At 29.6% G+C, this 144,179-nt stretch overlaps 5 protein-coding genes across 11 annotated transcripts; 2 read left to right on the top strand and 3 right to left on the bottom strand.

The window, feature by feature from the left end:
* The first annotated feature begins 60,764 nt into the window (after positions 1 to 60,764).
* On the top strand, positions 60,765 to 70,043 carry LOC135951104 (uncharacterized). The gene is made up of 3 exons (XM_065500686.1): positions 60,765 to 61,133; positions 64,168 to 64,239; positions 69,594 to 70,043. Exons 1-3 carry the CDS (start codon positions 60,846 to 60,848, stop codon positions 70,035 to 70,037), a joined length of 804 nt encoding a protein of 267 aa, XP_065356758.1. The 5' UTR covers positions 60,765 to 60,845; the 3' UTR covers positions 70,038 to 70,043.
* A 260-nt stretch (positions 70,044 to 70,303) lies between these two features.
* Positions 70,304 to 83,287, top strand: LOC135951103 (carbohydrate sulfotransferase 11). Its single transcript, XM_065500685.1, has 3 exons — positions 70,304 to 70,772; positions 82,146 to 82,614; positions 82,678 to 83,287. The coding sequence occupies exons 1-3, from the start codon at positions 70,314 to 70,316 to the stop codon at positions 82,905 to 82,907; spliced, it is 1,158 nt and encodes a 385-aa protein (XP_065356757.1). The 5' UTR covers positions 70,304 to 70,313; the 3' UTR covers positions 82,908 to 83,287.
* Positions 83,288 to 86,092: 2,805 nt separating this feature from the next.
* Positions 86,093 to 86,840, bottom strand: osi (orsai). Its single transcript, XM_065499629.1, has 2 exons — positions 86,669 to 86,840; positions 86,093 to 86,550 (listed from the first exon to the last, which is right to left on the bottom strand). The coding sequence occupies exons 1-2, from the start codon at positions 86,708 to 86,710 to the stop codon at positions 86,338 to 86,340; spliced, it is 255 nt and encodes an 84-aa protein (XP_065355701.1). The 5' UTR covers positions 86,711 to 86,840; the 3' UTR covers positions 86,093 to 86,337.
* Positions 86,841 to 88,999: 2,159 nt separating this feature from the next.
* Irbp18 (Inverted repeat binding protein 18 kDa) lies at positions 89,000 to 89,807 on the bottom strand. Its single transcript, XM_065500796.1, has 2 exons — positions 89,585 to 89,807; positions 89,000 to 89,521 (listed from the first exon to the last, which is right to left on the bottom strand). The coding sequence occupies exons 1-2, from the start codon at positions 89,687 to 89,689 to the stop codon at positions 89,297 to 89,299; spliced, it is 330 nt and encodes a 109-aa protein (XP_065356868.1). The 5' UTR covers positions 89,690 to 89,807; the 3' UTR covers positions 89,000 to 89,296.
* A 13,325-nt stretch (positions 89,808 to 103,132) lies between these two features.
* Syt1 (Synaptotagmin 1) lies at positions 103,133 to 136,783 on the bottom strand. Of its 7 annotated transcripts, none has more exons than XM_065501535.1 (8): positions 136,549 to 136,783; positions 136,212 to 136,471; positions 136,059 to 136,154; positions 134,240 to 134,434; positions 133,944 to 134,120; positions 117,527 to 117,641; positions 113,825 to 113,958; positions 103,133 to 104,492 (listed from the first exon to the last, which is right to left on the bottom strand). In XM_065501535.1, exons 1-8 carry the CDS (start codon positions 136,766 to 136,768, stop codon positions 104,286 to 104,288), a joined length of 1,404 nt encoding a protein of 467 aa, XP_065357607.1. In that variant the 5' UTR covers positions 136,769 to 136,783; the 3' UTR covers positions 103,133 to 104,285. The 7 variants fall into 7 exon arrangements, with proteins under 7 accessions (XP_065357607.1, XP_065357608.1, XP_065357609.1 ...); XM_065501536.1 differs by having other exon boundaries at positions 117,527 to 117,635; XM_065501537.1 differs by having other exon boundaries at positions 136,059 to 136,148.
* Positions 136,784 to 144,179: the final 7,396 nt, after the last annotated feature.

Here is a 144,179-nt window from a genome sequence, read left to right as displayed (position 1 = left end):
CTACTGACATTTGACAAAATGTATAAGAAAGTCAGTGGGTGTCATCAAGTGTTTAATGCAGAATTGGTAAAGTTAAACTGGTGATAGATAACTGAATAAGACATTCATATTAACCAAAATTATGCTTGAGAGAGTTTAGGTCAGTGGTCGGTACTCATATCCACCAGGGGCCGAACGTGATCGGTCATTTAAATGATAACAACACGATTTTCAAGTTCGTAAACATTGTAATATAGGAAATACAAATCAGAGTCAATAGCTGAGCCACAGTCCATGCTTTTTTATGCCGATCACTGGTTTAGATGGCAACATAAGGAAATGTCCTGACTTCTGACAAAATGTTTAAATATCGATATCATTGGGATTATTTTAGGCAAGCCATGGTAAAATTAAGTTATTTTCTAACATGATTTCTGGGTGAAACCATTTTTGTTCAAAATTTAATTCTTGCTAGCATAAATAATACAAGTCGTGACTTTTTGCCACGAATACGTCCACTTTAAACCAATTTCGTTTTTATAACTTATGGTGAACGCAGTAGATTCTGAATTTGAATTAATTTACAAAAATGTATTAAGATTTAAGCAACTCTTAAAAGTTTTATGCATTTTATGTCTTCAATTGCTAGCAAATAAATGCAAGAAAAACCCCTTTATTTAATAGAATAAAATCTCGGCCATACGTTGTAAATAAGAGAAAAAAAAACCACAAACAGAAACATAATAAAATAAAATAATAAATAAATAAAAATGCCGCTTTTACTGCAATTGTTTTATGCGATGCATACAAATTTGTTACAAAACTTGTACGCCGTGAAACAAACGGCGTGGTTCATGTTCTGTTCAACACAGCAACAAACACATGACGATGATGACGACGACCACGATGACTTTCCATGGTTAAACAAACAAATAAACAGCGCAATAAAAACAACAACAACAACACCAGCAACAACTATTAACAGCAATAGTTTCAAATGAGTGACAGCATTTCAAATACATTTGGTCATTAGCTAAAAGATAAGAAGAGACTACTATATTTGCGATGAGTACAAATGAATTGTTAAAATGCAATGATGTGAAGGAATTGATTCTTCAAGAAACAAAATGTGATAATATTTAGCTTGGAATGGGGTTTAAAGTTCCAAAATAAAATAAAACAGCGACGCAGTACACAAACATTAACTGATATTTAGTACTGAAACAGAACATGCAAGAACCGGTTAATTCTTATGAATTTCTAACGCGTGTGTGTAAATCACTCTCACGTCCAAAATACCAAACAAAAATTAATGAGCTTCACCTGCAATGTTTGTCATTGTCCTAAGTCGTTTGCTATTGAAAATCAGCTAAATTGCTTCAGTGGAAAGAATGTTATGAAACAAAATGTCAGACTATCCCAAACATTGATTGGTTAGTGGTTGTAAAGCAGGCATGTTGTTGGGATCTTGATTGTAGTTGCAATTTTATACTGTTTAAGAGAAAAAAATCAAAATTTTCACATGCAATTAGTTTTGCTAATCCGGAAAAATTCCGCAGAAATAATTTTTCGAAATTTTCGAAAATATTTTTTTTTCGTCTTTGACCTGCAGTCAGGGCGTTGGAGCTACGAAATTGGTTACATTCGAAATTACAGAAAACACTTCAGCGGGAAGTCTATTCCACATATGGATAGTACGGCTAAAGAAGGGATTTTCCCTGTAGTGTGTTATGTATCTATTACGTGAAAATCTGCGGGTATCAGGAACAAGTTCCCTAATTTCATCAGAACACATTCCGTTGTAGCACTGATAGAACAGCAAAACGCATACCACATTGCTTCGGTGTTCCAGAGAATCAATAGAGTTGGTCGAGAAGCTCCAAAATAGACATTGAAGCACCAGCCCATACATGGGAGTTGTATTCCATTTTCGGTCGGATGTAGGTGGTGAAAGTAGTGAGAAAATCAGATGGAGTGAAGTTATTCCTACAACGTTTCAGAAAACCGAGACTCTTGAAAATGTGTTTAGACCAGCGGACATCACATTGTATTCTCACACCCAGAACATTAAGAGCGTCTGATTCAACAAAATTTACAGCAGTCATAATTACAGATGAAGCAACACTGAGTCTTGCGAGCGTTGAAATTGACACTATTCAGAGATTGTCAGAAGGTCCCGATTAAGGGAATCAATCAGCAAAAAGTATGGAAATCACCCCAAATTCATCTGAAGACCATGCCTGTTGTATGTCTGTGTATCCTGGAACACCAAAGCTAGCGTCTTGCAATACTTGCGGGTATTCATTAAACTGCTTAAGATATTTTGGCGGAATGTTATCTCAAACAGAGACCTGTGGGAAAGAGGTGAAACACCAATACCTAACCAGATAATCAATCGTAAATGGAGTTGGATTGGCCATGTTCTCGGACGCACCAACGACAACGTAGTCAAGATTGCAATTGAATGGAACCCCCAAGAGAGTAGAAGAAGAAACAGACCCTGTAACACCTGGAGGAGACAAATCGAGACTGAAATAAACTCAACTGGAAAGTTCTGGGCAGAAGTGAAGCTGATAGCACGGGATAGATAACAATGGAAAAGCTTTGTTGTGGACCTTTGTTCCACCTTGGAACCATAGAAATCAATATATAAGGTAATCATTCATGTTTTGCCTCATTGTCTCAATCTCCGACAGGCTTGGTTTGTAAATGAATGAATATGAATGGCAAATGTTGCTGTCATCTGCAAAAGAATAGATAGGGTTGGAAGTTTGACGTAGAAGGTAGTTTAGAAAAATGAGGAAAAGAGTAGGAGACGAGTATAATTTGAGTGACTTTAATTTGTTTAATCCATAGAGAAAATATACATAGAGCGGAAACTAGAAAAATACTCAAACAAAAAAATTACTCAAAAATGTTACACATACGAGTGTTGTTTTTGTTTTCACATAGTTTTTTTACTAATACATTCTCACCACTTAGGTTTTTGACAACTGAGTTAGGTCTTTGACAGGAGAGTTTCTGCTCTATGTCTATTTTCTCTGTGGTTTGAACTTTTCAAGCTATATATGTGTGTGTAAACCACGCTCATGCCCTAAATACAAAACCGAAATTAATGATATTCACGGACAATATTTGGCATTATCCTATGAAGTTTGTTATTGAAAATCAATAAAATTGGATCAGTAGAAAGAATGTTATAGAACAAAAAGTGAGGTAACCTCAAACAAATTAGATGTTTTTAACGATTTGTGTAGATTGTTGTTGGAGTCTTGATTGTTGTTGTATTTTGTAAACTTTTTTAGTCGAAAAAGCTTAAATTTTACACGGAATGTGTGCTTAGTATGTATGTGTGAATCAGCATTAATGTTGAGACGAATTATATTTTCTCTTTTTTAGCCTTTTTTTTAAACAAAGGAAATGTTATAATTCATTCCTTTGCAATCTGCAGAAAATCCACAAACAGTTGCAGTATTTTACTACAACTGCCACAATTATTATGCAAAATAAGTATTTTGCGTAAATTTTGAAGAAAAAAACTTTAAGTAGAAAAACTATGTACATTTTTATGTATATGCCCGTACAAACGAACGTGTAGTCATCGCAGTAAACGCAAATTGTTAGTTGCAAATTAAATCAGGTTATGAAAACTATTATTGTGAAAGTTGTAGTTTAGACATCATTTGATTTCTAGTATTTACAGAAGAAAAGAAAAAAAACAACTAAAATGAGTGGGGGAAAATCAACCAACGTGATTTGTATTATTAATTTAAATTTATAAAGATCCTGTTTAAAAGATTATTAGGATTTTTTTATATAATTTTACAAAAAATATATACAACACTATATAGTTTAGGCAAATATTTTTGTATAAATATACATATTTCCCTTAAATTCAAATTTTACAAGATTTTATTCAGGTAACTAAAGATTTGGTAAACTTTTCCCACTCTTAAGAAGAGGAAGTATTTTAAGAAATTTGTATTTATTTTTTAACTGTAGTCTTGTTAGTTGTTATTTGCATAAAAACATATGTTAAACCACAAAAAACAGACAATATAATCTACTTGACAAAATATTTGAGAATACAAAATATTTAGTTTAAGATAACAGCATACAATACAACTAACAAAAGTTAAACCTACATGAATTGACAAATAAACAAAAGGACATTTGCATACAAATTTTGTATGTTAAGGACTTGTTAAACTCAAAGTATAATAAACGAAATGAATATACCCTTTTGTTGATGTGGAATATGAAAAATTATTTCAAAATGAAATAAACAGAATCAAATAATAACAAATTTAAGCTTTAAAATTGGAAATAAATTAACATTTTGTTGAGAATACTATTATTCTCTAATGTTTATCAAATCATTCTCAAATGTTTGACATTATTATATATGGATGTAATTATGGGGGATTTCATGTCAAGTGAACCAACTTTGCAAATCGATGTCTTCCGATCGGGATGAAATTTGCACCAAGTTTAGTTATATTGGATAGTAATTTTGCAACAAGATCGGTGGAGAACTCTCTGAGTTAGAGGTGTTTTTTCTCATCCATGTAACTTATCACCTATTGTTCTTAGCAAAATGTGTCCCAAATAGTTTAGATTTTTTCCTAAATTTTTTCCTAAATCAAAACCTTTTTTTGCATTCCACAAAGCGAACAAAAATCTCTAAAAGGAATAGACCGACCAAATAGGTCTTCAAGGAAAATATCTAAGCTTTCTTTTGAGAGAAAAAAAGGATCATTTTGAAAAAAAGTCAAACAAGTTTTTGATTTCAGAATTTTTTTTATTTTTTTTTTCGAAAGATAGAACAAAATCGAGAATAACTTTTCATTTTTTGTTGAGAAAGCTATTATTGCCGAATGTTTATCAAATCGTTCTCAAATGTTTGACATTACAGAAACTGTTTATTTTATTCCCAAGACTTCCGGTAGGAAAAGTTAAAGCCAATTTCGCAGCTTCCGTGTTAATGTTTACATCAGCATAGTGGGGAAGGTATAATGCGTTTGTGCAGATGTTTGTAACGCCCAAAAATATTAGTCTAACATCCACCTTAAAGTATACTGATCGAATCACTTTCTGAGTCGATTAAACGATGTCCGTCCGTCTGGCTGGCTGGCTGGCTGTCCATGTAAACCGTGTGCGCAGAGTACAGGTTGCAATATTGAAGATATTTCGATAAAATTTGGTACATATTATTTCTTCGGCCCAAGGACCAAGCCTATTGAAACTGGCTGAATTCGTTCCATTTTTTCACATAGCCCCCATACAAATATCCTTCCGAAATTGGCCTTTATCGGTCATAAATGTTTAATTTATGTATGTATCTACACAAATTTCGCTCCAAATAAGTTTTATATATACAAAATTCTTGTCACCAAATTTTGTTACGATCGTTCCATAATTAGTCATAGCTCCCATATAGACCCGCTTCCGAAAATCACTTTAACGTGCTTAAATCACTTAAAAATTTTAACTTTAATATAGACATAAATCACTCTACCTAATTTCATGGTGATCGGTCCATAATTGGTCATAGCTCCCATATAAGGCCCACTTCCGAAAATCACTCAAAAATATAAATTATTGAAATTTTAAAAGAAAAATGTTTTTGCTCTTTCACTTAGTGTAGGGTATTATATGGCGGGCTTGACCGACCATACTTTCTTATTTGATTTATATTACTGAAGCATGGCAAGCTAAATGCATGGCGGCAAAATAAGCCAAACATTTGTTACAAAGGGCTCTATAAATACCGAAATTTACATCAAGAAATGTTTGCAAAAAAGGATAATTCCATTCATAAGGCTCCTTAATGTGTCCACTTATTTTTGGCCTGATTTGGCATCCGGTCACTATGGTAAGAAAGGTCTTGAGTGGTAAAATAACAATTATGTGGTATTTGTACCAAGAGAGTCAAATCCTCCAAACTGCCTGTAAATCAAAACTGTAAGTTTAATGTTTTAATTTTTATTAACATACTAGTTGACCGCCCCGGCTTCGCCCGGAAGCATTTACTAATGTTATTTCTTCAAGTTTCTCCAACCCACATACACCTGCCTGTTCTTATTTATTTGCAAATAAAATATCTAATTTGTACTGCATACTTTAGGGAGCTTTTTTTATTAGAGTTGACTGGACTCAAAAAAAATTCGAGTTTTACCCGGAATTTTTGAATTTTTTTCTTTACAAACCATCTCTTGAACATTTCGAATCGCATAAAAAAGGGGCCAAGTCGCTCCAGTCAACACGAATTTATTAATAAACTTGTGTAAAAGTTTATAAAAGTATTATAAATATGCTGAAATTTAGCTTTCTAAGTATTTTGGGTGCTTCAGAAATCTTCTTCAAATCTCATATTTCGGGATTTTTTAATCCCGAAAAATCCCGGGATTCTTTTTCACAAATCCCGGGATTCGGGAAATCCCGATCCCGAAAAATCCCGGGATTTTCGGGATGATTGGCATCCCTAATATATATAGAAGATATGTATGTTAAAAATTTTTCGAACTCAGTCCTTATATGTTGGATGATGTAATTCTATCTGCCAAATTCTATCTGGAGTTCTTAACTTGTCTCAAACCGAATGTTAAACTTAGTTTACTTACAATTTCAACCATAACTACATGAAAATGCTGTCTAATTTACTTAAAATTCAACGTTATCGATGTCTCTTGAAGTGAAATCCTCCATTTAACTGATAATTACCAACAGTTTAGCTAATCCTTTCACATAATGAGCCAACAGAAACATTAAAAGGGTGTTAACGTTAGTAGACCTTATGCTGTCCTTTTTCTTTTTCAAAATCCATCTACTTTTTCTAGACTGTCTCAATAACATAGTGGGAGTTAAGCTAAAAAAAAAGAAAGAAAAAAACTAAAATGCTGTGAAACTCGTAAGTTCTTTTTTGCTGCTGGTGTTGAAAAGTGTTAGAATTTGCACAAACATCTCTATTATCGAAAAGTTAACAGGTCATTAAGTTTGGCAAAGTACAAATATGTGTGAACAAAACCCAAAAATATTACAAAACTACACTTTTAAAAGGCATTAATTTAAAAAGCTTAAGGAAATGTTTAAAAAACTAAGACAAAAACTTTTTAAATTTTGTTACTTTAAAGAGTATTTAAAGTTAACTAAAAATATTTAACTACTAAGCAATTTATGGTTACTAATATTTTTTAAATATTTTAGAGGGTTGATTGTTTTTTTCTAAAAATATTTTTCGTTTCCAGAATCCTGGCGAAATGACAGTTATAAAAATATGGTTGCATATATTTTGTGTTGGCATTTTGTTTTTATAATTTTTTTCCAAATGAAACAAAAGATATTGAATCTTTTATATGCACATCCTTTGCTGAACATTATTTTATTTATTTTTTTGGGGGGAAAGACAAACGTTTAAATATTTTTACATGGTTGAATGCAATCACCAAAATACTCAGTTATACACACACAACACACCGTGCTTTATAACTGACTAAACAGGATTTTAGGCAACATTCCTTAATATTGCTACATTTTTTAGTAAAAACTGTTGTGTATTTCTTATATCCCCCTCCAAAAAATAGGTTGTGAGTTTGCTACTGTTCTAAACTAAGTAAATGACATTCATATTACATTTGGCTACATTTGTTTTTGACGACGTGTGGGCATTTCATTTTTTCTTTCACATTATTTCGAGGACCTTTGGCGTCTGTCTACAAGTTCAAATTTTGTTTTTTTTTCCTCTTAAAGAGTTACATACTTGAACTCTGAGTATGTGGCTTCATGTATCTACTTATGTATGAATATGAATGTTGTTTCAAATGCCTTTTGTATTTGATTTTATTTCTTTGTTGGAATTTGATTTTTATTTTTGCATTAATATTTGCAAAATCGAGAAAATGTAGTTTGTTAAAGAATAAAATACATGCATTAATAACATAAGAATTGATTAAGTTACACAAGTAGTTTTTGCAATCAGTTTCATTATACCTGAGTGCAGTTTTGTGGATATAAAGGGTCTTCCAATAGGGACGACTTCCAAACTTTGACAGTTGTTAACGACCATAGTTTTGAAGGTTTCCAATTTACGGTGATGACAATTTCTTGATGAACGGGTACGTCGAAATTGTCGAATTTGTAACGGTACCAAAACACATGAGATCCAAGATCGACCAATGCATCTCGGAAAAGTCTCAGTTTGTTGTGAATTTTGGAGTAGTGGATCGGTCCATATTTCTTTGAGAGCGGCCAAGCCATCACCGTACACGGCGAGAGCTATAGGTCGATGATTACCAACTTCGTTTGTCCTGAATTAGATCCCACATTGGACATTCTGCTGGAGCGATTTGAGGGCATGGTCATCTCACGTCAAGGTGATGTGAATTGGTCACCGAGATCGTGCGATTTGACCACGTTAGACTTTTTCTTCTTAAGTAGCAGGTCTGTAGCAGTAAGACACTAAAACAATATCCTCAAAGCCAACATAACCCATGCAATTGGTCAAATCCAGCCTGACATTTGCACGTTGTTATATTCTATACATCATGGCAATGGTAGGGCTTTCAAACGAATAAAAAATGTCGTTGATATCTCACTTTATTTTATTTGAATTTGACGATAGGAAGCTCTTAATGAAATACCCTTTAAAAACAATGGATGATTCACAATATTGTGGATACGTGAATCCATAAACGAATAAATTTGATTTAACTATTCACTGTTAAATCAAAATTAATTGAATTTATAAATAATGTATCAATTACTTGAATGCTGAAATTCCATACATTTGCACCGACAAAAAGTTCGTTTCAGTAATCGGCAACGAAAATTGGGAACGAAGCGGCACCGGTTCTGTAACGAAAAAGCTGTCATTTGGGGCCGGAACGAAAACAACTTCAAGTAGGTTGTTTTCGGTGCAGTAGGAATGAAATTATTTTTTTTATTTCAAATTTAAAGAAAATAAAAATGATTAAAAATAAACAAATTCTCTTTATTGGAAGAGGAAAAAATAATAGATTTTCTCAGAAATAATGAAATTCTGTTAAGAATTAGTGTGCTGAATTCCCAATAATTGATAAATTCACTGAAATTCATTGTTGGGGGATAAGGTAGTTCCTATGCGCATTTCACTGGTTGCTTAGGCCAGATCATCAGGAAACCTTTTCCCAAAAGGCTTTAGAAAAACTAAAGATATTATACAAATAAAACACTAGAGTGAATGAGAATTACAGACACTAAAGATTTATTTGTAAAAATATCAAAGCTTAAACAAAATGTGCGACATCCAAAATTAAAAAATAATTTCGTTTCTGTTTTATGCCACAACGCACCCAACTGAAACGAAAACAATTCAAAAACGAGACGATGATGAACACCAACGTTTTTCAGTTTCAGTTTTCGTTATCGGCGCCGATTACTGTGTATGCGGAAACCCAGCTTTATTAGTAAATGGATGCAATCCGAAGATATAATTCGTCAGCTCTCGTCGGCTAATTACAACTTATTGACTATGACTAGTTTTATAAGTACAATCCTACCTGACAAATGCTTCGGCATCAGTCGGCTAACTACGGATTTTAACTACGGCATTAATACGAAGTAAGAACAATAGCTTCGTCTAGTTATACTTTGTTACCCGGGAGCAAAGTATAAGTAAATCGGGACATCGATTCTAGCCTCCGTTAGTTTTTTTCTTAGGGAATTATTAACAACAATGTACTAATATACTTTTGTTACGAAGTCGGTAGCAACTGCCAGCAACATCCATCGTGTTTATAAACACTTCCATCAGTAGAAGCTTCTACTTCTCAACAATGTTGATAGCATGCGGTTGTTAGCATTGTTCGAAAGTATAGCAACATTGAATGTTTAAGCTGCGAACTTTAACATCGAAAGCTCTAAAATTCGAATATAGTAGTTGTCCGTTAAGATGATTGTAGACGGTTCACGAAAGATGACGTGTGTATAAATAGTGGCAGAGGTTGCAGTCGTCAATGAGTCTAATTTGAAACATCCTTAAGTAAAGACATCAACTTTTTTAACTGCACGTTACAAACTTTCTCCCAAAAACTGCAACATGAAATTCAAGGAACTCTAATGTAATGACATGTCAAAAGGAAAGAGAGTGGTTTGGGGAAGAAGGGAGGGATATATGAGCCCGATAATATCATTGAATCTGACTATGACTACTTAAACCAAAAAGATATTTTAAATAAACTTTTTCTCATAAAATAAAATTACTTAATAAGTCGCAGGGGACTGTGGTATTTTTGGATTTCGAGCACCGAATTTATAGCAGCAAATTCTTCATTCCTAGTTTCCTCGTTCCATAGTAAATACTAGAAGTATACGGCAAAAACTGGGTAATCTGGGCATGTCCTATTTGACCCCTCCACTACATTTTACTGTATTTGAATAAAAGAAGATGTTTCCTCATTTCGGCATCAGATATTGTCTTTCCTATTAAACCTTTTCAAAACAAGAAAACATCTTAAGCTTACTTAAGTAACATAACAAATGCTCATAAAAAAATACTCCATATGATTGCAAATTTTATTACTTGAAGACATTTTTAATGAATACAAATGGTCAACAGGTCGTTTAAGAAAACTAAATAACACAAAGACAAAAAGTACCAAGTACCAGATAACGATGTAAAATAAACATAAAGATTTTTATGGTAATTTTTGCAAAAAACAAAGTAAAAATTTAAACAGGAAAAAAGGAAGCAACTTAGTATAACTTATGTTTAGAAAAGGCGCCAGCTCGAAACAAAAAACTTCACAATAATTTGAAGCATGTACTTAATAAAGATTTTAAATATACAACAAAATTTTACCATTAAAGTTTATTAGTTAGATTTTTGTTGTGAATAAACGAGTATAGGAATATTAGAGCATAAAAACATTTTATAGATGTTAAACATTTTATAGGAAACATGTGGTAAATGTGTGGAAAGCTAAAAACATTTCAAACAACATAATGACACAGAACAAAAAAAAAATAATTTATTAAACAAATTATGCGTTATTAATTTGACAATGTGTGGTGGCTTCCAGTGGCATCCTCACTAAACCGTAGAAAAACAAATTCTATTATAATTAACTTTAAATTTAGAGTCATTTAAAAAATGTTAACTAACAACTACAAATTACATGTTTATTTTGTTACAATAAAAGCCACGTGTTTTGTGGACGGTTTTTGTTGAATTTTAGTTTAGCTAAATACGAAAATAATCAAAACATTTTAGCCAGCAACGTGTTGTAAACAACAACACGTGGTCTGCACCACAACACAGCGCACAGTGGGGACAGAATCGAAATATTTTGGAAATAAATCTGCCACTTCTAATTGGCTGCTGCGATTGACATGGAATTTTATTGTGGTAAAGTTAAGATTCACATGATTGTCGCAATCATATATAAGATTGTAGTAAATAAATATATGTTTATGGCAATCATGTTCATGATAAATCATTACATTAAATATGTTATTCATAGATTATGATCCATAAGCCGAGAACAACATAATATAGTAATATTTCATCATAAAAATGGTTGTCACAAACATACACATACTTATTTATTGCAATTAGTATATATATGATTGCTACAATCATGTGAATCATAACTTTACTATATTATGGTTACTACAATTTATATCCAAAATATTTCGTTTCTGCCCAACGTTACAGCTTCATAAACACACAAGTCAAACGACAAAACAACGATACAACAGACAACCAACCACCAACATACAATGACTGGCATTACTAGAAAGGATGACTTTATTAGGAAAAGGTTCCCTCTCCTTTAGTGGTGTCACGCGGAAATATCGTACTTTTACCACTGTGTGTAGTTCAAACATACGAAAATCACATTATTATTTATGTTTCTAAATGCAAACTAAACTGCCACCGACCCTCACTGACCTCCCTCCATCCATCTTTCCTACCCTGCAACACATACACATGATGTGGTTCAGTTGATAAACATTTCTAGTAACATCAACCAACACCAACAACAAATGGCTCAATTGGCACAACAACTACTAGACGACCACTTTAGTAAAAACAATACAAAATAACACTAAAAACACAGTACGAGAAAAAACCCACATACTAGATTTTTCCTGCAGACTTGTCTGTCTCTCTGTCTTTTGCTATGATGAGGAGTAACGACCAAAAGATACAAATAACAAACAGACAAAAAAACACACATTTTAACCACCAGGAGTTAAAGCACAAGACTGTAAGCAGAAAAAGTGCTGGTCTTTTAAACACTATACACATACAGCAAAAAAAATGGGGAGACTTATTGTCAGTGTAAACAGCCGAAATCCAAAGATTGTTTGGATAACAGTTCTTTAAGGAACCCAATCACGTAAAATTGAGTGGTTGTGGGCAACTTATTGATGTGATGGGCAAGAGTGTAAGTAAGAAAAAACAAATTACTAACTAAAAAATAAATAAATAAAATCAAAGGCTTTTTGTTGGAAATGCATACGAAATTATAGAAGATATAGAGAGTGAGGGAAAATAATGCAGTTAGAAAAATTAGGTAACTTATGCGGAATTAAATTGCAATAATGTTTCTGAGGGTATCTAATTAAAACGGATTAACAGGATCAATTTTCAATTTCATAAAAAATTTAAAATTGTATTGTATAAAAAAATCATAAATTAAGCAAAAGATCGAAAAATTAAAAAAATTTAAAATTAAAAAAAAAAAAAAAATTTTACAAAAATTCATCGATTTTTAAAAAAATCTATAATTTGCCAATTTTACAAATAAACGAAATTTTTTAAAAAAAATTCTTTCATTATCAAAAACAAAGCAATTTTACAAAGAATTATTATTTTTTAAAAAATTAACAATTTTTAAATACATACATATTCACAAATTTTACAAAGAAAAAAAAACTACAAATTGTTAATTCCACAATTTAAATTGAAATAAGAACTGCATTACAATTTGTTAAATCCCAATAGTATTTAAGCATTTTCGTCGATTCGACTTGGAGTAATCATTACTCGCGTAATTCGAAATATACCGGAAACAATGATGGAAAAGTGATTTCTAAAAAAAAAAAATATTGGCCCAAAAATAAAAGTACATAATAAAGTACATTTTAAGAGAATTAAACTCGACTTTACTTAAGAGTGGACTTTAGGTCTATCATAGACAAGTTAAAGTATACTTCTGACGCTAAAGTCGACTCTAAATATAAAACTAGCTCAAGTTGTTTTTAACTCGTTTAACAACAGCATCAGCTGTTCTTCGCCGAGTAAAAAAGTTCGTCACAAAGTAAAAAAATGTTTAAGTTACAAGATATTGGTAGAGATTTTGCAATTATTGAACAGTTATCAATAAAATTAGTACCAAAATATCGTAATTATGATATTAATCTTATCTTTTCCATTTTTCCTTTTATTGTTTACGTTTTTTTGATTTTTTTTTTTAATTTTGTATGTCAGCTGTTCAGCGTTGCCACTTGTCTGTTTTTTGTTGTATATTGTATGAAAACATTTTCTACATTTGCGGTGGCACCCAGTTAAAGTCGGTTCAATTTAAAACATACTTTAATTTTGACTATGGTTGCAAATTAATAAAAAGCAGGTTTTTATTTTAAAGTTGTTTTTAAAAAGAACCGACTTTAGTGTTTGACTATGATTATGGGCCATTTATTTTAACCTTATTTTTAGGCACTTTACATTGTGGACTCCATTTATCATGTCATTTCATCTTCATTATTCGGAGAAATTTTTTCCGAATACTTTAAGCCACTTTTTTTCCTAATCCGAAACCAGAAATTCGTTCGAACTCTAGAAAGTTCTCAAAATATATTTAGATCTATGGGATCTATGTAGATCCCAAAATTTCTTTACTGTTTTTAACTCAAAAAGGAAGATTTGTGGCACCCCGAAAGTTATGAAATATTAAAGTACAGAGTCAAGTGATGAATCGGAAATTACCAACTTATTATGCCGAATATGGTGATGATGAAATATCCATTTAATGTTCACCCTATTCAAACGATATCATTCCCATTACACGACACTACATACATTACAATATGTTTAAAATGCTTCAAAACCTCATTGTCCTGTGGACCAGTGTTTTGAAAAAATTTTCTCCAGCTTTTGCAACACCTATAACAATTATATTTATAACTTTATTAAAATTTGGTTACTTCCCTAAAATTTGGAAAGCATCGTTCCTCATTCCTTTATTCAAAGCTGGCAATAAGTAAAATATAAGAAACTATAAAGGCATAGTTAAACTAAACGCTATTGCAAAAGTTTTTGAAAAATCGTTCATCAAGTATCTCCCTTACTAACGACTTGTCAATACCGTTTTCGCAAATGATCTTCAGCTATGACTAACATTCTACAATTAACAACTTTGGTTAATGAATACTGATTTCAGTAAAGCCTTTGACAAAGTTAATCATAAACTTCTGCTAAAAAATTGGATACAATACTTATTTAAGCTGCACGCAGAGAAAAAATATAGTTGTGCATGTTTACTGTAACAATTTCAAAATTTTTTAACAATATTATAGTCACAGTAACTTTTTATATGATTGTGGTAACCATAATATGCTTAATTTACTATTCACATGATTGTATCAATCATATATATGGTTACAGTATATTTTTTTATGATGAAGGACTTACCATATTATGTTGCTCTCATATACTTTTTTACTGTAACCATATACAGTGGTTGACAAAACAATGGAAACTTTTCCAAATATTCCATATGTAGCCAAAAAATATAAAATATTTTTTTAAAATAAATTTTTTTTTTAGTATTTTACTTGTATAGTTTTATTTATATAAATTAACTGAAAAACAAACAACATAATTAATTATATTCTGAAAAAAGGGAACAAAATTAAAAATATTCACTATTTCGCTACTGACAAAACAATGGAAACTTTTAAACTTCTGCAAGAAAGAAGTGTAAAACGAAAATAATATTTAAAAGAACGATGTAAAAAGCTCCTGTTTACAGTTATTTTATTTCATTTTTAAATTCTGGTAATTTTTCACAATTTCTTTATCTAAGTTTTTCGCATAATTGCTTTTTTTCAAAGTTAACGAAAATGGCTAAAGTTGAGATTTGTGAAGACTTAAAAAATAAAATAATTAACGATTTTAAAGCTGGTTCGAAACAATAAAGTATATGTGACAAATATTCAATAAATAAATCAGCAGTTTCAACAATTATAAAGAAATTTCGTGAGACCGGTTCTGTAAAAACTCAACATTTAGGTAGAAGACCTTGTAAGACTACTCCTAGACAAGATAATTTAATAGCGAGAGAGTTCAAGAAATTCCCAAAAATAACTCCTCGTGAGGTTGTTAATAACCTAAAATTAGAAATAAGTACCCGAACAGTTAGTCTCAGGGCAAATGAGGCTGGTCATGGTTGCTATCGTCCACTCATTTCTAAAAAGAACCGTTCTGCTCGCCTTCAATTTGCCAGGGATCATTTAAACTGGTCGATACAGAAATGGAATACTGTCCTCTTTTCCGACGAATCCAAATACAATTTAAGAGGCAGTGATGGGAGAACATTTGTAAGACGACCAAAAGGAAAAAGATTAGATCCAAAGTACACAAATAAGACTGTAAAGTTTGGCGGTGGCAATATTATGGTATGGGGATGTTTTGCAGGGCAAGCTTATAATTCATATTATAAAAGATACCATGACAGGTATAGGATACAGAACCATATAAAACGATGTTATGTATCCATACGCTGAGGAAAATATGCCCCTAGTTTGGAGATCTAGGGTAGTAACCGAGTGATTACAATCGAACGAGGTACTTGTTTTGATGTGGCCTGCCCAATCGCCAGATCTCAATACCATAGAAAATCTATGGGAAATTGTAAGATCGTAAAGGGTGAGGCTGCTGTGGCTTAATTGGTTAGCGCGTTTGATCATTAAGCATGATATGGTATTTGTGGCCTGGGTTCGATTCCCAGCCGCTGCCATCAACAACATCAGTTTATAATAATTATTAGTTTACTAATAACTAATATTTATCACAGCGCCCTCCTTCGGTGGTATAACACTAAAACGCCACCGAAGCAAAATAATTAAATAAAGGTTGTTGGCTTGACTAATGCGCCATCTCACCACCACAGGCGCTGCAATCTGCACTAATAACAAACATAACGCGCAATTGCAGAGTTGTCAATTAAAAAGCTTTTCTTCTCCTTTCACCACCTTTTCTTCTACTCTCTATCCCCTTTCCAAAGAAAGTAACACAATTATATATAGGCATATTAATTGCCTGAGTGTTACTTCTCTTTTTAAAAAAAAAAAAAAAAAAAAAAATATTGAGTTATTGCAATGTTTAGACCATATTTGTTAAAATAATACCTAAGTTTCCATTGTTTTGTCAATGACGTAATAAAGAAATCTTTTAATTTTGTTTTCTCATTTTTACAATTTAATTAATTATGTCCTTTGTTTTTTGTTAAATTAAGTTAATAAAAGTATACAAATAAAATACTACAAAAATTTTAAAATATTTTAAAAAAATTATTTCAGATTTTAGGCCACTAATGAAATATTTGGAAAATTATCCATTGATTGATACAATCATGTGAATCGTAAATTAACCATATTATGGTTACCACAATCATATAAAAAGTTACTGTGACTATAATATTGTTAAAAATATTATAATCTTCACCAAATTGTACTCAAAAATTATTTTATTTAAATATTTTCTAAATAAAATTGAAATTTTTTTAAAAATAATTTTTTTGGAAATTATTTTTTATTTTTTTTAAAAAAAGTTTTTAAATTTTTTTTTTAATTTTTAAAATTTTTATTGGAAAAAGAATTAATGAAAATACAAATTTTTTAATGAAAAAAAATCGGGTTAAAAAATATCTTCCCGATTTTGACCCATTGTAGGTTCAACTTTCTATATATAGCCTTATATACATCGTTGCAATGGACTTCAACATACAGACGGATAGACTGACATGGCTATATCGATTTCGCTATCTATAACGATACAGAATATATATACTTTGGGAAATGAAAAATGTAGAAATTTCAAACGGAATATAACATACTTATATATAGCCGCATGGTGAAGGATATAAAAATATGGACTCAAAATTATATCACGAAGGTATCTTTATCTGATAAAGATAAGGAATTTAAAAATATTTGAAAGAAGACGAATGAATCCTTAATTGGTTAAATGCATTGTAGCTGTGAAGTATGTTTTCTATTTTCGTTATCTAATTACATAATTTTGTTATAATTATTGTTGTATGTTGTATTAATAAAATTCTTAAGAATTTTTTTTTGGATTTTTACCTTATTTTAATATTGGGAAAAGCTTCCAATGTATCCCGATATCACTTTTTAAGTAGACATTGTCTATATATATTTTTCACTGTGTATTTTTATGAAATAAATTGAGAGCAAAGATCTTCATCTTCAATTTAAATCTATACCTTAAAATCAGAGTAAATCGTAGACTGTGTGCCACAAAAACTGCACTAAAAATAGACCCCACACATGCACAACAAATGCATTTCTATGCCCCAAACAACAATCACAACAATAACAACAAATAATACCTCAAGTTCATAAAAGAGAGACCGATAAAAAGAGTCGTACACGTTCCCGACACAGTCGTCGTTCAGACACATGCAAATGTGACAACAAATACAGGCAAGAGCAATAACAGCAAAACAAATGAAATCTTAACGAATGCACACGAACTGCGAAATTCTCCCAAAGACAATACGAAGTGCATTTAGACGACAACACATAACAATAAAACGAAACGAGAAAACAAGAGCAACTAGAGAAAAAAAGTCATAGAAAAACGGCAGAAACAAACAAAAGAGTTTGGAGCGGAGCCAGTTGGTTTTGCAAAATGTTTGCCACAATATGTGCACAACAGTGCTGCAGTAATGGACAAAACAACGGGTGCTACATGGGGGCACAAACAACCTACAAATGTGTGGCGGTGTTATCTGTATGTATTTGTGTATGTGTGAGTGGTGTATCTGTGTAAATTGTTTGAATAGTACTCACATGTGTTTTTTGAATGTGCTGCTTGCTGCTCTTTGAACGCATTTTAACTCTTCTCCCAAGTCATGAGGATGGATGATGTTGTGTGGATGTGGATGTGAATGTTCATTTTCATGCTGATGATGATGACGACTGAGACTACGACGACGACAACGATGAAAACATTAGCGACACTAGTAGACAAACTAACTGCTGGCCTGCTTGCATGTTTTGCTGGCACACCGTAATGTAGTTGATAGCCAGCTACGTTAGTCGTCAGTCAGTTGGCTAACAATAAGGCAGGCAGCCAGCTAAAGCGCGAGCCAACATGAGTGGAGTGTACGAGAAAACTTAATATTTGTTGGCTGACTGACTGGCGGCTGGCAACGAAAATTGTGTGCCCTACGGCAACCATCATCATTGTTGTCTTTTATGACTGAGACGCATCCAAGAAAATCGCCAGCCAAAGAAGAAAAAAAACACACAGAGAACGTTGAAAAACGATTCCAAAAAAAAAAATCTTAGTCTTCTGGTCAACTCAACGTGTCATCAAGTGATGATGGTGGTGATGGTCCAAGATGTTCAAAAACAAATGCCAACAAACAAAAAAAGAAACCAAGGAAAGGAAAAGGATTCATCAGTAGTAAATATATAAACCATTTCATAAAAAGACAAAAATCTGTCGTATTCTTCATTGTTTTTGGCCAAAACATCATGATGGTTTTTTTGTTTTATTTTGAAAACAAATGTCATTGTCCAACGATGAAGTATGAGATTAGCCAAATCAAATAGAAGCCAATATTTTGGAGTGCCAAATCAAAATATCGTTTATGAACATAAAGAAGACAACACGACGTTCAAATTTGAAGAAGCACCCAAACACACATGCTGGCGCACTGAAATAAAATGAAAACTGAAAAATACAAAATCATAATATGCAGAAAATAAAGGTCAGCTATTGAAAATATTTTCGGGTATAAACCAGTATTTGGGTAGAAGTTTAACGCTAATAACTTAACAACCAGCCAACAACGTCCAACGTCTCGATCATACAGCTTTAATCAGGTTTTTTTCTTAAATAAAAATGGACTAAATACTCGATGAAACAACATCTTAATCTAGTATATTGGACTTTTATCACAAATAATGGGATTATACGCGATTTATTTGTGCTCACATCAACAAAAAAAAAACAGAACAAAAAGTGACATTCAAATATAAATAAAACAACCATTAAATAAAATAAAATAAAACAAAACAGTTTAGTGAAATAGAAAAATAATTAAAAAAACAAAACAAAACAAAAATAATTATAGAATTAATCGGAAAAAGTTAAACACATGAAGCAAAAAGAAAATAACTCACACAAACATCATGTGTAAAATAATTAGTTTCTAATACAAGTGCTAAAATATTTAAATATAATTTCAATTCAAATAATATGAAATAAATTGAAAATTACATAACAAAAATATCTATTTATAAAATAATTATAAAAAAATATTATCTAATAAATTTACATAAATAAAAATGCAGCAAAATAAAATAATTATCCATACAACATAATATTTAAACACTATAATTAACTAAATGAATACTTACTTAATAAATAATATTGGATTAACTAAACTTATGGCCAAATATTTGTAGTTAAACAAAATACTCACCTTAATCTTCAACATAAAAATTTATCATCACGTAAATAATGCAGGGATATTGAGAATACAGACATGAACAACAAATCTCGGTGACAACAACCCGATTAATTAGAGGAAGAAAGTCATATTAAGATATTCTGTAAAATTAAAGCAAATAAAGTGGTAAGTAAAGAAAATTAAAATAATATTAATTGTAATTGTAATAAGGAAAAAACATTTACATTTTAAAGTATTTGAAAATATTTTTCAATTTTATAATATTTCCATTTATTCAAACTTTAATCGTAATCTTGTTATAAATTAAATAAAATTACTTCAAAAGGATAAATAAATTTAAAGCATTTTCAAAGCTTTAATGTGAATACTAAAATCTTGCTAAAGTTATTTTAAAAATTTAAGAATTGATCTATACGATTTCACTGAGGGAATAAAATGAGAACAAAATTTTAATTTAATCAGTAAATATTCATAGCTAAAGTTCATTTGCCTTTAGTTTTAATATCTAGTTAAGTTTGTAATTTCTTGGGTCATTTATACTTACACAGAGAAAACAGATTCATGATAGCAACCGAATTTGTTGTCAATCGAATGATTCTACCTTAGTGATCTAATTTTATAGTTGTGGCTACAGAATTTTGGAAAGGGTAACAAAAGTTTGGTTGCTACAACCGAAATTCTTCTTTATCAACTGACTTTCTGTTGATAGAACTGAAAAATTCGATGTGTGCAACCGAATCATTCGATTGGCAACAAATTCGTTGACAATCGAATGATTATGTCTTAGTGACCGAATTTTACAGTTGTGACAACAAAATTTTAGCAGGGGTAACAAAACTTTGACTGCTTCAACCAAAATTCTTCTTTATCAACTGATAAAACCGAAAAATTCGATTGGCAACTAATTCGGTTGCTACGACGAATCTGTTTTCTCTGTGTACGTTACAAAACAATTGCCTACTTTACACATACCAGGTAATCTAGCGTGGAGACATTTGCCTGTCACATTAGGTCTGTAGGTAGTGGGAATCTAGAGAAAATTGTTTTATTTTACATCTAAAAATTTAAAAAACCGCGACTTCCTCGATTTTTTTGCACCAAAAATTATTTTTAACAAAGAGTGAACCAGAAAATATGTATAATTATATCTAGTTAAAAAAAACTTAAACCGTTCAAAATAAAAATTCTCAATATTCGGTATTTATTTATAAATTTATCCACTTTTTCCGGAAACCCTCCCATTAAATATTTTTGCTTTTGTTATCTTTTTGTTCTTTAATTATTTTAACAAGAGCCCAATACCTTTTCACAGCCCGAATTTCTGGATAGTTGAGTGGATTTGCCTCCCGTGTTGCAAAATTTACATTATTGTTTGAATATCACTCAAGGACCTTTTCAAGGGCATGATGCCAAAGCGGGCCAGAAATATGAAGGCACCCTGTGCTGTTTTAAGAAAGGTAAAAGCCATTTTTGTAGACACTCCGTTATATATATTTCACAAATGATTGGCTACTTTTGCCACAACTGCAAATGGCTTGCCACATTGCTTCTTGGAAAATTTTGTTTGTTTTTTGTCCGGTATTATTCTTGAATATTTCCTCGTCCACATCTCCCACATAAAAATCGGAAGTTGTGAAAACTCTGTTTTAAATTTTATTTTTTAAATCAAATTTTACCTAAATTTGTTCGCTTGTTCTTTACCACATTGCGATCTGGAACTTTCTGAACTTTATACATCTTCAATCCAGAATTAGCTTTTGCTCTACCCACAAAAGAATCAGAACATTTAACTTTACAAACTGCTTTTCTGATAGAAGTGTAAGCTGCACAAAAGAAATTAAATTCAAAAAAATATTTACCAAATTTAAAATCCCGATTCTCTCCAAAGTAAATAGTTTGGATTTACATTACTTTTGCGGTGATAGTCTCAAATGATTCATCTTTCCTTCGACTCAAATCTATTACAAAAAGGATGTGAATGGTTTCATGAAAGAAATTGCTGCCATTTTTAATTATGAATAAAGATTTTAGTGTATTTAACTTAAATTGAATTAATTAATTCGAAGCTCTACTTTGAACCAAAAACCAAACTAAAGCGAATTTTTTTATTTTTGTATGGGCATGTAAATATTTATAACAAATATCATCTAATTCCTAAGAGGTAGTGTTCAAAAATCTATTTATTCGTTCCATGTATATTAAGTTTCGTTTTCTTGAAGTTCTTACAGAACTAGTGCAGAATAATTCTTGTTAACGTACAAGATTCATTAATTTTTTTTAAAAAATCACAAATAGAAGAGGTTTTAGAAGTGACTGCGATATTACTAGTTCTGTGGATGTTATTAAAGAATCCGAAGTTGTGCTGATTATATAGGTTCTAAAACTGTTCCTGAGAATAATAACACGGTGCTACGATGGAAAAAAAAAACTTGGAAAACGGCCAAGGGTGGGTTATAGGTCTTGCTGAGTACCCTACAAATTGTCTCTAAAAATTTCAGAAACACCCTCAAATTCAGAAGTTATTCTGAAAAAACCCGTTTTCAGTGATGTTCGTCGACTTATCGACCTGTAGCTTAGTCAGTTTTTGTCCGACTTTAAATTTTTTAACGGGTTTGGAAAGAAAACTGACTACGCTTTAAAATGACGTGCATTTTTTGAAACATTTTTAAGTTATAAGTATTGTTTTTGTTAAGAATATCTAAGAAAAACAAAATTTATCAAGTTTTTTGATTTTAGTCGCTTTTCATTGCTTATTTTGATATGAAAGTTTATAAAAATGTATACCAACATATATAGAAAATTTACCCCCATATGCATAAACAGTTTATAAATTTATCAAAGGTTTATAAAACAAAATTTCCATACAAAATCTGTTTCATTAACCTTTGATAAATTTATAAACTGTTTATGCATATGGGGGTTAGTTCTTAACAAAACATGGTTTTAATTATTCAAATCGGATGAAAATTCTAAAAGTTATACAACTTTTAATTAACACCATTTTTAGTATTTTCTCCCCCAGCGCATATAAATAAAAATAAACAAAAAACTGTAGAAAAAAAATATTTGGAAAATTTTGAATTTACAAGGTAAATTTTTTCGAACTTTTTACAAAAAAAGTTTAATAACTTTTGCAAATATAAACCGATTTTAACAAGTAATATCACATTTTTTTCCATATAAAGGTGTCTTTAAAACACTGTGCAAAAAAGAATAGGTTTTCATAGAAAAAAATTAAATTAACTATTGTTGAATATGAAAAATTACGAAAAAAATAAAAAATAAAGCGAAACTTTTTATAAAAACCTACACCTAAAATGATATACATTTTGTGCATTTTATGAAAGCCTAATTCTTTGTTTATCCATAATTGTTTAAAATTTTGAAATCGGTCTAAAAATGTGTGAGTTAGAGGTACTAAAGTACTACGACCTACCCTAAAACAGTTTTTTCAAAATATCTCAAAATTTTGTGGACGTTTCAAAATCTTTGAAAACGGTTTTAGTATTTCCTCATCTAGGCTTACAAGCCCCATTAGGTCGCTTTTCAAGTTCTGACAAAAAGTGTCATTTTGTAGCAGAGTGTAATTTAAGTATTTATATTTAATTTTTATTATAAAACAATCTTGTTTTTAAAAGTAACAGCTTTTACCATAATAAAAACATAAATCAAACAACACCAATATGAACATATTTAATTCCGTTTAAAATTTATAAAACATTTAAAGCATATTATTTATATGTATATGTCTAGTATATCTAAGTAAATATATAGTGAACATACAAATTTAAATATTTATTTTTGTGTATTTAAATTTCCTTTAAGAAAAATCTTAATATTTCTAAGCTCATGTCACGACAATTTGGCGCCACATAAATATTTTCCAAATTCTACAAAATGACAATAAAACAACAATTGCACAATACAAAACAAATAAAACATGAACAGCAGCAACAACAACGACAAAATGAAAAATAGAAGGCCGACTAAAATAAAGAAATATTTATGTATTTATACAATGAATATTATTATGTATTTGTTTATATGAATATGCGAAAATACGAAATCTCAAACAACCAAGTGAACAAGCAACCCTTCCTGCTACCCTTAAAAAACATAAACTCATTTCAACAAAAAAAAGAAATCCTATGAAAATGAATTATATCTTAATATATTGTATGTAAGTCATATGTGTTTGGATGTAATATTCATATAAACAATGCATTTGTGCATAAATCCCTTATAAAAGGAAGATACATTTTATAAGATTTCAAAAGAAAGAAAAAAAAAAACCAATAATTTATGAAAATATGTTACTTCATTCTTGTAGATATAAAAACTAATATCATGTAATATGTAACAGGAAAGTAAATATTTATTTAACTGAAACTTTAGCCAATTTTTTCCTCATAAGTAAAATCTACATTTATTGGTTTTCATGTCATAAGGAAAGTAATAGAGTGATGGACAAAAGTATTCGTATAAATCCAGCAAGAAAAATGTACCAAAAAAATTTAAAATTTAGAAAAAAAAAATTTTAAATTTAGATCCATAAACCTTGCATTAAGATGCATATTTCCAACTTCGACCATAATTTCTTTAAAGAAATTATAATTTTTCGAATCTCCTCTCCTCCTCTCTCTTCTATAAATTCAAGACATGCTCAAGTAAAACCCCAGCAGTTCTAGGAGACAGTCCCGAACTAGTGATTTTACCCATTATTTAGGATGGGAACTAGTTACTTCAATAGCTACGTGACTAGTTAATTTAAAACGTGTGTGTTCTAAGCAAGGGGTTAATTGACCCTTTTTCATTGCAGTGAGACTGTCCGATAGCTGGTCCAAAGTAGTTAACTCATTGGATTCACATACCGGTTACATAGCGTTAGTTACTTTACTAGCTACCTAAATGGTTACTTGACCAGCTACATAACTAGTTATTTTATTGTACTGGTGCTAATTGACCTCAAGTAGTCAGCTAAAAAGACATCTCATAGACAGTCCTATAAACGATTGCTTGTAAACAAATCTTCATTCGACAACTCTCCAATAGATTGCTTCTGCTGGTTAAAATAACTACTTTCTAAAGTGCAGTACAAAATAAACGTTTAAAGTGACTTCACCATAGGTTACTAAGAGACACTAAAGTGACAATTGACTTTACGCTAGGTTGCGTGGCATGTCAGCATACTTAAGCAAAAATAAAAATAAACTGTATGAGAATTATATCAACATAATTTGTATAAAACCAGTTTATACGAATTACACACAAAACATTTAAAGTGACTATACTCTAGATTACTTAGAGACACTTAAATGAGAATTGTCTTCACGCTAGATTACCTGGGATGCATAAAGTATACAATTGTCTACTCTCTGCACTACATTCTCTATAAGACATTAGTGACAATTACTGTATATAAGGGATACATTGACTACTTGCTTAACAGCTGGAACTTGACGTGTGTAAACTAGCACTTATACTTATATTAAATCCAGTTATGTACACGCAGAGAAAAAATATAATTGGGCATGGTTACTGTAACTATTTAAATAGTGTTACAAGATTTTTAACAATATTATAGTCACAGTAACTATTTACATGATTGTGGTAACCATAATATGGTTAATTTTATGATTCACATGATTGTATCAACCATATATATGGTTACAGTAAACAAATATATGTTTGTGGCAACCATATTTATGATGAATAATTTTATCATAATATGTTGTTCTCAGATTATGATAAGCCTTAAGCCGAGAGCACCATAATATGATAAGTCCTTCATCATAAGAATGGTTGTCACAAACATATATTTGTTTACTGTAACCATATATATGGTTGATACAATCATGTGAATCGTAAATTAACCATATTATGGTTACCACAATCATGTAAATGGTTACTGTGACTATAATACAGTTAAAAAAGTTGTAACAATATTTAAATAGTTACAGTAACCATGCCCAATTATATTTTTTCTCTGCGTGTACATAACTGGATTTAATATAAGTATAAGTGCTAGTTTACACACGTCAAGTTCCAGCTGTTAAGCAAGTAGTCAATGTATCCCTTATAGACAGTAATTGTCACTAATGTCTTATAGAGAATGTAGTGCAGAGAGTAGACAATTGTATACTTTATGCATCCCAGGTAATCTAGCGTGAAGACAATTCTCATTTAAGTGTCTCTAAGTAATCTAGAGTATAGTCACTTTAAATGTTTTGTGTGTAATTCGTATAAACTGGTTTTATACAAATTATGTTGATATAATTCTCATACAGTTTATTTTTATTTTTGCTTAAGTATGCTGACATGCCACGCAACCTAGCGTAAAGTCAATTGTCACTTTAGTGTCTCTTAGTAACCTATGGTGAAGTCACTTTAAACGTTTATTTTGTACTGCACTTTAGAAAGTAGTTATTTTAACCAGCAGAAGCAATCTATTGGAGAGTTGTCGAATGAAGATTTGTTTACAAGCAATCGTTTATAGGACTGTCTATGAGATGTCTTTTTAGCTGACTACTTGAGGTCAATTAGCACCAGTACAATAAAATAACTAGTTATGTAGCTGGTCAAGTAACCATTTAGGTAGCTAGTAAAGTAACGTGTATGCAAAAGAACATGCGTATAACTAATTTTCTGCCTCACTGTAAATATCGAAAGCCATTCATTGTTATTTGGCAAATCCATGCAATATTTTTATGAATTGTGTGTTAAAGTTGTTACACGTTACACTAAAAAAATAGTCAAATGTTATTTTAAGGTCAGTTTCAAAATATGTATTTTTGTTTGTCTTTTTTTCAAATTTAATACATTTTCTAACCAAAAATACCACAAGAGTGTTTTGTGTTGTGTTTACTTTATCATGTATTTATTTTTTTCAGTCACCATCATCAACAACATTTAATTTGTAAATTTGTTATTTTATTATTAACAAATAATAATTTAGGGGTTTAGTTGTAGATTCAGGGAAATTTAGAAAAATTTTCTAACATACTCGTGCATGATTTGTTACCATTATATATGTATCTATTTATACATACATAGGTTTAGGTTTATTCACATGTTTGTCTGAGTGTATTTATTTATTTATGTGTGTGTGGGTGTAATTTAATTTATTAATAATGCCTTAAACAAATTATTATATGAATTTTATTATGCATAATAAAAATGTTTTTAAACGATTATGTTTTTTGTGTGCAACCAAAAATAGATGTTTGATGTGCGGTACTAAATTTTGTTAATTTATATGTAACAGAAACAAATCAGGTGAAGACCTAGAGATCGCTAAACAATAATATCAAACTTTAAAATCGTATGTAGAAATAAACTTCAATGTACACATTTTTGGATATTCTCCATCATTCTTCAAATTGAGTTTCTGTACATGTTTAAATTTTTTTTCATTTAAAAAACTAGTAAATACTAGTAATAGTGTTACATTAGGTTGTACCGAATCTTATATATCCCCCTCCACCTTGCTAAATTCATGTATTTAAATGTTATCGGGTACAAAATATGTACAGAATATGAATATAATATGTATCCACTTTTTGCCAGTTTAAACTATTTTGATCATTTTTGGATACATAGTATTTACTAGTAAGAACTATTTCGCACTGGTTCCTCTAAAGAGCGTCTTTTTTTTTTTTTTTTTTTTTATTTTCAAAGGTTTTTTTTCTTACCACTTTTTCCTTAATTTTTTTAAAATTATTATTATATTATTAAATAATATTTATTGTAAACTTATATCATAACTAAGTAGAAAAGGTTATTATTTTGCCTGAACTCTTTAATAATATTTGTAAATAACATATTGTAAAATACCATTTCATGTTAAATAAAAACACATTCATTCATTCTCTAAAGAGCGTCAACTCAAAATTTTTCAATTTTCACTTTTTGCAAGAAATCGATGTGCAGTGGTCAATCTACCCATTGCATAAATCTGCTATCATTTTCTCTACTCTTTCGCCAAAAAATACAGTTGTTTCATTGTAATGTATTGAAAATAAAATAGTTTTTTGCTTCTACTTAGAGGAACCAGTGCGATTTGTGAAAATTTTCTAGATCTCTTTATTTGAAAATTATACGTTTTTAAAAAAATGGTTATAAACGACTTTTAAAAGTAATTTTAAAAAATGGTACCTTTTTAAATATTGTACTTTATAAAAAATTTGCAAATTTAAAATTGGATATTTTCAAATGGTACATTCTTAAAATTATATATTTTCAAATGGTACATTCTTAAAATTGAAAATATTCAAATGGTACCTTCTTAAAATGGTATATTTTGAAATGGTACTTTCTTAAAATTGTATATTTTCAAATGATACTTTCTTAAAATTGAAAATTTTCAAATTGTACATTTTTAAAATTGTATATTTTCAAATAGTACTTTCATAAAATGGAAAATTTTCAAATGGTACTTTCTTAAAATTGTGTATTTTCAAATGGTACTTTCTTAAAATTTTATATTTTCAAATAGTACTTTCATAAAATTATACATTTTCAAATGGTACTTTCTTAAAATTGTATATTTTAAAATAGTACTTTCTTAAAATGGAAAATTTTCAAATCGTACTTACTTAATATTGTATATTTCCAAATGGTACTTTCTTAAAATTCTATATTTACAAATAGTACTTTCTTAAAATTGTAGATTTTCAAATGGTACTTACTTAAAATTTAAAATTTTCAAATGGTACTTTCTAAAAATTTTAAATTTTCAAAAGGTACTTTCTTAAAATTGTAAATTTTGAAATAGTACTTTCTTTAAATTAAAAATTTTCAAATGGTACTTTTTAAAATTTTAAAATTTCAAATAGTACATTCATAAAATTGTTTATTTTCAAATATGTAGTACTTTTTATATATTGAATTTTATTCAATTTTACACATTTATGCTCAAAATATAAAATTTTCCGGATGATCTTTTCCTAAAATTTTACTTTTTTAAATGAGTTGTTCGTAAAAGGTACTTTTCTGAAATGGAACCTTACTCAAATGGTACTTTTTACAAAAGAAATTTAATTTCCAAAAAATACATTTTCCAAAAAGAAACTATTAAAATAGAGTAACTTCGGGTAATGTGGACTACCGTTTTGTTTTTTCTAAATTTTGGCCACAATATAAGTATATGGATATTAAAAAAGTTGTGAAGCAATAAATTAGCTAATGTATTCTCTAATTGTTTTTGCAGTTGAAAATTTTTTACGTCAAAGGATAAAAAATTTATGTGAAAATATTGTAAGGAACCCAAAAACTACACGCAGAGAAAAAATATAGTTGGGCATGGTTACTGTAACCATTTCAATATTGTTACAAGTTTTTTAACTATATTATAGTCACAGTAACCATTTACATGATTGTGGTAACCATAATATGGTTAACTTACAATTCACATGATTGTCTCAACCATATATATGGTTACAGTAAACATATATATGTTTGTGACAACCATTCATATGATGAAGGACTTATCATATTATGGTGCTCTCGGCTTAAGGCTTATCATAATCTGAGAACAACATATTATGATAAAATTATTCATCATAAATATGGTTGCCACAAACATATATATGTTTACTGTAACCATATATATGGTTGAGACAATCATGTGAATCGTAAGTTAACCATATTATGGTTACCACAATCATGTAAATGGTTACTGTGACTATAATATAGTTAAAAAACTTGTAACACTATATAAATGGTTACAGTAACCATGCCCAATTATATTTTTTCTCTGCGTGCAGCATTAAAAAAATTGGAGGGTAATATGGACCACTATATGAGGGTAATGTGGACTAGTATTTGATACATAAAATTCATGAATCAGCTGATTAAAAAATTTAATTTTAATATATTATTATTAATACAAACTAAAAAGTCGCGTTCTTGGCTTAGATAGATGGCATACAAAGTACATAGTTATTGTCGGGTAATGTTTTACATTACACGAACTTGGGCTACAGTAAACAATTATTTTTACCTAATAATCTAAATGTGCTTAAATTCTTACCAAATATATGCAAAACTACGTGTCCACTTCAACTATATAAAACAACCAAACATTAAATTCTGCCAAGTAAATGTACCAAATTTTGTTTCTTACTTGAGCCGAAAAAAATGTTGAGCACGCGCATTAATTTCAATACAAGAATAAAAAGCCAATATATCAATTACTCATGAAAGCAGATGTGCAATTGTCGTTTCAAACAAATTGTAAAATGTACGACAAATCAGTTTTATCATACCTTCAATAGTTTCTGAAAAAAGACACTGGTCCACATTAGACGCATAGTCCACAATACCCGAAGTTACTCTAGTATTAACAACAAATTTCAATAAATATATTTTAAGCAATGTTTACCCCCAAATTACCATTCCGCTCAATTACCGTTAACGAAATAACTGAAATTAAAGTTAACCGTTTTGTTTCGGTGATATTTTGTTACTTGGATTGTTTTAATGAAATTTCAAAAGGTTATTCTTGTCTTGTTTAACAGATAAAATAAAAAAAATATTTGAATTTAGGCTTTCATTAATAGTTTAATTAACATAATTGCTGGCAAAGAACAACAAAATCTTAAAAATATTCATTGTTTCTATTAAAATTTTACATTCCAACATTGTACACATAAATAACACTGATTTTACCCGGCAAAAACATAAACACGTTACACAAATTTATAACCAACATTTAAACAATTAACAATTTCAATACAGAGTAACAACTACTCTCTTACTTAAAAAGAACAATGAATAAATGAACTAATTAACAAACAAACAAAAAAAATTAGCATCCTTTACATGTTTTTCGCAACACAAACTCCTGTTGGTGGCACCGAAAAGGACTCTGCTAAAGTAATAAGACAAATTACCTAAAAGTCATTACAACAGAAGATTTAATGGGGCGCGAAAAGTGAATGATATTCTGTTGTCTTCTTGCAAAAAAAAGGAACTAAACTCCAACTCCATCTCCAACATATCAAACAAATACGAAGCAATTTTTTCACGATTTCAAAATAAAATTTATTTGTAATGAACAAGGAATTTTTGGCAAGAAGGCTGAAAAAAAAGAAATTTAAATATTTGCGACACAAACAACCAAGTTTTGGACATTTTGCTAAAATGTTATATACTTTTTTTGGAAACAATTTAAAAAAAAACATTGTATGGAAATATTTGCAGCTTTTTTTTATAAGAATTCACTAACGGAAATTGGCAAATATCTTATTGTTAAAGTCAATTTCTTCTTTTCTTTTTTCGTTTTTTTTTATTTGGCAATTATTTTCTCTTGAATGCTTGCATATGCATTCATGTCCTTTTGTTATTTTTTGTTGTTTTGCTACAGGAACTGCTGGTCAGTTGTTAAAGGACAAAATGAAGCTTCAAATGATTTTGTTCTCACTAGTTTTTTATCATTTCCACTAGATTTTTTTGTTTGCGTTTGTTCAAATGTCGTTTTATTTGTGTTTCAAAGATTTATGACTTCCCAACATTTATAGTTTTTTTCTTTCTTTCTTTGTGTGTTTCTGTAAAAGTTGTGAATTTTATTGATGTTATAGATTTCGAAATAAATTTCCAAAAAATTTCCATTTAAATAATGTTTAATGGACGGAGATATTAATTGAAGAAATACTTTGTAGATGGAATGAAATGTTTTTGGGCTAAATATGTTTTTTTTTTAATTTAAATAAAACCCTGTGGAAAATTTGTTTCACTAGTCTCGGTGGGTATCAGTCCAATTGGCATAAAGTTGAAAATTTATTAAACAAAACTATTTTTTCGTGCGCACTCCTTAGATTTAAAAAAAAAAAATTTTCCGTAAATTGTAACTCAATATCGTTACCTTAATATACTTTCTTGAAATTTAAAATTTTCAAATGTTAATTTCTTAAAATTGTATGTGTTCAAATGGTACTTTCTAAAATTTAAAATTTTCAAATGGTACTTTCTTAAAATTTTAAAATTTCAAATGGTACTTAAATTGTACAAATGGTACTTTCTTAAAATTGTACAAATGGTACTTTCTTAAAATTTGAAATTTTCAAATGGTACTTTCTTAAAATTCTATATTTTCATAAAATTTAAAATTTTGAAATGGTACTTTCTTTAAATTAAAAATTTTTAAATGGTACTTTCTTAAAATTTTAAATTTTCAAATGGTACTTTTTAAAATTGTATATTTTCAAATAATACTTTCTTAAAATTGTACAAATGGTACTTTCTTAAAGTTGTACAAATGGTACTTTCTTAAAATTGTACAAATGGTACTTTCTTAAAATTTTAAATTTTCAAATGGTACTTTCTTAAAATTTTAAATTTTCAAATGGTACATTCTTAAAATTTAAAATTTTCAAATGGTACTTTCTTAAAATTTAAAATTTTCAAATGGTACTTTCTTAAAATTGTATGTTTTCAAATGATACATTCTTAAAATTTTAAATTTAAGAAATGGTATTTTCTTAAAATTAAAAATTTTAAATTTTCAAATGTACTTTCTTAAAATTGTATATTTTCTTAAAATTTAAAATTTTGAAATGGTACTTTCTTTAAATTGTATATTTTTAAATGGTACTTTCTTAAAATTTAAAATTTTCAAATGGTATTTTTTAAAATATAAAATTTTCAAATGGTATTTTTTAAAATTTTAGATTTTCAAATGGTACTTTCTTAAAATTGTGTATTTTCAAATGGTACTTTATTAAAATTTAAAATTTTCAAATGGTACTTTTTTAAATTGTATATTTTTAAATGGAACTTCCTTAATATTTTAAAAACTTGCAGTTTTTAATAGTAAACATAAAAAAAGAAATCAAAAGTACTAAATTTTCACAAATAAATGAAATGGCAATCAAACAAGTGTGTTAAAATTATCAATAATTAACAAAGAAAAAAAAAACGTAAAATAAAAGAGAAAATTCTGGCATACGAAAATATTAACTAATGCCAAGATTAAATTAAATCAAATAACAACAAAAATACAATATTTATTTATTTTGATTTTGTTGTTGCACCAAACGGCAGCCAATAATTATGAGTGAAAATGTAAACAAGCCCACTTTCAGAGACCCCCTTCCCGAAACATTTAATAAGTTGCCAACTTAGACAGCAAAAGGTTATTGAACTCCTAGCCAAGAAACCACAATGATAGACTTGCCAAACTAATCAAACTTGAAATTATCAAACAATAATTTTACAATTTAAACAACAAGGAATGACATCCAAGAATCACCAACCGACCACCAACCACCTGTTCATTCATTTAGTCACCAACGAGGATCATCATTATTATTATCATCATGAATGTATCAAGAATGTTGAAGAGCAAGACGAACTGAAATAAAAAAATCCATTCAAGAGCCAAATAGGAAATACCCCAGAATGCTGGCCAAAAGAAAGAAAAAAAAAACATTAAAACCATTTTGATGAGCCAATACGAGAAATACGAAATATTTTTTTTTTTCTACAAGACTTTTTACGAATAGTGGGCGCAGCAGATTATGCCAAGAAAATTAGAGACAACAACAATAAAAGTCTGGGCAACTCATCAAAAATGTGCGTCAGCAATTAAGTCAAGAAACTACATACAATAACAACTACAATCATAAGTTTGATTGCCAGGAGAAGAGTGAAAATTTGTTTGGCTACAATGGCACACGACCACGACCAGGTCAGTATATGGCACGCAGCCACATGAGATTCAAATAAAACAACAACATCTAGCAACAGCAGCGCCAGCAACAATTTTAATGCAAATGTGCGGAAAAAAAAAGAAAACAAACTTTTGACTAAAATCAAAACAAACGCTACGCACTATACAAAAAGTACCAGAAAACTTAAGCAGAAAAAGGACTTGTACCCCATTAAATTTCAACATAAAACTGCAATTATAACAGTCACACAAATATCCTTTATCCTTTGTTTTCATGCAAATAAAAACAAAACAAATCCTTAATGTTTATATTAAATTTATAACATTTTTATTTTTGGCTAAATACCAAACAAACATTAAGCCACAATAAACATCTAACTCAACTCATGTCTTTAGCTACAACTAGATGTTGCAAATATTTACTATGAACATTAAAAAAACAAAATACTATAAGAAATTCTTAAAAAAATACAACTAAAACGAAAATTGTTATGTGTTGGCGATATTTCTCATTTTAACATCTTGTCTTGCAAACGACTACAATGCAGCAGACATTTAGGCGCTTTAAATTGCAGATTTTTAATGCGGCATAATATTCAATTTGGTATGAATATGTTGCAAAAAATCTTTAAGGAACACCAGGGAGTATGAGTGATTTGTATTTAAATGTAATAAATTTAAAACACTCATACGCCTGAGGGAACATCACAGTTACGAATTCCCGGGAAATTTTTAATATTAAATTGAACCAAAAACCAGTCAAATTCTTAAATTATCGGTAAAAATTCAATAATGTATACACTTTCATTAAAAGATTTAAGAAGTCCCGCAAAGTTAAATCTGGAAAAAATGTGTAATTCGTTTTTAAAAAACACTTTTTCAAATCAAATTTTATAGAAACAAATTTAAACCATTATTATTGTCATTATTTTCTCCATATATTGATATGGTTAGAAGCAAAGTATATCAAGTAGTCCGACTCTTTGACAGCAGTACATAACTCCGAATTTGTGTTAGTAAAAAAGTACCTAACTCTAAAAATATGTTATTAACAAAATTACACACGTGTTGGTGTAAATTTTCTAAAGGTAACAGAGTTTTATATACATACATAAATGTTTTAAATTTTAATTTTTATGAATTTTCAATATCAAAAATTAGAACTCTGTCCTATATACATGTTAGAAATTCCAAAAAAAAAAATGTCTTTATTTGTGCAAAATAGAATCTTTTTAACAATGAAAGTTTGCTAAAAGGGTGTAATAAAACGTTATTTTATCAAAAAATAAAAGTTAAAATTTCAAGACATTTCCTTTGTTTACATTTCTCTTAACTAACATGGTACCTGTATACATAGATCGGAAACTCTCCTGTCAAAGACCTAACTCAGTTGTCAAAAACCGAAGTGGTGAGAATGTATTAGTAAAAAAAAAACTATGTGAAAACAAAAACAACACTCGTAGAGAAAATATACATAGAGCGGAAACTAAAGAAGTCGCCACTAAAGCGAGCATATCTTTTAAATGAAACAACGTATGTTAACATTTTATACATGAAATTAAAGGTAATTTATTAAGCTTTAAAAAATGTAACTGTAGGTTTATGTGTCTTCATTGCGAATAAATTTTCTTCTTCTTTTCTTCTTATGCATCCCATTGCTTAACTTTTCTTCCCACTTCTACCGTTATTCCAGCATATTCATTCCATTTTGTTCTCATCAAAATCTGGTTATTTACTGTACCTGCACTCTTTTTCAATTTACGTTTAACAATTGGCCAATATATCTCGATTGGACGAAGATTTGGGCAATTTGTTTAATTGATGTGTTTTGGTATACCATCAATATTATTCTCATTATACCACTTCATAGTTGTATTTGAGTAATGACAACTTGGCCAAAACTTTGTATCAGATGTGTGATGTATAATTCTGAAAATTCTTTAAAAACATGTCTGAAAAGCTTGACTCTTCAAACCGCAGCTGCGTATTGCCTGCCAAATTAATATTTTTGTTAAATTTAAAGTATTCATATTTAAAGGCCACACAACCTCGAGCTGCCGGGACGTAAAAATTTTAACCTGATATCTGCCGATAATCAGATTTTTGCTATCTTTTAACCCGACAAAGTCGGATTTTCTAGATATTTGTGCACAATTGTATCTCTAGCTTCATTTTCGATTGTGTCTACACTTTTTAAAACTAAACATAATGACTTGCAATTCATTGTAGAATAATTGTAGATTTTTTGTTAAAAACGTATGTAAATCCTTATGCATTTTGATAACAGGGGGCGTCGTTAAGTGGCCACTTCTTTAGAAAAAACTCAAACAAAAAATCACACATATTCTATTGCCCATGAACATGACTTAGTAATCGAGATATAGGCAAAAATAAGTAAAAATCGGGGTAGTCGTGATTTTTTTTTTTGTTCATATCTGAGTAATTTCTAAGCTGATTTTCCCGATTTTAAACTACAACCGAATCAGGATTATATCCGATATATTGATATATCAATCATATTTGTAAGTAATTTAGAGGCATAGGATAGTTAATATCAACAGACAATTTCATCTATTTCCTATGAAAAAAATTACTGAAAATAATCACACATAGTTTTTTCTACTAATACATTCTCACCACTTAGGTTTCTGACAACTGAGTTAGGTCTTTGACAGGAGAGTTTCCGCTCTATGTCTATTCTCTATGATTATAACTTCATACCATACATAAATACACATAAAGCGGAAATCATGCAGTGATGCGAAATTTATTCATATAAAGTTTGAAGTCTTTCACAATTATAGTTCTCGAGATATGATAGTCTCATCTATCACTAGTGTCATCTACCACTAATACAATCCCGCCTATTTTCAGCCAAACTCCGTATAGTGATAAGAAATTAATTCGTACAAAGTTTAAATACTTTAACTATTATATTTCTTCAGATATTCGAAATTAAGAATTTACATTGCATGGGAGATGCCACGCCCACTAATACAATACCGCCCATTTTCAGCCAAACTATGCACAATAATAAGAGAGATATTCGGGAAAAAATTTAAAACTTCCACAACTATAGTTCTCCAAATATTCGAAAATAACTATTTACTTTCTATGTGAGTAAATAGTTACCCCATTTTAGGTTAAACTTCATGCACTGATAAGAAATTGATTCGTATAAAGTTTTAAAACTTATATTTCTGCAGATATTCTAAAATAACTATGGTGACATGCCCATTTTTCTGCCCAAGAAGTGTACAATGTTACCGAAGTAAATTCCGCGAAGTTTTGCTGCTTTCACAATTATAGATTCACCAGATATTCCGTAATAACTATTTACTTTTTATCTTTGACCCAGGAGTTTAAAGTGTTAACATACTATTCATTAAGTTTTTGGAAAATAAGAAAATCCACCAACAAATACCGATCAATCAATCAGCTTAAACGAGAGAATATTTTAACTTTAAAGTATTGAATTGACTGGTCATAGGCCAAATACGCACAGTGTTGATGGCTTCTTTCAAATAGATGTCAGAAATAAATTCCAAGGTTAAGAGTGTTTAATATCGATGTGGAAAAACTGCAATATTTCAAAATTTAATTACTTTTAGCGAGCGAGTATTTTGACCAAAACCATGCGGGTCTATATGGGAACTATGACTAATTATGGACCGATCGTAACAAAATTTGGTGACATGAATTTTGTATATATAAAACTTATTTGGAGCGCAATTTCTGGAGATACATTTATAAATTAAACATTTATGACCGATAAAGTCCAATTTCCGAAGGAAATTTGTATGGGGGCTACGTGAAATAATGGACCGATTTCAGCCAGTTTCAGTAGGCTTCGTCCTTGGGCCGAAAAAATAATATGTACCAAACTTAATCGAAATATCTTCAAAATTGCGATCTGTACTCTGCGCACAAGGTTTACATGTTAGACTAATATTTTTGGGAGTTACAAACATCTGCACAAACGCATAATACCCTCCCCACTATGGTGGTGCAGGGTATAATTAAAACATAAAAAGTATTACATGCCTTATTATCTAAATCTAAATAATAATTCATATATTTTTATCAGGAAATCATAATAACGTAATAATAAAACATTTCCCAAAACAACTCAAACAAATATACACAAACACCAATTATAATGAATTCCGTTAATAAACTAATATTTTCCTAGAATATAAAATTTGTACATCAAAATATTTTCATCTATTTTATAAAGAATTAAACAAATTTTTTAAATTAAATCTAACTTTTGTTGTTGTTTTTAATTTTGTGCAGGTTTTTTTTTATTTCACTTTTTCATAAAATTGTAATTTGTTTGTTTGTTTTTAATACATCACCCACCATTTAATTTTTTTTTTCGAATTTTCTCTTTTATTTTTCATATTTCTTTTATTTAACGGCCAAAAAATGCAAATAAAGTAAATCATTATAACAGTTTTGTGTATGAGTTTGGGTCTGTGTTTGATTATTTGTTTTGATGCACCCTACTTTGAAATGGCAAACAATATTGGCATCAGTATAATTCGTAGAATGGAATTTGACAACTTTATAGATCTTAATAATAAAAAAAATTCACAATAGAAACCAAACAAATTAGTGGACATGGCAATACCATAAATATAGTAAATTTGTTTCGATAGACTTGCTTAAATTACGATGTTCATTTTAATTTTTGAAATTGAATTGAAAACGCAACAATTTTGAAATTCATGTTCGTAAAAAAGTCAATTAAATTCATTGAAACAAACATTCACAATAGCAATTATTGTGATCGCTATTGTAAATGTTTGTTTTACCAGGGTGATATTTATACAAGTTTTGAATGGTATTTCCAATTCGACATTACCATGTATAATTTTCTTTTATAGTTTATGTTTGTTGGAGATTCTGCAAAACTTTTTAGGCGTCACAAATCGCCCAACACAAACTTTTTTTTGCTGTTTGCAGGCCATAAAACAAATGTCCATTGCAATTATCGTGGTGTATAATAAACATAATTTGTTCATTCTGCTTTTCTATATATATTTCTCTTACGTTAAAAATTTATTTGAACTTAAGTACTAAAGACAACTTACTTTGTGTTTTGGACTATTTGTTTTACTTTATTTTTCCCAAACAAAAAAAAATATGATTTAATGATTTACTAATGCAGTATTTAATGCCTTTTGTATGTTAATCAATCTGTAACAAAAGGAAAAATAAATAAATTATTACAAAACAGTTGCATTGATTTCAATAACAGACAAAGAAATTTATATGTCAAAGTAAGTATGAGTACAAAATAAATTATTGTTTTTGGAAAATAATTATTTGGAAACATTGTTGTGTAAACCAATTGAAGCTGCATTGGAAAGCAATTCAATAATATTTTATTTTTGTTTTCTTTTTTAACTTAAGTTGTTTTGATTGAACCAAAAGCACTAAAGACTTGCTGATGTTTCCTTTATAATGATGACATACATTCAAAAATTGTAATTGAGGAACTTACGCAAACGATAAATTTACGTTTCCTTTTTCTTGTTACAGATAAAGTAGAACAATATTTGATAATTGTACTTTGTATGTATACGTAAGTACTTACAGTCAAGGGCGATAAAAATAGCAAATTACAATTTTTAGAATATTTGTATGAATAAGATCAAATTGCGATCGGTCCTAAACATAGCAAAAAAAAATGGTTAGAAAACGAATTTTTACTTCCTTATAAAATACTTGTAAATATTGGCTGCATTAGTCCAGCTGACATTTGACTCAATGTAAAAGAAATTAACTTTTTTTACCTGAAAAACTAAATAACCGAGGAAATTTCACTTACTAAAAGAAATTCTGAAATTTTTCAAAATTTCAAAATCTCGATAGATCTTCAAAACACTATAATATATATAATATAGACTGTGCTTTTAATTTTCTCCTAACTGTATGAGTGAATGAACAATTTTAATTGCAAAAGAAAATAATTTTATATTTTTTTTTGGTTGAGGAAAATATCTGCACATGAAAGAAATATGATAAAACAGATGCACATTTTAATAAATGTGTATATTTTTCCTATAAAAAATTTATACAAATAAATAAAAATTCATTCAACAGAGCTGTATATTTACAATATTAACAATTGACAAAAGGGTAATAAATAAAATGGCTTCCCAGAAAATCTGCATCAACTCTTCTTGGTCCATGTTTAATACATATTCCATTGAATTATGTTGAAACAATCTATATAAAGAGTAACGTTACTGAGTAACTGATCTGAGATTTTTAGTATAAAAAACTCTAATATCTTAAATCGTCAATAACTTTGTAACTACAGCGATTTCAAGGAAAATAAGATCAATCTGTGATCACTCATATTTTATACCAAAAATCGATTTTTAGAAAATAAAATTCAAATATCTTAAATCGTCAATAACTTTGTAAATACACCGATTTTAAGGAAAAGAAGGTCAATCTGTGATCACTTATATTTTATACCAAAAATATATTTTTTGTATAAAAACCATAAATATCTGAAATCCTTTATAACTCTGTAAATACAGCGATTTTAAGGAAAATAAGGTCGATCTGTGATCACTCATATTTTATACCTAAAAATGATTTATAGTTCAAAAAACTCAAATATCAATAAATCGTCAATAACTTTGTAAATACAGCGATTTCAAGAAAAATAAGGTCAATCTGTGATCACTCATATTTTATACCAAAAATCGATTTTTTAGAAAATAAGGTCAATCTGTGATCACTCATATTTTATACCAAAAATCGATTTTTAGTATAAAAAATTCAAATATTTTAAATTGTCAATAACTCGGTAAATACAGCGATTTCAAGGAAAATAAGGTCAATCTGCGATCACTCATATTTGATACCAAAAATTGATTTTTAGTACAAAAAACTAAAATATCTTAAATATTCAATAACTTTGTAAATACATCGATTTTATGGAAAATAAGGTCAAAATAAGGTAAGGTCAATATTTTATAGCAAATATCTTTAAGAATCGTTAATACAGCGATTTTAAGGATTTTTGGTTTTTTTCATATGAAAAATCGATTTTTGGTACAAAATATGAGTGATCACAGATCGCGATCCTTTTTTCGATGAAAAGCTTATTTACAAAGTTAAATGAAAAATCGATTTTGGTTAGAATTATGAGTGATCACAGATCGAGCTCCTTTTTTCGGTTAAGAGCTTATTTACAAAGTTAATATGGATTCTAGTTATTTGAGTTTTCATATGAAAAATCGATTTTTTTTATCCGAAATATAAGTGATCACAGATCGAGCTCCTTTTCTCATTTAAACGCTTATTTACCAAGTTATTAAAATAAGATTTTAGATTTTTTTGTTTTGTCATATTTTTTTTTTTGTAGATTTTAATACGAAAAATAGATTTTTGTCCGAAATATGAGTGATCACAGATCGATCTCCTTATGAAAAATCGGTTTTTTATCCGAAATATGAGTGATCGCGATCTTTTTTTCGATTAAACGCTTAATTACAAAGTAGTTAAGGATTTTAGATTTTTGGGTTTTCTCATATGAAAAATCGATTTTTGGTACAAAATATGAGTGATCAAAGATCGAGGTCCTTTTCTCGATTACACGCTTATAAACAAAGTTATTAAGGATTCTAGTTATTTGAGTTTTCATATGAAGAATCGATTTTTGGTCAGAAATATGAGTGATCACAGATCGATCTCCTTTTCTCGATTAAACGCTTATTTTAAAGATATTAGATTTTTGTAGTTTTTAATATTAAAAATTCAATTTTTTATCCGAAATAAGAGTGATCACAGATCGAGCTCCTTTTTTCGATTAAGAGTTTATTTACAAAGTTAATAAGGATTCTAGTTATTTGAGTATTCATATGAAAAATCGGGTGATCACAGATCGATTTTTTTTTATCCGCTCTTTTTCTCATTTAAACGCTTATTTGCCAAGTTATTAAAGAAATATTTTAGATTTTTGTGTTTTGTCATATGAAAAATCGATTTTTGCTACGAAATATGAGTGATCACAGATCGATCTCCTTTTCTCGATTAAAAGCTTATTTACAAAGTTGTTAAGGATTTTAGATTTTTGGGTTTTCTCATATGAAAAATCTAGTTTTGGTCAGAAGTATGAGTGATCACTGATCGAGGTCCTTTTCTCGATTACACGCTTATAAACAAAGTTATTAAGGATTCTAGTTATTTGAGTTTTCATATGAAGAATCGATTTTTGGTACGAAATATGAGTGATCACAGCGAGCTCATTTCGATTAAATGCTTATTTACAAAGTTATTAAGGATTTTAAATTTTTGGGTTCTCTCATATAAAAAATCGATTTTTGGTCAGATATTAAACAATTAAACGCTCAAACAAAGTTATTAAGGATTCGAGTTTTCATATAAAAAATCGATTTTTGTACGAAAAATGGGTGATCACTGATCGCGATCCTTTTGTCGAAGTTTTTACAAAGTTAATAAGGATTTTAGATATTTGATGATTTTCATATGAAAAATCTATTTTTGGTACGAAATATGAGTGATCACAAATCACTTATAAACAAAGTTATTATTTTCATATGAAAAATAGAGTTTTAGTAAGCATTGATTTTAATCTAAGAAAAATTATGTATAAAACTCACACCTTGTTGCACTTTTAATGACTAAATGTGTTACAGATCCTACCACCTATACATGTTATCCACCTCTGCAGAGAAAATATATGATCAACATAAAGATTTCTTAAAAAAATATATATAAATTCATGTGCCTAAGAGTATAAATGTTCAACGTCTGTTTGGATTTTAAAAAATGACAAACAACTGTATTTTTAAATTTGTTTCATTTAAAATTTCACTTGAAATTTAGACGAAAAAAAGTGTTTTTTTTTTTGTATTCGAATTTAGTAGCTGTTGATTAGAAAAAACAAAACCAGCAAAATGATGTTTAAATAAATTTCTAAAAATTATAGTATTCATAATATTTTCTCTGTTTTGTAAGTAATTAAATGAATGAATGACAGAATCGATCAGACGAATATTTGGCCTGGAGTAAAATATTTATTTTTATTAATAAATTTGAAAGGCGACAACAGGTGCATAAATTGTGTGTTACAGAAGCAGGAAATGTAGATGATGCAGATGTTGTTTTAATTTGAACTCTTAATATAAAGAAAAACGAAATATTTGAAACACTTTTCCAAGTTATATAGCTTTTAAAGCTATCATTACACCATAATAATTTTATGTTTAAAAACTATTTAATTAATACTGATTTACTGTATCAGCTGATATTGATTGTGTAAAAGTAGCGTAAGAGAGATCTTTTACATTAACTTCAGGAACTTCATACTGATCTGTATGAAACATAAAATATCAATAGAGCAAGATATAAAACAAAGATAAGGAAGTAGTAGAAGCATCAAAATTACTACCGCTGATTTAATTTTTCAAAATTGTTTTTATTTTATTCAGTCTAAGTACTTTATTTCCAAGAAAATATCTAGAGATTGACAATTTAAAAAGAGATGATTTGAAGAGAGATGACATAAAAGACAAACACTATATTTACTTTACAAAATTAACAATAACAACAAATAGAAAAAATTAACAACGGTACTAAATTAAGAAAATAGCAACAACAACAAAAAACACTTAGTAAATGATCTTATGACAAAAAGAAAAAAACAAAGACAAGAACAAATTATACAGACATTCAAACATAGAAAATTAACAGAAAAAAACAGACAACCAGACGGACGGACGGACAGACTATAGAAAACAAAATTAAAAAAAAAAAAATGCGCAGAAGTTGTTAAATTTTATACACACGAATATCTAATAAGTCTCTATACAAATATACACAATATGTACTATGTAGGAATTAATGAGTATGTTAGTATCTGTATTTTGTAGTTTAATTTTATTTTCTAAAAATCTGCATTTATATAAAGATACATATAAACAGAAATGTACGTAATCGTATGCATTTATATAATCTTTTTTGTTTTTTTTTTTTTTTGTTGTGAAAAACAACAAAATATCCAACAAATATATAGACATAGGAATACTTTAACACGAAGTCTGCTTTCCTAAATCCAAACCAATGACGCGCAATTGACTTTAGCCGTTATACAAAAAAAGTACTTAAAAAAAGTGGTGCAAGCGGCAGCATTGACTTTTAAATACTGTAAATAGAACATACATACTCCCTAGACTCTTGGGTGTAGGGTGGCCTTTATATTGAACATTTTAGATTTTCGGTGATCCCAAGGTCTAAAAGTTTTCTACGTCATCTAACAACCAAATGATAAAAATTTGAGCAAAATTTTGGAAATTTTAGAGTTTGCACATTTTACTTAATGTTTCGAGTTTTGGATCAACAAAAAAAAATAAAATTATTAAAAGTATTATGCCCAGTTTTTGACTTCGTATTTAAATTAGTTAATTTTTACTTATATTTAAGTGGTATTTAAATACATTTTGTGTTTTTGAGTGTTATATAATTTTTCTTTTCGAAAATTTTGCGATAGTTTTGCTTAAAACAGCTGCTCACCAAAACAAAAATTGATACATTTTGCCTGATAAGAAAAAAAGTTTGTTAAACAATAAAATTATTGGTAGGAAAATGTACAAAAGAAGCTGCAATTGCCCCGCATCGGAATTGTAGTTATTGCAAGACGCTTTAAAAAAAATACAGCGCTACAATAGAGTGAAAAAAATCAAACAACAAAAGTAAGCTGTCAAAAACATATGGTAGTTTATGAAACTTAAATAGAATTTAAATGGCCGGCGTTGACCATTTAAGTATCATTTAAAAAGCACTGAGAAACTCATTTTCGTATTTAAATAGAACTGAAAAATAATTCATATTTAAATACGATCGCAAAAAATGGCCCTTAATAAAAACCACGGCGGGTGAGGAGGTCCCTGGGGACCTTTTTCATTTTCAAACTGAAATTACTCCTTGATAGTCCATGGTTGGTATACCCGCCCCCACATGTATTCCAAGGAAATTTTATCTAGAATCGTTTGAAAACGATTGAGATTTAAATGTGAAAAAAACGGGAACGTGTGAAAAGGTCCGCTGGGACTAATACTGAAATTTCAACAATAGTTTTTTAGGCTTTTTTCATATAAAACACATAAAAAATTAATAATGTTATATATAAAAAGAAATTTTTTTTTCTAAATCAAAACAAAAAAAAATGTTTTCATATTAAATTCCCTAAAGGTCCCTGTGTACTTCGTATAAGGGCAACGGATTACTCAACCGTAGGAGGGTTAAATATGTGGATTTTTTTTAAATTTTTAGGTTTTATTTTGAAACATTTGTCCAATATAAATTTGTTCAAAGTAGTGGCCATTGTTAGCTATGACCTTTTCCCATCTTTCTGCCAACATATGGATTTCAAGCCAAAAGAAGAAGAAAAGATGAGCAATCTGCGTTCTGCATCTATCGAAACTAATAGTAGTCGGACGGGGCAGTGTCAGGACTAAAAAGCGGTCGAGGCCAAACTTCCCAAAGACTTCTTTCTAAATAGTTTTCAACAGGTATGCTCGCTTCAAACGAATCAGTTGCCTTCGGTGCAGGTTCCATGTGATGGTCTGACCAGATTTCAGCAGCTCATTATAGATAACACCCTTTTGCTCCAATCAAATACAGATAATTACTTTAGCGCCATGAATATTTGGCTTTGGTGTCGATTCGGCTGGTTGGCCATAAAAAATCGTTTTTCAATGTTTCTCAGCTTTAATTTGTAAGGTAATTTGGTACCTGCTTTTGGATGAATCCTGCTGCTTGTAAACGTTTTGAAATTGCTGATTAAGTATTTACTAGGGTATTCAATCGATTAACCGTTAATCGGTTAACCGATTAATTTTGGACGGTTAACTGTTCGAATAATTTGAAATTGCCGATTTTCAAATAACAAATAAACCGATTAATTTGTGTCGATTAACCGAAATTCATTTTTTTAAATTTTTTTGTATTTATTTTTCCATTTCAATTCAAATACAAATTTCAAATAAAAATTAGATATTTTGTGAACACCCAATAAACATGTTTAGTGAGTATGTATAACAACTGACATATTTAATTTACATGTATTTGAAACATTGTTTGATGTATTTGAAACATTGTTTGATTATTTCAGAAGATCTCACTAAAACTATAAAAAACTCACACATCGCTAATTTGCTGCAACAACGTCATAATTCAAAAAAAGTCGTTTCGAGAAAAACATCTTTGAATATTTTATGACATTTTACTATTTCTTAAATAAATTTTCAACAAGTCATGCGATTTCAGAAATTTAAATAGGAGATTTTAATATCATTCTAACCTGTATTTAACCCAAATTTTTACTTATTAAATATACGAGAAAACATGAATTTTTACAATGTTTACAACAAAAAAAAACCCTCACACAAAAAATAATTTATTTTTTTGAAAACTGATAAAACTATATGAAAGATTATAGAACAGCGCATATTTTGTATTACTCAGTTCAATAAACACGGATTTTGAGTTATGACGTTGTTGCAGCAAATAGGCGATATGTTTACAAAAATGATCTCAAATACCTTATTTGCCATTTTTTATGTTTTTGTATACAAAATTCGTTGTTGTATTTTCAATTTGAAATGAAAATATAAATTATTCGGTTAATCGAATAATTTTAAATTAACCGATTAAATCTAAACCTCGATTAATTATTTGCTCGATTAACCGATTAAACCAGAAACCCGATTAATTGAATACCCTAGTATTTACCAATCATTTTGCAAGCTCTTGTTGAGTTGGACAACAATATTTATCCAATTCTTGGTCTTAAAAGTTCTTTAGTTGGCCTGGGCGATCTTTGCCTTCCGTGTCAAAAACACCACTTCTGAACCACACAAAGCATCTCCCGCACGTTGAAACCTGTGGAACACATTCATCATAAGTTTTGGTGAGCAATCGGTGTGCTTCAAATTAAAGAAGTAAGGCAAAACTTTCCTCATGTGACGCTTTGTTGGTACAAAATTCGACATTTTCGAAGTAAAAAAAACTATAATGATCAATAACTAGGTTAAAATAAGAGCCACCCTATTTTACATGTCGTATTTGTTGATGAGCTGTCATCATTTTGTTAAAATTCGGCATAAATCTCTTGTCCTAAGACTTCTGAATCTCGCCCGAACGCTGTCGCTTATTGTTATTGTAACAGCTGAGTTGACAGCAAACTAGTTCTGGTTCGTTGAATCGCATGTTGTGTTAATGCTCTGTCGTTTATCAATCGATCCAGTTCCCAGGTTCATAACTAGTAAGAGGAACGTTTTTAGTTTTGTGAACACGTTTAGGATTAGTATCAGTCATCGTTGGCTGTCGCTAGACCTCCGCAACAGTAGCACGAGCGTGGGTCAATAAGTCAGCGACTTTTGAATTTTACGAGTTTTAACTGAAAGATCAACACTGCTACTGTCAACAGGCATCTGTCAGTTAACTCCTGTCAAACTACGTAATTTGATTTGTGTTTGACAGCCATTGATAGCCTGACTACCTGGTGACATGAGAAGAAATTGAAAAAAATTGTATTTCGTCTGCTCATTAAGCATTATTTTTTGCGAAAAAAAACCAAATCACTCAAACAAAGGCTAAAGGTAGGGGGTCACACATGACAAATATTTGACGAAAAAGACGTAACCACTAAATAAAATATATTTGAATTCTTTTATTTATTCTAAAAACTTATTTTACTTTGAATGATTCAAAACAAAAAAAAATAGTTTTATTTTATTTGATGCTGTTTGATATTACAAAACAATTGTAAGAGTAAACACGTCAAACAAATTTGTGCTAAAAAAAGTGGTTACGCTTTTTTGGGAAAATATTTGCCATGTGTGACCCTACCTTAAGATTGATAAATACTATAGGAACTCTGCACATCAATTTCAATGGTAAAAAGTAGGTTTACTGAATTTCGTTGTTCTGGACGCCCAGTTGAGGTCACATGGCTCAGTGGTTTCAATTTCCAATTGGGTATGATAAACCTTTCCGAAATATCGCTGCCGCGTTTGCTCATAATCGGTTGCACAAAATGCAGTTTTCATGGTAAAAGTCCATGAATTAGGCTACGAAATGCTCCCTCTCCTACCTATTCTCCGGATTTAGCCCCGAATGACTATTTCATCTTTCCAAATCTAAAGAAATGTCTCGGCGGAAAGAGATATGACTCAGAAAAAATACATATTTTGAGGACCACGACAAATATTATTTTTTTGGAAGGGATACACAAATTGGAGAAACATTAGACAATGTGTATAGCTCAAAGGAGAATATTTTGAAAAATAAAATCATTTTCCAAAATGAAACACATTCAAAAAGGCACAAACTTATTGACCCTTATTAAAGGTACAAAACTACAACTAATTTTTTGATGTAGGGTGTTGCGTATGTTTAAATCATCACTTTATTAAGAAAACTCATTAAATACGACAAGATGCTGAAAGTGTTCTCTTCAGTGTGTCGACTTCTCTACACTCGGATTTTCTGTAGAAATATTTTGTTTTTCGTTTTTTTTTTTAATTTTTTTTGTTTGGTTGGTTGGTGTTTTGTCGTCTACAATGATCGACACAAAATTAACGTAAACCAAATATACTTGTTGTTGTTGCTGTTGATTTTTATTTTATTTTGCTTAAAATCTATTTTTAAAGAAACACTTTTTTCCGAGTGTTTAAAATCATTTTTTTCTTTTTTTTGGTTTTTCAATTTAAGGTTTTACGAGTTGTTGGTATGTTTTCTTATGTGACCATATAATGATTTTCAAAATAAGTATGTATATATTTTTTGTTGTGTTTCTCATTAAAGAAAAATAAAATAAAATAAAAAAACGCGAACAAGACGTCGTCAAAATAATGAACTAAAAATTTTTGTTTTTTTGTTTTATTGAAAATTGCACAGAAAACAAAAACAACTACATAAATAAAATAATTTAAAAGCAGCAGCCGTTAATGCCCATCAAATCTTGTATAATCAAAACACACATAGATACAATACATAGGTACATACTTATTTACATATACATAGAAGTAAATTAGTAGCAAGAGAGACAGACACAATTTAATTGGAATAATATTTTGTGTCTTTCGAGGATAAAATTCAAATTTTCCCAGCAACGAAATATATATCATATACATTTTGTATTGGATAATTAAACAAATGATAAGAATTTCAAATTGGAATCAGATTCCTGCAGACTTTTCAACTAACGGCCATATAATAAAAAACTGATTAGAAATTTAAGAACTATAATCAAGTGTTTTTTTATACCAGTTGTTAGCAAATGAAAAAAACCTTTCTAATATTTATTTTTTTATTTAAACATCGCATTTAAACTAATTAAAATGTATATTTGTCTTTGTTCCCCTAATTAATTAAAACAAATGATGTCTGTGCTCTGAATAAATTACAAAACTATTCGGTTAAATAAATAATTTTGCGAGAGTCACTACATTTGTTTTAAGTTACGGCAATAACGATGAACATTTTCTGTGATATTTTCGCAAACATTTTGGACAAATCTCCGATCTTCGGTGGTCTTTTCAAGCAAAAGCAAAGTTTGTTTTTGCTTCTAAAATGTGGAATTTTGAAGCAACAAAGCGTCATATGCGGGAAGTTTTGCTTTACTTTTTTAATTTGAAAAAAAGTAAAGAAATAAATAAGCTTGCTCTCCAAAGTTTATGATGAATGTGTTCAATCGGTTTCAACGTGCGAGAGATGATTTTTGAGGTTCAGAAGTGGTGATTTTGACACGAAGGACAAAGATCGCCTAGGCCAACCAAAAAAAGTTTGAGGACCAAGAATTGACTGTATTACTCCATGAAGAGCTTGTAAAATCATTGGGAGTTACTCAAGCAGCAATTTCAAAACGTTTGCGAGCAGCAGAATTCATTCAAAAGCAGGTAAATTGGATACCATATGAATTGAAGACGAGAGACCTTGAAACACGATTTTACATGTCCGAAATTATACTGGAACGCTTTAAAATAAAATCAGTTTTGTACCGAAGTATTACTTGCGATGAAAATTAGATCCATTTCGATAACCCGAAGCGTAATAGATCGTATGTGCAGACCGGCCAACCAGACGAATCGACACCAAAGTCAAATATCCTTGGCGCTAAGGTATTTATCTGTATTTGGTCCCACCAATAGCTGATAAAATCTGACCAGACCATCACAGGGAACCTGTACCGAACGCAGCTGATTCGTTTGAAGCTAGCATTGGCCGAAAAACTCCCATAATATGCGGCCAGACATGAAACAACCCTCAGTCACATGTTGCAATACCTGTTAAAAAGTATTTAGAATAAAGTAGTTGGGTCCAGACCGTGCCCCGTCCGTCTACTATTTATTTCAATCGATGCATAACGCTCTCTCTGAGATACGTTTCATTCTTGTCAATTGATTTAAACAAGCTTCGTCATTTAGTTTGTGTTTGACAGCCCTTGATAGCAGACTACCTTGTGACTTGAGGAAAAATTGGAAAAAATTGAATTTCGTCTGCTCATTAAGCATTAGTTTTTGTGGAAAAAAGCCATCACACTCAAACCAAGACTAAGCATGATAAATACCATGGGAACTTTTCACCATTAATTTCAATGGTAAAAAAGTGGTTTACTGTACAAGAAGATGCGGAACTTTCTGAACGCCCAGTTGAGGTGTCTATACACCCGAAACCATTGAAAAAAATCAGTATATGGTGTTGGCCGTTTGCAGATAGAAAGTGCAAGAGATTATGGAAACCATAGGCATCTCACATGGCTCAGTGGTTTCAATTTTCTATGATCACTTGGGTATGAGAAAGCTTTCCGCAAGATGTGTTTGCTCACAGTAGACCACAAACACAATCGTGTCACAACTTCGCAGGAGTATTTTGAGTTGTTCAACGCGTTTCGTAATCGTGGACAAAACGTGGACCACAACGCTCCAGAGACCAAAGTGCAGTCAAGACAGTGGATTTCTGGGGGTGAATCAGCGCCAAAGAAGGCCAAGGTAGGTTTGTCAGCAAATAAAGTCATGAAGACATTTTTTTGGGATGCACGCGGTATAATGAGGATTTGAAGAAAAAACGATCGCATTTGGCAGGAAAAAATTATTTTTCACACACTTGTGCAGTTTCCATGGCAAAAATTAATGAATTAGGCTACGAATTTCTCCCTCTTCCACCCTATTATCCGGATTTAGCCTCGATTGACTATTTCTTTTTTGCAGACCTGAAGAAATGTCTCGCCGGAAAGAGATTTGACTCCAACGACGATCATTTCACAAAAAATACCTTTTTTGATGACCTCGACAAATCTTATTTTTTGGAAGGAATACAAAAATTAGAGAGCTCAAAGATGACTATGTTGAAAAATAAAATAATTTTTGATCAAAAAATCTGTGTTTCATTCACGGACTTTTTGACCAGGCCGAAAACTAAAATCTTAAATTTAAATATTGTATATGTAGTATGTATGTGTGTATATTTAACTGTAAAAGTTATTTTATTTGCTTAAAAATGTATCTACTCCTCCTGTTTATTTTTTTTTTGGTGAAATTTAGTTGTATTCTACCTAAAATTTCTTCATCTAAAGCCAATTATTCACATCCGTTGGCAATAAATTTTGCAAAAACACAACACTTTAATACCACATATTAAACCAAATACATAAGGAGCAATAATTTTCCAACAAAGATGTCCTTTTCAAGAACGTAAATCACATTAAACACACATAATTAACACTTGCAGCTAAAGGCTGCAAGTAGTTAGTTGGTTTTTTTGTATGTACGAAAGAACTTACTCTCATGTATTGGGTGAAGAGGCAAGGTTTTCTTAAATGGAAATTCCATACCATAAATATATGCTGACAAATATGTATAGTGGTTTAAATTAATAGAGATAAATAAAACCATACTACCCCCACATTCATAAACAATTTTAAAATTTCTCAAAGGATTATAAACTAATTTTGTATGGAAATTTCTTTTTATATAAAAATTTTGATAAATTTAAAAATTATGAAAGGTTAACTCTGTTCCTATATTCAAATTTCGTAGGTCAGTTATTTAAATATATTTTATATAAACATGATTTCTAAGGACATATGAAAAGCAATGCAAAGAAATGTTAAATTCGATTATGACAACCAACAATCAAAACAAAACAAACCTGACCTTACCAAACCAACACGTGCAAAATTGGCCAAAACAAAAGAAATTTTTATTAAAGTTTTTTTTTTTCATTTTTCTCACACACATTATCGAAAATAGAGATATTGAATGAGTGCGTTCGAATTAAAATAACAAAAAAATAAAAATATAATAAAATAAACAAACAAACAAAACTAAATACGAGTATAATCAAGCAACCAACCAGCCCAGCCAACCACCTTTAAGATTTGTTTGTATGTAAAATCGTTTTTAACAAAAGCAAGTGATCATGAGCCAAGAAATATTATAGTTTACAGCGTCATAATGAAGAAAATAATATAAGAATAGAATTGTACAAGACAAACAACAACAACAACTACAAGAAAAAACATTTGGGAACATATCCAGAAAATATTTATTGGCAAAACTCCATGATCATAAATTATGCAATCTCATCTTTGCTTGAATTGGTAGCCAAAATGGCATCAGGCTTTTTCAGCAACAACAACAATTAACAAACAAAAGAAATTTTTATGAATGAATGAATGAATAATTCGGCAAAAGAATATTACAAAAATCTAAGTCATCTCATATTAATGTATGTTCGGTTCATCTTTTTTTTTAATTTTTGTGAAAAATTTCCTTTGGGTGTATGCTTACGAAAGTTCTACGTCATAAGCACAATTATTTTTGGCACAAATTTTATAAACAAAAATTCATTTAAACTATAAAACAGAAAGAGGTTGGAGATCTAAAAGGATTTATGTTGATATACTTATGTTATATACTAAAAACATAAATTAGCATTACTCATGGATGTGAACTCTATCAAAACAAATTATAAAATATTACAAAAAGTTTTGTTTAAAAAAATTATTAGTTTTACATTGAACTCCTTTTTTTAAAAAAGTTTTAATAACAAACGTTTGACTAGGTTTTTTTTCTCATTAAAAAATTGGGTGATACCTGTGCATTCACATTATTCAAACACTTTGTATCTTTGCCAAAAAATAAATAAATAAATAAATAAATAAAATGTGTGCTGCAAAAGGAATAGAAACTAAATTCAATAATAAAAATATTGCGTAAGTCTAAAAAGGGGTCATTGGCTGATTTTGAAATAGTTTTTGTTATTATGCAAAAGGAATTCTTATCGTTTGAAAAATAAATGTAAATAAACAGCTAAATTTTCATCCTCAGTGTCATTTCTATTTTTATACCCACCATCACCCATCATCACCACAATATATTCTGGTTCCTTATCTAGCTATGTATGTCCGTCTTTCTGACTATAGAAAACAAGATAGGACACAAACAAAAGGAGCGCTTAGCTGGCTGAAATTTTCCACAAATACTGCCTTTTGATAAGGTTTGAAAATGGGCAATATCGGCCCATGATTTTAACTAGCCCCCATACAATTGTCCACCCGGCATAGTGTTTGAGCAGTGTAAAATATGTTGATTATGCGGCAATACTGATAAAATTTTGAACAAATAGGACTCTGAAATTATACTGTAAAGTATGAAGCTAAATCTTTCTACAAACTTTTGTAAGGATCGGTCTATAATTGACCCTATCCCTATATCAGAAAAATGTTTTATTGTCACATATTGATGGTGGGTATATAAGATTCGGCACAGCCGAATATAAAACTGTTACATGTTATAAATAAGTGTATTTGTCTCCCTTAAGACACTTCATTTAAGTCTACTAACATATGGTCCCAAAAGTCCAGATAATGCCGATCAAATCCAGCACAGTGAGGTCGATCAAAAAAGAAAAAAAACAAATAAGAGAGCTGTGCCGAATCTTATATACCCTTCACCAAATTATACTTAAAAATATTTTTTTTAAATATTATTATTTAAACAAAATTAAATTGTTTTTAAATTTTTTTTTAAAAAAACTAATTTTTTTTCAAGTTGTTTTTTAATTTTTTTTAAAAAGAAGTTTTTTCTAAATTTTTTTAATTTTTAAAAATTTATTTTTGACAAAAAAAGTTTTTGACGAAAAAAAAATTCGAGTTAAAAAATATTTTTTCCCGATTTTGACCCATTATAGGTCCAACTTACTATAGCCTTATATACATCGTTGCAATGGACTTTGAAATATCTATCATTAGATATCCATATTGTCTATATTAATGACTTATTAATCCAGATATAGATCAACAACAGTGCAAAAATCGAGGTTGTCCCGGTTTTTTCCTTATACATACATATGTCAGTCATTTATGGGTCGATTTTAAATAGCAATCGAGCGGGAAGAATTCCCGATATATTGATATGTATATTAATCATATATGTAAGTTATTTGGGGGCTACGGAAAGTTGATTTCAACATACAGACGGACATGGCTATATAGACTCCGTTATCTATAACGATCCAGAATATATATACTTTGTGGGGTCGCAAATGAAAAATGTAGAAATTACAAACGGAATGACAAACTTATATATACCCTTGAAACTCATAGGAAGGGTATAAAAATAGTGGTAATAAATCTTTATACTCTAATCTACTGGTCCGCTTGCAAAATGCTGTACAAACTACAGTTCCAAGTTTAAATTTTCCCGGGAATATTTTTTTTTTTGAAATTTTCGAGAAATATTTGTTGGGGCATTTTCGTGAATTTCTTTATGAGTTTTCTTCTTAAAATTACAATATTCAGATTCTTAGTGATGATCAAATTTGTTGCTAATTGAATGATTCCATTCTATCCATAGTTTTTTTGGTTCTAGAAACAGATAGTCGGTTAGCATTACGATTGAAATACAATTTTTCTTCACACAGCAGAAATATTCGGTCATTAAGAATGAATCAAATTAAATTTGAAATTTCACCAAATTATACTTCAAAATAAAAATTTTAAATATTTTTAGGTAAACAACACACATGACAAATATTTGACGAAAAAGACGTAACCACTAAATAAAATACATTTGCATTATTTTATTTATATCAAAAACTTATTTTACTTACGACGATTTAAAACAAAACAAGTAAGAGAGATATATTCGGCTGTGCCGAATCTTATATACCCTTCACCAACTTATACTTTAAAATATTTTTTTTAAATATTTTTAGGTAAACAAAATTTAATTTTTTTTAATTGTTTTTCAAATTTTTTTTTTTTGACATTGTTTTTTAATTTTTTTTAAAAAAAGTTTTTTCCAAATTTTTTAAAAAATTTTTTTTTTTTAGTTTTTAAATTTTTTTTTTTTGGAAAAAAAAATATTTTTCCCGATTTTGACCCATTGTAGGTCCAACTTACTATAGCCTTATCTACATCGTTGTAATGGACTTTGAAATATTTATCATCAGATATCCATATTGTCTATATTAATGACTTAGTAATCCAGATATAGATCAAAAATAAGTCAAAAATCGAGGTTGTCCCGGTTTTTTGCTCATATCTCCGTTATTTATGGACCGATTTTGCTGATTTTAAATAGCAAACTTCTCGAAAGCATGTCTGACGGAATTATTGAAGATTTAGATCCCGCAGATATCTGAGGTCTTCAGAAAATTGATTTCAACAGACAGACAGACGGACATGGCTTAATCGACTCCGCTATCTATAAGGATCCAGAATATATATACTTTATAGGGTCGGAAATGAAAAATGTAGAAATTACAAACGGAATGACAAACTTATATATACCCTTCTCACGAAGGTGAAGGGTATAAAAATTAGTTTTATTTTATGCTGTTTGATCTTACAAAACATTTGTAAGAGTAAACACATCAAACAAATTTGTGCTAAAAAAAAGTGGTTACGCTTTTATGGACCGATTTTCTCGATTTTAAATAGCAACCGAGCCGGAAGAATTCCGGAGATATATAACATTTCGCTATCTTTCCATTAGAAATTCCAAATATTGAAAAATTTGACTTTTGACCTTCACGATTTAAGGGTTAACGTTTTCCGATTTTAGGAAAACTTTCAGACTATATTTAAAATTACCTGAACTATAATATTCCGAACAGATTTTACTTAAAATTAATAACAGTAAGGAAATTGGCCTCAAAAAATTAGTTTTTCTCGAAAATCGCAAAATTTATATCGCAGGTACGGAAAAACTATAGGGGGTATTGACATACTTTTTTCACATTTTGATCAAAAAATTCTGAAATTTGTTTAACAAAATTTTTAAAAATTTGAAATTGGAGTTTTGAAACTGCCGTTAAAAAAAATATTTTTTTTTGGTTATACCTGCCAATAGGTTAACTGTATCCTATGAAGATAAAAACTCATATACAAGTAAATATGGATATATTTTAATCAAGAATAAACTTTTGTTTTAATATTTCTCAAAATATGTTAATTTTGTTCCTTGTTCTAGTGGCCTGAGACACGTTAATGGCCTGGCGATTTTTTAATAACTTTAAAATTTTTTAACCAATTTTTGTCTTTTATATCTTATTAGAACGACAATTACGTACACATTTCGATTTTTTAAATTAAATTGCAAAAACAATTATTTAATGGCAAAAATTAAAAAAAAAAGAAAAAAATGCATTTTTCCCCTTGTGCTTGCACCTCAAAACTAAATCGAAAGTGCCGACTTTCGGTTGCCCTTCTTAGAAAAAGCTAAAATTTTTTTTGGTGGTATTTTAGGTCATTAAGAAAGTTTTCAACGGGTACCGTTTCTCTAATGTATATTCTTTATCATAAGTATGAGATCTTTAATATAAAATAAAACTTATTTTCTTCTTATTTCTAGGCGTTTTAATATTTTGCCAAAAAAACGGTTAACCGGTTATTATTAAAAAACCGAAACCGATTTATATTAAATTGCAATTTTTCGAAGAAACCGGTTTCTAAAAAATGTCGAAGAATCGACCACCCTAGTGTTTACTAATCATTAATATTGAAAAGTGAGCGCAGTATGACATTTTGTTTGACAGTTAACCCTTTCATAAGTTCTATCGGTATAAATCACGTTTGAGTAAAATCAAAACCATTTTAAGACATTAAAATATAACCTCAGGTTTCGATGAAATTAGCGTTTAAATTATTGGCCACAAAAACCCCTTTCCATTTTTCTCACGCGTAAATGCTTTGATTTTTTACAATTATCTTGAAAACGAAAAATTTTCAAAAATCAAATTTAGCACCAATTATAAGGCTAATTAAGAGCTACAGTAGGCTTATTGTCAGAACAAAAATCCATTTAATTTTGACTTTTGTTCAACTTTATATCTGTTTGTCGGTCACGTTCGTCATAATGAACAGATAATATATAATTTTTTTGTAAATTATTAATAATATTTTAATCACGAAATTTGTTTGCTCTAATTTTAATTTATATTTATTTTCGTTACAGTATAATCCAACCCCTACTGAACGTGGCAAAGGATATCTACACACATATACAAAAGCTAATAAATCCTGCCAATCGTCATATAGTTTTGTGGCTTGTTTTCATAAAGTTTTCTATACATATGTATCTACAGAATATATTACAAATATATGTGTATTTGTGTATATAAGAGCTTCACTTATTGGCCTGACCAACCAATAAGAGAAGAGGAAAATAAAAGCTCAAACCACCACCGGAAATGCACTGCACTAAATAAACTCACACACATACAGCATAACATCAGCACATGTATACCTAGGCGAAGTCGTTTACTTATGAAGTATGAAAGAGAGAGAGAGAGAAATACCAAATGGAATGAAAAAGAGTAGAAGGGACAACAAGTCAAGACGGAAGAAAGTTTGTTTATTTTAAAACTACATGGAAAAATAAACAAATAATACTCATACGCCTTCGTAAACGGCATCAAAAGGAAAACGAGTTTTCTACTGCAATGGGTTTCTCAAGCAAAAAAGCAGTTTTTTCATTGGTCTGAAGTACTACAAAGGATTTTTTCCTTATATCTCTACCAATGATATTTAAATCCTTAACTACTTGAGACCAAAAACAAAGAATTTTATGCTTTTAGATGGTGCCAAAAATACAGACACCAAATGTATTTAAAATTTTGGCAAGATTTTTGTTAACTTTTGTGAAAATAATACTTAAAATATTCAAAAGCAAAACAAGGATTATTTTTGTAATAATCACAAAGCAATCCAGCATTATTTATATTATGATAAAAAGCTCAATTAACTAAATTTTGTTTTTAACCATTTTACATAAATTAATACACAATTAAAAATAAAAAAAATACAAAATGTAAATATATACATAAAATTTATAAAAATAATCTTAAATTCTTTTTAATTTCTAATTTAGCCTAAACTATAGATTTATTTTTTAATGTAGTTTTTAATTCCTTTTAATCCAATTCTAAATACAATTGCAGTTCTAGTAGCCTTAATGTTGTTTAAGCCATTCAACATCTTGTTTTAAACATCATTATTGCTAAAACCTAATGAAAAGGAAAATTTACATTTTAACATCTTGTTGTATTTTTCCCCTTTTTGTAATGAAATTATTATAAAACATTATTAATATTAGAAATTTATAAATAAAGTTAAAAAAAAATATTCATTGCATCTTATTATAAAAACTATCTTTAAATAAAATAAACTTATTAAATATAATTCTTATAAGAATCAACACACAACAAAAATCTTATAAAAATGTATAAGAAAAGAAAAAAATTTAAATAAAAATTAAAAAACTGTTTAGCTCACTGCGGAACCAAAAAAACATGTGTTTTATTTTTAAGGTTATTGAGAAAAATTCCTGAGAGGTTCGCAAGAATTAATTTTTTATTAAATTTTCAAAATCAAATTAAATTTTTGTTAATGAATTCATTACGTATTAATTCATAGGCTTAATTCCTTTATACTTCAAATGTATTGAATTCATTCATCCTTTTGGAAATGAATTCTTTTTAGAATTAATGCCTTATTGAATCATTAAAATTTCTTTCAATTGAAATCCATTACAAAATGGCTTAATAAAATTTATTGAATGATTAAATTTGTATTCAATTCAAATCATTTACAAAAAGGTTTCAGACCATTTATTTTGTAGATTATTAAAAGCGAAACAAAAATAAAACTGAATGAAGAAAAATATTTTCATTCAATTTGGATTACATATAAAAATTGAATCGTTCAAAGGTTGAATGATTTTTTTTATGAATTAATTCAACAATGAGTGAATTCTATTCGAATTAAATCCTTTGAATAAAGCCAACGAATTAATTGCTATGATTTTAGTGAATTAAGCTTAAATTGAATTAATTAATTCGTAGATCTGGTCATATAACTAAAGGTCACACACAAGGTTTTCTAATTTTCATTCCCGTGAATATTTAATAGGACCAACATTTCTTGACCAGAAATTGTACTATATGTCAAAAGCAGTCCTAATTCAACAGGTGTCGTCAAATGTTTGAATATTTGTTTTTTTAACAAATAATATTGTACGTATTAGCGGATTTTGATGAAACTTCAGAAAATTATTCAATAATGACTGAAAAATAATTTTTAACAAAAATTACATGGGGTCAAAATAAGTCCAATTTACAAACGCTTAAAACCACTGTCTGATTGAAATGTTTTAAAAATGAACAAATTGTTTGGTTATTTTTGTCCAAGGAAAATAAAAGTATAAATAAATACAAAACATTTCGCTGTATTTAATGGAAAATCTCAAATACCCAAAAAATTTTAATTTTCACCCAATGGTGAAGTATATATAGTGGTATTTATATCTGATGAATAAGTTTGTAATTCCCTCTGTAATTTCTATTTTTCAATTTGCGACCACATAGAAGTCGATAACGGTTGCTATTTAAAATTGGGAAAATCGACCCACAAATGGCTGATATATAAACTAAGGTGACCATACGTCCTCTTTTTTAGAGGACAATCATCTATTTTAACTGGCTGTCATCTATAAAATTTGTGTCCTCTATATGTCATCTTTTTTCATAATCTGCCATCTTTTGTCCTCCTAATTTTTAAAATCAAAACAAATTTTGTAAATACTAGACTTTATGCTAAATTTTTCTAAAGTTTCATTAAAATCGTCCTAAAAATATATAACGTTTCGCTATCTTTCAATTAGAAATTCCAAATATTGAAATATTTGACCTTCACGATTTAAGGGTTAACGTTTTCTGATTTTAGTAAAACTTTCAGAGTATGTTTAAAATTATCTGTACTATAATATTCTGAATAGGTTAATTTAAAACTCATAACAGTAAGGAAATTATTCTCATTCGCCAAAATATGGACAAATATGTAATTAGTTTTTCCCAAAAATCGCAAAATTTAAATCGCAGGTTCTGAAAAAATAGAGGAGATATTGATATAATTGTCAATTATATTCTCTATAAATCCCATTAAGATGTTAAAAAAATTCTGAAATTTGTTAAACAATTTTTATTTTTAATTTGAAATAGAGTTTTGGAACTGCCGTTAATTAAATTTTTGAGTAGACAAAAACTCAAATACAAGTAAATATGGATATATTTTAAGTACAAATAATTTTTGTCTTTTATATCTCATTAGAACGACAATTATGAATACATTTCGATTCTTTTAAATTAAAATGCAAATTATTTAATGCAAAATTTTTACAAAAACTTAAAAAAAAATGTTTTCCCATTAAATGCACCTCAAATCTTCAACGTGGTTGCTAATAATACACTTCTAGTGGGGGAACAAAGATGTTGGAAACAATCTTGGACCATTTTAATATACATACATTTGTATATGTGAACGTAAATTTTTCTGTAAAATATGAAAAAAATTTGAATTCAAATAAATTTTTTACTTTTTTCTTTATGTCATCTATTTTCATTTTCATAATCTGGTCACCTTATATAAACAAAAAACCACGAACGCTGTATAAAACAGACTGACAATAGATCAAATTCGAGAAAAGTATTTTTTTTAATCATACTGACAAAACTATTGCAAAAATTGGTTCAAATAGCATTTACGACAATATTATAGGATATATTGACATAATTATTTTTTATCAAAATCCTAAAATGAAATTATTACATTTTCTGAATTAGTTTAACATTTTAAAAGTAGTATTACATTATTATTATGTTAAATATACAAGTTTTACTGATTTCAAAAACAATTTTTTATTTAAGAATTTTAATTTAACAAAAACCACTAAACGGCAACTCTGGACGCAGGCTGTTCAGTGAATACCAATCTTATTGTGAATCATTAAAAATAAACTACAGCTGTTGCTACAACAACAATTGTTTACATTTGCTCAGACAACAAACAGCTGAACAAAAGAAAACATTTTATTTCACGAATCTCCACTGCTTAAAATCGGAAAAATAATATTTTTTAAAACTCCTTAATAATGTCTTCGCATTTTAATATGCGTTTTGAACACAAAAAGAAACCGCTACCCATTAACTTGGCACGTAAAGCCAAGAGGGAGCGGCGTATACGAAATGGTGGCATTGGTAGAAATCGCAAGAAGAATAAAATGAAACGTTTACGCAGAGGAAGGAAACAGGATTTCGAATTTAAGGAGATAGAGACCTTAGCAAATGCTACTGAAACTCATTTAAAGGATATACTTGAGAATGATGAGCAATTGTCGGATATACCGTTTGATGTTACGCCGGAGGAACTGCAAGGGGAGGTAAACAATTTTTATAATGGAATTTTAAAATTTCCAACAGCTACACCATCACAATGGTTTTTAAATAAAATAAGAATAAAGAAATCTATAAGATAATAAAACAATTCAGATTATGTTCAAAGCCCGCATGTCTGTCAGAAATAAAGCCAAAAAATATAAGAAATGCAAACATAAATAAATTAGAAAACCTCTGAAAGCTAACTGCTTCATTTATTACTAGTGACTCAATAAAAATACATACATACAACGGTTGACAATACAATGAAAACTTCTCCAAAAATTTAACTAATAAGACAAAATCCAAAACACTCTTATGAAATTTTTATTTTTTAGTATGCCTTCATTGGATTGTAACCACTCGATTACGACACGACAATGTTCTACAGTTTTTTAGAATTAACAAGTTTTTTCGCGATATCAACGGAGACCAGCTTCATTTGCACTTGCGACTAACAGCTCGAAAACTAATTTTCAATTTTAGATTATTAATAAATAAGCCCTCCGAGAATCCATTTTTGGAATTTCTCAGTCTCACGACTTTTTTATAAATTTTGAAACTGCCGATTTATAATTTGAATATTTATCACAGATGGTTTTTTTTAATTCAATCCAGCTGTAAATTCGATTATTATTTTGGTTATTAAATTATCGCAAGTCTTAACTTTAACCATTTTCACTAACTATTTAAAAACTTATTAAAAGTTACAAAAACAAATTATAAAAATGAAATATGTACTGAAATAACGGTAAAAGATTATCATTTTGCATAGTTTTCTTACTATATTATTGATTTTGTTTGTTCTTTCTTACAGAAGCTAAAAAGTTACCATTCTATTGGCAATGCTATGAAGTATAACCACATTCAATAAATGTAAATATGAACACCCTTATGCATTAAACACATTCAAGACAGCAGGCTACACGACTACACGAACACAAATTCTGCTGGTTACAGTTGTAGTCGTGTGGCAGCTACTGAATTATTTTAAAGACGACAGCTACAAAGAAAACAGCTGATTTATAATTCAGTGGTGCCACTTTAATAAAAAAATAACCGTACAAAATTCCAAAGTAATTAAGATTGTAACAATTATTTTGAGTAAAAATATATATATAATAATATATGGTTATAAATAATTATGTACCTGTTATTAATTTATTTCAATATGGTTATCAGAAACTCTTCTTAATTAAGTAAAAAAATATATTTTTTTAAGCACTAATTTGATTTACATTTGTTTATTATATTAGCAACACTATTTCTGTTTTGTAGTTGACAAAAATAGAAATTAGCCTAATTCGGCTACATCGGCATGAGTAGTCGTGTGGCCGTGTAGCTGTGCTGTCGTTAAAATAATCGTCTCCATATAAACGTGTGCATTTTATTTTTGACAGATTGAAGTTGGTAGCCTGCTGTCTTGAATGTGTTTAATGCATTATTGTTTCATATTTTCACTTTTTGTTCCAAAACTTTTATTTTTTTCTTCTGAAATAGTTTTTTTACTATCAAAAATAACCAAAACTAAAGTATCATCAAGCACATGATTTTCTTAAACAAAATAACGTATACGCTTTGAGTAATTAATTAATAAATCGTTTTTACCTTATTTTAGGTAGTATCCTATTTTTTTAATTTAAATTTGTTGCAATTGAATATTTTTGCAGCCTTTATGTAAATTTAAAGGCTGTAAATTTAAAAAGTACCTTTTTTAGTTTAAATAAATTTGTAATTAATAAAAATATAAAATTATATTTACAACTGCTTTTATCTATACTAGGATCGCCCGCTGGCCGAAATTCGACCACTTTTAAACGCTTTTTACCAATTTTATGGAAAGAATTAAAAAAAAAATATGTTCTGCAAATCTAGAGAAAATAACCTTTTAAACCATATATGTTTCATCAATATTGGTGGACAATAACATACTTAAAAGTGTACCACAAAAAAACGTGTGGCCTTTTTATATATAAGAAGATAACTCGGAATTTTTTTTGAGTCCAGTCAACTGTAATAAAATTTAGATATTTTATTTGCAAATAAATAAGAACAGGCAGGTGTATGTGGGTTGGATAAACTTGAAGAACTAACATTAGTAAATTCTACCGGTCAACTAGTTTAAAATAAAAAAAATATTTTTATTTAAGTTTTTGTTTTTTTAAATTCTTATAAGCCTTTAAGTAAATTGGTAAAGCATTTTACCAAAACACATACATAGTATATTAAAAATAATACTCGTATCTATTGTATATTGCTTATACTTTAGTAGTAACAAGGTTTTCGTTTTTAAATTAGGTTTCATAATATTCGGATAAGGTTGTGTTAATCATCCAAACTCGATTGGAAAATGAATGTAAAAATCGTATCTACTAAAATTGTCAATGTAACCAACTGGCAGTAAAATTATAAACAATTATTCTTGTTTCATTCAGATAATTTTGTGCAAATTTTTCTTTATAAATTTATTTGAATATTCGATTAATCGACAATTATTGATCGAACAAATTTTTTTTGTTCTAGATTGAAAAAATATATTTTTTAAACTACAAACGGAATGATGAACTTATCACCATGGTGAAGAGTATAAAAAATAATACTTATTTGACACCATGAATTCATTCAAATATGTATTATAAATAGCTTTATTGTTTTAATTGGGAATTCCTGAATAGCCAATTAAATATTCTCAGATAAAAATAAAAAATATATGTGGACAGATTATAAAATTGTAGCATATTTTTGAAAGACATTTAACAATAACTAATCTCAGCAATGCATAAAGCGTACAATAGAGGTTGCTTTGAAAATTTTCCATTTTTTAGAAAAAGTTTCTATATGCGTCATTAACATTATTTATTTTCAAAGTAACAATTTAGCAAATATTCTTTTACGAATACAAATCAATTACACTTTTTCTTTCAACAAGCAAGCCTCTCTTTACACATTAAAGAGAAAATATTAAAAACTCGATTATCGAGTAAAAAATCTTATTAATCACTTTACAAATAAATACCTATGTATGTTTATTCTTTATAGCTGGCTTTAGCTCAAGGTGGTGGCACCACTATCTATATAGAACGTGATGGCCTCTCAACATTAACCGTGGTGGTGAGTAGTTTATATTATAATAAATGAATAAATTCTAATGTTTATTTAATGTTTGTTTTTACTGTTTACATATAAATATTTAATAGACTTTTGATTGATTACTTATTTCATTTTAAATATCTACTATGTACTTCGAAATCTGTTGTTGTTATAAAACTTTAAAGCTCAATGCAAATAGCAAAAATTTTGTTAAATAGTGATGAGTAAACAATTTGTTTGGTGTGGGCAAATATTAAGTTTTATTTTAAGCAAACAACTAATCGAATGTCAGTTCAGCTGTCTGTCAAGTTCAATATTGTAATTAATAGCAGACAGAACCTTCCAATTATAATAAAAACAACTAAAAAATCTACATTTTCTTTACAAAAGAAAATATGTTTATTTTAAAAATTTCAAGTATTTACGTTTTTTATATGTAAATGTTTTAATTAATACTAAAACCTTGCTATAATTATATAAAACAAATTAGTTTACAAAAAATCAACAGAAAAATCTTTCTTTTCTTAGAAAAATAAGCTAAAAACTTTAAATATTTACTTTTTTATTTATTAAAATGATTTTCCATTCCATCTCTCTGTTTATTCTACTTGAGAGTTTCTTTTCACCGTTATTGATTTGTGACGTTTAACTGACAAAAGCAATTTGTGGACATTTGTTAAATTTATTATTTATTTGTGTATTATGGAAATATTTGCAAATTGTTTAAGAAAACATTAAAAATATTCTGAAATTATGTCAGTGGGTTAATATTTAATTCATTTAACTAATAAACACTAACTAATATGATCATTTAATAAATAAATTCTGAAAGAAAATAAAAGTTTGCCATTATTTTCATTATATTTAATTGTAAGATTATAATAATGCTGGTACTCAAATAGTTCTATTTTTTGTATTGTTTTCTCGTACTCAAAAATAATTCTATTTAGGTTTTTTGTTGTTTCAACAATGTCAGTGTTTTATAAATTGCTATTTAATCTCTTTCTAGAGGCGCATTATTTTTGAAATTTAATACATATTCTTAGTATTAAGTAGCCAAGCTGTATTGTGTGTTTGAAATTAAAGATTTAAATACACATTATAAAGTATATTTATGTGACGTCTAGACTTTCAGGTCTAAATTTATACTTTTATCAGCAAAAAAAAAATGAAAGCAAAAAATGTTTTAATGCGATAATAAAAATCAGTTGATTTAAAGCAAAAAACAATAGTTCAAGCCTGCTTTTGTTCTTTGTTTTAGAAATTAACTATAGCTAAGGGTGGGGTAATTAAATATTTATTTGATATAGGAAAAACGTATGGCAAATCAAATTATGGGTATTATAACGAATAATTTCAAAACTAAATCATAATGTAATTGGGTAATATGTTTCCAGTGCGGTTGAAAAGTTAAAAAAGGATCGAGAGAACACCATAAGAGAAGAGGTGCATTCCACTTTTTAAGTTTCAATTCTAGATATTAAAATCTATGTAACCCATACCAAAAGTCATTCATTTTACTGTAATTCAATATAGATATGGTTCAGATCAAAATGAAACATTTCCAATATATATCCTACTGACTTAAATTAAATTCATTGTGATCTGGCGGTTGGACAGTCCACTTCATAACACGTAGCTCATTGGATTGAAAATACTTGGTTACAACCCTAGACGTGTGTTTGGGGTCATTGTCGTGCTGAAATCTAAATTAGAGACATCGTTTAAAATGGATCTGTATTCGATTCCAGTCATAGTAGATTTTATGATATGTATTGGACCCATAATTTTCACTAAATAATTATTGTACTTGGGGTTCCTTTCGGACGTCTTACAAATATTCTCTCATCCCTGCCTCTTAAATTGTATTTTGATTCATCTGAAAAGTGAACAGTATTCCATTAGTGTCTCGTTCAGATTAAATGCAAATTGCGGTTTTTTTTGGCCTGCAGCAAACAACAATTTCCAATCTTTTATTTTGTTAACTACCCGGTGAGTCATGATGAGTAGTTTTATGAGGTCTTCCTCCCAAATTATTAATTGAAAATTTTTCACTGATAATAGTTTTTTGTTGAAATCCAGCGTGAAAGTCGATTATTATTTTTGTTTTTATATGTTCGCAAATCTTGACTCGAGCCATTTTTACAAATTATGAAAAAAACTTATTGTGCGAAAAAACTACAAAAATTAATATCAAAATAAAACAAGTAAGAGAGCATAATCGGCGTTGCCGAATCTTAACAAATGTTTTTTAACAAAATTTAAAAAAAAAAATAATTTTTATTAAAAAATTTCTTGTTTTTTAGTACTGAAAAAAAATGTATGCTAACTTTTTTTTTAAAATATTTTTTTTTTTTTTTAATTTTAAAAAAAAAATATTTTTTTTATTTTTAAAAAAAAAATCTTTTTAATTTATTTGTGAAAATAAATTGTATGACAAACAATTTAGGACAAGTTTTTTTTTGGTAAAAAGAAATCCGGGTTAAAAAATATTTTTTTTTCGATTTTGACCCATTGTAGGTCCGACTTACTATGGCGTTATAAACGTCGTTGCAAACGGTTTTTTAAATATCTATCATTAGATATCCATATTGTCTATGACTTAGTAATCCAGATACGTACATATGTATATGTAGATCCGAAATAGGTCAAAATCGACGTTGTCCTGGTTTTGAAAAATTGTGTAGGTTAATATCTGAGAGAATCCTTATTGTCAGAGTTATATTGTGGAATTTTATGGGGATCATTTTTCTGGAAGATCTTAACCCCCTATCTCCTCTCTTTAGGGGTCAATTTGACCACTTTTTTGAGAAAATCTATAAAAGTCCTTTGAAAAAGGACATTTAAGGATTAAAATATTCTACGAAATTTTTTGTCGTAAAATTTCATTGGGGGTCACCAAAGACACAAAACTTGTAAATAGATCCCTTTACGCTTAATTAGCAAAATTACACGCTATATCGGGTCTCACATTTTTTAAAAATATCTCCAAAAATCCAAGTATGATCCGAATGAGCTGAAATTTAAAATGTAAATAGTCCATAAGGAGATCTACAAAATATATGTAAATATATATAAGTTATCTCTTTTAGTTCAAGAGATATTTAGGTTTATTTATTTATTTATTTTTCTTATTCTGCTCGATCTTTTTTTGGTATTTTAAATATTTTTTTAAAATATTATCTATATTTGCTATAAAATATATATAAAATACAAAAAATTTTCCTACCTATGTCCGTTATAGACTCTGAGACCATCCAACTGATTAGCTTCAAAATGGTATCATTGGAAAGGAAATTTTCTGAATATGGTTTTAGACACCTAAAATACAACATTAGGTCCATTCGGTGCTTTCGTAAAGAAGATTTTCGAATTTTCTCATACAAACATTTTTCATCTATATATCGATGGCTTAATATAAAAAGGCCCTAATCGTGTTTTTTTTGCAAGTCCAGATTTTCGTTTATTTCGATAAATCGTCCGATCATATATCATAATTACCCAAAAAAATCACTACATAAAAAAACACCCTAACTCGTGTTTTTTTATGTAGTGTTTTTTTTTTGGGTAATTATGATATATGATCGGACGATTTATCGAAATAAACGAAAATCTGGACTTTATATTAAGCCATCGATATATAAAAATGGATGTATATTCCCAATGAACTCAAAAACGGCTGGAACGATTTTAATGAAATGTTCAGGGAATCTTCCGAATAGCCTAGCGGGTAACACTCTAAACTCAGATTTTTGATTTTCAGTCTGCGGGCGGAGGGGCGTGTAAAAATCAAATTTTTTTCATTATACCGCTAATGCCATCTATATATATAAAAAACCGCTGGACCGATTTTTAATATTCGGTCTGTGGGCGAGGGGTGTGTAAAAATCCAATTTTTACATTATACCGCTAATGCCATATATTTCATAAAAATGGATGTGTGTACATATGTATGTTCCGTATGGACTCAAAAATGGCTGGACCGATTTTTATAAAATTGTCACGGAATCTTCAGAAAAGCCTTTTGGGTAACAGAGTATAGTCAGATTTTTGATTTTCGGTCTGTGATAAACAATTTTGTTTACTCTTGCATATTAGGTGCATGAATATGAAATTTCCATATGAAATCTACTTTTAATCAAAAAGTTATGATGTTAACAAGCTCGATGACCAAATACAATTGAAAGTGTCTGGCGAAACAATAAAATACAAATCGATTGGCACAGTAATGAACGAAGAACAAGTCGTCAATTGTCCTACTGAATTTTTGAATTCATTGGAACCATCCGAAGGTTTGATTACAGACTTTTTCCGACACTGTATATTAAAATCGAGATCGAGATGCAATATAAAACAGATGTTTTCTGAATACCAGCAACGCGGGTTCAGCTAGTTTGCTATAAAATTTCAAAAACAATAAAAATAACATGCTAACAGTTATCTCATCCCTGTAAAAAGTTACACGCATCCAAAGTTGGAACATGAAAAAATGGCCATATTTTTTTAAATTTTTCAAAAACACATTTTGCATGAAATGTTTTAAAAAATTTAAAAATTTTTCAAAAGGGAGCAAGGTTTGTGGAGCTCCTGGTGAATAAATATAAGCTTTTTGTATAAGTGGTTGGCATTGATGAAAACCTTAGGACTTGAAGCTTAATAGTTTGGTGATGTGAAATAATTTTAGAGAATTTGTGAACATTTTCAGCCAGCTAGATTTACTAATGTGGGTCGACGAAAAATATTTTGATGTTACAAATGGAATGACATAATCAGTATCCCCCACATGTTTTTTGATGAAATAACGGTAAAATATGATGTTTTTTACATCGTTTTCTTACATATTCTTTTTGCTTTAGACTTCTTTAATGAAGAAAATTAACAGTTTTCAAAGTTTCCATGGTTTTGCAAATGCTAAGAAATATAGCCAAATGCTATAAATGTATTTTTGTTAAATTTAAATGCTTAAAAACGTTTAATTTTACTATATTTTAATACAAAACCTAGTAAGTAACATTGAATTTATCTTAGAAATTAACTTTCATATGTGCTGAAAGTAAATTACATAATACAGCTTTCAAAAAATATTTTCATTGTATTGTCACTCACTGTTTATAAATTTTATATCTTTACTCCGGATATAACGAAAAAATAGTTGGCCTATCTTCTTGATAAATATACTTAACAAGTTATGTATTTTAATTTCATTTCTAATTTAATTAAAAACTAATCTCAAATATGTATGTAGCATGTGTATTTTATCAAACCCTAGATATAATAAATATGTACTAAAATATTACTTTCATTTCACACCACTGTACTACTACTACATAAGAATACAAATTTTGTTTTTCTCATTTCTTGCTGCTTTTATTTAGCTCCCACAAGAAAAGCCCACAATTGCTCAATTGAAAAGAGCCATAGAGTCGCAAGCACGTGTACAGCAACGAAGAGAGTTCAGAGAACGTTATGAAGAGCGTTTACGACGTAGAGGTTTATTAATTGAGGAGCCCCAGTGCCAAACGATCAACGAAGAGCGTAAACATAAACAAGTTAATAAATCAAAAACTAACCTAATGTATGGAAAGTCTCAATACGCAACCGGGGAGTTAGTTTGTTCGGCGACACACAACGGACACCAACACCGGCCAAATGTTAGTTGGCGTTTCCTATGGCGTGCTTATGTTTTATTTAATATCGATACGCAAACATTTGTCGCTGATGAAAACGGTCGCATGTTATTGCAAGAATGTGGCATTGAAAATGCACAAACGCTAAAGTTTTACAAACGGGACAAATATTTCGGAAGACAACGACAGTGATTAAATGTTTTACACAGTTTAAAACTAACTAAAAAATTAAAATAGAATACAATTATTTGAAAGTGTTGAATTGAAATAAACCAATGATTTTTAAAGATCCCTTGAAATCTACCAAATATAATAATCATTCCATGTGCCAATTAATTATAATTTTATTAAAAACAAAAACGAAAAAAAGAAAAGAACCTCTGCAACAATTTACCAGTAAAATCAAGTATAACCCGAGAGATTTAAACGTTATTCCGTTCACAATTAAACCCAGATGATATACGGATAATGACGATTTTCAATAAACTGTCATATTTACCTACAGCAACCGCATCAACAATCAATTTCAAGTCTAGCACAGCAGCATATAACAAACTTTTAACAACTGCTTCGTTTTATACCGCCAACAACGGCCCCTGTTCGTCGTGTTCGTCGTCATCAACAAGAAAAATGTTCTTCATTCGTCAATCATTGTTAATTTCTTTGGTTGTTTTATTCTTTTTGTGTGTTTTACAAATTGACCTCATTCGTGGAGCATTCGAAGATGGCAACAACAACAATGTTAAAATCACTAAACACAGTTTGGAATTAACACAAACCCTCAACATGCAGAGGCAGGAGTATTTGCAAAAGCAATGCAATACTTTGGGCTACAGTATGCTGGACATCAATGATCTAACCGATGAACAAATGGATCATATGATTGTCGATCAAGAGCATAAACTTTTGTATTGCTATGTGCCAAAGGTAAGTGCCAATGCCGCGATTTGTGAAGTGTTAATGGAATCGTTGTATGTATGGCTAGATATGTATATTGATGATGTATGTGCGTTGTCGGCCAGTGTAAAGTTTAAGAATATTTTGTATAAATTAAATAAAAGCAAAAGTTTATTGAACTCTTTCTATATTCGAACGATTTGATTTGTATTTCTTTTTATTTCGTTCTGTCTGTTCGTTTCACTTTTATTTTTACTTAAATTGTAGTTTAAACTTATTTGTTTAAAATTTTTTGCTTGTCGTTAGTTTTTTTTTTACCTATTAAATTACAAAATATATTTTTATTTCAAAATGAACTCTTGTGGTCTGTTTGGTTTTTTTTTCATTTGTTAGTCTTGGTATCAAATTTTTGGAAATATTTTTGATTTTGCTTTCGTCAATACATAATTATGACACATGTTGTGGTTTTGCGGTTTTGCGAAAATTTAAAATAAAACAAATTTCTTGAATTAAACATCAAAAATTCGTTGTGCCAAATTTAAACAAAACAAACGTGTTTTTTTTATTTAATTTTCCATAGATCATTGCAAATTTTGCCTCAAGCATAAACAAAGAGTCTTAAATAACTAAATATTTATGTTTTAAAAGGTTTTGATAACACATTTTAATTATCATACATACTACATTAAGAAATAAATCAGCAGCATTTGTATATATTGCAATAAGGCAAATTTATTTAAAACAATTAAGAGAGCTATATTCGGATGTGCCGAATTTTATATACCCTTCGCCAAATTATACTTTAAAATAATTCTTTTCAAAATATTTTTAGGTAGACAAAATTATTTTTTTTTTTTTTGCAAATTGTTTTTTTAATTCTTTTTAAAAAAGTTTTTTCCAAATTTTTTTTAAAAAAGTTTTTTCCAAATTTTTTTTAAATTTTTTTTTAAAATTTTTTTTTTTGGAAATATAATTTATGACAAAAAAAATTTTTTGATGAAACAAAAATTCGGGTTAAAAATATTTTTCTCGATTTTGACCTATAACCTTAAATACATGGTTGCAATGAACTTTGAAATATCTATCATTAGATATCCATATTGTCTATATTGACTTAGTAATCCAGATATAGATCAGAAATAGGCCAAAAATCGAGATTGTCCCGGATTTTTGCTTATATCTCAGCCATTTGTGGGCCGATTTTGTCGATTTTAAATAGCAACAGTGCCGGGTATTGTTGTATTGATGTATGAATCATATATATAAGTTATTTGTGGGCTACGGAAATAACATACAACATACACACGGACATATATATTTTGTGGGGTGGCAAATGAAAGAAATTACATACTAATATATACCCTTGCCACTCATGGTGAAGGGTATGAAAACTGTTTAAAGAATAAGATTTTTTAAAATGTTTGAAATCTAAAATATTTATAAAAATAAAATTCGATTAAAAATTTTTCACAGAAATATTTTTGTTTTCAGAAAAAATCTTTTCACTAAAAATTCGTAAATTTTTTCATTAAAACTATCTTTACATCAACAAATTATTTCAAAAATTTCTTAGTATTGGAAAAATTTCAAATTGTATTTCAGAAAATCCAATTATATTTTAGAAATTTTCAATTGTATTTCAGAACTTTCATATTCAAAATTTTAATTTTTATTTTGAAACATTTGTACAATATAAATTTATTCAAAGTATTGGCCATTGTTAGCTATGACCTTTTCCCATCGTTCTGGCAACATTTGGATTCCGCGCCAAAATAACTGCTCATAATTTGAGGCCATGAAGGAATCAAGCCAATTTCGGATACTCTGTTCTGAAGTGATGCGTATACCAAAGAGAGCGCTCTGCATGGTCGGGATTGTAACGCGTGGCAAAACTTTCCAACCACTTCTTTCTAAATAGTTTTAACCAGGTATTGCAACATGTGTCCTAGCTTTGTCAACACGGAATATTACGGTTTCATGTCTGGGTGTTTTTCGGCAAATGCTCGCTTCAAAGAAATCAGTTGCATTCGGTACAGGTTCCCTGTGATGGTCTAGCCAGATTTCAGCAGCTCATAATAGATAGAACCATTTTGGTCCCACCCAATACAGAGCATTACCTTGGCGGCAAGGATATTTGGCTTTGGTGTTCGAGTTTGGTTGATCGAGCTTCAAATACGTTTTCTTTCGCTTCGGGTTATTGTAATCGTACAATACTTCATCGCAAGCAATGATTCGGTACACAAATTATTATCTTTAATAGCTTTCAAGCACCATTTCGGACTTGAAAAATCGTCTTTCAAGATAGCTCGGCTTCAATTCGTATGATACCCAATTTCCCTGCTTTTGGATGAATTCTGCTGCTCGCAATCGTTTTGAAATTGGTGATTAAGTAGCTCTCAATGATTTTCCAAGCTCTTGTTGAGTTTTACAACAATCCTAATGGAGTAATGCCTCCAATTCTTGATCACATTTTTTTTGAAACCGATGGAACACATTCACCATAAGCTTCTGCGAACAATAGTAGTCTAGGGCAGCGGCACATAATGTGCTCTACTTTCCACACTCCATAAGAATCATGTGTGCTATTATTCCATTTACCTAAAAAGGCTCAAATTGAAGAGTGAACGGTTATCGCTCCTTTCAGAATTCTGAGACCACTCCTATCCAACCCAATTAGTGTTTTGATTGCCTTTGCATCCAGTTTTTGTCATAAGGATTTGGACACTTTTACAGGATTGGTTGGTGGAGTCAAGAAATCTTCCAAAGATTAGCCTGTAGTAGTGACAAATAGCAGGTCTTACACCCCGGTCCCCAATACTATGGTCCTATCTGGCCAGTTCATCTGCAACCTCATTTCTCTGTATGTTACAGAGCGTTGGTACTCAACACAATCTGATTGTGTAGTGTACTAGTAACTCTTTTGCAGTCTGCACCATGATTTTCAGAGCTTTAAGTGCCGCCTGACTGTCTAAATAAATTGTCACTACAGACCCCTCTGTGACGTGTGCTTTTATCAACTCCGTGGCTTTCCATATCTTGAAGTTCTCTGCCTGGAAGACGCTGCCTTCGTCAAGGAGTCTGTATGATAATTTAATACTGTTGTCGACCATATACAGCCCGGCCCCTGTACCAGAGTCCATAGTGGATCCATCAATGAAAACTGCACCCCCTTCGAATTGTTGATCGGATCCAATCTTTTCATCCCCACTGGAAAACTCTGCTGGGCGTAAGACTCCGAAGTTAAAGGTTGCGACCCTATGATCTGAGATACATAAATAATTGCCCAAATAACTTCTTTGGGGTCATTATCATGTATATTTTCTTCAAAATTGGAAACAGTTTCTTTCCACTTTTATGTATTACTCACTCATCTTAAAATGGGTTAAATTTGTTGCCATTTTATAATCAACAAACACAAAATATTGATTACCAGTATAAGAAAGCAAAGGTTAATTGTTAAACACGCCAAGTTCTTTGATATTTTTGTTTAATATTTGAAAAAAATTGTTACGTATCACTACATATCTATTCACCATATCAATCAAAAGATAAACAACATTTTCAAACAAAAAATTAAAAAAAAAAATTATATTTACTGCCGAAAACAAAAAATTTGCAAAACTCATTCATTTGTATAAAATGGGAGAGGAATGGAATTATTTAAAAAATGTTAACAAATTATAATTAATCATATAATTGTATATTTCTTACAAATGAAAAGGTGTGAAAAGCTTTATAACTAATTGGCCCTCGAAAATTCATGAAAGGTTGCTTATCACTGCTCTAAACTAAATAAACATTTATTTAGTTTAATTTAAAGTATTTATGTAGATATGTTTGTTTATAAATTATGTACTTTATACTACAAATACAATTGTTTAGTACTTAAATATTTTTATATTTTTTTTGTCTTAAAATAACAAACGGTATTGATTGATCTTGAAGAAGTTGATTTTGTTTTTATTTTTTTTTTAATTTATAAACTATTTACTTTTCAAAATCAATTGACTCATAATTCCAAATAAACGACCAGTTGGTAGTTTCTTAATTAGGAACCGTTTTATGTTTTGATAAATAATGTTGAATAATAATTTTCATTCCTTTTAAATAATATAGAAATAGAAACAAAACAAATTTAATCTTATCACAATTTAAAAAGGTTAATAAAACCGCTAGTGGAAATTAATTGATAATTTAGTAGAATTTATTACTTAACTAGTTAAGCAAGAGCTAGTGGCAGTACGTATAAATAAGATCATCCTCGGTTTTTAATAGCTGATATTTTAATTTATTATTTTTGTAAATTCCATTTGTTATCATTCCAAGTGATAATGCTAGATCATTGTATTATAATTTTGATTTATTTTGTTATTGCTTTTAAAAATTTCTAATCTCGAATCTTTATAATGATTTTCCCACTTAATGTAATTAAATTGAATATAAATCAATGGAAATTAAAGTGTTTCATTTTATACACTTACTTTACTTGGTGGGTCTTTACGTAATTTAATCAAGCTTATTAAGAGATAATACTTACTACCTTGTTGATAATAAACTGGATTTAATTGAATAAAAACTCGGCAAAATTATGATTTCAATATAATTACCCTTCAGTTTTGTTAGTGACACAGTATCTACTTATATTAGAAGTTTTTTTTACACTAGTGTATAGTTACTGGCCAGATCACTTTACACCTGCCAAGTAATCTAGCGTAGAATCAATTGTCACTTTAATGTGCAAATAGTGGTCAAATATTTGAACGAACGTATATTATTATAAACTTTTGCAAAGAGACTTGCTAATTTTCCCCTACAAAAAGTATAAAAAAACTATTAGAAAAAATATTGTAAAACGAAAATACTGTTTGTTTATTATTTTTCTGGAATAATTAACTGGTTTTTCTATTTCGCAAATCTTAGTTACTTGTTAACTATTGCAATGTGTTTATTGAATGTTAATTTTAGCATTTAATTGTTTTATATTTTGTTGGTTCTACTAAGGTTCAGTAAGTTCATTGTTCAATCTAATGTTGTTATTTAATCAAAAATATTGAAAATATATATGCAAGCATGTTAATACATGCAGCTGTCATTGTTAATTAATAAAATCTCTTAATAGTAAATATTTATTCTACAACAGATTGTTTTTTAAAACACAAGATGAAATTTTTATTATTATTTAATTGCAATAACAATAAAATTAAGTTGAATTAAATTTTGTGTTTTTTTTTTGGAACTTGTTTATTACGCGTGACCCCTTGACCATTAAAAATGCTTATTTAGCAATAAACTGTTAAAATTATTTTTTTTTTTGTTTTGGCAACCGTCCAAATGAAAATATTTTATTTGTAATACGACACGATGTTGCAATTTTAGATTAATACAATGATTAACAATACAATGGAAACTTTTACAAATATTCAATAAATAGATCAAAATACAAACAAGCCATACCATATAAAAATTTCCAGTTTCAATAATTTGTTGTTCGTAAGTATTTTTGGAAGAGGGCTTTATATGGGAGCAACGACCAATTTTGGACCGGTCGTCTTGAAATTTGGTCTAAATAGTTTTTAAGAGGTATTGCAACATGTGACCTAGCACGATTCAGTTGATCTCGGTACAGGTTTATGTGATGGTCTAGCCAGATTGCAGCAGCTCATAATAGATAGGATCCTTTTGGTCCCACCAAATACAGAGCAATACCTTAGCACCATGGATATTTGGCTTTGGTGTCGATTCGGCTGGTTGGCCGGGCTTCACATACGATCTCTTACGCTACTTGTTATTGTAATGGATCCATTTTTCATCGCAAGTCATGATTCGGTGCAAAAAGGGTTTTCTTTTATAGCGTTCAAGCTACATTTCAGGCATTCAAAATCGTCTTTCAAGGTCCGTCAGCTTCAATTCATATGGTAAACAATTTCCCTACTTTTGAATGAATCCTTCGGCTTACAAACGTTTTGATTGAATAGCTACCAATGATTTTGCAAGCTCTTGTTGAGTTTCACAACAATCTTCATGTAGTAATGTCATCACCATCCTGTTCTTAGAAACGCATATCATACACAAAGGGCCATAAAATCCACCCAGTGTGACTGGGGACAACACAAAACAAGGATCAGGTTTTTATTGCCCAAAATAAATGAATTGAGTCTGAAAGACATGTTTCCACCAGGACGGCACAACTGAACGAACAGCTCACGCGACAATGGACATTTTGGAGGATGCGATACTGGGTCGCCTAATGTCTTATTTTGAAGATTTACAGTGGCCGTTAAAATTTAACAATTTGAACCTTTCCTTTGGGGTTTTTTTTAAGTAAGAGGTCTTAGAGACACCAAATATGGTTGTCAATTATTCGAATTTAATTTTGATCGAATAAAAGTTTATAATTTTTTATTATTCGATTAATTTTTTAGGTGTCCCAGAAATTATTTTCCATTTTTGTGCCAAAAACTCTTTTTTGCATTCTCCCATTTTTTAACGGCGATTTTAGTTTTTTTGTATGAACAATATCCAAATAATTCAACTGCCGTTTGAATCTCCCGATGTATGAAAGAACCAAAATATTCACTAGAAATAATTTGTATGGCAGAACCGCGTTTGCTAATCTATATCTATATATATAAAAATGAAATGGTCCATGTATGTAATGGCATCACGTGAGAACGGCTGGAGCGATTTGGCTGATTTTTTATTCGATTCGAAATTTTCAGGAGAAAAAAATTCAAAAATTCCGGGTAAAACTCGGACATTTTTTTGTTGAGTCCAGTCAACTGTAATAAAAAAGCTCCCTAAAGTATGCAGTACAAATTTAGATATTTTATTTGCAAATAAATAAGAACAGGCAGGTGTATGTGTTGGAGAAACTTGATGAACTAACATTAGTAGATGCTACCGGGCGAAGCCGGGGCGGGGCGGTCAACTAGTTTACTATAAATGTGAGTTTAGATAAATTTAAATTTATTTAGCATAGACATAAACCAAATTTTTTAGCACAGCCCATTTTGCAGCTAATCACCTAACAGTCATAATACTCGAATTATAATAAAGAAGTTTATATCTACAATATCTGAAATAATTTCAGAAAAAGGAAAAAATAAAAAAAAATTAAAAAAACTATCGATTTGAAATAATAGAATGGATATTTCATCTCATTTTAATATCAGGATACCAGAGACCGAAAATAACGGGTTCACTTTCATTTCAATGGTAAATTCTCATTCGCAGCCATTTAAAAATTATTTTTTGTGAAATATCACTGAGAGAGTGATTTATTCGAGAACATTTTAGGTTTGGGGTTGAGAGAAACCGAAAAGAAACAAACACAAATAATCTGGATGAGTGATTTATAATTTATTTTTTTCGTAAAGGTCAGCTTGTGACTTTTATTTGCGAACACGAAAAATAAATCGCAAAAAATGCATTTGATGCAAATTAATGCTTAAATATATAAAACTTACCAAAAGATTAAAACAATTTTAAAAACATTCTCATTTCTGTTACTCAGAATTCATTACTTCATACTTATCATATTATTTGCATAATTTGTTAAAAATTACTAATATGTTATTGTATGTAAATAAAAGAGAAAGTAACAGTTATTAAGAACAAGAACAAATGAATTGTTTATCTCACACCAAACCATTAAAAAACAACAAAAACTAATAAAGGTCATACCAAACCATTTAAATAAAAATCATTTTATAACTGTTATTTTCAGTGATTTATTTTTATCAAAAAAATATAAATCACAATTTGGGTTTTTTGGTATATGGACGAGTTATTTTCGTATTTGCAGGATACCAATAAATTTTATCATTACAAATGTAGTAGTAGGATATCTGGAATAATCTTGGGATTCATATAAATTTTACTTTTTTGAAAAAATAAATCTGGAGAGGATTTGTGGCCATTATAGAAATTTAATAACAAATTTGTGCCAATTTGTTCCTATAGAACATAAATATGCGAATAGGTGAAGTCATAAACCGATTTCAATAGGCTTAGTCCTTGAGACAAAACAGGAATTTCAAAGTTTTCGTGTTTTAGCTAAGTTTATCTAAATAAATGTAGAAATTTTAAATTTTAAATTTCCAATGATGAACATTTATTATTGTTTTTTTTATTTCAGATTTTTTTCTTAAATATTTCTATTTATATAAGCAATTTTTTTAAAATTTTAGTTTGAAAATTAACTTTTTCGATTATTCAACAATTATTGATCGAATATTTTTCATTCGAATAATTTTTAATTTACTGAATTATTCGAATAATTCTTATTCGAATGACATCTCAGAAATCGTATAAAGAGAATGTTCGAAAAGAGTGCGATTTATGTTTATCCATAACGATTTAAAATGAAAATCTGATTTTTTAGGATCAAATCGGGTTGTTTGGTGATAAACTGTTCTTTTTTCATTGTTAGGCCAGTAGTAATAACTATTTTTATATTTAAAACCTAACAATTATTATAATTTTCATAAATGTAAATTTTTTTGTTAATCATATTTCTAGGAACAGCTTTGATTAGTTTAATTAAAAAAGTGAGCAAATTAAAACAAAACGAGTAATAGTCATAAGATAAATAATAAAAAATGAAATACAAACAGGTTATGAAAAACTCGTACGATTATTACAAAATTTGTTTATGAACTTTAATCACAAAAATAGCAACGAAATTAAATTACTTGAGCGGTCATAGCTAAATAAATAAAAGTAATTAAATGTAGAAACTTAAACACAGAGATCTTGAGCATTAAACTACACATGGATTTCAACATCAACAAAAGCAATAAAGTCCAAACAGCAAGTTTAAGTCAAATTACAACATTAAATTGAGTTACATACACAAAACAAAAAAAACTAAAAATACTCTCTCTCTCTCTCGTCTTTCTATCATTGTGTCTGGCTGGAGACTGACACAACAAACCATAATTACAATACAATAAATATGACCGACCGACAGAAAGACTGACTAGAATGAATAAAAATGCGAAATGCCATAGCAAGGTGAAATCTTATGTTCTTTTCAAAACATATCGAAACATATTACGGAAAAGTGTCAAGAAATCAAGCTCAATATAATGAATGCAATGCACAATGTATCTTTATCACTTAAAGTGAATTGTATCACAATTATTATTGTGCTGGGTGTTTATAACAATGGCTTGACTGTCTGTTGGTGTCTACTCTTCTCAAATAATAGACGGATATGATTATGTCTCTGACAATTTGTTACTTTTTTCAGTGTAAAACTATTAGCAAGATTTCTAGTGAACTGTTTATACTGCTATGATGACACACGTGTATTAAGCTCTGAAATATTTACTATTTATATGTATGTAGGTAGATAGATGATATGAATATAAACATTGAATCACTGCTTTTCAAAATAAATGATTCCCTAATTTATTTGTCAAACAATTTCTTATCAATAGTCATATTTTTGCACAAATAAAACAAAAGTACTGGAAAGTGTTTTTAACTATTGTGATTCTTGCACGTAATTTGACAACATATCCAATATGATTATAAAAATTAACTTTTCTTGGAATTTCGTAATATTATTATGAATATGTTTTAAAATTCTCAAAATTTGTTTTCCTTAGGTTACCATTTCATAATAGATAATCCTCCAGTGCATAATAATATGGTTTTAAACTAGTCATACTTGGGCATTTCCACAGAAAAGCCAATGGGACCGAAAATTTAAATTTTGGTCCCATTGGCAATGGTTAACATTTTTTTCACTAAAAAATTATTTTTTTAAAAAAAATTTTAAATGAAAATTAAAAAAATAGTTTTTTAAATTTAGTTTACCTAAAAATATTTAAAATTTTTAGTTTAAAATATAATTTGGTGAAGGGTATATAAGATTCTGCACAGCCGAATATATGTAGCTCTATTGTTCTGTTTTCACATAGATTTTTATACTAATACATACTCACCATGAGTTAGGTCTTTGACAGGAGAGTTTCCGATCTTTATCTGTGGTTAAAGGTAAATATATGTGCATTAGGATGGACTTAATTAATTATTGCATTTGCAATGATGAAAGACCATTTGCAGTTAATAGTGAACTCCGCTATAGTTTTTTTACTTATGCATTCTCATCATTTAGATTTTTTACAACTGAGTTAGGTCTTTGACAGGAGTGTTTCCGATCTATGTGTATCTATGGCACACACATTGTACAAAAATAAACAAAAAACAAAAGCAGTCAGTCTAAGGTTGTGGTTCAATAAAAAAATGTAACCATTTTTTTTTTCTAAATATTTTCAAGAAATTTTTTTTTCACCAAAAATTTATTTTAATATTTATCTTAAAGTATACTTGGTAAAGGGTATATAAGATTCGGCACACCCGGCAAGAGAGCTATCCCTTACTTGTTTAGTAATAAAGATGTGAACATGACATTATTTAATAACACAGCTACATATACATATGTTTATAGTAAGGAATAAATATACATAATTTAGCACAGTTTTAATAGTAAATTTAAATGTTTACAATGGTTAAAAAACAATGATTCAAAGAATCTGTATATAGCTATTTTTCAAAAACAATTTTATGAACAAATCTTGTAAACAAAAATGTAATTAATCTTATTACGTTTAGTCATTGTTCGCACTATGTATTAGTTATTCAAAATTAACAAAAATAGCCACTTAAATTATGCACATTGGGTCTGATTGCCAAAAAAAATGATTATAAATACTAAAAAATATATTCCAGACTTTGCCCTGTCCGACTAATATTTGTTTCGATCCAAGCAGAACGCTCTCTCAGGGATACCCTTCACTTTGGCTCGTTATTGGCTTCAAAATATGATCAGTTCTGTTTGTTCGGAATCCACATCAAAAATCAACGGTCATACACACAATAAATTTTGTAAAAACTCTAAAATGAATAAAAAAAAAAATCTACTTGAACTAGGTCATGTTCAAAACTACTTTTCTACAATAATAAATTTAACAAGTTTTATGAACCATAGCAAACCACTGTGTATTAAAATGTATATTCTTTAGAAATATTTAATTCTTAAAATTCTCCCAATGATTTACGCTTGTTTATTTTAACGTGCTGCATAAATAGCAATAAAAATCCCTCCATGAAATTTTAGTTTTGCCAACCAACTGAAACTTTTAACGTAAATAAACAATAACTCAAATGAATTGGGTCATAAAAAAAGCAACCAACCTACTACCACTGTTGTTTTCATTGAAGCACACTTAAGAAACTGGAAACATAAACATACACTTTCGTACATATGTATCTAGTTAGATAAACAAACTAATAATAGTTGTATTAAAGACGATGCATATAATTGCATTTTAACAATTTCCTTGTTAAAATCATTTCAAATTTATTAAATTTCTCTTTTTTTTGTAAAACTAGGTAGCCTGTACAAATTGGAAACGAGTTTTAATGATACTCAATGGCACCTGGAGAAATGGAACAGATCCTTTGCAAATTCCCGGCTCTTTGGCTCACTCAACGGGCATGTTTGATAAATTCAGTTCACTCAATGAAACGGAAAAACATGAAGTCATCTCAGATTACACAAGATTTGTGTTTGTACGGCATCCATTTGAGAGACTGCTGTCGGCGTATCGCAATAAACTGGAAGGCGATACAGCCAGTGCTCGTTATTTCCAAAGGAGAGTGGGCAAACAAATTGTGAAATCATTTCGTGTAGATGCTAGCAATCATTCCTTGGAATATGGCGATGATGTATCATTTGCTGAATTTGTACAATATCTACTAACACCAGAACTTAGTTTAAGTAATCAATCATCCTACAATGAACACTGGGAACCCATTTCTAAATTGTGTAATCCCTGCGTCATGAAATATAATGTAATAGGTAAGTTCTTTGTATAATAGAGATTATCTTCAAATTTATTTTCTATTTGGTTTTTAATTCCAGGCAAATATGAAACCTTATTGGATGATTCAGCTTTGGCTCTCTACTTAACCGGTGCTGAGAATATGACCTTCCCCACCGGCCACAAACCCTCGAATACTCGTGCTCATTTACGAGAATACTTTGATCCTCTACCCATAAGTGCCATTCGTCATTTGTACGAAGTGTATGCCGATGATTTTAAATTATTCGACTATGGCTTAGAAGATGTCTTAGGTTTCGAATTTGGTTAATTATTGCCATTGCTATTTTTGACACTTATGTGTTGTAGTGTTTTTGATTGAAGTGTAATGAAATTAGTTTTTTATTATTCTGTGCAAAGTACATTCGTTTAGTGCTAATAATAATTAGTTTTAAATAATTTATACATGACACTTTCCTAATTTCATTTATTATATTGTTTTAGTAAGTTTGTGATGTATTATAAGTATATATTTTATTCTAATAGTTTGTATATAATTTAAGTGTTTTTTTGAATTAGCATTGGTATAATCTAGTGTATATTTTTTTTAAGTTTAAGCTAGAATATGTTAATAAAACATTTTTATATCATGAGTTTAATTTAAATGAATAATTTTGTTGACAATAAATGGAAGAAAATTGTCTGCTTGAATTATTTTTGTTTCTCGGCCTTATTAAATCTTTGGATAGTTTTGATTTTAGGTCAGAAAATCAGTTAAAAGTTTACTGGATGTTTAGATTTATTTATTTTTAGCCATAGATTTATTTTACAACCAAATTGTATGGACCTTCCAATTTTAGTATAAAATCGGTTGATATATAAATCGAGAACAATACACTAATGCTAAGGTTTTAGTGACCTTAAGGTAAGGCGACCAGATTTTGAAAATGAAAATAGATGACATAAAGTCAAAAATTTATTTGAATTCAAGGTACGTATTCTATGTAATTTAAACGAATCGAAAAGTGTGCGTAACTGTCGTTCTAATGAGATATAAAGGACAAAATTTTAGAGACACGCCATTAACGTGACTCAGGCCACTAGAACAAGAAATTTAGGAGCAGAATTAACATATTCTGAGAAATATTAAAATAAAAGATATTTTTACTTAAAATATATCCATATTTACTTGTATTTGAGTTTTTGTCTTCGTACGATACCGTTATCATATTCGCAGGTATGACCCACAAAATTTATTTTTTTTTCAACGCCAGTTTCAAAACTCCATTTCAAATTTTAAAAAATGTTGGTAAGAATTGTGCTGAATTCCCAATTATTGATAAATTCACTAAAATTTATTGTTGGGGATAAGCTAGTTCCTATGCACATTTCACTGGTTGCCAGTTGAAATAGATGATTGTCCTCTAAAAAAGAGGACGTATGGACACCTTACTTAAGGTCACTTATTGAAGTTATACATATATTGAAGTTACTATGAATTGGCTGGGACAAAGTTTATCTAAATAAAATGTAAAGTTAAAAGGCATCTTTTACTTACCCCCTCAATGATGTTGTATGAATTTCGTGCATTATTATAATTTCAATATCACTTTCACAACTCACTATTTGTAACAAATATATATTTTTTTTATTTTTTCACAAAATTCTTCACAAAACAAATCAAATTTTTTGGCAATAATTCACAACAACCAATATAACGGTACTTTAAAATGTAAACATAAATAATAGTGTTGCCTTATAGACAGAAATATTCAGTGATGACTACATGAATTGCTTTATGAAAGCAATTTCCTGTAAATTTATAACGGAATTCCAGATGTGATAAATTTATTTCATGAAACATGATAAACATCAAATTAATATAAAAACAAGTAAGTTAAGCTATTTTCGGCTGATACAAATCGTATATACTTTTTACTAAAGTGTCGTTAAAAGATAAGCATCAGCTGCTATATAATTTCAGCAAATGGCTGAGATATAAGCAAAAAACCAACTAAATCTATTTTTTCTATATCTAGATTACTAAGTCATTAATATATCGAGGTATATAGTAATTCGGACCGATATTGGGTGAAAATAGAGAAAAATATTTGTTAACCCATTTTTTCACCAACAAATTTTTTGTTATCATATATTTTTTCATTCTTGACCAATAAATTTTTTTTAGGAAAAAATATTTTCAATATTTATCTTAAAGTATATAAGATTCGTCACAAACGAATGATTGTTTTTACACAATCAATTTTTTAAATAGTAAAAATAGTTAGAAACAAAATTTGCGAAAATTTAAAAACCAAAATAATAAACGATAATGATGAATTGAAGCAAAGACTATTTGTGATATTCAATTAATAAATCAGAAGTTTCACAAATTATCACAATATTTAACAGGTACTATAAAAACACAGTCCAGGGGATATTGCCAATAATCAAGACCACCCTCATCTGCCGCAGGGCAGGTGGTCTTGGTTACTATGATACTATGACTGGAATCGAATACAGATCCATTTTAAACGAGGTAATGTATCCACCCGATTATGTATCAAACGAGTGGTTACAATCCCATGAGGTACGTGTTTTGAAGTAGCCAGATCTCAATCCCATAGAAAACCTATGGAAAATTGTCTATCCCGAAATACCGACTCAAACCACGAAGGAAGCTCTTATAAAGGAATGGCAAACTATTTCAAAGGAGATGAATGAATCTTTAACTGGTGAAGCTGTAATTAAAAGAAAGGGCTAACCAAATAAATACTGAGTTACTATAAATTCCATTTTTTGTTTTTAAATTAAACCTAAGTTTCCATTGTTTTGTCAAAATCATAATAATAAATACTTTTTAATTTGTTTAGTTAATTATGTTCAATTTAGTTGCGCAAGTCTCTTGTGTTTGTAGATGCCAGAGGTGCTGAGATTTGCGCAACTAAATTGCCTAGTGTGAAAGGGGTCTAAGTAAATAACTGCTATACCAAAACAATACAAATTACTTAAGATTCTTTTTTTTTGTGATTGTGACCTATTTTAAGAATTTGGAAAAGACTTCATTGTAGTATGTGCCCAAAAATTAACAAAATAGGTTTCACTTTATTTCATATTTTTTTCGATTGCATTTAATAGCAAAGTGAAATTTACCATTCATGTATTCAAATCGGATAAACCATACCAATATTTTTATATAAAATGTGAAAGATCGGTGCGCGTATTATATTGGAGTGGATATATAAGATTCGCCACAGCTGAATATTACATTATTACTTGTTTTTATGTTAAAATATTAAACTTTTAATAAATTTTTATTTTTTTTCAAATATCTTTATTTTGGCGTTTTTATTTTAATATCTAATCTCTCTGTGGCAATACTTACATTCTAACGATGCCACTAAATAATTCACAATAACCCAATTAAACATATGATTGACAACAAAAAAATTCTTATGACCATGATGAAATAATTAAACAAAAAATGTTGCATGTTTTTTTTAATTTAGTTCCATGTTGGAAGATTTTAATGGCCCAAATATTGGCGAATAAAATTTGTTAATTATAAGACACTCTCTAAAATCTAAACAATATATGAGTCAACAAAAAACTTGTGTGTTGTGTAGGGTTACAAAAAAATCTATATGAATAAAATGCAATTTTTGTCCAGTTACTGGCTGCAACAAACAAGAAGTAGTCTTTTCCGCATTTCTCTTCATTGACCTTGGCCTTCAATTCGAGTTAGTAAAAAGCAGCAAAAATTAATCTTGAGAGTAACGTTGCTTCAATGTACGATATTTCTTTAATGAAACTAAAGCCTCCACCTCTTTGGCAACATAGCGTCCCTGGGCAAGTAAAGCCTTTACTTTCTTGGGATCGGTTTCATCTTTGTTCTTTAGAAATGCATCTCTAACTTGCTGCCGGAATTTCTGGGGTCCATTGGCCCCAGGATATTCACGTCCCAAATACTGCAGCTGCAAACATAAAAAAATCACTTTTAATAATTTGCTAACAATCCGGTTTCGCAAGTCCCATGACTCATGTGGGAGCCAAGCAAAAATATTTTTTGGCTTTTTTATTAAAATAACTTACATGTTTATATAGTTGTATAACTTTCGAGCGCAGCTCTGACATTACACGTATATATTCTCACAAATGAAAAGTAGTAATGGATAGAAATCTATTTATAATTTTCGTTTATTTTTTTCTAGATATTTTAGGCAAAATTATATTGCGTATTTCGTTTCCTGAACAGATATATGTAGTTTTTTTCTAAAATAAAACCAAAACAATAGTATAAATGTCAAAAGGTATTGAGGGAGAAAAATAAATCACAATGACAGTATTCACAATAGTAGACGAATGTAATGAGAAAGTATGGCAAGTTAAGAGATTAAGAGCGCCATTTGTTGGTGTAGAAACGGCTAGTTCCGCTGTTTTAATCGTACAACTAGTTGATGGTTTAGTGTAGTGCTTTTAAATTTAATAAATTATTAAGTAAAAATATGGGTGTTGAAGAAATAAATAGTAGCAACATGTAGCTTAAGGATTTGTCTTTATAATTATTTTTAAATATTGGTAGAGCGTATGAAATTGTGGTAATTATTTGAGTTGAAAGAATTTGCTTCTACCGTTACAATTTTTTCTTGCTAATCATTGTATAGGCCGCCATGATTGAAACATGGTGGCTCGTTGATTAAACTATTTTTTAGTGAAGTGTTAATTAAATATTGGCAAAATTCAAATCTAATATCAAATAAATAAAATTTAAAAGGCAAATATAAAAAAAAATATCAATTTGCTATCAAAAATAAAAGTAAAATGAAGAAAATTTAAAAAAAAAAATATAATTAAGTGTTGAAAAGTATCGCTATATTCCAAAAAAGTTTAATAAGTTTAGTGTTGAGTAAAATTAAATCAAATGTATGTAAAAATATTAAATGTCAAATAAATATGTGTGAAAAAAATAAAATCAAAAAAATAAGAAGAGCATTATAAATAATTTACGCAAAATAAATGTGTGCAAAATAAATATCTATGTAAATATGCATAAAGATCAAATAAATTATTAGTGTAGTGTAAAAATTTAATTTATAATGATAAATTTTAATAAATAAAATGTTAATTATAACTTAATTAAAAGAAGTTGGCTACCCAAATGTAAATTTCAAAACGTGACGGTACTTGAACTTATTTCACCAATTTCTTGTTGTTATGACTTTTATGCTGTAATCGAAAGTTATCCGATCGTTGCGGATCAAAAATCCAAATGTCGTGGGAACAGTATCCGAAATTAGCAAAACACGGTGAAAATTAAAAACAAACGGAGTTTTCGATAACGGTATTTTAGCAAACAATTGTTTGAATAACAATGTTAGACTGTATACAAATTCGAAAACGTAACGCTAACGGTATTTTAGCATGGATACATAACATTTTTTAAAATGGTTTTTTGCTCCGATTGTATATATTTCATCATAATCTGAAAAATATCGCCAAACTTGACTGTCTTATTTGTGTACTTGTGGTCCAGTAACTTTTCTTTTGGCCGTCTTACAATATTCCACTTAATTCTTGTCCAGTTTAAATGTTCTTTGGCAAATAGCAGTGCGATATGTCTCATTTGCCTAACAGTTCGAGATTTAATTTTCAATTTTAGATTGTTGTTCACAGGGGAGTAATTTATTAAATTATCTTGTCTTGGATTTGTTTTACTACATCTTCCTCCCAAATGTTAAGATTTTAACGTAGCTGTCTCACGAAATTAATAATTTTTTGCTTCAATCTAGTACTAAAATCGTTTATTATATTGGTTTTTAAATTTTCTCAAATCTCTAGCAAATTTTACTACTTATTTTTCCCATCATTCTGGCAGCAAATGAGCCAAAAGAACTGCTCATCTTTTGAGACCAAGAGAGACTGAAGCCAATATCGGATACTCTGTTCCAACGAAAAGCGTATCCCAGACATTGCGTTCTGCATCTGGTCTGGACTATAAAGCGAGTAGGGCAAAACTTCGCATTCACTTAATTTTAGACAGGTTTTGCAACATGTGGCCGAGTATTGATTGACATGGTGGCATATTACAGTTTCATGTCTGACTGCATTTTCTGGGCATTTTTCTTAGTCCTTTCGAAACGAAATGTGTAACTGTTCGAATCGCACAACGATAACGGTAGCCAAGCTTTATAATAATTTTAAATAAATGTAAAAATTAATAATACTAACTTACGATACTTCAAAACTAATGCTGTCTTAAGGTAAGTACTGAAATTTATTAATCTACTGTAATGCTCTAATCTTAAACAACCTCAACAAAATCTCCAAAACAAAACCAATTTATATGAGTAAACCGATCATAATTTTCTACCTAATCAGAAACTAATCAACAATTTGTCTGTACAAATTAAACAAAACTTTCAATTGCTCTGTTCACAAGCTACGCAGTTTTAGAGTTTTTATTTAGAAATTTAGTTGCATACAAAGATTTAATTATCTATATGAATAACAAATACAAATACCAATATTTATTATAGATTGTAGCATTTCATTACATATTTAGTTATGATTTACTTGGTGTGTTATTGTAATCTCTAGGTCATTCTTTTTTCTTTGAAAGTTTTTGTTAGTCCACTCAGAGCAGTAAATTCACAGCTTGAAACTTTTTCATTAATAGTGCCTTTTTTCCAGTGTTATAGTTTTTTTGAACACCCCCTTGTTTTAGTCATCATCTTCATCAGTTTCTTCTTCTAGTATTTTTTTAATCACTTCATCATGTTTGGAAGAATCGACTTTATGCAATAGTAAATTCTTCAAATCTTCTACATTGGCTTTGACCATTTCTATTTTAGTCTCCATTTGTTTGTTGACAACACGTAACTTTTCCACATTTTCCTTGCGCACCTGGGCGGTCTGTTTGGATTTTTCTCGGGTTTTCTTAACAGCCTAAAAAAGATTAATAAGTTTTAACAAAGAACTGAAATATATTTTAGAATTTTGTTTATTTACATCATTATTTCTTTGCCTTTTCAATATATACGCCTCGTTATCCTTATTTCCATTGTCATCGGACATAGGGCTACTGACTCCTCCAGTTTTTCTTCTTGCTGGCATTTTTTAAACTTTGTTTAATATTTAACTAATTTAATATATTTGTTTTACTTTTTGGTTCAGTTTTTAAATGGTTATTTATTAAATAATTTATTGTAAATATTAACTGTATAATTTTATTATTTATTTCCTGGTAAAATTTGTGTAAAAAATCTTTGTTTTGTGATGAAATTGTAAGAAAATGTGATCAAAACAAAACAGAATATGTGTACAAGTGTAGACAATATTTTGCTAAAATGAAAAACGCTGAAAACTGATATATTTTTCCCCGTATTCGGAATCAATTTCTAAAAGGTTTATAATAAAAAATTGCCTTTTGTAAAATATGTTAAAACATTACTTATATTTTTATTTTCAGGCAATAATAAATAAGTTATTATTATTGTGCAATTGTCTTTAAATTATTTTCTCTTAATACAAACACCAGAAAAACGCCAAAAATATAATAAAGTAAACAATCACAATAGCAATAGTTATTGTGATTGATTTTTTTCAAATAATACATTTTCATTGCATATGGTAGAGATGGAAAATTAAAATTTTGAAATTGTACAAGCTCGAGTGTAGCAAACATTTAATTTTTTGTGGAAATTCTATAACTATCGTGACGATTAATTGGAAGTATATCGTTACGAAAAACGATAACCAGAGATTGCGAAAATGGGGGTAAGTCTTCTAGATAACACTGTTCGACAAAAAAATAAATTGTACCTGGAAAGTGATACTATTTTTCTTATAGCGTATAACAAGAATATGTGCTTTAAATTTGCCAAACACCTCAAAATTCTTGAGTTACGAGCAAAAAGCCAGTAGCTTAGATGAATATAAACTGATTTTAAGATTCTCAGCGGACTTGGAAACAAGAAACTGAGGCCATTCATATCGGATATATGTGATATTTAAGTAACCTTGAGAAATCTGTGTTTAATTCTTTTTCATATTTTTCGGAAAAAAATTTGTTCACCAAATTTGTTTTCTCACTTTCGTGAAAAGGGTATATATAAGTTTGTCATTCCGTTAGTAATTTCTACATTTTTCATTTCCGACCCTATAAAGTATATATATTCTGGATCCTTATAGATAGCGGAGTCGATTAAGCCATGTCCGTCTGTCTGTCCGTCTGTTGAAATCAATTTTCTGAAGACCCCAGATATCTTCGGGATCCATATCTTCAATAATTCTGTCAGACATGCTTTCGAGAAGTTTGCTATTTAAAATCAGCAAAATCGGTCCATAAATAACGGAGATATGAGCAAAAAACCGGGACAACCTCGATTTTTTATCTATTTTTGATCTACATATATCTGTCATTAATATAGACAATATGGATATCTAATGATAGATATTTCAAAGTCCATTGCAACGATGTAGATAAGGCTATAGTAAGTTGGACTTACAATGGGTCAAAATCGGGAAAAATATTTTTTAACCCCAATTTTTTTTCATCAAAAAATTTTTTTTGTCATACATTTTGTTTCCAAAAAAAAAAAATGTGGAAAAAACTTTTTTAAAAAAAATTAAAGAACAATTTCAAAAAAACAAATTTTGAAAAACAATTAAAAAAAAAATTAATTTTGTTTACCTAAAAAAATGAATTTTAAAGTATAATTTGTTGAAGGGTATATAAGATTCGGCACAGCCGAATATAGCTCTCTTAATTTTTTTTTTATTTTTCACCAAAAATTTGAAAAAAAAAAATTTCTGATGAATATATTCATCAGAAATTTTTTTTTTTCAAATTTTTTTTTTATACAACTTTTGAGAAAATACAACAAGTACAAAAAAACAGTTTTGACCAAATTATAGGTATTTTGGACCCATTTGCTATGGTGGAAATTTTTTTTTCCAATTTTCTAAATTTAAATTACATTATCGAATTATCGAAAACTCAATACCTATTTCTAACTTTTTAAAATTTGTGGGAAAACATGAACACAACATGTGATTTGAACCAAATCAAGTCGTTTTGAACAAAACGAGTTATTGTGAACGCTATATAAAAATCAATGATATCAACAATAGAAGAGCATTCCTGATATCCAATTTTGGGCCACTTTTTCGCGCATTGTCACGAATAACACGAACAATTTTGGCCTCCAAGGCATAAACCAGTGACGTGGCCCCACAAAAAATAATCGAGAGATATCAAATCGCACGACCTAGGAGGCCAATTGATTTGATCATTTCTCGAAATTAAGTTATAGCCAAATTTTGATAAAATTTTTGAAGAAATAAGGTCTGATGATGACACCAGCGTGTAACGGTGAATTTTTCTGGATGTAATGGAGTGTGTAGGCTCTGACTCTATATCCGACAATTTTCTTTATTAAGCCTCATCGCTGAACACAATTTTGCGATAAAACCTAAACGACGGTTTAGGTTGCTCAATAAAATTTAACTTTAACTTTTGATTTTTCTATTTTTTCCTATTAAGAGTTTTTTTTTTTTTGCATATTTCCCGTTCTTTTTTATACCCTTCAACATATGTGGCAAGATAATATATAAGTTTGTCATACCGTTTGTAATTTATAAATTTTTCATTTGCGACCCCACAAAGATCTGGATCGTTATAGATAGCGGAATCGATATAGCCATGTACGTATGTAAGTCTGTATGTTGAAATCAACTTTCCGTAGCCCCCAAATAACTTACATAAATTATTCATACATCAATATATCTGATATAGACCCGGATCGGTTGTTATTTAAAATCTAGAAAATCGGCCCACCTACATTTAATCTATATCTGGATTACTAAGTCATTAATATACACAATATGGATATCTAATGATATATATTTAAAAGACCTTTGCAAGGACGTATGTAACGCCATAGTAAGTCGGATATACAATCGGTAAAAATATTTTTAGACCCGAATTTTTTTTGTCCTTCAATTTTTTTTTAAAAATTAAAAAAAAAAATTTAGGAAAAAAATGTTTGGTTATAAAATTAAAAATTTTTAAATAAAAATAAAATTTTTTTTTCACACGAATCCATAGCGGAGTTCAATATTAAGTGCGAATGGTATTACATCATTGCAAATGCAAAATTGTAAATGTTTTTGTGTGTATTTTGTTATTGGATTACGGTAAAATTTTGCATTTGCAATGATGCTAGACCATTCGCACTTAACAGTGAATACCGCTCATGACTTATTTTCAAAGTAAAATTTGGTAGCGTTGTTGATCATAGGTGTCAAAAAGTGAGCTCAGTTCGTTTTACATACATACCGTTACCACTCATGGTGAAATGAATTTTGAAAAATCTTTTTTTTTTGAAAATCGTTTATTTGAATACCACCGAATGAAAAACAGTTATTTGATATACAATTATTCAGTCTCTGTCCGTTACTTACCTTTAATTATTAACTTGTGAAATACAAAATTTGTTTGTGTTTTTTTTTTTTCAGAAATATTTAGTTTCAAACATATTTTTATTTTAACTTATATAAATTTTGTATTTCATTTAACTACAGATGTCTGTTGGTTTCTTCTTCTTCTTGGTTTTGTTGTTATTATTTTTAAGTTCTCATATAATTTTGTTGTTTTGTTTAATTTAATTTAATATAATTTATTTTTTACTCATTTTACTTAAATTCATTTGAAATTTTTTATTTGAAATCATTTAAATAAAATGTTTGTTGTTCTTCTTGCTGTAATGTTGTTGTTGTTGTTCTGGGTTTTTATTGAATACAATTTCATATAATTAGTTTTCTTTAATCAATTTATTTATTTATTATTTGTTCTTATTTTTTATATTTAAGAAATATGAATAATATATTTTTTATTTTTATTTGTTTATTTTTTTTAACATTTAACAGTTTTTCGTTCTTGTTTTTTTTTTTTGGTTTTGCTTCAATTAATAATAAATAATTTAATATAATGAATATACGGGGACTTGGATTTCTTTTTTTTTCTTTCTATTTATACTTAAAAAATATATATTTGTAAAATTTATACAAAGAACAACAAAAATCAAGTTTAATTTAAGGTTTTTTCTTTCTTTAAATATTTATTTTATTTTATAAATCTCAAATGTTGTTCTTATTTAAGAAGAGAGAGAGGGGGAAGGGGGCTTGGGGTTGGAGTGGAGAGAGGTAAATTCAATAAAATTACAGATTTTACAAACTTTTTCTTTGGTTTTTTTTTTGTATGTCAGTATTTTATTAGTTTTATAAAAGTTGTTAGTTGTTGGTTAATGTTTTTTTTTATGGAACCTAGTGAAAAATATTAACAAAACTTATAGGAATATAAGTTTACCAACCAACTAATGGTATGGAATTGGTTTTTAACTAAAAATTGTTTTGAAATGTTTGCGAATTGTTTCCCTAATAGGCTTAGATTAGGTTAGGTTTAGATTAGAGGTTATGATTTATTATTATTATGTTTTATTATTTTTTTTTTTTTGAAACTTGGTGCAATTCTATTTTATTTAACTTATTTTAGGACATGTTTTTATTTTAATTTTTAGTTTTTTTCATACTATGTGGTGCTGATGATTATGTATAAATGATTTCATACGAATATACGACGAGTATGTACTGTAGTATATTAATTTAGTTGCATTTGCATTTGTATTTTTTCTTTTTTTGGGTTTTGTAAAAAGGGAATTGAATATTTCTATTTTATTATGTATATTGTGAATATTTGTTGTTTCTTTTCCAATAAATCCATGCCTACTGTTTTCGTTTTTTATTCTTACTATTTAGTATAAATCTAAACCATATAAAACACTTACAATACAATAAATATTCTATGTCGTATAGAGTTGTTTGTCGTTTTGTTTGTGCAGAAGTGCTGTATAATTTTGCTACATATTTCTATTATATTAAGAAGGCCGAAAATCTATATACAAATTTATTTTGCAATTGAGCTCTATTCACTTTTCCGAATAGCTAGTAGAATATAAATTTCTTTGTCATCTATGCTTTGCACAGTACATATTTGCAAATGATCAGTTAGTTTGGAAAATAATTGCTACTTTTAAAGATCTTATGATGTAGCTACAATATAATGTAGTAATAAAGGTTACTTCTTATTAAGCAATATAATTTAGAAGGGCCACATTATTGTAATTAAACCAGCGGACGACACTCATGGCCATCAGGGGACAAACGCGATCGAATATTCAGAAGCACACAACACTGAAATAAATTGGAGATTGTGCATAAAAAACACTAACTGAAAATTCATTGTATGCAATATTTCAGTGTAGCACGTTCTGTTTGTGACGACCACTGATTTAAACTCTTTGAAATCGAACAAAAAAGATCGTATACGAATTTTGCCTGTAACTGGAAAATGTAGTTTAATAAAATTATGAAAGAGTCCAGTTCAGTTTTGCAAGTTTTAGTTGATAAAAAAATTGGTCTTCTGAATAAAACTAAGTTGAGAGAAATACTTTTGTCCTTGATTTTTTTTAAAAAACTCTAGTAAAGAAATCCCACTGGATTATATATAGAAGAATTTCATTAAAATGTAAATTGAGTAAGTCATCTCTATTGATTGTCCAGAAATAAGTGAAATTAGCGAAGCGATAAGATCTCTCAAACCAAACAAATCTCCTGGCTTGGATAATATCTCTCCAGAACTGCTTACAGACGACCGACTGCTGGAACCCACGACTGCTAAGTTTTCAGGATTAATTCAGCATGAGCATGAGTTTTCAGAATGAATTGGAGAGACATAACCTTGTTAAGCTTGGCAAATAAGTTAATTGTAGGTACATATTATGAATAAACGACTCTAGACAACAATTCTCCCCTCACTCAGAAATGAGTAAGCTGGCGGAAAATCTTGTGTAGATAGTCTTAGAAATATTGTAGAGCAATTAGTGGAATGGAGATCACCATTATACCTCGTACTTATAGACTTTGAAACACTCAACCATAATGCTGGTGTCCCCGAACCATTAACACAGCTTATCGAAGCACTGTACAAGAATGCCACCTGTCCTGTGTTACATGAAAAACTTCTGAGCTACAAGATCATAGTATCAACTGAAGTTATCACATCTTGCTTTTAACTGCGTCCTCGATGTTAAGAGGACGTGGGGCTTACAAGGACGGTTGGAGGACTCATTCTCAGAAATGCAGTCGAAATTTTCTACTATCAATGAGATCACAATGCTAGTTGGGCTGAAAATAAATATAGCCAAAATAAAATCGCTCAGGCTTGTAACACAGATCACCATTTCTTCGTTTTCGACCAAGATATTGAACTAGTGGCTCAGCAGCAGATATATCCAGTCGCATAAATACGGCAAGGAGTGCATTTGCTAGTTAAATCTGATTTGGAAATCGTCTTATATTTCGAAACAAACCAAAATCAAATTATTTAATTCCAACATAAATGTACTCTGTTGTATGGATGCGAGACCTGGATCACTGGATGGCTCCGAAAGATCTTACGGATAGCCAACAACCAACTTTGGCTGGAGCGCCTATTAAAACAGAAATAAGAAAGCGGAAATGGAGTTGGGTGGGTCACACCTTACAAAAACCACACGATGACATTGCCAAGAAATGCATAGACAGGAACCCGCATGGAAGCAGAAGACCAGCTCATACCTGGAAGCTACATCTAACAACAGAGCTTTCGAGATTGCGGATAAAGTGGAACGAAGACAAGCATAGAGCCGACAATCGAGATTATTGGAACCACCTTGGTATTGCCTATGCTCCCTCGAGAGCTGAAAGGAACTTATACAAAAGTCCCTTTCATACGCATGATCTTCATGAAGTTTAGACCTTCCGTTAGCATTCAAAAAGATGCAACTTTAAGTATGATAATCGCACAAAATACATCTATAGGATTAATTAATGCGATACTGAGAAATTCCTTTCGACATTTCGTCATCAAGCAATATATTGAGAAACCTCGTTTCATAGGTTTTACGATTTTAATCATAGTCATCGTATTCACCAAGAAAGTCTTACAAAATCTATTGAACTGCCAGAAAACATCAGTAGCTTGGAGTAATGTATGTCGAGAGCTGCTACCATCAAAAAGATCCAAAGCAGATTTGCGTTAAAGAAACTAGAGATCAGTATCAACAACCTTTGTTAGATTTGTAACGTCTTTAAATAACCATACAGTACTCTGGTGTTTAGTTTCGGCACATTTGATTCGTATTAATCTTATATAAGATTAATACGAATCAAGTACTGTATGGTTATTTAAAGACGTTACAAGTCTAATAAAGGTTGTTGATACTGATCTCTAGTTTCTTCGAAAAACCACAAATAAGACAGACTTGGATTAGATTTACTCACGAAGGGTCATCTTAGTAACGAACACCTTTATATGATTTCCAGAAGTTTGTAAGAGTTTTTTTTAGTAATATTGATTAAATAATGTCAATAATATGTAGTTAAGACTCCACATAAGATTTACAGATCCCTCAAGTCCAGCAAAACCCAACAATGTTGCTCCTGATTGAGTAACTTTGAAGAAATAACGAACACTTCGATCGCGATGTTTTGAACAGATCCAGAAACATAACATAATTCCACTGTAATCCTATTATAGTGAAACTGCGTTATTTGTTTGCCAAACTTTATTCGTTATTTCTTTGTGCTTCGAAAGACTGAACAGATCATTAAACATAACAGTGTTCCACTGTATTACTATTAGAGTGTAACATAATTATTTGTTAGCTAAAATTTGTATTCTAGATTTCTTTGCATTTCGATCGCGATGCTTTGAAAGACTGTAAAGATCGTGAAACATTCCACTGTAATACTATTAGAGTGAAACAAAATTATTCGTTTGCTAGCATTTTTATTCCAGATTTCTTTGCATTTCCATCGCGATGCTTCGAAAGACTGAACAGATCTCAAAATGTAAAACGCCATTATTTTTTTGCCAGAACTTTATTCGATATTTCTTTGCATTTCGATCGCGATAGTTTGGAAGACTGAACAGATCCCCATACAAAATAGTATTCCACTGTAAGAGTATTTAAATATAACAGGTTGCGATTACCACAGTGGGCCTTCTGATGGATCAAGAACCTGCAGACAATTTGCTTCTAGATATTTTGTAATGAATTTTATTTAAATTTTCGTAATTTTTTTTATTACATATTCAAAAATTCTATCTCTTCCAAAATAAAACCATTTTCGAATGTAGGTATTTTGTGTCACCTTGTATTCTCCTGTATTTTTAAGAAACTGATCAATTTCTTAATAATGATAATTTCCAGGAAGAGAGTCAAAACGAGTATACTTTCGTATTTTCTTACGAATACATATTAAGATGGTAAAATATGGGACATAAAAAAAGGATACCAAAATCGAATGTAAAGATTTTAAGTCCATTGCTATGAAGACTATTTTCAATGTAGAAGAATAAAAATAACTTTGATTTCAAGGCTTGCTTATAATTACTTCAGAGACATCTCAATCCAGCTAGTATTGAGGCATTATTATTTTAATTCCAAATAGTTTAGAATCTAAAATGACCTTTTTATAATAACTGAGTGCTTACTATTTAACCTACAACTTTACCCCAATGTCTACTACAATTTCTTCTGAAATAACTTTTAGAAAGTTGCCTAAAAGTTTTACACAATTTCATCAAGTTAGCTTGATTTGTTTACATACATACTTTACATACTAAAAATGTTATACCAGGGTATAAATAAATTAATGTTTCTTTTAAATACGATGATTAATTATAATAATAATAAATAGAATATGAATATGTTTTGTTCTTTAATAAATGAAATGTTGTTTGTTGGTCAGTTGTGGTACGACGAGTATAAATGTGATGTGGGGGAGGGAAATTTGTTTTATCTATATTGTTTAATAAAGGTCTAATGCTTGATTTCGATATTTGATAATTTTCCTAAAGGTGTTAGAGAGTGAGTGAGAGAGATAAGAGAGGTACTTAAGTTTTTGTTGTTGTTGTTATTTGTGTGTAATTTGTTGTTTATAAATTATTAAATGATATGAGAACTTAAATTTTGTTTGATAGATTGATTGTTAGTTAGATAAATAAATCAAATAAAAACAGCATAAACAATTTGAATAATTTTTTTTGTTAAATATAAGTTCATTTATTTTTGTTTCATCATAATTTTTGTTTTATATATAGTATATATATATGTATATAATTCAATTTAAATCATCAACATTGTATTACTTAGAATTTTTGGGTTTTGGTATTTAAGAAGTAGTATTTTAGTTATAGATTAAATGGAAATATATTTATGTTAATATGTGTGTATAGTTTAGTTTAGTTTGTAATAATATGTATGTATGTATGTCTTGTGTGTGTTTTAATTTAATTTTATTTGTTTGCCTTAAAACTGTAGGAACAACCGCTAAAATGTTAAAGAAAATCTTAATCATATAGAAAAATTAAAGCACATTTTTCAAGTCCTTAAGAAAATCTCTTTTTAATTCTCTCTTACAATTTACTTTTCTCTTACATTGTTTTAGTTGCTCTTTACAATTTTAGTGCATTTCTGTTGTAATACATACTTGAAATTTATATTACATGTTTTTTTTGTTATTATTAGACTTAATTTTTATTTTGGTTTCTTGTGTGTTTAACAAACTAAAAAAAAAATTAAACATTTTAAGGAATTTAAATTTGTTTTTTTTTGTTATATTTTACATATTTGTTTAAAGGTTCTTTTAGTTCTCGTCTTCTTAATTTAGTTGCATTTTCTGTGTGGCCTTTTTAAAGTTTTGTAGTATTTCATTTAGTTTTATACAGGACAAAAAACATCTACATAATAATATAAAGTTTTATTTTTATTAAAAAGAAAAAAATTATTGTTTATTGGTTTTGCTTTAATTTTTTGTTTTTTTTTACTAATTTTGAGGTTTTTTTTTCATTATAATTTTAGCTAATTAATTTATATTTATTTATATTATTATTAATATTATGCACATTTATAATATATTTTGTTGTTTTTGTTTTGTAAGAATTTTTAATAGTTTTTATTATTACAATATATTATAGGTATGCTAGTTAAGTTATTTATTTATATATATTATTTATATTATATTCTTTTTTTTTGTTTTTATTTTTTTAATTTTTTTTTATTTTAATATGCATATAATATAAATAAGTAAGTAATAACTATTATTGTTCTTAATAATTTCTTTAAATATTTGTTATCTTTATGTATATATGTATGTATATGTTTTAAAAATAATATTAAATTAAAATTTAACTCAATTATTTTTTATTTTTCAGGAAGTTCTACAAATATTTTCCAAAAGCAATCAAATTAAAATTTTGTTCTCAATAAAAAAACTAAAATGAAAATAAGCGTTGTATACCAGGTTTTAGAATAAAAATATTGAAAGTTATTTAATAATAGATTATTTGGAAATCCTGGTAAATAAAACTGAGATCTTTTGTAAATTATAAGCTGAGATCCTGTATTAAATTATATTATAATTAACTTAATAATGCTTTAATTATAAACTAATTACAAATTAAATATTTAATTATTTATTTATTTAGTTGTTCTTGTTAGAAAGTAAAACTCATGATATATGTATAATTTCCATTTTGAAATCACTTGGTTAAAGTTAAACTTTTTAGTATTTGCTTTTAAGTATTTAATTATCATTTTTCAATAAATTTGTTTTTATTATTATTTCATATATTTATGGTGTGTGTGTGTATTTGTTATTAACACCCTACACATAGCTGTAAAAATTAGAGGATATATGTTAAACGTCCGTCTGGTTTGTCTATCTGTTATCGAAAGCCTAGCTTTCAAAACGGAATGCCATTGGAAATATAGCAAATGAAATTATTTCCCAGTATTTTCATCTGGATCTGAAAATAAACCGTCAACAAGTGAAGCTGCAAACATCAGAACTCCTTGACATTTCTGTGATCATCGAAATATCGACCTGTTATTGAAAATTTAGATGGTTAATCAATTTATTGCTATTTCCAAACAAAAATATCTGCCTCTTTTCGAATACAGGTCGATAATAATTAAGAGCATATTCTGTTGATAATTAAGAGCATATTTAACATTCAAATGCCAGTGAAGAACCTCTGTCTGATGAGACAAGAACTTCCAAAACTGAACAGTTACAGGTCTCAGTAATGTATAAAGGCCTCCATAGGTAAACAAGATCGATCACCAAGGCACAAAAACATATCTACCGATTTCGTAGAGAGGCCGTAATTATTGACACTAATGAAAATATTCAATTCTGTTGTTAATTAAAAACCTTAATGGTAACGATCAGAAGAGATGGGGCTGCTTAAACAGCAGAATCAGCTGTTTAAGAATTAGAAGATCGGAACAATTCTGTGATCTTGGAAATATCGACAGAATGAGCAATAAACGAAAAATAAACCTGTTATTGAATTTTTAAAGGTTATCGAGGAACATCTCTCACCAACGAAGCTAATAAATTGATGGCTGTTTCCTAACAAAAAACCTGCCTTTCCATTAGGCAACCGTCTCCGTGATCGTCTGCATATATAAACCCTTTTCGAATACATGTCGAAAAAAGTCAAAATTAAACTGTGATCATTTGGCTGATGAAACAAAAATGTCTTTTGATAATTAACATTCAGATGACAGATTTGCATTTCATGAACAAAAGCATATACCTTTCGTAAGATCGTTTATAAGCAATAGTCAAATTGATCTTCCTTATAAAACACAAAGTAGAACATCACGGACAGAAAACATTACCAAGTGGCATGATCACACTGTATTTGGAAAGCATCATATTTTGTGAAGAAAAGAGACTCACAAAGTAATACATGACGGACAAAGAAACATTTAAAGGAGGCATCATCTCACTGCAGAAGCTGATATTTTATGAAGAAATGGAGACCGACAAACAAAGTAGAACATCACGGATAGAAAACATTACTAAGTGGCATGATCACACTGTATTTGGAATGCATCAAAAGAAGCTGACAAACTAACACATTACGGATAAAAAACATTTAAAGCTGACATGATCTCACTGTAGTTTGTGAAGAACGGACAAAAGAAAACATGCCTTTCGGAAGCTAGTTGATTATTATTATAACTTTATTTAGTCCATATTTAATTCGTATATAACTATATAATAATATGTCATAGGGTATTATATGGTCGGCCTAGACCGACTATAAATTCATTGTTTTATTTTTTTTAAATATAAATATAAATTAGATAAAGTTACATTTGTTTTAAGTATATAAAATACTCATTAAAACTATAATAAGTTTAAATAATTTACATAACAGTTTACCTGGTTGTTGTATTAGGGACAAGGGGTTTGAAGAAATTTCTTTTTTTTTAAAGTATTTGCATACTAAATATGTATGTTCGTCTGTCATTATAATCTTTGTATTATTTTTATTTAAACATTAACAATAACATTTTTAATAGAAATTATAAACAGGTTTTTAGTTGAAAGAAATAGAAAGAAAAAAAATCACAAATTTTAAACCTACAGTGAGCAAAATTCTATAAAATTAATTCTATTCAAAGGTTCAGCCACATGAAGGGGATAACCTTGTGATGCACAAGGATCAAACTGAGCAAGGTTTTTTTTTAAATTTTAAATTCTATGGAAAATACTATTTTATTTAAATATTTAATAGTTTAGAAATGAAAGCTATCGAATTGAAACTCCTTGTTAATTTCCGTTAACTTCAAAACGTTATTTTTATGAATTCCAACAAATAATTAATTTCTATAGAATTTTGTTCACTGTATTTTTTTTATTTTATTTTAAGATTTAGCTACAAAAGTTGTTAGTGATTTGTAGCTAAAACTCTTGATCTTCTATAAATGTACACGCAGAGCAAAAATTTAGTTGTACATGTTTATCATTAATTTACAAATTTTTAAAGGTTTTTTTTTTAACAATATTATGGTCGCTGTAATTATTTATATGATTGTGGTAACCATAATATGTTTAAGTTACCATTTACATCATTGTAGCAATCATATATATGATTGTAGTAAATAAATATATGTGTTTATGGCAATCATGTTCAAGATTACATTATACTATGTTGAACTCAGAGTATGATAACCATAATTCTAGAACAACACAATATGTTTTGAAGTCTTACATCATAAACATGGTTGCCACAAACATATACATAATTACAAAAATTATATATATGATTGCTACAATCATGTGAATTTTAACTTTGGTTACCTCAATCATATATATAATTACAGTGACCATAATATTATTAAAAAAGTCTTAAACATTTTGCAATGGTTATGGTAAACATGAACAACAATATTTTTTCTCTGTATGTACAATTAATTTCCATTAAAAATGATTTTACAAAAACAACAAAATCCAAAATTTACAAAACCAAATTTAAAAAAAGTTTTCAATTCATAATTAATTATTACAATAATATATAACATTTTTATATAGTTTTTTTTTTTCTGAAATTTTTTTTCTTGTGATGGTTTATAGGTTAAGTTAGTTTTTATTTTGGTTTTTTTTTTCTTTTACTAAAATTTAACAACTTTGAAATTGGTTTTCAATATAGATAATCAATAATAATTTAAATTTGTTTAAAATAGTTTCTTTGTCTTTTCTTTTATAATTATATAGAGAGATCTGTAAAGGAAAAGCTGTTAATATTTTTTTTTACTTTTTTACTTTACGTTTAAGACAAGTTGTTAGTTATATAATAATAATATTTCAATGAAAAAGTATACTGAAAATATTATATTGTCTCTGAAATTTGTTTTTGGGTTTTTTTTTATATATATTTTTTTTTTGTAAAAAAAGAAGAATTTCAAATAATAAAATATGAATGTTTTAAATTCTCGCGGCGCGGCTGGAAAATATTCAAACTTATTTCACTTTGAATACTCGTAGATAAGTACAAATATTTTACAGTTTCTTCTTTTTTTGTTGTTGTTGTTGTTTTGTTATTGGTTGCTGTTGTATGTACGAGTAGTATCTTGTATATTTGATTGTATTTCGTTATTTTGTTTTAATTATTTCTTAAATGTTTTTTATTAATGAATGGTGGCCATCGTTTTTTTTTAAACTTTTTTTTTGAAATGATTTTTTCATGTATGCGCTATATATGGTATGTATGAGTAACATAGACTATGTAAATATGTATATTTTATTTAAATTTATTTTGTTATTAATAATTATAATTAACTACTATAAGATGCTGGTACTATTATTTGTTTCTTTTGTTTTTGTTCTTGTTGTTGTTTGTTGTTTATTGATGACGGTTTTGATGTGTGATTTATATAGTTTGCTGTTGTTGTTGTAGTTGTATTGAACATTTTTGTCGTGAAAAGTTAAACGAACGAGACAAACGAAACGAAAAAAATAATTGATTGATATCCTTAAAAAATTGTAAAAAAGTAAGTATGTCTATTTGTATCTATGTACTTATGTTCATAAACAATTTGTAATAAAACAAACCTGTGTAAAATTGTTGCTTACTTTTTTAAAATTAACATTTTTAAGTAACGAACGATATCAATCAATTTTTTTTTTCATTTATTCTCTCTCTACTCAACTCCACTTTTCATGTTTGCATTTCCCATGAATATTTATTTATTTGTGTTTTGTTTTTGCTGTTGTTGTTGTTGTTTATAAGTTTAGTTTAAACTTCTTACTTCATATTTTTAAGGATTTCATCGGTTTCCTCGGGATCTTTCAGGGTATGCCACTGTGCAATAGGTCGTCGGGGTGAGGCCAACATATCCGACCAATGTCGCAATTCAGTGCCGGTAGCCATACAACCAAGTATACAGCGTCCAATGGGCTCAGAAGTACCGATACGATCATAATCCACGACAGTGATAACCAAACAGATTTTCTTTGTGTAAAAAATTAAATATAGAACAAAATGTTAGTTATCAAAGTTTATGGATTAGTTTAGCAAATATATAAATCAGTATTTTTTTTTATTTTTTGTTATTTCTGTTGTAGATTTATTTTTATTTTTTTTTTTCTGTTGAACGTTTATTTTTCACTGGTTTAAGAGTGTTGTAGTGGTTCTGGTTTTTATATATTGAAGAGTCTGTTGAATATAGTTACATTTATATATATTTTATTGAAGGTAGTATAAAGTATTTCTAATTCCTCTGAGGTGTTTCAAAAATTAAATATATATAGAGATAAATAAATATATACATACATACTCGGGAGTTGGTGCCAAGTTTTAAAACACTTAATCAAATCATAATAATATTTGTTGAAATTAAAATTAAAAACAAAAAAAAATAAAATCGAAATGTGTAATGAGAAATATCAAGTGTTTGAAAAGAGTTTTGCCAATATGATTTTAAACATAAAAGTATAAAAGTTGTGAAATAATCCAAATAGTTTGTTTTATAAAGTAAAATTCATAAACCAGAGGAGGATCACTGACACAATTAGACTTTTGAGTAGAAAAATTAATGCATGTCCTTAATAAAATCAACAGGTCTGAGAGAAAAGAGAAATCATTAGAGATAGAGATAGAGACAGAAAAGAGAGATCATTAGAGATAGAGACAGAAAAGAGAGATCGCTAGACCATTTTGGGAAATCGAGTGACAGAAACCATATGAGATCTGCATCAGAACATGGACCAATTTAAGCTGTGTTAAACTCTTGGGTCCAGTGAGGTCTGCTTCGATTGAAAACCTATGCTATATTTTCATAAGGAAATGTTTAATTGTTTAATGAAAAATTAATAATTGAGACAAGATAACGCACAATAGAACTCGGAGGAAAATGGCCGTTGTGAATAAACTCTTTCATCTCAAAAATTAAGGCCACTCCTTTGTAACGTTGCCATACATTTCTAGATCGTGGAACTTGTAAAACATTTTTATTTGCTGGTGATGATGCTGTATCTGTTTCTGGAAAACCCCAGGCGTTTCGAAACTGTTGTGGAAACTAAACAACAAAGCAAGGGTATCGTGCTGAAATGGAGTTCGCGAGGTATTAATTAAACGAATACAGAATAGCTATTCAACAATTGATTAATGTATGTTGCAATGGTAAGGTGTATGTGACCTACTGCGTACTCCTGCACTGATAACCACAGGTGAGCTATGGCCAAACAGTTGGCAAGTCATGCGACCATTTTGGGATATGTCATTAACATCCTTGTAAATATTTCTGTATCGATCACGGATAGGTGACCTTCGATTGGGCATGCGAACGAGACCTACGAGGTTGGGTCAATAAGTCCGCAACTTTTTTAATATTTCACTCGCATAACTTTCCATGACAGATGAATTTCTGCAACGATCACGGACATGTGACCTTCGATAGGGCATGCGAAGGAGAAAATTTCGAGACCTACGGGGTTGGTTTAATAAGTCGGCGACTTTTTGAATTTTCCGGCTCTTAACTGAAAGGACAATAGGCTTTTGTCAGTTGACTTCTGTAAACATTTGAACAAGCTGCGTCAATTAGTTTATGTTTGACACCCATTGATAGCAGACTACCGCGTGACTTAAAGTGGAAATTGAATAAAGTGAATTTCATCTGCTTATTAGCATTATTTTTTGCGGAAAACAACCATAAATTTCAATGGTAAAAAAGTGGTGTACTGAATTACTTTGTGGCCATACAAGCACGGAAGATTCCGAACGTTCTGGACGAAACAATTGCAACAAAAATCACGATATGGTGTTGGCCGATCGGAGATTGAAAGTACGAGATATTGTGGAAGACATCTCACATAGCTCAGTGGTTTCAATTTTGTATGATCACTTGGGTATGAGAAAGCTCTCCGCAAGATGACTGCCGTGTTTGCTCACAATCGGGTGCACACATGTGCAGTTTCAATTGTAAAAATCCATGAATTGGGCTACGAAATTCATGAATTGGGCCACCGTATTCTCCGTATTTAGCGCCAAACCAGAAGAAATGTCTCGGTGGAAAGTGATTTGACTTCAACAATGAAATCTCATCTCACAAAAAATACCTAATTTAATGACCTCGATATATCTTATTTTTTGAAAGGGATACACAAATTGGAGAAACGTTGGTTTTCATCCACAAACTTGTGTTTCATTCTAACAGTCCACCCTCGTATATAGATAGATCTAAGTCTGTGGCAGTGTGGTTGCATTTCCCTTCCAATAGCGGAAGAGGGTTAATTTTAGGCTGCTGGAACAATGCGTCGTTATTCAGGCGGAAATAACGGACATAAAGAGGTAGGTGCACTGGCTTAGGTAAGTATTACAGGAGATGGGGTGAGAATATCGGGAAAAGTACCGACATTTAATCTGTGGGTTAACCCTCTGGTTACTATACTACATCTTAATTGAATGCCGGGTGGCTATTCATGATATAACGAGACACTCTAGCCTGGATATTTTCAGGGTCCTTCTGACGTATCTGCCAATAATGTTGCGTATGAACTGGTCTGCTCAGACCAGATGGTCTAATTTGACTGCGTGCTCGACATAGAGGACTATATGAGCCCTATGACAGCCGTAAGAATATATTACTACATGAGAGATCAATTAAGTCCGCCGGGCCATAAAGGCCCGTCAGAGCCATTTTCCGCATGAAGTTCACAAAACCTGCACTGTTCATTGTCAGCATTACCTAAAATAAATTGGTGATGCCTTAAATCACAGTGTCCGATAAATAATCCAGTAAGTATTCAAGTCACCCTTTCCCAGCGATAGCAATAACTGAGATCTATGTTTGGATAGAGTAATGAACCGTTTGGACTGTCTAAATTCCGGTAAATTACCCCAAAATCGGGCAAATTCCGATTCAACCCAAGAGATAATACGTTCCATAGTGTATCCACGTGGGATGCCAAAGAATGGTTAAGTGCCTATGAACGAGCATCGTTTGGAACCATCTGTAAACCACACTTGATCGGCATTATCCTGCCACCATAATTACAGTTACTCGCATTAGATGAGGAGGTGGGGAAGAGGAGGTTGGATTATTCGCTCCTGTAAACTGGTATAAAAGTATTAATTTACAACATATGTAAGTAGATTTGTTTCAATTGGTGTTGATGACAATAAATTATAAAAATTTAGCTTTTACTTACACTTTTAACAATTGATATTTCTCAAAGTAAATAAATTCAAAATTGCATGAAATTAAAACAGAAATAAGTAAATAAAAAACCAAACTTAAAATCAAAAATGTTTACAAAAAATAAAAGCTAATCAACTACTTAAGGGCGTTTCTTAAATACAGCCGCATATACAAGTATTTATAATGTTGGTATTTATATATTTAAATAAATAATTAAATAAATTATTACTCTAAGTGAAAGTGGGTGTGGGTGGTATTTTAAGGAATGAGTGGTGGTGGGTGGTACTTATATTCTTAATTTGTTTTTTTTTTTTTTTGTACACAGCGGTAAAAATTATTTATTTTGCTAAATACAACATGAATCTTGAATTAAATCCGTGTAATAGGTGGAAAGGGGGGTAGGGGAGTAGTAGCGGTGAGTGGAATAGAATTTTGAAAGATTTTGTTTAACATGCAAAGAATACAAATTGTATAGTGTTTCGACATAGAAATGAAGTTGAATTGGTTTTGAATTGTATGTGTTTCAAGTGTTTTTAAGGAATTTAAGGTGAATTAAAATCGAATGAGCTGAGTGTGTTGTATGTTTTGAAGTAGTTTGGAGTAAAAAAATTTGATGTATTTTGTTTTTGAGATAGATAGAAAGATAGATTAGATTTGTTTTCAATGAACAATTTTCTTTAACTTCTTTAAGTTTCTTTTTGAAATATTGTTTATTGTAATGTTGGGTAGTTTATAAAGGATAGTTTTGTTTTAGTGGGGAAGAAAAGAATAATGTTCATTAAATACTGGTAAACGAAAATGTATAATATTCAATCCTAAATTTCGATTTTAAGTAGGGGGTTTGGTTAATTTCCATTGTTTGTTTCACTATACCCTAAAAGGTAAAATGTTTCAAAGCCTACAATATATAAGTATAGTAGTTGTAACTGTATACAGTAGAGTATAAGGACTTTTCCTTCCAAAAATCACCATTCCTTACAAACTTGAGTTGGGTTCTTAACGTTTCAAATATGGTGAGATGGTGTTTCGTTTCATTGTTGTGTTTCTTCTTTTGCGTTTATTTTATTTATTTATTTGGAATTTGGTGTTGTTTTTTTGTTGCATGTTATTTTTCTTTTAAGTATCAAATCAGAAGACAGTGTCAAAACAACGAACCCTAGGGCTTGTTAATTTCAAGACGCTGTAGTAAGCTTTCTTGGCCATTAAAGACCAATAAAGGACTCACTAATTTGCTCGTTAAATTATTTCTGAAGTATTTTTTTTACTCTTTTCATGTTTGATTCTTTGTGAATTTGATTGAGCAACTTCAAAACTAAGTAAACGAGTGTTTTTTATTGCATGTAAAGTGTTGTTTATTTGTTGTAATTGTTGTTGGTAAAAGGAGTTGTAATAGTTGGTTTGGTTATTTTTTTATTTTCAGTGTATGCTTAAAATAGTGTTGCATTTTAAAGCAAAAATTTGTTGAATTCGTTAGTTTTTTTGTTTTTTGTTTGTACATCTAAATGTGTAGTGTTTTTCATTACTACAATACAATATTAATAATGCTTTAATTATTTATTGCGGGGCGGGTTTAAATTGTATTTGTACTATGTATTTTTTTTTTTAAATTTTGTTTTGTAACTGCAAACTAAGTTTTGAAGTACATATTTATATAAATAATAAAAACCTTTGCTTTGTTCAATTGTATTTTTTTTTTAGTTTTTTGGAAAATTTGGCAAATAATAAACACAAAAATTTATTAAACATAAAAGCACATCAATCAATATTTTAACTACTTTGATAATTTGTTTTCTTCAAACATAAAAAACACAACGTGTAATTATAATAATTAAATTAAAACATTTAAAACTGAATATTTGTTTACAAAATTTACAGTAATCATATTGTTGTCAAACGAAATCAAAACGTTAATAAATATAGTATTTTGTGTGTTGAAATTGTGACCAAATGTCGTACACAAATTGTTCATAAATTGAATATTAATGCCAGTCTTTGGTGATTCGAGTACTCTCAAAACCAATAGCTTCACAAGTAATATGCCTAAATTTAGAGCATTAGTTTTTATCCTATGATTTAATTTCTTCGAGGACAGCATAGTGAAGGATGCTTAAGTTTCTTAAGTAAACCTACCGTCTTCATGATTACTTTGAAAATTTAAATGTTCTTGGACTCACAGTATTTATATGACAAAACCCAACGGAATGTTTGCAGAGATTTTCAACAACCGATGAGATAGGTTGAAAACCGGATCCGTAAAGTCTAATAGACAGTCTGCAGGGTGGACACAAGTCCCTACATCTGAATATACATCTATAACTACACCTATTGGTGCAGTTTAATACTATGGAACGAGATTCAAATAACGTACGATCACACTGATCACCTAATAAACCCAAAAATAGATCCCAGAATCAATGCCTAATAAGATCGATACTTATTCAAGTTAGACAGTGATATGATTCACCCTTATTGGCATGCAGCAACACATTCCAGTGTAATGACCGAAGTTAATCGTAAACCAAGTTTGAACTGAAGAAAAAGTCGTTATTGTATTATCTTCATTATCACTTAAGGATGGTTAGGCTGATTGCTGCTGTTTGAATTTTTATCGTTCGGAGCTCATTCTGGAATTGGCTGGGTACCATATAAAGTGAAACACGTTTTTGGAATTATAAACTAATGAATTACTGTATAAAATTTATTTTGGAAGAATAAGGATAGAGTACTATTTAAACTCTATTCTGAAATGAATATTCTAATTAAAACTCAGAGGATAAATAAACACAATCTATATTGCAAAGATTTAGGTCGAATGTAATTGTTTGGTGATTAATTTAAAGAGTCGAATTGTGGCTACTTGAGGGTACTTGATAATGTGCTGGACTATCAATCTGAGGGTTGCGAGTTTGATTCCCGGCAGAGACTCTGGGTGTATTTGCTTCGCAGTTTGTGTTTGTTAAAATAAAACCTGGCAACTTTTGTAATTTTAAAACAACAATTGGTCAAAGGCCTCAATATGCTTCAAATAAGCTTCGTGTTGAAGCAGTTCAAGCTTCGGTTTGAAGCAGTGAGAGACGAGAGGCAATTATGGACATTTACATATGTAGTTATCTGGAGTTAGGATTCTAAGGCAATGAGCCCTAAGAAATAGGTCTAAGGCGAATTTGTACAAGATGACAACTTGAAAGAATTTGAATTTAACATGTAAGCATTTGAGCAAATATTTTTTACATGTGGAGTTTGACTTGCTTGATCAAATTCTTATACTTTGAGTAAATTCGTCTTGAGATATACAACTCGAAGGGGATGCCATTGTAAGAAGATCGCATTAAGTCATTAGAGCTTCACGACCCTGAGATAGTGTCCTGAAACTCATATGATTTTCAATTTGAACTGCTCAGTTGAGAGACAAGCGAAAATTGTGGACATTTTTAGATTCCAGGAGTTAGGATTCTAAGACAATGAGCGGGTACATAAGCAATTCAAAACAAAGACAGGCAATTTTACACAAGACAATTTTGGTGGATTTTATATTTGATATATAAGCATTTGAGCGAATATTTTTTACATGTGGAGCTTGACTTGCTTGATCAAATTGTCCAAACAGCTGGTCTCCCGATTATACCTTGAGTAAATTCGTCTTGGGATGTGAAATTAGAAGCTGATGACAAGGCGAGAATCGCGTTAAGCCACTCAAGCTTCTTCGACTCTGAGATTAGGATTCTAAGGCAATGAGCCCTAAGAAATAGGACTAAGGCGAATTTGTACAAGATGACAACTTGAAAGAATTTGAGTTTAACATGTAAGCATTCCAGAAAATATTTTTTACATGTGGAGTTTGACTTGCTTGATCAAATTCTTATACTTTGAGTGAATTCGCCTTGAGATATACATCTCGAAGAGGATGCCATTGTAAGAGGATCGCATTAAGGCATTGGAGCTTCTGAAACTCATATGATCTTCAGGTTGAACTTTTTAGCTGTTTTGTTGAGAGACAATTGTGGACATTTTTAGTGTCCAAGAGTTAGGATTCTAGCAATTCAAAAACAAAACTAACGCGATTATACACAATACGATTTTGTGGTATATTAAATTTAATATAGAAGCATTTGAGTGAATATTTTTTACATGTGGAGTTTGACTTGCTTGATCAACTTGTCTAATCGACTGGTCTCTCCATTATACCTTGAGTAAATTCGCCTTGAGAGATAAATTTGAAAGTTGATGACCGTGTTAGCCAATCATTCGAGGATAGCGTTAAGCCACTGAAGCTTCTTCGACCCTGAGATAGTGTCCTGAAACTCAGATGACTTTCAGGTTGGACTGGGCAACCGTTTTGTTGGAGTTAAGATTCTGCCGATTCTGAATATTTTTTTTATGTGGAGTTTGACTTGCTTCATAAAATTCTATAATTAGTTGGTCTCCCGATTATACCTTGAGTAAATTCGCCTTGGAAGATAAAATTCGAGACCTGCCGGCTAGCCGGCTGTCAGCCGACTAAAGAATAACTACTCAAATTCTAAATAATTAAAATTTTGAAAAAGTGAAATTCTGAACATTTTATGAAATTACTAAGGAACTTTTATCGAAAACGGCGTCTATTTTCAAGCAGACTTAAGCCGAAAAAAAATACGGCGGCGGCGGCTTTGAAAATTTATCGGCGGCTCGGTTCAGCCGTCTTACAGCCGTTCGGCGCAGGTCTCTGGCGATCATTTGATGATCGGACTTCTTTTGCCGACTATTATTCCAGCCGTCAAGACCGTGGGAAAACGGATATAATTTTTCATCTTCTCTGGGGATATCAGGCTCATTACATAAAAAGATTTACGATCTATTTGATCTTCGTTAAGTCTATTTCTATGTGTAATTTTTAGATTTTTTATTCGACAATTTGTGGCAAATGAATAGTGTATCAATTACCAATATATTCTCACATGTCTATACTGATTCCAAAGTTATTACTAACGATCATGTACTTTCTATGGCTTACATATAAAAAAATAGATCTTCGTTGAATGCTGTGATCTTATCAAAACTTATCACTTGCTTCGTGACAACAATCTGCAGGTTTTCTACATTGATGACTCCAGGAAAAAAGATTTTATATCAATAATAAATTATCAATATATTATCACATGCATATTATTGATTCTGAAGTTACTAAAAGCGATCATGTTATTTCTATGACTTTCATATATAAAATAGATCTCCGATGAATCTTCTGATCTTGCTTGCTTCATGAAAACAATCTGCCCTAGCAATAGATAATCATGTTCACTATATCTAATTCCAAGTGATGGCTCCAGGAAAAAAGATTTTATACCAATAATAAAATATATATCGGTGAAATTCATTATTATTCAAGGCTATCGGAAGCATAGAGAACCGTAAATAGAATTTTATTGTTATCTTCAAGAAGATTATGTTAAAGAATGAACTTATTCTAAATCAGTCCTGGTTTTTGTAAAACTTGAAACCAATAAATCGGTGAGAGTTGAATAGATATTAAGTATTTAAAGAGTTTAAATAAACAGCTTTAAATATAGATTTTCTTTGAACGTTAATTAATTATAATTACATAAAAATACATTTGGCTACACATTCAACACACAGTACACATTTATGTATATAAAAATTAAATATTAAAAACAAATATACAAATAAAATAGTAGTATTCTTTTTTTTTTCTTAATTTCTTTGATAAAACACAACATTTAAACATCAAAACATCAATTTAAGGAATTTGAATTAGTCTTGTGGAGCAATGACAAAAACATATTGTAGGATTCTTGTATAGATAAGATTGTTAAGTCTCAACTTCCACATTCAAAAATATATCTTATATGGGTAGAGTACATAGAAAAGTCGGTCAGATAATTGAATACAAAAAAAGAACACTGGAGTCTAAACAAAGACAACAATAACAAATTGTGTGTAATATAGGTGAGAGACAGAGGGGGGATTGAAAAAGTCTGTAGCTAGTAAGTAAATAGTTAATAACGTAACGTAACGTAGTACTAGTAGTAGTAGTGTCGGTTCTGGTAGTTGTAGTAGTAGTAGTTTGTAGGGTAGATAGTATTATTCTTTTTTGTTTTTGTAATTTTTGTTTTTGGTAAATAGGATAGTATAATACATTCTCGCATACTTGTATTTGTTCAAATGGTACTTCAAATGAGAACGACTCATTATAATAGGGGTTGAGGGTGCATTTTTTGATACTTGTCTTCTTCTTTTTCAAACGTTTTCCATTTTGCATAATGGCAATTTTCACATATGGATCTATAAAAGAAAATAGAAATAAATAAAAAAAGAAAGAAGAATAATAAATCATAAAATTCTCCATATTTTTTTCATATCTTTTCTTGTAACACTTTTTTTTCTTTTAAAACAAATTGGTTATTTTATATATTTTTTGGTTTTTTTTTGGTAAAGTTAAATACGTTTAAAATATAAACATTGAACTTTTTTTTTATATATTTTCTTGGATTATATGGATAGTAATAATAGTAAATTTTATAACTCAAATTAAGGAGTACAAAAAAAACTATAAAAATAAAAATCACACTTTAAACCAAAATTTATAAACGGGAGTAAAATAAATTTCTTTTGTTAAGCAAATATTTCATAAATATTTGTTAGATTCTTTTCTTTTTCTTTGTTTCGTTTGTTTGTTTGTAAAAGCCTAGAAGAACTCTTTAATTGGCGATATTTTTTGAGGCAACTCTTGTGCTTGTGGCAAAATGTGGCAAACAAAATGTATACTAAAATATGTTGAATTGAATATTTAAATGATTGAATATGAATGATTGAAATTTTAACTAAAAAATACAAATCAAAAGCTTAACTAAAAAAACAAGCAAAATAAGCTAAAGTTACTTTGTCTAGTACAAAGTAGACTTGCAAGCAATTTTATATATAAATATTAAATAGAAACATTCAAACTCAAAAATACCCAAAAAAAATAACAAGTATCACTGGTGAGTTGCCCTCAAAAAATATCATTTGATTTTTGAATTGATTTTTTTTTGGTTTTTTAATGAAAAATTATGTAAAAGTAGTAAAAAAAAATCTTAGGCTTTAGTTAAGAAAGATATTTAATAAATAGCTTGTTGTATGATTCAAGTTTAATCATCATTAGCATTTTAAAAGCTTTATTATTTTGTTTTGTTTTTCTTATTGTTATTATTATTATTATAATTTTATAAAAGTTAAGAGTCAAAAATGTTTTATTGAAAGAACAAAATGTAAGAGAAATAAATAAAAATGAAGTTTAAATACATAATAAAAAAACAAGTATTTTGTAGCATAAAAATTTTAAAAGTTACAAAGAAAAGCATTAATCGGTTTAAAACCGATCATTTTATTTAGTTTTATAATACCCAATATCATTATCATATATTTTTGTAGGTTTAAACTCTTTTTTAATTAATCGAGTTGGCAAACTAAAAGCCATTTGAACTTAATAACTGTTAGTCAGTGATTACTTTGAAATTTGAGAATTTTAGTTTGGCAATATCATACATTAAAGAGAAGAAATAGAGATTGAAAGTGAAAATAAGCTTTTAACCGTATAACCTCTAACAATTTAAAAGTTATTTAAGACAGATTGAGAGAAAGGAAAAAACGTACAAAAATAAATATAAGTTTAACCTCTAAAGATGTTTCAACTGTTTACTATAACTACTAGCTTTAAAGTTGATAAAAAAAGACGCCCAAATCAATAACTGTAAAACCGAACATTTCTTTAGGCGGATGGCGAATAAATAGCTTGATGATCCAGGTCTCAAGCCTCACAAGTTCAGCGCCTCTCTATGTGCTTGTTCCTCAGAGCCCTGACGATCTTCAAGATGAACTTCTCAGTCATATTGCTAAAAGACGAGCGGCAAACACCTGCTGATCCTTCCAATAAGTTTCTATTTGAACGATGTAAATTTCAAACATAAATAGAATCTGGTCAAGTTGAAACCATAACAAAGTAACAATTCACTCTGCTCCTATACCTCGGAGCCCTGACGATCTTCATTCACATTGTTAAAAGACGAGCGGCAATCAAAAGCCTGCTGACCCTTCCAATAAGTTTATATTTGAACTATGTAAATTTCAAACTTTAATAGAATCTGGTCAAGTGGAAATCATAACAAATTATCAATTCACTCTGCGCCTGTACCTCGGAGCCCTGACGATCTTCAGTCATATTTTTAAGAGACAAGCGGCAATCAAAAGCCTGCTGATCCTTCCGTTTAAGTTTCAATTGTATGTAAATTTCAAACATAGATCCATTGAAAACTGTAAGAAATTATCAATTCAGAGCACTGACGATCTTCATGTTGAACTTCTAAGTCATATTGTTAAAAGACGAACGAGAAATAAAAGCTTGCTAATCCTTCCATGAATTTTAAATTTGAACGGATGCAAATTTCTATCAGAGATCCTGATTCAGTGAAAACTAAAATAAATTATCAATTAACTCTGCCGCCTGACGATGTTCAGTCATATTGTTAAAAGACAATGAAAAGCCTGCTGATGTTTCCGTTTAAGTTTCAATTTGAACGATGTAAATTTCTAACGTAAACCATAACTTATTATCAATTCAGAGCCCTGACGATCTTCATGTTGAACTTTTCAGTCATATTGCTAAAAGTCGAGAGGCAATCAAAAACCTGCTTATATTTCCCTTTTACTTCAGAGCCCTGATGATCTTCATGTTGAACTTTTCAATCACATTGTTAAAAGACGAACGAGAATTAAAAGCCTGCTGATCCTTCCATAATTTTTTAATTTGAACGATGTAAATTTCTATCATAGATCCTGATCAAGAGAAAACCATATGAAATTATATAATCACGAAAGCTTATGCACTTATGTGAGAGCGACGTGAAACCAGGTGGATCTTATGTAAGCTGAGATGTCAATTTGATGTAAATTTCAAACGTAGATCCATTGAAAACTGTTAGAAATTATCAATTCAGAGCACTGACGATCTTCATGTTGAACTTCTAAGTCATATTGTTAAAAGACGAGCGAGATTTAAAAGCTTTATATATGAAATTATATATGAAATTATATATTCCCGAAAGCTTATGCACTTATGTGAGAGCGACGTGAAACCAGGTGGATCTTATGTAAGCTGAGATGTCTGCTTCGGACTAATTATGGTAATGAGCGGACAGATATTGCTTTAAATAAAGCGGTATTTCGTTATTGGACAATTGAAAGAGCAGAAAAAAATAATGGCCAAAATAGGATACCAACACGGTCGCGGGAGTGACTGGAATATAATGAGAGGCGATTTGTAAAACTTCTAAATTGTAATCAATTGAATACTTTTTGGACAAAGTGACTGGACCCAAATTATTTGAACTGTTAGAACTAAGATAGGTTCCTATCTACAAGGCATCAATCTCATAACTAGCTCTGAGTCGATTTTCTTTCTTCTTGGAATATTTGTAGAGTAAAACCGTAACTTTTGGCTGAAATATCTTTGCTGTAACTAAATTCTAACAATTTGTAAATGTAAGAAAATACTAATATGAGAATGTTTATTTCGATACTGCAAATGAATTAATTACACATGAAACGGACCGACTGAATATAAACAATATTGGATATAATAAATTATATACAAAAAACAAAAATATTAAAATTAAAATAATAAATAAATAAAAAACGGTAATTACAACATTTATCCTGAATAAATATAACATTTTACAATAAATTAATAGATAAATAAGTAAATACGAAAATGAAACAAACAATTTTACTTATTGTCAAACACAAAACATTGCAAAAAAATATTGTAAGTAAATTAAATAGATTTTCACAATATTTCGGTTTCCAATTTTATTACCAGACAATCCACCAACGTCCATTTTTTTCAAGTTCTTGGCTTCCAATATGACAACGGTTAATTTGCCAGCGGTCGGTACATAACGTAATGAGAAACAGATATCGCCCAACTTTTCCTAAATTATTCAAAAGGAAGAAATAGAAAGTAAAAAACAACATTAATTTTAAATTATTTTAACTATTCGTTACACAATAATACATATTAAACACAAATTATATTGTATTTTTTGTTTTGTTCATTTAAAATATATTGAAAACATTTATTTGTTACATAGAAACTACAACCATATTTTTAATTATTTAGTTTTTGTAAATTGTAAAATACACTTAAATATACAATATTTTACAATTTTCTTTTAGTTTTTTTTTTTTTTTAAGGCTGTGTGCGAGTTTTACTAATAATTGCTAATTTATTTTTTTATATAAGAAACACACAAAATCTTTGTATTCTTTATGACAAGATAAAAAAAAACACAAACAACTTACAGACATTTAAAAGCATTTGGATATGGTTCGTTACTTAGTATGCTTTTGGTAATTGCTAGGTTATATTTATTTAATTGCATTAGTCCTTCTAAATCTACAAGCAAACCTAGATTTTCTCAAATGCTACAGTTATTTAAAAACTTGAGAAAATCTTTAATTAAAATTGTTTTGGTCAAACTTATTCGAAAATATAGTTTGATCCCACATATATTTGATTTGCAATCCCGACAGAATGCATACACGCAGAAAAAAAAACATGGAGCAACATATTATGATCATTATTAGTGTTATAAAATATCATATTATGATCAAATGTATTCGTAATATATCATTGTCATACATGGTCATATTATTTTCTGAAGTAATCATATTAAGATCGAAATCAACCATAATATGATCCAAAAAGTTTGAAGACCAAGAATTGCAGGCGTTACTCCATGAAGATTGTTGTAAATTTAACAAGAGCTTGCATAATCATTGGGAGCTACCTAAGCAGCCGAGAGACCTTGAAACGCGATTTTGCATGTACGACATTATCATTATAAGAAAATAATTTTTGCATCGAATCATTACTTGCGATGAAAAATGGTTCCTTTACGATAACTCGAAGCGTAAGAGATCGTCACCAAAGCCAGGCATTGCTGTGTATTTGGTAGGACCAAAAGTGTTCTGTCTGTCAACGGAAACCTGTACCGAATGCAACTGATTTGTTTGAAGCGATCATTTGCCGAAATACGCCCAGATATGCGGCCAGACATTCCATCTTAACAACTGTAGGCCAAATGTTGCAATACCTGTTAAAAACTATTTAGAAAGAAGTGGAAAGAAGTTTTGCCTCAACCGCCTTATAGACCAAACCTTGCCTCGTCCGACTACACAGAGAATACAGATTCGTAGTAGCAACCGAATTTGTTGTCAATCGAATGATTCGGTTGCAAACATAGAATTTTTCGGTTCTGTCAACAGAAAGTCAGTTGTTAATGAAGAATTTCGGTTAAAGCAACCAAAATGTTGTTACCCCTTCTAAATTTATTTAGCCACAACTGTAAAATTCAGTCACTAAGGTAGAATCATTCGATTGGCAACAAATTCGGTTGCTATCATGAATCTGTTTTCTCTGTGTACTATTTGTTTCGATCAATGCAGAACGCTCTCTCAGAAATTGGCTTGATTAGTTCTTGGCCTCAAAAGATGATCATTTCTTTTGGCCTGGAATCCATATGTTGCAAGAAAGATGAGAAAAGTTCATAGCCAATTTTCAAAATAAAAGCTAAAAATTTGAAAAAATCCCGCAATTTTGTCATGAGACTTGTGAAAACAGATAAATTACAAAAGATCAATATCATAAAACTGGTAAAAATGTGTTAAAAATCATACAATTTTTAGATTAAGATTAGGTCTGAAAGTAATATCTAAATGATGAGATAGTGATCACCTCAAATGAATTATAGAAGCCTAAACCACTGAACCGATCTTCTTGAAATTTTTACTGTATTTACCTCTTCATCTTGGATGAACAATAGGCTGGTTATTATTTTGAGTGGACGTGGCACCTCCCATACAAAGTAAATAGTTATTATGGAATATCTGGTGAACTATAATTGTGAAAACTGCAAAATTCCGTGGGATTTACTTAGGTACCATTCGGTACAGGTTGGCTGAAAATGGGCATGATTGGATCAATGGGCGTAGTACCACCGATACAAAGTAAATAGTTTCGAATATCTGAAGAACTATAATTGTGACAGTCTTCAAACTTTATACGAATTTCTTATGAGTGCCAATCAAAAATGGAACGGATCGGAACAGGGGATGTGGCACCTTCCATACAAAGTAAACAGTTATTTTTGAATATTTGGAGAACTAAAATTCTGGAAGTTCCCAATATACCCTTATTGTTCTACATAGTTTGGGTGAAAATGGGCGATGAGCGTGGCACCTACCATACAATGTAAATTGTTAATTGCAAATTTCAGATCACTGTACGGAGTGGGCGTGTTTGTATTAGTGGGCATGGTACCTATCATATATGGAGTACTATAGCTGTGATTGTGTTAAAACTTTATATGAATCAAATTCATATCACGGCATTAAATTTAAGGGCGGATCGGAACATGGAACTGCTTTCTTACAAAGAAAGCAGTTATTTCTAAATATCTTGAGAACTATAATTGCAAGATTAATCCAAAACAAGTAAGAAAGCTATCTTCGGCTGTGCCGAATCTTATATACCCTTCACCAAATTATACTTTAAAATACATTTTTTTAAATATTTTTAGGTAAACAAAATTTAATTTTTTTTCGAAATTGTTTTTAAATTTTTTTAAAAAAAGTTTTTTTCAAATTTTTTTTGATGAAAAAAAAATTCGGGTCAAAAAATATTTTTCCCGATTTTGACCCATTGTAGGTCCAACTTACTATAGCCTTATCTACATCGTTGCATTGGACTTTGAAATATCTATCATTAGATATCCATATTGTCTATATTAATGACTTAGTAATCCATATATAGATCAAAAATTGGTCAACAATCGAGGTTGTCCCGGTTTTTTGCTCATATCTCCGTTATTTATGGACGGATTTTGCTGGTTTTAAATAGAAAACTTTTCGAAAGCATGTCTGACAGAATTATTGAAGATTTGGATCCCAAAGATATTTGGGGTCTTCAGAAAATTGATTTCAACTAACAGACGGACAGACAGACATACGGACATGGCTTAATCGACTCCGCTATCTATAAGGATCCAGAATATATATACTTTATAGGGTCGGAAATGAAAAATGTAGAAATTACAAACGGAATGACAAACTTTCACGAAGGTGAAGGGTATAAAAATGCATACTTTCAATGGCAAAAGCATGGTATACAATTTAAACTAACTAACAAAACATTCTTTCACATTATTTTTATTTTATTGCGATAGAGGTAGTGACTAGTTTTGCTCTTTATACTACAATACACAGCTATAAAAATATATCATATACCAGCAACATTTATAAATGATCCTTTGTGATCGTTAATTCATTGATTGAGTCATAATAAAAATCATATCATTAAAAGAAATTCACGTTATTGCAGAATTTACAACTGCATCCATATAAAAAACTTTCCTAACTATCTCATAAATTTGTTAAAAAGTCAGTAGAACAAAACAGCAAATTCTAACAATAGCACAGAAATAACGTAGGTTTTTCATACTATAGGCATCAAAACGACTTTGTACTGCTGACTTTTCAGCAAATCGAATGAAAAAGTCACAAGCAATCATTACTTTTAGTTCAGTTAGTACAACAACAATGACAACATTAATTTAAGGATTTCAATAAAAGTAAATTAAAATAAATAAATAATCACAAACACAAATAAACAAATTACATTTGATTATTATTTAACTTGATTTAAGAAAATTATAAACAATTATTTGTCATTTATACACATACATTGATTAAAACTAGAAAACAAGCACATTAACACATTGGAATTATTAATATTTTAGATTATTTCTTTTTTTTTTAAATACTGCACGTCCGAGAGCTTCGATTTGGTTTAAAAAACAATAAATTAAAAACAAACTTAAAGAGTTTAAGTAAAACTAATAAAATTATAACGAAATTATAATTTATAATGATAATAAAACTTGTTTATGTGTGGTATTGTTGTTGAGTTATTATACTAAAACTTACGCTTAATATTTTAAAATATTTTAAAAATATTGCAAAAACAATGCTGTAATTATAATAAAACACCCAGCTCAAAATTAATTATGTAATTTTCATATTTTCTTCTTTTGTTGATAAAAACACAATGTCCTCACAAAATTCACAAAATTTGTACAAAATTCAAAATTATACCACATTCAAAATAAATCTTTTTCAAGGGTTTGAATTCTTTAAAATTTTTCTTTAAGTGTAAATAAATTATAGAGACATAAATTAGGAGGGAAAAAAACTATATGTACTAGATAAATATTTATAATGAAATAATATTGGTAATGAAATAATTGATGGAAAATGTTCTGGTCTCAAGCTATAATAGTTTAATATTTTGTTTAGTAGATCGTCAATGTTAGTTAATAGGAAAATTTTAGTTTAAAAAATATGTTAGAAAAAAATTATTTAAGAGAGTTGGAGAGCAAAAAATGTAGAATATCTAAACCCTTGGCAGGTTTTGTTTATTTTTATAAAAATCTTTAATTTGTTTTAGTTTTTCATAAAAAGATGCCAATTAAAGGAGTTGCACAACCAAGAATTTATTGAAAATGTTTTTGTTTTTTGTTAATAATTTATTTGGAAGAAAAAAGTTCAACTACTTGAATAAAAAAAGTATAAAATTTGGTATTTTAAAACTTACCCCTGTGATTTAAACGAGTAAAAAACTGTAAGTGTTATGTTTATAATGTTAAAAATTAAAATTGTTAAAAAACAAGAATTTTAAAAAAAATTATTGTAAAAACTTAGATTAAGAAAGTAAAAATTATTGAATTTTTTAGAGTTATTAAGGAAGATTTAAGTTTATCGAAGCTCCTTTTACAATACAGCTTTTTTGATCAAGGCGAAATTATATAAAAAAAAAACATCAAATTATTGAAATCATCCTTAAATAGTTTTAAATTTGATTTCAAATTAAGTTTAACAAATAGAAAAAAACAAAAAAATGTCAACTAATTAGTTAATAATAATGATAATATAGAGTTTATACTGAAAGTTGGTAGGTGAAGAGACAAATTAAGATATATTGTTTAGAAGAATCTAGTAATCAGAACTTCTAATCGAAATAAATTTCGAACGAAGAGAATCGCAAAAATAAAAAGAACTCGCACTTTCGAATAAGTATTCGATCGTGTTCGACTGCGGTAATTAACCCCCCTGGTTTATTAATGCCAAGGATAAAGGTCAAATTTATATCTTTTAGCTGAATCATATGATAGCTCTTAATTCAAATTAAGGAAATGTTTGACACACTTGAACATGATTGGGAAATATTGCCAATTTATTTCCAATGTTAGTGTTGCGTTCTTTGAAAAGAAGACTACATATATTCAGGAAGATGAGCCAAATATATAATTTCCAAGAAATCCAAATCCTTTTTAATGCATTGTGCACAGGTTTGTTGGATGAAACGGTCTACCTAATGTGAGATTATCGAAAAGATCGTACTGATGATCTCAGATGCAGTATGGAGCATGCCGTCGATTGATGTATTTGATATGATGACTGTAAACTCAGCGGAAAGCAATATTCATTTACAATATTGATATTGCACTCTTAAAACCTTCCTACCTTGGAAAGAGCAAGCGTCCACTTCGGATCACACGATCGCGATCTATACAGATCGATCTAAGTTGTGGCTTTTACATTACCCCCTCCGAAAGAAGAAGAGGGTTAGTTTTAGGCAGCCGAATCAATGTGTTATCCAGGTTTAGATATCGATACACTGGCTGACTTATTTCAAGAGATGCACTCCGAATATCAGAATATGTACAATTAACCTGCGATCGACCAGATTTACTACGGGTTCTGGTAGCTGTCATGATGAGAACGAGAATGAGTTGTTGGAACTCCCTGTCACCCTTTTCTTCATGATCAGGCGAATATGAGGTGGATATTAAAAACATGAACTATTCATCCGTACATCGTGTTGGTTTGGCAATTTAAAATAACATGGACATAAATCGATCCTGATGGCTTTCTGACATTGTAATCTACCCTAATCCAGTTAAAACTGGATGAGTTTTGCTTTAATTTTTTAGTTTAAAAAAATTAGCTGCTGAAGCACGCCGATTGCTCACAAAAGCTTGTGGTGAATGTTTTACATCGGTTTCAATGTGCGAGAGATGGTTTGTGCGGTTCAGAACTTGTGATTTTGACACAGAAGACAAAGAATTGGAGGCATTACTCCATGAATAATGTTGTCAAATTCAACAAGAGCTTGCAAAATCATTGGAAGATACTCAAGCAGCAATTTCAAAACGTTAGAAGGTAGCAGGATTCACCCAAAAGTTGGGAATTGAAGCCGAGAGACATTCAAATACGATTTTGCATGTTCGAAATGATGCTTGAAAGCTATAAAAGAAAATTATTTTTATATGCAATGAAAAATGGATGCATTAAAATAACCCGAAGCGAGAGAAATCGTATGTGAATCCCGAACAACCAACCGATTCGACATCAAAGCCAAATATCCATGGAAGTAATGTAATTCTCTGTATTTGGTGGGAGCATTAGCCAAAAAACGTCCAGAATATGCGGCCAGACATGACATCGCTAGGCCACATGTTGCAATACCAGTTAAAAACTATTTAGAAAGAAGTGGTTGGGAAGTTTTGCTTCACCCACTTTATAGTCCAGACCTTGCCCCGTACGACTAATATTTGTTTCGATCGATGCTGAACGCTCTCTCAGAGATACGCTTCACTTCTGAACAGAGTATCCGAAATTGGCTTGATTCGTTCTTGGTCTCAAAAGATGATCATTTCTATTGGCACGGAATCCATATGTTGTCAGAAAGATGGGAAAAGTTCATAGCTAACAATGGCCAATACTTTGAATAAATTTATATTGTACAAAGGTTTCAAAATAATAGCTAAACATTTTAAAAAAATCCGCCATTTTTAATGATTTCTGTAGAAGTTGTCATGATGAGGACGAGGAGGAGCTGTTGGAACTCCTTCTCCACCATTGTCCTGCTCTATCGGAGATATGGATCGATACATTGAGAAGTGCATTTATTTATGATCGTGCCTCGTGTTGTTTTGGCATCTAACTTAAGACGGACATACAATGGCTTGCTGACATTATCAAATCGAAGACTTGGAAACAGGGAACCGAACTGCGAAACTAACGATATACGATCATTTGAGCAAAATGATCCAACTTAAATATTTCATGCTCGTGCTTATGTATGACCTGAAATGCCATGAAATAATATTAAAGAACATGTGACACTCGTGTCATTTAGCTGGGCAATGATGTTGTATGAAAACCAATGTGTTTTTCTTCGTTCAACAATACAAATAACATGAAATTATCTTAAAGTTCTGGGATCATCTTTGATGATCATTGAAAAAGAATATGTGTTTTCTATGGTCTATGTCGAACACATTGCCATCATTATCATATTGAGCATGGCATGACATGACAATGTTTGATGTGTCATTTGTCGTCGTGATAATCTAATTTATGGAAATAAAATAAACAATTATGTGGGTAACTATGGATTGTAGCTTAACGGTTTTTTTTTAATAAAACAAACAAAAACTGCTAAGCGTTTTGCTTGTCTACACGCAGAGAAAAAATATAGTTGTCCATGGTTACTGTAACCATTTCAATATTGTTACAAGTTTTTTTTAACAATAATATAGTCACAGTAACTATTTCCATGGTTGTGGTAACCATAATATGGTTAATTTTCAATTCACATGATTGTATCAACCATATATATGATTACAGTAAACAAGTACATGTTTGTGATAACCATTCATATGATGAAGGACTTACCATATTAAGTTGCTCTCGTCTTATGGATATCATAATCTGAGAACAACATATGATAAAATTATTCATCATATAAATGGTTGTCACAATCATATATTGTTAAATATAATATTGTTAAAAAACTTGTATCACTATTTAAATGGTTACAGTAACCATGGACAACTATATTTTTTCTCTGCGTGTACAGATACACCCAGAGTCTCTGGCGGGAATCGAACCCTAACGCAACCCTAAGATTTATAGTCCAGCACACAGCTTGGAGTAGTCAAAATTTTTTATTTAAATATTTTAATAAACTTTCAGTATAAACTCCTCTTCCAAAAAAATTATAAACTGTAATAATAAACAAGCATTTAAAAGATACATTTTTTATAGCACATAGAATTTGAATAAAAAAATTGTTATGCTTTTCGAAATAGTAGTAGGTACTTAGATTTGTATAAGTTTTTGCTATCAAATGTTTCACTTGATTTCACAACATCAATTCAATATAAGGAAATAAAACTCAGTTAATACATGTTAATTAAATTAATTAAAAGCCAATTACAACAATTTAGTAGTAGTAATAATAGTAATAATAATAGTTTAGTTCAGTAGTTAATAATTGCATTTAAAACAACATAAAATTAAACACAAATGATATAGTAAGTAATTAAGTATAATGAAATTCTGAAATTGATTTTAAAATTAATACTTACGTGCATTATAAAAAATTCATTTGTTCCCCACACAGCGTAGATTTACGAATTATTGTACATTTTAGTGGGATGAGTTTCGAATCGATAGTATTTTTTTTTAAGATTTTTAATATTCAGATTTGTTATGTTTGATATGATTTGATTGGTTTTTTTTTTATTTTATATTTCGAATATTTAAAGTTGATTTGGATTTATATTTATAGCGATACATTACGAAATTAGAAAAAAATATATGAAGATAAAAAAGATTAAAAATTGATACTTTATGTATGGATATATTTTTTGTTTGTTGTTATTGATTTTTAAATATGTTTAAATTGTTAAAAATAAAAACAAAAAAATAAAAAAAATATTGTTTAATTTTTAAAATTTGATTCATAAAAAAAATATGATTTCTGAGTTCTTTCATCTAAGAAATTGAATTTGTTTGCAAAACTGTTTTTTTTTTAAAAAAAAGTTCAAAAAAAAATTTAAAGCTTGGCATGCATGTTGTCTTTTTTGATTTTAGAAAACATTTCATTAATTAATCCAATTCATTCTAACTAAAATTTAGAAAAAATTTAAATGTTGTTTTTATTTAATAATTTTTTTTGTTTTGTTTTTTAATTTATTAGTCTTTTTTTTTATTATATTCAACATTCTCAGGCTTGAAAGCTTTTTTTTTGGTTTTAAATAAATTTAGTTTTTAGTGGAGAGTTTGTGTGTGTGTGTGAGAGAGAGAGTGGGAAAAAGAGCGAAAGAGTGTGATTGTAAGAATACGATTTTATTGTTGTTGTAAATGTGATGTTGTTGTTGTTTTTGTTATTTAAATACCGATTTGGAATGCGCGTGTGTGTGTTTGATTTTCTTTTTTTATATAAATGTTCGAGTATCGATTGAGTGCTGTTTTAGTTTTATATGATACATGTGTTTATTTGTTTTTGTTATTGGGTGTTTTAAGGAAAATTATTGGTTTTTAAATAGGAAATTCTTAAAATTGTGGTGCAATAACAAGTTTTAACTACTTTATTTTAGTTGGTTAAATGTTTGGACAATTTCAGTATAGTATTATTATAATTATATTTTTGATTAAAAAGGTGCAAAAAGTTGAAAAGAAAATTAATAAAATTATACTATATATAATAATAATAGAAATAGAAATAAAGATAATGAAAATATAAGACCAAATTTTGTTATTTTAGAATATTTTTTTTTTATTTCAAGTAAAATGTCAGTAGAATTTCGCACTGGTACTAGTGTATACAAAGTATAATTTTTTCCAGCAAAAATTGGTTTGAGAGAAAAATTGTTGGACTGTATTTAATAAAGTTTAACGGGTAGTCTGATTTCTAATGATTTTTAGATTTATTTCAAAGATTAGGAGCATTTGAACTTCATACGTGGCAGTATTGGTTTAAAATATTGGCCTTAATTTAAAAAAAAAGTGCCGCTGAAGCACACAGATTGCTCACCAAGGCTTATGGTGAATGTGTTCAGAAGTGGTGATTTTGAAACGAGGACAAAGATCGACAAGCCAGCAAAAAAAGCTTGAAGACTTAGAATTGGAGGTAATAATCCATGAAGATTGTTTTAAAACTCAACAAGAGATTGTAAAATCATTGGTAGCTACTGAAACAGAAATTTCAAAACATTTGCGAGCAACAGGATTCATCCAAAAGCAGGGAAATTGAGTACCATACGAATTGAAACCGAGAGATCCATTAGGACAACTCGAAGCGTAAGAGATCGTATGTGAAGCCTGGCCAACCAGCTGAATGGACACCAAAGCCAAATATCCATTGCGCTAAGGGAGAGACTTTGAAAGACGATTTTGCATGTCCGAAATGATGTTTGAACGCCATGAAAGAAAATAATTTTTGCACCGAATCATTACTTGTGATGAAAAATGGATCCATTAGGATAACTCGAAGCGTAAGAGATCGTATGTGAAGCCTGGCCAACCAGCTGAATGGACACCAAACCCAAATATCCATCGCGCTAAGGTAATTTTCTGCTGAAATCTGACCAGAACTTCACAGGGAACCTACATCGAACACAACTGATTCATTTGAAGCAAGCATTGACTGAAAAACGCCCAGAATATGCGGCCAGACATGAAGCCGTAATATTCCATCATGACATTTAAAATGAAGTGGTTGGAAAATTTTGCCTCAACCGCTTTATAGTCCAGACCTTGCCCTGTCCGACTACTATTTGTTTCGATCGATACAGAACGCTTGCTCTGGAATACGCTTCACTTCGGAACAGAGTATCCGATGTTGGCTTGATTCGTTCTTGGCCTCAAAAGATGAGCAGTTATTTTGGATCGGAATCCTTATGTTGTCAGAAAGATGGGAAAAGGTTTTGTTCGTATTTTAATGCTGCAAGAACCGTTATGACCGTGTAAATTAGGCTGTCGGATCAGCATCGAGAAGCCTTCAATACCAAAAAAAAATTGTGGATGAATTTAGGATCCAGGATTTTTTTGGTGACTATTGGGTCGATTATGGAAGGCACTCGAGGTACAGATGCGTTGTCGGAAGATAATAGCTTATGTGGATGACGTTATGATATGATTAAAGGTAGTGAATGCCTCACACTGCTTTAGATATCATTCTAAATTTACTACCTAATGAGTATAGTATATGTGTCTGTGGTTTCAGTGAAGTCCATGCGGATGAGAAGGCTGGCTTGGATTCGATAGACTTTAAACAGGTTGTGCTGGTGTCTTCGTAGGGGATAATGCAACAAGGATATAATGTTGACTTCCCGACGAATTCAGCATATTTCTGACTAAGATCTTGGCAGTGTTGAAAGCCGCTGAATTCATAACTACGTATGTCATTGAGGGGATAGATTTGACTATTTATGTTGAAAGCCAAGCCGTGTTGAGGGTGTTGAAGAGCCATATAATGAACTTCAAGGTAGTGGGAACTGTAAGAGAGATCTACGTGGGCTAATGGATCTGCAAATTAGTAGTATGTACTGGGAGAGTCGCAGACGAACTCTCAAAGCCAGGTTCTTGGCTTGACTAGTAAAATAGGGATATGGTGGTAAAACTTCCGATCTGTCAGTATTATAGGGCGATATGTCAGAGGTATGTAGATCTCACCAACCAACTTGAGGCTGCAGAACGTACTGCAAAGTGCCAATATGGTACAAGCTGGACTTGACAGGAACCGGATTCGATAAGAATTTTTGTAGAATGTCGAGAAGATTGAGCTTAACATCTTTGCTTGTGCATGATCGGGCCTGTAGATGGTCGTGTGAAATGTTGATACATTGTTGCGGTGTTTCAAGCATAAATAGATTGATTGATTGACTTGTTGTACAATCTCTGATTTGTCTCTGATTTGGTTGAGGCTTTGTATTCTACTGACATTATAATTACTTGTATATAATGGTCTCGTAAAAACTAATATTGTAGCAAAAAAATTTGTTGTTTTACAAAAAAGAGCTGATTTCAAATTTTATAAAAAACATTTAAGAAAATTTTAAAAATGCTTGAACTTTACATAAAGACTGCATAACACGAGAGTTCACTAAAGGTAATGGTAGAAATATTTGACGAAATAGGTGCAACAAAATTTGTATTTTATTTTACTGGACTTCTAAGAGAACAAACATGTTTAAAAACATTTAATGTGGTTTGTTGGACCAATTTCATTGTTTCGTTAAATATTTGCACAGTATTACCATAATTTAAGAGACAATTTACCAGGAGATCGACAGGTTTTAAAGAATTTTGACGACTGTAAGCAGTGCATCCAATTTTCTATCGAATGGTAAAATATCTCTATATTTTAAGTCATTCAAGTTATGATTTACTAAACATATATTGTTTATTAACAAAAATTAAATGCATTTAATAGAAATTAAAACACAAACTTTCAACTACAATATTAGTAATGCTGCGAGTATTCAATGCACGAAGAAACTAATAAACATTACAAATGGTTTAAAAAATATAAATATAATTATTAATTAAAATAAATAAAGAAATTGATAAATAATGTTCAAAGTGGGTTAGAGAAAGATTATAAAATTTGATTTTTTTGTTTGTTATTTGGAGATTATAAGAAAAAAATTAGTATGTTTAATATATATTTGATTTTTGATATTGTTTGGATTCAAATGCAAAAGTGTGTTAAAATAATTAAATGTATAATTTTTTATTTTTTTTTTTATTTTTTGAGACAAAAACCAAACCAAAATGAAATCAAAATGAAAAGTAGTAGTAGTATATTGAATATATGGAGAGATAGATTAAAGAGTTTAATTTTGTACATCATTTTGTTTAATATTGTTATGGTAATTACCTTCTAAAAAGGTTGAAAAATCAAAGGAGTTATTGGGGGGAAAGGAAATCAAGAACCAGAAAAGAAAATTAGATTTGAAATAGAATTATTTGTAGTATTATTTTGTCTGTCTTGGTTATAATAAAGTAATAATAATAATAATAAAGTAGTAGTAAGTAATAAATAAATTAAAATAATAAATAAAATTTCAATTAAAACAAAGTAGTAAGAAAAAAATAAATAAAAATTCACAATAAAATGAACTAAAAAAAACATTTGTGTTCTTTTTTTTTTATAAAAATTTTCTTTTGTTATTGTTGTTGTTGCTGTTGTTTTTGAGATTCCTTTGAATTTGTTGTAACATTGTTTTTTTTTAATTTTTTTTTTTAAAACAAATACTTAAATAAATTGTTTGTTAATTGTGGTTTTTAATTGACAAACTATAGCATAATTTAGTATATTTGGAATAAATGTTTAAATTTTGAACTGGGTGTGTCAAAAAGTTTGATTTATTTATTTTTAATTCTTTTGTTTTTGTTGTTGGTTTTTTTTTTTTTAAATAAACATAATTTGAGTAGATTTGTATATTATTAAACACTTGTTTTTTTTGTTTGTTTTAAATTTAATATATTGATCAGAATGGCACTTTATTTTACAAAAATTTTGTTAATTCAACAATTTCCGGGTGCTAGTAAGAAGTTTTGTGGTCTAAAACTAATATTTTAAGGTCAAAGGTTAAAATTAGTTTCCAAATAAATGCTTTTTGATTTAAGAAAATGATTTTTAAAATTCTGCATTTTTGCAATGTTTGCTAAACTTTGAGGGTACTTTAAAGCCTGAATTGTATAAGCAGATTTTTTAATGAATTGATCTCACAAAATTTTATATTCTTTACTCTCCTGTAAATGTAGGACGCTATGGGGGCTCAAAGTAGGCTACCTTCGACATGTAAAATTAAATTTTCAACGGTTTTTAAGTTTTTTATTTTAAATAAAAGAGTGTAAAAAAACTTGTCAAAAGGTCAAAAGGGAATCCCGCAATTCCTAAAGATTGTAGCAAAAATCCCAAAAATGGTATTTTCTACAATTTTGCCCATATGGTCCACACTTCCTTCGGGGTTGGGAAAATACTTTAGGGATAAATACGGAACACATCAGGGTTTCCAAATCTACTTCCCGTTTTCTGATCCCTGCTTTGGGATTTTAGAACATGTGGCCCAAAGTTGAAATTTTGATAAAAAATAGGTCAATTTCCGAAGGGCGTAGAGCCGACATGTTCAAAAAATAGGACATGTTTTTTATACCAAAATATTCTCCATAAAGAAACTTTATAGAAACTCATAAAATTGTTATATGTTCTTAAAGAAAGTTGTTTTTTTAATAAAAAAAAGAGTTAAGTCACCTTTTTGTTCAAAAAACAGCAAAAATCTACTATTTTTTGATTTTTAAATTGAAAATCGGTTATTTTTGGATTCGTAATTGATATTGCTCTGAAATCTTTTGTATGTTATCGGTAATTTAGTTGTCTAACTAACAAAAAAAATCGAAGTGCGCCCTATATTTTTAAAAAAAGCACACCAAGGCATGGCAAAATTCTAAAATTTCAATTTTGAAATGCCTATAACTCGGAAATTATAAGGGATAAATAGCACACGCAAACATATTTTTTCAAGACCTAGCCGAGCGCTTTCCAAAAATATAAAATTCTTTGAAATCGGATGGGAAACAAAATGGCACGTGTTTAAAAATTTTAAATGTCAAAGGTCCGCCCCTGGAGCATTTCTAGAAAAATAGGTTATGGTATCTTCATAGAGGAAACTAATACAAAGATATCATGTGAACTATTCGACGAATGTAGCATCTCTCTGGCTAAGATCTTGGCAGTCTTGAAAGCCTCTGAATTCATAACGATTTATGTCATTGAGTATGTAAATGTGGCTATTTATTTTGATGGTATTGAAGAGCCATGTAATGAACTCCAAAGTAGTGGGAACTGTAAGAGAGATCTTCGTGAGCTAATGGATACCGGAGCACTGTAATGTACATGTGAGGTCGCGGACGAACTCTCAAACCAAAGTTCTGGACTTGATTTGGAGAATATGGAGATATCGGTAAAACTTCCGATCTGTCAGTATTATAGGGTCATATCTCAGAGTTATAAAGATGTAACCAACTTGATGGAAGTGAGGAGAGATTCAACAACTTTCCTACATTGAAAGTGACGGGAAAGACTTCAGCAGAAAATTTGTTCCACATACGTACAGTATGGCTAAAGAACGAATTTTAATTGTAGTGTATTGCATGTTTTACATAAAAATCTGCAAGTATCAGGAACAAGTTCCCTAATTTCATCAGAATACATTCCATTGTAGGACCGATAAAACAGTGAAACGCAAATCCACATTGCGACGGTGATTGGGCTAATCAATACAGTTGGTTACCCTACTATCACCAATAATCATCTTTGCTCTCTCATATACGCGGTAGAGAAGCTTCCAAAATATACATTGAAGCACCATCCCATACATTGTATTCCATATTCGGTCGGATATAGGTGGTGTAAATAGTGAGGAGATCAAATTGAGTAAAGTAATTCCTACAAAACGTTTCGGAAAACCGAGACACTTGAGTGCTTCTTTCGACACTTGAAAAATGTGTTATTGTATTCCAGAGGACATCACATTGTATTCTCTTGAGGAGAACAACAACAGCTTCTGATTCCACAATATTTACACCATCCATAAATACAGATGAAGCGATATGATCTGTCGTTCGTATTTCTGTTAACTGAATTTATATTTATATATAACTGAATCTTGTGAGCGTTGAAAGCGACTCTATTCGCACGACCCCATTCAGAGATTGCCAGAAGGTTCCGTTTAAGGGAATCAATTATTTTGATCAATTAACTGATCAAGTAGGAGCAACAGTTTCATCAAATTTGGACTTTGAACAGAAATTTGACTAAAACAAGTTTAGACAGCAATGCCAGTTTCCGGAAAGGCAAGTTATATGGAAATTTCTTAATACTAATACGTTTTAGTTTAGGAGATCTCTCTGTCTATTTCCAAACGATGTTTAAATCATCATTATTAAGTGATCTATCTAATCTAGCAAATGCAAACAACTAAAATGATTAAATTTAGACCACAAACAACTTACAAAGCATTATAATTTTGTCAATCAAAGTAGTAGTGCCACCCTAATGTTGTAACTATTTAAATTTAACATTTATTATTTAAAATACGCACACAAAACATTCACACATTCATAAAATCTTGTTTTGAAAAACGTTTATATTAAGTATTAATACGATTGAAAAAAAAATATATATGAATACACACTTTTTCTTGTTTCTTTTACTAAATTGACTAAATTTGTATTTTGATAAAATATTCAAGTTTCTTTAAGACGTAATAACAATAATAATAATATGTATAAAAGTAATTAAAAATGATTCTTACCTGACCGCCTTCACCTTCAACGCTGACCAAATCACGCCACTCCTCAATTGTTTGCGCCAAATCGATTGTGCACAGTGGAACCTTGACTTCACCAATTTGATCGTGCTTTGAGAAACGATCAAAATCAAAGATGGCAAATACTAAAGTCTTATTCATGGCATCAGCATAGGGTAAACTCTTTTGTTTGGATCAGTATAATGATAAAATAAATTTAGTATTAGTATTTTTAATTAATAGAACAAAATAACCACACTGAAATTGGGTTTGTATAGTTTTTTTTTTAATTTGTCACCCACCTTAAATGTAAATGTTTCATTAAAAACTGGACTTAGTGTCTTACGATGTACTTTTGTTTCGAATTTCTTTTTCTTGTCGGGCAACAGATACACTTTAACGTAGGGATCTGAGGTACCACCCATATCTAAAGCTGGCAATTCTTCAGCTTGTATAACAGTTACGGCTAAACTGTTTGAATTGAAATCATATTCAAGCTGTTTTGTACCAAACATTTTTTTTATTGAAAAGTAAGAGAAATAAATAGAAAAAAAGAGAACAAAATAATAATATAAACAATGATCAATCAAATTTAATTGTGATCCGTTTTTTTTGATTTTGTGGTAGAAAATTTCCAAGGAATAGCGTTTTAGAAAAGAATAAAATGGAAAATTTTACATTAGTTTAGGTCTTTTGGAGAGATATATTTTATGTTGAATGTATGTTTAATGTTTAAAATGTGTGAATATTATGTTTGAGTAATAATGTCTGTCCAAATGGTAGGTATGTTTTGAAAAGAGAATTTTTGTGAACTGAATACCAAGGGTCAGAAGTATTTGGAGACTTTATGGTTATTTTGGAGACATCTAATGCCAAATAACTATTACAGGAAGTACGATTGAGCTGCAATTATTAAAACTTTATTATAAAAACGAGAGTTAAGCATGTGCATCTCTTTGTGTAGCTCGTTTTTAGCAAAGAGATGCACACGATGTTTACAAGGTGGCCCTGCATCCACGGTTATTTTGGAGACAACTAATGCCAAATAACTATTGCAGGAAGTACGATTGAGCAGCAATTATTAAAACTTTATTATAAAAACGAGAGTTAAGAATGTGTATCTCTTTGTGTACACGATGTTTACAAGGTGGCCCTGCATCCACGGAATAGTATTGTTTGGTGCTAATTTTGATTCAGCTGCATCATTAGTTCGTATTTCTTTGAAGAAGATGTTCTTTAGGCCATCACCGTCATCTGTGAAGATTACACATCAATAATTAGCTATTTACTTCATTCCGAATAGAAAAATATTAACACGGACCATATGGATTTCCAGCATAACGGCATGTATCGTATAGCGAACGCGACAATGGACATTTTCTCGTGGAGGTGGCTTGAATTGAATACAAATATGATACGATTTGATACCGCTAGAACTTTTCTTGTGGGGGTTTCTGTAGTTTGCAATCCCAAGCCAAATTCAGCCTGATCTAATTACAGAGATTGGACATCTCGTATTCGTACTAATATGCTAAGCTAATGGAAAAGCTTCTGGAAGCATAGTTGTCTAATGCAAACAGCATTATAAAAATCTGTATAAACCAGAAGCGAAGGACCAGTAAAACACATAAAGTTCTTTTTAGTATTATAATGAAAGCCATAAATACGTAATCAAGTCAATTTATGGTAATTATGTAAAATTTTTAACATTGAAATCCAATTGAATTAATGTGATGCTGCACGATTATGTTGTATGTAAGACTGACTGACTGACTGACTTATGTATTGTATAAAAGCGTATGCATGTATTTAGAGAAGTGTGCCATGGAATTATTGATATTTTCTTAAAAAAAAACAAAAGAAAAACCCTTATGTAATACATCTCTTATTACCCTTTACACATATTTTATACTTCTTCTGTACACATGAACATTAAACTGTAAGTATGTTTGTAGAAATTGTTATTGTTCTTGTAATCAAGTGTCTTTTTGTTATAAATATTCATCACAGTATTTATACATCATCATCATCATTATTATTATTCTCATCATATAGAAAGTTTCAAGAGGTAGCAGTGGAGGATTGGGTATTGTGTAATATTGTTTAACTATTCTAACTTACCTTAAAATTCAGTCTGCCTAATTTTTGTTCACTTTCTTTGTCCTCTTCGCCGCCCTCTTCAGCATTTTCGGTGAGTTCCTCCATATCAGGCTGAACCTATGACATACCAGAACCCAATAACTATTAAGATTTAATAGCGCATTTGATACTTACTTTTTCTTTGTACGCCGATCCTAATAATTGTACCGATTTCATATCAACACCCTTCTTACCCTTACCATCTTTAGTTCGTCGCTTCTTTAAGAATCTTCGTACACAGAAGAATATGATGCCGAAGACAACCAGGAATACCAATATGATAATGGCCACCACACCCCAGGTGGGTAGGCCAGTTTTATCAGCAATTGCAATGGTAACACGCTCACCAGCATTTTCAACTTTTTGTAACACTGAGGTCTTAGTAGTAGTCTCTTCTGCAATTTTTAAATTGATTTTGTTAAAGAGGTTTTTCTTTTTCTTTTTATTTTGTATTATTTTTTTTTACACCCACCTGGTTCTCCTTCTGTTGTGCCTTGTGGGGTTTGTGTCGTTTCTATTATGTTGGGTATAATTTTTTGATTTTCACCAACTGGCTGATGTGCATTTTCTCGAAATATTGAATGCTGTGTTGCTTCTTCAGCCTTTTGGTCTGCTGTTTCTAATTCTGCAGTCGCTGATTCCACTTCAGGCGCTGGTTGTGGCTCATCGACTGTCACTTCATTTGGTGGCATGATGATCGTTTACTATTGTTATTTATTAATTGAAAGAGAAAATTTATGTTTAAGTAAGTATTATTTAGGTATTATTAGTATTTTTAGGCGATTATTTATGTTATTTGTGAGAGAATTTTGTAATAAATATTTAGTGTATCAGCTAATCTATTTTTAAGGATTCTGTATTTAAATTTTAAATAAATTATAGTTTAGTTTCGAAAGAATTTTTTTGTGAAATGTGCTAAAAAAAACTGTTAAAGATAGAAACATATATAGTTATTCATATGCTATGAAGCTTATAATTTATCCTTATTCCGTTGTCATTACATGGAACTACCAGTCTGTGTATCCACCTGTGTTGATAATGCCGTAATTAGTCTTTTCGTCACAGGTAAAGACATCGTTTTGAACAACATGTTTAGATTGGAAGACCACAACTTACAACTGTTACTCCTTAGGAATCTCCAGTCAGACAGATAGCTCTGGAAGGATGTTAATTTCGAAATTATATTAAGGATGGAGATATATTCATTTTCCACCCAGCCAGCCTTGAATAAGTCTTCTTCTAGAGTTCGATACTTAATTTCGAAGAGAACGGTCGTCTCTAAATAAGTACGGATTAGTTGTTATTAAGAAGCAAATCATAGTTAAAACAAATAACGCAAATAGTATTGATATTGTAATTGTCATCTGTTTTTTTATTGAACTCGCGCGTGTGACAATTAACTTGCTGTGTTAGCAATACTGCTATGGCCCCGGGGGCCAAATTAAACAATATAAACTTAAAAAAACCCAAAATGAAAAGACAGAAATTGTCCCGACCACTTCCTATTGGTTTGATTTCCGATCTGCCTTCAACTTCAAGTAATCGGTTCAGTGTTTTAGGTGAACGAAATGACATGGAATTAGATCCAGTATCTAATATAAATGCAGAGAAAAGTGGTAAACCTCCTCCATTGGTAGTCGATGAAAAAATTCCTCTCAAGGAACTTCAAGATTTACTCGGAAAAGATTCAATTTATAAACGCACATCTATCGGAACCAAAGTTTTTCCGAAAAATACTGAAAGCTACGAAAAATGCAAAAAGATTTTACTGGATAAGAAGATTGAATTTCATACTTTTAATTCAAAAGAGAATCGTCTGTATACAGTATTTTTATATGGACTCCCAAAAATCAGTACTGAAGATATTAAGAATGATATCCTAGGTTATAATTTAACACCTTCATCCATTACTGAAATAAATACAAAATTCAGTTCTGTCAACAATGCAGTATATAAAGTTCAATTTGCAAGGAAAAATTTTAACCCAAAATCATTAAATAACGTAACTGCAATATGTAATGTAATTGTATCCTGGAAAAAGTACAAACCCAAAAAAAAGGATAATCCAACACAATGTTGGAATTGTCTGATGTATGGTCACGGAGGTGAACATTGTAATCGCCTTTCAGCATGTATGTTATGCGCCAATCAACACCACACCAATGATTGCCCACTACGGAATCAAAATAAAATACCAGCAGTATTCTCTTGTTTCAACTGCAAAAAACATGGCAAAGAGCGCACGGACCACTCTGCAAATGATATCAATTGCCCTTTTCGATCTCTTTATTTGGAAACCAGAGCAAAAGCAACTAGCAAACATTCACGTAAATACAACAATAGCCAAAACTTACCACAGTACATCAATGCTGATCTCCCCATAAACAATCACAACAACAACAACACTTATCCTAACACCATGTCATATGCAGAGTGCATAAGAGCAGACAACGATCTCTTTAATATAGATGAACTCTTTAGTATTTTTACAACAGCGTTGAGTGATCTGCAAAAATGTACAACAAAAATACAACAAATTCAAGTTGTAATGTCAATGGTAAAGTACGCATATGGTTTACGGTAATTACAATGGCATAAAAATTCTTCATTGGAATGCTAATGGCATTACTACATATTCACACTTACTTCAATTTGAAAATTTACTTGAAAGAGAATCTATTCACATAGCCTCTCTAAACGAAACACATCTTAATGAAAACCATAAAACCTATTTCAGAAATTATTTAATATACAGAAATGATAGACAAGATTCAAGAGGGGGCGGGGTAGCTCTAGTTGTCCGCAGATCTGTCAAACATAAAGTACTACCTATAGCAAACACACTGGGAATAGAAAACCTTTCAATAGAAACTGAAATAAACAGAAGAAAGGTTATCATTTTTACAGCATACTCGCCAAAATATAAAAGGAGCTTTGCCAACGATATTTTAAAATTAACATCATCAAATGAAGATTTTATAATATTAGGAGATTTTAATGCAAAACATTCTTCATGGCACTGCATAAACAACAACACCGCAGGCAATATTCTATTTAACCTTGAACAAACAAACAACTTTTTTATATATTATCCTAACAGTCCAACATTCTTCCCATATCAAAGAAATCGAAATAGTTCAGTTATTGACTTGGTTTTAAGCAATAGTACGTTAAATATTAATTTGGATGTTCTTGAATATGACATTCCGTCAGATCACAGACCTATTGTGTGTAAAATCCAAAATGCAACTACATGTGAATTAGATATAAGTTATTATGATTACAAACATACGGATTGGATGGCATTCCGAAATATTATTAACAATAGAATCAACATAAATACGGACATTTACAGCTCAAAAACCTCTATTGACCTAGAAATTGAGAAATTCGTTCGAATAATATTAGAAGCACGAAATCACTGTACCCCTAAATTGAGTTTCTTTGGTAAAACAAGCTTACCTGTAGATGTCGTTAATCTAATAAAAACACGTAGAACTTTTAAAAGAAGAAGTCAGCGGACATCAATATTATCTGAAGTTAATTTCTACGTACAATGTGTGAAGTTCCTAACCTCTATGATCAACAAGGAAATAAATATTTATCGTAATGACAAATGGAAAAATATGCTGTCAAAATTAAGGCCGGGTGATAAATCCTTTTGGAAAATAAGCCGATGCTTAAGAGGTAAACAAAATATAAAAATCCCACATTTTACTGAGGGAAATTCAAAAATTAATACAGATATTGGTAAAGCACAAATGCTGTCCGAAACATTTGCTGCCTCAAATAATCTTACATCTGCATATAAACACTCAATTGATAAAATTGTTAACTACAAGGTCAATAGATTTAAGTCAACAATATATTCGGAGGATTTAAATTTGGTATCTATTTCGGAAATTAACTCAATAATCGCAACGCTTAAAGCTTCAAAATCTCCTGGACTAGATGATGTTTCGAATAATTTAATTAAAAATTTACCTATAAAGGCCAGACAGTTATTAATGATTATTTTTAATAGCAGCTTAAAAATTAACTACTTTCCAAAACATTTCAAAAAAGCTAAAATTATTGCGATTTGTAAGCCGAGTAAACCTAAGCACAATCCTAGTAGTTATAGACCTATAAGTTTATTAAGTAACTTAGGAAAATTATACGAAAAGGTTATTCAAAATCGTATCTGGAGATTTATTGAAAATACGTCAATAATAGCTAAACAGCAATTTGGGTTCAAAAAACAACACAGTGCAGTACACCAAGTTAATCGCATTACAAACATAATAAAGTCTAATAAACGAAAGAAACAATCTACAGGTCTGATAATTTTAGACATAGAAAAAGCATTTGATACTGTTTGGCACAACGGATTAATATATAAATTGCTCCAGGCTAATATTCCTAAATATTTGTGCATGATTATAGCTGATTTTCTTACGGAAAGAACATTTGTAGTTGCTGTGAATAGTACATTATCCTCCCCCAAATTAATCACAGCAGGCTTACCACAAGGTTCAATATTATCTCCTATATTGTACTCAATTTATACTTCAGATTTTTCTCCACCCTCGTACTTGAATGTTGCATACTATGCAGATGATACCGCCCTCATAACGTCTAGCAAACTCACGAAGGCACTACTAACTAAAATGGAAAAAGGATTTGATGCTTGTAGAAAATATTTTTATAAGTGGAAAATAAAAATAAATCCTAATAAAACACAGGCAATTATATTTCCCTACAACAATTCTCCCAAAAGACTACCAAACCGTCAGTTACGATTTCAAAATGAGAGCCTTATTATTCAAAATGATGTTAAATATCTTGGCATGTGCCTCGACAAGAAACTTAATTTTGTAAAACACATCGAAGAAATTTGCAAAAAATCTCTTAAAACTATCAGAGCTTTGTTGCCAATACTAAGTAACCGCTCAACACTTAACGCAAAAAACAAAAATCTAATATTTAAAAGTGTGATTAGACCAACCTTGACATATGCAAGTCCCATTTGGTATAAAGCTGCAAAAACTCATCTCAGAAAACTTCAGATAATTCAAAACAAATGTCTAAAGATCATAAATAACAAACATTGGAGATACTCTACGCAACTTCTTCACATCGAAACGGGTTATGAACTAATTGTTGATTTCATAAAAAGACTAAACAGTAAATATTATACAAACATAGCAAATTCTTCTTATCAACTGATAAGGGAATGTAGAGAATCGGCTTGAGTGCACCTTAAAACATAATTCACCAAATCGAAAATGATATGTATATAATTTATTATCTTATGATAATTCTATTGTATACATATATATTTTCTAAATATATTTGTATTTTTTTTTATCATATAAAGGTTTTCCTATTTTTCCTTTAAGTAATGTTATAAAGTAGAAAATAACTGTTAAGATCAACCAAAAATATAATTCGTTGTAGTATATAAATAAAATCTCGAAAACTGTAAATATATATATAAATAAAACTGTAAATAAAGATGATGATTTAAAAATGAAAAAAAAAAAAAAAATGAAAAGTCTTCTTCTATGAAAGGTTAAGTATTGTTTATGGTGACTGTATCCATAATGAAACCAATCATGGAAAGCTAAGCAACCTTTAAGTTAACTATGATCCCATACTATTTTGGAAACCAAATGATCTATAGATTAAAATATGTCGAGTAGGCATTTATTTACTGTAGTTTCATCTGTAAATGCTGTGATAGCAGCTTGGCTTATTGATCAATATTTGCTGTATGATCGTGTACCACTCATACGCCCAAGCTGGTAATATTATTGCAGTAATGGCAGCATCATATTTTACCAGCATATCGATTGGTAGTATTGAGAAAGTCGTCGCAAATGCCTTTTAAAGGTAGTTCTCATTGTATCGCTTTGATTTTGGATTAAGCGATCATATGCATAGATTTAAATCTTGTATGTATATCAGGCAGAGATTTTGCCAATCGAGGAAGCTGAGCATTTATTCAGATTAGTGTTTCAGATGAAATATCAGCCCACGACCACACCTCATCTAATGGGGTAGCACAACAGGATCACGAACATACGAAATCCGGAACATGCGGTACAGGATACACTAGCTTTAGAATATGTTGATTTTTCCCAAGTCACTTGTAAGCTATATGCAATACCGATGAATTCTCTAACCAACATTGGTTCAGTCAATAGACTAACTCTAGATATTTATTTTTTTTTTATTTGGCCCCCTTAGGGCCAAAAACACGCAGAGAAAAAATATAGTTGGTCATGGTTACTGTAACCATTTCAATATTGTTACAAGTTTTTTAACAATATTATAGTCACAGTAAATATGGTTGCCACAAACATATGTTTGTTTACTGTAACCATATATATGGTTGATACAATCATGTGAATCATAAATTAACCATATTATGGTTACCACAATCATGTAAATAGTTACTGTGACTATAATATTGTTAAAAATCCTTTAACACTATTTAAATGGTTACAGTAACCATGCCCAATTATATTTTTTCTCTGCGTGTATGATTCATATTCCACACAGAAAATAAAAGATATAAAGGGTATAATATTGCCCACTTATCAAAGAAATAGTAAGATAGCTGGCAGTTCACTGGTATACATGGAGTTTAAGGCAAAGAACGAATCAAGCCAATTTCGTATACTCTGTTCTGAAGTGAAGCGTTTTCCATAGAGAGCGTTCTGCATCGATCGAAACAAATATTAGTCGGAAGGGGCAAAGTCTGGACTATAAGGCGGTTGAGGCAAAACTTCCCAACCACTTCTTTCTAAATACTTTTTAATAGGTATTGCAACATGTGGCCGAGCGTAGTCACGGTTTCATGTCTGGCTGCATATTCTGAGCGTTTTTCGGCCAATGCTCGCTTCAAACGAATCAGTTGCATTCGGTACAGGTTCCCTGTGGTGATCTGGTCAGATTTCAGCAGCTCATAATAGATAGAACCCTTTTGGTCCCACCAAACACAGAGCATTACCTTAGCGCCATGGATATATGGCTTTAGTGTCGATTTGGCTGGGCTTTACATACGATCTCTTACGCTTCATGTAATCGTAATGGATTCATTTTTCATCGCAAACATCATTTCGAACAAGCAAAATCTTTTAAGGTCTCTCGGCTTCAATTAGTATGGTACCCAGTTTCCCAGCTTTTGGATGAATCGTGCAAACGTTTTAAAACGTCTTGTTGAGTTTTAAAACAATCTTCATGGAGTTAAGCTTTCAATTCTTTGTATTCAAACTTTTTTAAGGTCTCTCGGCTTCAATTCGTCAATGGTACCCAATTTCTCTGCTTTTGGATGAATCGTGTTGTTTGCAAACGTTTTGAAATTGCTGCGTGAGTAGCTCCCAATGATTTGGAAAGGTCTTGTTGAGTTTTACAACAATTTTCATTGTCTGGCCTGGGCAATATTTGTCTTTCGTGTCAAAATTACCACTTCTGAATCGAACAAAACATTTCACGCACTTTGAAATCGATGGAACACTTTCACCGTAATATTCGGTGAGCAATCGGTACTTCAGCGGCATTTTTTTTTCAAACTAAAGAAGTAAAGCTTTGTTTGCTCAAAATTCTACAGTTTCGAAGCAAAAAAAATTGTTATTTACGCTATAATGTTCAACAACTAAAGCTACGTTTCCGCATACACCGTAATCGGCACCGAAATTCCATACATTTCAGAAATCGGCAACGAAAATTGGGAATGAAACGGCACCGATCAGTAACGAAAAACCTGTCATTTGTGGCCGGAACAAAAACAACTTCAAGTAGGTTGCAGTAGGAACGAGATTATTTTAATTATTTTTTTATTTATAATTTATAGAAAATCAAAATGAATAAAAAAATTAATTTTCTTTATTGGAAGAGGAAAAAATAATAGATTTTGTCAAAAATAATGAAATTCTATTTAATGTGCGACATCCAAAATTAAAAAAATAATTTCGTTTCTGTTTTATGCCGCAAAGCACCCAACTGAAAAGAAAACAATTCAGAAACAAGGCGATGACGAACACCAATGTTTTTCAGTTTCAGTTTTCGTTATCGGCGCCGATTACATAAAAGTTATTACACCACGTTCAAAAATAC

This window comes from Calliphora vicina, chromosome 2 (genome assembly GCF_958450345.1).
Source record: "Calliphora vicina chromosome 2, idCalVici1.1, whole genome shotgun sequence".
Lineage (NCBI taxonomy): Eukaryota > Metazoa > Arthropoda > Insecta > Diptera > Calliphoridae > Calliphora > Calliphora vicina.
Note: the sequence above shows the minus strand (reverse complement) of the source record. Positions and strands in the feature narration are given on the sequence as shown.

Excerpts from the sequence above, each read along its gene's own strand:
- LOC135951104 (XM_065500686.1), top strand. The coding sequence starts at position 60,846 with ATGTCTTCGCATTTTAATATGCGTTTTGAACACAAAAAGAAACCGCTA. Across the intron at positions 61,134-64,167 it reads CGGAGGAACTGCAAGGGGAG|CTGGCTTTAGCTCAAGGTGG; the intron begins GTAAACAATTTT and ends TATTCTTTATAG. Across the intron at positions 64,240-69,593 it reads TCTCAACATTAACCGTGGTG|CTCCCACAAGAAAAGCCCAC; the intron begins GTGAGTAGTTTA and ends GCTTTTATTTAG.
- LOC135951103 (XM_065500685.1), top strand. The coding sequence starts at position 70,314 with ATGACGATTTTCAATAAACTGTCATATTTACCTACAGCAACCGCATCA. Across the intron at positions 70,773-82,145 it reads TGTATTGCTATGTGCCAAAG|GTAGCCTGTACAAATTGGAA; the intron begins GTAAGTGCCAAT and ends TTGTAAAACTAG. Across the intron at positions 82,615-82,677 it reads CATGAAATATAATGTAATAG|GCAAATATGAAACCTTATTG; the intron begins GTAAGTTCTTTG and ends TTTTAATTCCAG.
- osi (XM_065499629.1), bottom strand. The coding sequence starts at position 86,710 with ATGTCAGAGCTGCGCTCGAAAGTTATACAACTATATAAACAT. Across the intron at positions 86,551-86,668 it reads TTATACAACTATATAAACAT|CTGCAGTATTTGGGACGTGA; the intron begins GTAAGTTATTTT and ends TTATGTTTGCAG.
- Irbp18 (XM_065500796.1), bottom strand. The coding sequence starts at position 89,689 with ATGCCAGCAAGAAGAAAAACTGGAGGAGTCAGTAGCCCTATGTCCGAT. Across the intron at positions 89,522-89,584 it reads AAAGGCAAAGAAATAATGAT|GCTGTTAAGAAAACCCGAGA; the intron begins GTAAATAAACAA and ends AATCTTTTTTAG.
- Syt1 (XM_065501532.1), bottom strand. The coding sequence starts at position 136,768 with ATGCCACCAAATGAAGTGACAGTCGATGAGCCACAACCAGCGCCTGAA. Across the intron at positions 136,472-136,548 it reads CACAACAGAAGGAGAACCAG|AAGAGACTACTACTAAGACC; the intron begins GTGGGTGTAAAA and ends TAAAAATTGCAG. Across the intron at positions 136,155-136,211 it reads GATCGGCGTACAAAGAAAAA|GTTCAGCCTGATATGGAGGA; the intron begins GTAAGTATCAAA and ends GGTATGTCATAG.